This window comes from Aythya fuligula, chromosome 1 (genome assembly GCF_009819795.1).
Source record: "Aythya fuligula isolate bAytFul2 chromosome 1, bAytFul2.pri, whole genome shotgun sequence".
Classification (NCBI taxonomy): domain Eukaryota; kingdom Metazoa; phylum Chordata; class Aves; order Anseriformes; family Anatidae; genus Aythya; species Aythya fuligula.
The window spans coordinates 47,740,559-47,883,439 of record NC_045559.1 but is presented as its reverse complement, the minus strand read 5'-3'; the positions used below and the strand labels follow the sequence as shown (position 1 = coordinate 47,883,439).

The 142,881-nt window shown below is 44.5% G+C and overlaps 4 protein-coding genes and 1 long non-coding RNA gene across 7 annotated transcripts in view; 3 read left to right on the top strand and 2 right to left on the bottom strand.

Moving 5' to 3' along the window:
• The window catches only part of UBE2N (ubiquitin conjugating enzyme E2 N), a 15,593-nt gene extending 1,915 nt beyond the window's left edge, over nucleotides 1-13,678 (bottom strand). The window contains exon 1 of the mRNA XM_032189149.1: nucleotides 13,592-13,678. Within this exon, the coding sequence (XP_032045040.1) occupies nucleotides 13,592-13,621 (30 nt within the window). The 5' untranslated portion in view covers nucleotides 13,622-13,678. The remainder of the gene's footprint in view (nucleotides 1-13,591) is intronic.
• Nucleotides 13,679-23,722: 10,044 nt separating this feature from the next.
• On the top strand, nucleotides 23,723-29,587 carry MRPL42 (mitochondrial ribosomal protein L42). Its single transcript, XM_032196225.1, has 5 exons — nucleotides 23,723-23,926; nucleotides 25,021-25,084; nucleotides 26,121-26,205; nucleotides 28,055-28,218; nucleotides 29,421-29,587. The coding sequence occupies exons 1-5, from the start codon at nucleotides 23,848-23,850 to the stop codon at nucleotides 29,464-29,466; spliced, it is 438 nt and encodes a 145-aa protein (XP_032052116.1). The 5' UTR covers nucleotides 23,723-23,847; the 3' UTR covers nucleotides 29,467-29,587.
• A 17,100-nt stretch (nucleotides 29,588-46,687) lies between these two features.
• Nucleotides 46,688-48,605, top strand: SOCS2 (suppressor of cytokine signaling 2). The gene is made up of 2 exons (XM_032196920.1): nucleotides 46,688-46,742; nucleotides 47,258-48,605. Exons 1-2 carry the CDS (start codon nucleotides 46,721-46,723, stop codon nucleotides 47,704-47,706), a joined length of 471 nt encoding a protein of 156 aa, XP_032052811.1. The 5' UTR covers nucleotides 46,688-46,720; the 3' UTR covers nucleotides 47,707-48,605.
• A 42-nt stretch (nucleotides 48,606-48,647) lies between these two features.
• LOC116494826 lies at nucleotides 48,648-65,853 on the bottom strand. The gene is made up of 2 exons (XR_004253897.1): nucleotides 65,721-65,853; nucleotides 48,648-49,586 (listed from the first exon to the last, which is right to left on the bottom strand). It is a non-coding gene; the product is annotated as an uncharacterized LOC116494826 (long non-coding RNA).
• On the top strand, nucleotides 58,021-133,220 carry CRADD (CASP2 and RIPK1 domain containing adaptor with death domain). Of its 3 annotated transcripts, none has more exons than XM_032196892.1 (3): nucleotides 58,021-58,089; nucleotides 60,974-61,279; nucleotides 132,714-133,220. In XM_032196892.1, the coding sequence occupies exons 2-3, from the start codon at nucleotides 60,982-60,984 to the stop codon at nucleotides 133,007-133,009; spliced, it is 594 nt and encodes a 197-aa protein (XP_032052783.1). In that variant the 5' UTR covers nucleotides 58,021-58,089; nucleotides 60,974-60,981; the 3' UTR covers nucleotides 133,010-133,220. The 3 variants fall into 3 exon arrangements, with proteins under 3 accessions (XP_032052783.1, XP_032052799.1, XP_032052792.1); XM_032196908.1 differs by lacking the exon at nucleotides 58,021-58,089 and adding an exon at nucleotides 60,238-60,445; XM_032196901.1 differs by lacking the exon at nucleotides 58,021-58,089 and adding an exon at nucleotides 60,609-60,854.
• Nucleotides 133,221-142,881: the final 9,661 nt, after the last annotated feature.

The window sequence follows — 142,881 nt, the reverse complement described above, 5'->3', positions numbered from 1 at the left end:
ATGTAACAAAGACACCCTGCTTAATATAGATTGTACAGGCTGCATTTATTTTAGAAGTATTTATCAGGAGTTATTTGACTACACCCACTGAAATTACCACATTAAATGAATATCTTAAAGTCAAAGAGCAGGATGTGGTGAACAGGTAAAAAAAAAAAAAAAAAAAAAAAAAAATTTTTCCGATCTCTCAGCTGCTGAAACACCTCAGCACACCTCAGCAGCACCAGGTAATAGATAACAACCTGTCCTAAGCAAACCTCTTAACTTCTGATTAAACTGCTGCCAAGCTATTTTTTTTTTTCCAGTGTACATAAAGGCAATTTAAAGAATACCACAGTGAAGATGCCAAAAGCATTTCCCATTCTACCTTGACTAGGTAGAAGATTTACCAGAAGATTTACTCAAATATGAGTGGACAGGGTTATTAGGATGAGTGTTTGTACTGGAATCAGAGCCAACTTTGAAGAACAGAAACTACTGCTCTGCTGCAATATTAAAGATGGTTAATATATTTATACATGTACCTGTAAATAGCTTTTGTTCAAGCACATTCAGTCTACAAATAAGCGCATTTGAAGTTACTCTAACAACCAGTTGGAGACAGACAAGCTGTTCTGTAAGCAGCAGACTTAGGAGAGGCTGGTTTCCTACACAGATTTGGTTTCTTTGTTGCTCAACTCTTCTGCCTACAGCACTAATCCTACCCCAGACAGCGAGATGTGGCCATAGGCAAGAGCTGCCCACGTCCTGCCCATCCTGCTAATGCACCGAACAGACTAAGCTCTGTACGTCTTTCCCTCTCCCCTGCTGCCAGTCTTCACAAGTCTTGTAGGCACCTTTCCACTGTTATAAAAAAAAAAAAAAAAAAAAAAAAAAAAAGCAAAAGGACACTAGGCAGGGACAAGAAGTTCTGCAGAAACCTCATTTCCTCAGGTAATTTTAGCCCCATTTCCTGCTTTTCCTCCAGCTTGTTTTCACTGTGTGCAGTTAATTTTATCACCACCTTTTTCCATGTTGACTTTCACAACGAAAAATCCTCCTGTTTCTGCTGAGGAAAAATGGTAACTTGTAGGTGTAATAGTAATTTATTACTCTAGTTTTATAGCATAGTTACTCCGTGGCTACAATAGCACTAAAACCAGCACAAAAAGCCTCTACTTCAGTTCTTCAAATGTAACTGGACTGTTACAATATTTGCATTTTGTTAAAATAAACTCGCACAGCACTCGTGCAGCTGTTCTGATGCCGTTAAATAACACCTCATTTTAGCAAAACATAATGGATGTATGAAGCAGGGAAGCCACAATAATTAACACAAAAATCCAAATAGTCATCTCAAATTCAACAAGTTCCCACGACTCCTAACACTGAGGTTATTGCCATGCACAAACACACAAAAAATTGATTTATTTGGTCCAATTCCTTGTTGTGGCTACATGCTGTCTTCTTATCTGCACAGGGAGTAGCTGCCAATGCCACTTATACACATTACTTGAAGGGTGTCCACGCTGCTCAAAGCTTTCTACATTCACTCATGCAAATGTATTTTAAAGGATATGGGTGAATTTACTGCATATTCAGACTTTGATAGCTGTTGGTTATTTCCCCGTACAGTACTTTTGTAGCAGAGTAGTTCTAACCAGTACTTAAAGCTTTACTTTTACATGAGAGCCAGCGAGTAAGAAGCCATGGATTACCCCTGGAAAGGGGATAACAGTCTCCACTTCTTCGAGCATGTGTTTTGTAAAAGGGCTGCCGCAGGTAAATGCGCTAATTCAGATTTCCACCTACAAAGGATCATATACTTATGGCAGTTTGACACTTTTGGAAGAAGAAATAGCATCGTATGCCAAGTAAATGATTACAATGAGCCAGCTTGAAATTAACAAAACTTTATGAAGGAGGTCCGATTTTTTCGGCTTCTTCACAGCTGCTACCACCTGGACTTTGCCACCAGACATGCTAATTCCCATCTTTCTTATGGGTGTGCCTAAATTTTAGATGGAGCCAAGGCTCTCAAACATATATATAATGGTGATTAAAGTCTTAAACATAGGAAGGCTTTTCAATAGGCGGGCTGACCTCAGCAGTCCCTAGCCCCCCCTCAGTCGCTCTGATCTGCCCCCTGCCTCCCCAGCTATGGCAGCATGCTGACGGCAACCGTACCACCGAGCCAAACCTGGCTTAAAATAACCCAGAATCAGCAGTCCTCTGGCAGCAGCATCAGCACTTCTACCTGCCAGCAGAGCTGGGGGAGCGATGTCTGGCTGTGAGCTGCACAAACCACCACGAAAAGCCATTTGTCAGTAAACAATGAGAGCGCCCATGTATGAGAAAAATGGTTCCTTTGATAGGGCACGGCATCATAGGGAAGGAGCTATGCCACTGCTAGTGTGTCTTCACGTTCAGATAGCCCTTCACGCCTCTACAGGATGTGGACGCGGTCATCTTGCTATGAGGTAATGCAGAAGAGGTGAGTATGAGAAAAATCATGTATGTTACATAGAGCCACACTGGTGTCAAGGCTATTTAGAGCCCGTGCGGAACTTGGATATGAGAGGAAAAGCGCTTTGAACAAGCACGTCTTGCTTCCTGCACTCCACACGGAGCTCCAGCACCAGCAGCACAACTTGAACTGCTTCCAAACACAGCCGAGGAGGAATACTTGCGAGGAGCCTGCGAGGGAAGTGGCTGACGCTCGTCTTCCACAGCGGTGGGGCTGTGACGCAGCCACCTGCCCAGCACTTCTCCACGGCACACACAACGACAGCCGTGGCTCCTCTCAGCACTCCCCACTTCTCTTTTATGCAGAAGCTGAGAGGTATCTCTGCATCAGAAGACGACTTTTTAAAACTCTATGCACAGACAAGCTTGCTAGACCATGGAAAAACAACAGAGATGATGCCACTCATTGAGAGAATGTGAAGTGGTTTTACTTAAATATATAGACACCTGCCAAATTCTGACAGAAAACAAGACTTCTGTCCTTCAGTTATGAGAAAAGTTATAATATCCTTAATACATATTGGGCAGAGCCATAGAAGAGTAGTAGAAAGGGGAAAATGAATCAAAATGTTTCAAAGCCTATGCACATAAAGTCAAAAACAAACCCCTAAGTCACCCACAGAAGAGTCACCAAAAGTGGGGCTCGATCTACAAGAAGGAAGCGTTTAATCTCCTTTAACACGATAATCCGATTTTGTAACTTTAGGTTACTTTCCCCTGGGGATGGTTCCCCCATGAAAACCAGTCTCTCAAACACCAGAAGAAAATAATCACCTCCAGTTAAACTTTTAAACATGCTACGTTTTTGAACTTAATCGGGAAGCTCAAGCGCACTCGATATTTCTCTTTCCCGTATCTCTTTGGGCAATCAGCTTTCTAATACCTTTTCAGCTGAGCAAGCAGCTCTTGTGCAAGCTGCTACTTCCCCCTTTCACCCCAGAATAGTTTTTGAACCTTTTGTCCAATTTCAGCTAGTTTCTTTAAGCTCTGTAAGATGTCAATGGCTAAGACAGAAATCACGCTCTGCGCTACTGATGGGAACGTCGGGAAAAGCCCCGATGTGACTTGTGGTTCAGCCACTTCAAAGCACATCCTGCTTCTTGCCCACCAGGGAAAGTGCCAGTAGGGATGAAATTGGAGCTAGGATACCCACATTTCAACGTGTAAAGAAGCACAAAAGGATCAATTCACAGAAAACCAGGTTTTACAGTTCTGCTGCTAAGACAAGTGTGTTCGCAATACAGCGATTCATTTTGTCTTCACAGAAATACAAATTTCCACCTAAATAAGTTTCAGAACAGCATCTTACAGTGTTTCTTACTAGCTCTGCTCTAGCATACTGAAGTTTCACAGAAAGCATTAAGACGTATTTTGAGCTCTAAAGCATTTAACAAAGCACCCCGTGCATCCATAAGTAGTTATTGCTATTTGCCGTACTCTGCAGCATATTTAGAATGAGATCTCTTCTCCCTCTTACTTTTACTCCACTTTTTCCAGTTGAAGTTAATCTCACAGTTTTCATTGACTGAAGAAAATGAATAAGTAAGTGGAAAATGAAGATACATGCCAGTCAGTGCCTCCATAAAAAACCACTATCATTCACAACTGGTTACGCCCCCCCACAATTTTCTTTCTTATTTTTAATTAAGCGCTTAAAAGAAACACAGAAGTGTTGAAGGTGTTTTGACAAGCAGAAGTAAAGCTTTGCTTATTAACACAGGTGGCCTGAAGTAGAGTGACAGCTGATCCGGGTGGGACAGATGGTGGAGCTGACATTCTCTGCAGCTATTCTTCTATGAAGACATTAAACGGAAGACTAATTGTACCCGAGGGGGGAGAAAACCTCAGCCTGTTTCTGCAGCAACCTGTGAGGATGAGGCAGCCCAGAAGAGCTCCGTGACGGTTAGCAGAGAGAAGGAGGTGGGATTGGAGACTTTTTGGGTTACCTGGAGAGAGCAGCCACACAAACAAGATACTGATTTCAGTGTTTGGCTCTTTGAGCAATAGCCTTCATCATCCTGCTTTCAGTGGAAGAAGAAAAAAATACTGAAAAGCAGACAAGCACCAGGATACTCCTGCATCCACATCCAGAGCACGACAGAGCCCCTCTTTAAGGGAGCCAACTGAACAAGAGAGAAGATGCTGCCACACAGACATGCATGAAAATCAAAATATAAAGCACATGGAGATACCACTGTAAAAGAAGGAACCCATTAGAAATACACCCTTATTTTCATCCATTCTAGTCCTACAACAGCCTTTATAAAAGCCTCAAGTTGCCAAGACCTCAGCCAAAACAACAAAAACAATATCACTACATCTACAACTCTGGAAGACAAAAAGCTTCAGTAGTGTACTTCAGAAGCCCTACTTGCTATCAGCCCTGTGGCAGCACCAAACAATGGCACGCTGGCAATCAGAAGGCTTGTCTGGTAAAGGCCATTCCAGCAGAGAAGGAAGAAATTGTTACATGGGATTAGACAATTTTTACAGTTTCTTCATTGCTTTTTATAATAGAGTGCTGTATTCTTTGCTTGGAAAAATGAGTGCAATTCCCTTCCCTGTACTTTGTCTGTAGTTAACCACCACCAATTTCATGTTGCCTACCAAGGGATGGTGGCTAAAATAGGTAATAAAGGAAAAATCAGCATCTAACATCTACAAAATACAGAAGAAAAAAAGAAACACTAAAACAACTGTCTGAAGACTTCCAGAATTTCAGAAAGAAATTGCAAAGGCAGCACAAACTACCTCAATGAAGAAATCCAAACTCAATGTCTTCAGCCAGAGTTGCTCTGCTTTGCAATGTACCTGTCTGATGCTCAGCTTCTCATCACCCCCGTTTTCTTCTTTCACATTCAGTATTACTGCTATACAGGTAACGCTGGTAACAAAAACCTGCACATTAATCCATAAACATAGCTAAACACAGAAGATTTTAGAGAGATGTTACAGTTGGAGGAATACACTTGGGACACAACTTACTGCCGCCCTTTGCTCTACTCAGTCCTTTACTATCAACTGTTAGATCACCCAGCAAAATTCATCCAGTCCACTACAACAAGAGGAACCTAGGGAAATCCAGACACCGTACAGAGCCTGAACTCTTTCAGCTGCTGAGTGAGTGGCCACCAGGGGGAAGAACAAGGAAAGCTGTGGGGTTTTCCTACTTCAGCCTGTTGGGCACCAACACTTGTCTGCATGGCGGTCTCTTGACCTCGTGGTGAAGCACAGCCTGTAGCCAAGCCAGCCGGGGGGGGGAAATAAAAATAAAAATTACAAGAGAGAGAAGTCCGTGGGCTGTCCCACCACATGCCCATGCAAAGGAAGAGCTGTGCCGACCACGAGGAGGGGGCAAAGGCACGGTGTCAGAAGGGTGGGAGAGGAGACGGCTCCGGCCGTGGCAGCAGGACAGGCAGGTGACAGCCTGGAAGGAAACACAGAGGCTCCTCCTCGTCCCAGAGGAATAGGCTTAACTACCAGGAGTGCTAATTTCAGCACCAGATGGCAAACGGCTACATTAAAGCATTCACCCATCTCCGGGGTCCTAAGCACCAAGGGCTCTGTGTATCTTCTTACTCGCTATCAGGTTATCTAGCAGCTTTTGGCAGCGCCGATGGCACAGGGAAAGGATCCTCATGCCTAGCAGCTCAGTGCCAGTACCGTGAAGATGTAACAGCACCGAGCATCCCAGAGTTCAACACAGCCATGATAAAGCTGCTCTGGAAGATCAGAGCAGAAAACATCACCAAGGCCTCTTATCCAGGAAGAGAACGCTGTGGCTACCACAGCTGTTCAGTATTTAGGCTTCTCGAGTGCTGCAACACCACACCTTCATGCAAGGTCTCGGGGGAATTACTTTTATTTTCATCAGCACAACTCCCTGCACAGCCGCCAGGCCATTTCCCTTCGCTGCCACCCAGCAGGATGGAGCTTACAGCCCTGAGGCTTTCTCAGGCCAAGGCAAGGCACAAGCCCTCTTCAATCCTCTCCAGGCAGTGAAACATTTTAGCTACTACCCGCCCCTACCTGCAAGTCCAACCAACCCTCAACGGCTGCGTCCAGGGAGCACAGACGATGGATCCACATCCTTCTTTTAAAGGATCACCTGCAACAGAAGTTCCAGCTCCCAGTGCTTACTGCTGCCCCCTCACCAGGCACTGCCATCCCTCAGCCCTACTGAAAAGCACATCCCGCCAGCACACCTTACTCCATGCTGTATAAGTCAGCTGGGCTCTTCCCTGCAATTTTAACCCAAAAACATTGGCTGACAGCACAAACTCTGCCATCACCTAGCAGAGGACAGCAACTCCCAGCAGAAGGAGGGACAAACAGCTGGCACTGGCTGCAGGCAGAGCTCCTGCCACCAAAACGCCGAGGCCAAGGGGCAGGAGGAGGCACCGCAGGCACCAGGGCACTTATCCCGGGTGGCTCACAGGGCAGCCCACAGAGCAGGCTCGAACTGCCACATCCAGAAGCACTTTGGAGAGGATGTGGTGGAGAGCTCAAGTTTGTACTGGGTCTGGCTGGGACGTTACCTTTCCCTGCAGCAGCCCACACAGTGCTGGGCTCTGCACTCGTAGCTGGAACAGCAGTGTTATCACACCAGTGTTGTGTCTGCTGCTGGGCAGTGCTGGCACAGCATCGGGACTTTCTCCAGCCCTCCTAGGGGGTGGGCAAAAAGTGAGAAGAGAAACATCACCAGGGCAGCTGACCTAAACCAACCAAAGGGATATTCCATACCATGTGGTGTCACGCTCAGCAATAAAAGGGGGAAACAGGAAGAAGAGGGGAGGGGTGGGCTCTCGTTGGGAAAACATTGGGCCTCCTCCCAAACACCGGCTACATGCGTTGAGGCCCTGCTTCAAGGACGTGGTCAAGCATTGCTTGTTGGTGGGAAGCAGAGAGTAATTTCTTTCCTCTGCACTTCCACATAGCTTTTGTTTTTGTTTCTTTTTTTTTCCCCTTTCCCTTTTCCTTTCCCTTTAGTTAAATTGTTTAGTTAATATTTCCTTAATAATTATTTTTTCCCTTTAATTAAATTATCCTTATCTCAGCCCGTGAGTTGTTCTTTACTTTACTTCTTCTCTTCCTCATCTAAGGAGGGGCAGTGAGAGAGCGGTTGTGGTGTTTAGCTGCCGAGCACGGTAAAACCACCACAAAGCTCTACAGATGACACTGCGAGTTAGAGTTGAACAACAACAAAAAGGGACAGAAAATGAAAGCCACCAGCTCCACTTTCTGCCGTAGCAGAGAGAACACTTACCACTTGGAGGGCACCCCACACCCCGATTTATGTGGGAAAAGGAAAAAAACAAAAGATATCCTTCAGTTTAGCTAATTGCTGATCAGTCACTTGTCAATATTTGCTCCGTAGGGAAGAGCCAACATTTCCCACCAAGTTCTCCAGGAAGATTTCTAAGGCAAAGCAGTAAAATCTATTTTTGCTATATGTTACACCAAAGTTCTGCTCTGAATGACTGGGAATCAGTGCTAACCCACTATCTTGTTCCTCGTTGCTCCAGATGTTGACTCTGCAGTTAAGTCAAACCCTTCTCCCTGCTACTTCAGCCCGCCAGTCCTTCTTAACCAGCTCAGCTCACATCTGTGCCTGTGTCCACCTTCCCTCACAACCCACGAGGGTCTATCTGAGTGGGAAGCCGTACCCCGAGCAGCAGGGCTCGTTCGTGCAGTCACATGCAGCCCTTTCATCAGCCCGAGCAGTAGCAAAGTCAAACAAATGAGATCACAGAATGATTTGGCTTAAGAAATAACCTTTACTGCAGAGTTCGGAGCCAAAGCAGTCCCTCGGTCCAAGCTTGCTGCAGCACCACATGCTTTTTTGTGCCAGCACAGCCCAGGTTAACGCTGTTTACACAGCACGGCGGGCCAACGAGAACCGCAGGCTGACCACCTTGAGAACTTCTGGTCATCTGACTTCACAGGGTGGCAGCTTTCCCACCTCGTGCTGGCTGCCTGCAGAACCACAGGAGCACAGCACCAGCTCCAGCGCTTCAGTTCGGAGCACATACGGTACATGTTTATTTCCTATCTTTACTCTGATCACAGAAGCCCCTTGCCAGCTACCACTACCTTTATGCTCCAGCTCCAGCGAGTAGTTTGGCCTCATTTTCTGACACGAACCAGAAGCTAACGGTTTCAGCTGCACAGGGCTAAACTGAAAGCAGCACACTGGCACGCGGACAAGTTATAATTACTCGCTGAATGGCAACTCGTTCACGTTCTTTCAGCGTGGGATAGAGAGGAAGATCGCACTTCACCACAAGCTGATGGCTTGCACAGAAGAAGGTAAACTGCACGCGTGTTTTCGCTTTGAGAAGGCAGCAGGAGACATGAAGAAAGTTGTCAGTCAAAATTGTCTTCTACAGACACGGATAAAGCTGCATCAGAAAACCACAAAGACTTCACCCAGTAACTTTTTCTAATAGCACATCGCATTTTGGCACAGGGTCTTCCAGGCTCTATCATTTCATTAGCTACAATTAAGAAAACAAATTTGTTACCCAGGCGAATGCCTTGCTGCCTGCCAGATCTCAAAATGTTTAGATGAGAATTGCAACGCTGTAAAACAGCTGCGTTGGAGAAAGTCTCCTGAAAATGCTCTCTGTCTTTTAGGAACCGAAGAATTACCAATAAAGCCCATTAAACTTTAACGCAGAGGTCAGACATCGTAAAGAGAAGGCTGTGCCTGTGGTTTCCAGCAGCTGGGCTGCACACAGACGCCTCTGCTCCTTGCCCAGGGTGCGGGCACCCCACCTGCCTGCTGGGGCTGCTGCCCCCCAACACTCACCTGGGGAGGACACTGCGTGGGTCAGCACCGCTCTCCCCTGACAGCAACCCCAGATTTTCTGCAGCAGATTACGGGATTTTGGAACTGTGAAGCTGAGATCCTATGCAAATTCCTCGAGGATTATCTGGGTGCTAGCACAGATCAAGCTTTTTACGGTGCATCTGCAGCTACAGTAGAGCCAGGCACAAGTGACTGCAGTACGCTAATAGCGCAAACCCTTGCCAACTGTGTGCAAAGTGATCATAAAACATTGCCATCAATACTAGAAGTTTATTTTACTACATATTTGTATCTCAAAGGTGCTCAATGACTATATAAGAAGGTACTCCAAAAAAAAAATTTTGCCTCTAGCTGGATTATTTGCTGTTCTTTCTTCTGAGTTTGTCCTCTGGTTTCTACCACAAGCTTCTGTAAAGAAAAGGCTACGGAAAGTTAGCGGTGTTCTCTCTGAGACCTTTTACTAAGGCTTCACACTTTCCATTTGAGGCTGGCTCCTTGGTGAAACTTCACCATATTCTTACCCTCTGGGGCTGGGTCTCCCTCTCAGCCTTCCCCAACCCCACAAAACCCATCCGTGCCACCAGCCCCCAGGCTGCCACACCTGCCTCAGCACCCTGCACTGCCACGGCCAGCCCAGACTGTGCTCGAGGGCTGGCAAAAAGACTCTGAGGGGTCACGAAGCACAGAGCGTATATCACCCTCCTACGGCAGCTGGAGATTCAAAAAAAATTCTGAAAAATTCAAAGTTTCCATCCTTCTGTCAAATGTGAAGTTCTCCACAAGATCCTAACAGCATACACGGGACAAAACACATTTCAAAGACCAAAGATCCAGCTTCTCTGGTGAACGCCAAGGAACTGCTCTGACCAGAAGTGATCTATTTTCTACACCACGCCACCACTCAGACTCAAAATACCACTGAAAGATATTAAATAGAGAAGAGTGGACATAAATTTTAAATTGTTTATCCAAGAAACAAAGAAAGGCCCAGAAGCGTCAGAGAAATCAAGAAGTAATGGCAACCTTAAACAGCCTTTCTTCATGGGAAAAGTATGCCACAGCAGTCCATAGCTTTCAAGATCAAGCAAGCAACTTCTAGCCAGGCAAGAGGCCGTCAGTGAACTTAAGGACCCCTAGATAGTTTCAGAAGTTGCAGGCTGAATACCTGATTTATATTAAAAAAAAAAAAAAAGACACACAGGTAAAGCAGATCATACTTACCTCTAGAGCAGAGTTCTGCACGTGCCTGTCTCCACATACACCACCAGAATCTCTGTAAAACCTCCCAAAAAGTTTACTTTCCGAGGTAATGTTTTATAACTGCAGTCCAAGCGTTACCCAGACTCTCAAAAAAATACTGCAAGAAGGAGCTCACTGGCAGTGATGAGGAAATGGCTTCTTATGCTAAACAGCAAGGAAGGAATATCTCAGAAAATAACATTACCGTGCAGGGGAGGAAATCAGAGCCCAATAGCTTCACACTGATAAACTCCTTAACAGAAAAAAAAAAAAAAAAAAGTTTGAAGAAACGCCACATACTGCTTCAGCTGTTTTGTTTCACGATAGGAGCAGCTGCAGTGATTTCACAAAAGTGTTTCTAGCAGCTGGTTACACAGTTAACACGGACCTGGACACCAAAGCATGAATGATGAGATCACTGCAGCAGCGAAAACGGCAGAGAAAAACATTTCAAAAAGATGACACAAGGCAACATTGCCCGTCCCATTCAGATACACTGACTGCACTTGACACAGAAATGAGGTGGTTTGAATGTCAGCCAAAAAAAAAAAAAAAAAAAAAGATGCAATTCAACTCCTTACTCCACTGGAGCTACGTGACTTTGCAACACAGGAGATAATTGGTGTAATAAATGCTTGAAAGTACAAATTTCTGGGTTTATTTGTCGTGTACATTGCAAAGAGTCACTTTGAATACTGTGCAGTAGGAGAACAGCATGCAGTCCACCACAGAGACACAGCTCTAAGCGAGCACACCACACCACGTCTTCTTAGATGAACAGATTTTCCTCACAAACTGACTCTCCAGAGGACCCTTGGCATTAGGCTACTGAAGAAAATAGAGATACCTGCTCTCTATTCACAACAGAAAAGTTTCTCCAATTCCAGTTATACATCCAAGGACTCAAATGTCATTTTCTGCTCAACATTTGCTATGTGTTAACGCTGTAAGCCATACCTCTAAAGCAAGTCATCTCCTGAGCTTACAGATCATCCACCCCACTTATTTAAAGCCCGTGTTCCTAAGTAATTGGCATATAGCGAGCCAGGAGTGATCCTTTACCTTCGGTAAGGAATACTTCACCACGTCTACACCGTCACCTTTCAAATGAGTGTGGGGCAGCACTGCAAGTATAAATAGAGCTCCCTGCTGAGCCGAGGAGAGCGCGGGGCCGCCTGTCACCCCGAGGGCCAGGCCGTGTGCCAGCAGCACAGCACCACCAGGAGCACCTCGGGCAGCTGCTGGGCTCTGCGTCCCGGGCTGCTGTGGGCAGGGGCTCCTCCACCCAGCTGGCCACTGCTGCGCCTCCCCCAGCTCAGGATGTGGATCAAGGCAAAAAGGGCTTCTGCTAACAGGATCCTTAGTGAACTGGAGAGAGAAATGGCTTCTGATGGAGCATCTGGTGACTGCAGCTCGTTTAGCCTTCAGTAGCCCTTCGCTGTCCTCTGACCCATCTTTCTCTTCCTTTTCCTCATCTTTCAAATTCACACTAGCAGTGAAGCTCATTTACTGCCCTCCACGTAAGGCGACCAACACTGGGATACGTAACTCCAACATTAGGATAGCAACCATCAAATCCACCCTCATCTGAGACTCCTGAAGACTCAAGCGGACTTACTGCTCGCCTGCAGCTCTGCAGCTGTGATAACACTACTTTCTGCATTCAGGACTGCAATGACTAGTCAGATTCAAACCCTAGACCATACACCCATCTGATGTCCTAATGCACGCACAGCATGAGATATACAGCCATCCAACACAACCAAATCAAGACTTAAAAGCTCTGGACTGCATGCAGACAACCCATAACGCATACACAGGGCACAACCCGCAGCACATGCCGCCCTGTAAGAGACACTACTCCTGGTGTGGTCTAAGGAAGACCCCTCGGAAGGAAACCTGGAGTTCCTAGGACTCTGCTGGTAGGAGTGTGTGTCCGCCCATCCATCTCCAAGGATGGGATAAAACGTTCCTGTGCCATCATCTATATAGGAAAAAGAGCTGTGAGCATTGCTCTACGCTTTTTTCCTGAAAGAAGCTGAAAAACCAGAAGTGCCAAGAAGGAAACGTATGTACCAGCTTACAAGTGGGTGCGCTTCTTGGCTGCGCGCAGGAAAATTGTCAAAAGCTACAGAAAAACCTAGGCATCAGCTCCACAAGTGAGCTCTCATCACATCTCTCCGATGAATCCTGGTTCTGCTGTATTATGAAACTGCTTTCTCGCACCTGAAATACGTTCAGCATTGTACATGTATGCTGTGCACCAAGGCAGCTGGATGACCACACTCAGATCTGTGTTACAAACGCTTCGTTTCTGAGCAGCAGAAACCGCTTTGACACACAACGAGTCCTAAGCCAGTCTTATTTTTACCTCGTCTCCTCTGTCACCTACCACACAAATTGATCTTTTTAACAACGATCCAGTCTTATTTTTGCATCAGTTACTCCCCACACGCCGCGTTACGCTGTTTCGGGGCGGCCGGCCGCTTTGCCTGCCCAGCCAGGAGAGCCTCGCAGCACCGCCGGCCACTTCTGACATTCATTCATTCGGCGCAGAAACGGGGCGCTATCCATTTCCCCTGACCCTAACGCAGCCAGCCGGTAACCCACCTACAGCCACCCACCGACCCCGGCCTGAGGGCCCCCAGCCCCATCACCGCCGATGGGGCAGGGCCGGGGGCGCCCAGCCCAGCGCCCACCCACCCCCGGGGGCCGCGGGCCGGCAGCGGGCCCGGCTCAGCCCCGGTGCGGCTCCACCGGGCTCGGCCCACGCCGGAACCGGCCCCGAGCCCGGCGGGGAGCGCCCCGGCGGAGCCCGAGCCCGGCGGGGAGCAGCAGCCGCGGGCAGGGCCCTCACGGCCGGGCAGGGCCGCGCTGCGCCGGGATGGGGCCGGGCCCGGGGGGGGGAGGACGGGGAGGGGAAGGGAGGGGAAGGGAGGGCGGGGGGCGCGCCCCGGTGCCCCCAGGAGCCGCTCGCCGGCAGCGGGAGGGCGCAGGGGGCCGGGGGGGAGCCGCGGGGGGCGCGGGCGGCGGCACCTTGATGATCCTGCGGGGCAGCCCGGCCATCTTGTCTCGTCGGGAGCAGCCTGGCGGGCTCGCCTCCGCTCGCCGATCGCGCACAGCCGGAAGCCGCCCGCGCCGCGCTTCCGCCAGCACCGCCCTCGGCGCGGCACGCCGGGCAATGTAGGCCCCGGCCGGCCGCGGGGGCCGCGCCCCGCGCCCACAGGGCGGGGGCGTCCTCGCTCCTGTTGGTCCTGTTGTTGGCCCTATTTCGGCATCTGGAGTGTCACAGAAGCACCTCCAAACATAATACCCGTGTGTTACCAAAGCCCCTCTAAGTGAATTTCCATCCTTCTCGATAGGTCACTCGCACAAGCACCATCACCTCCCCAGCGCCCTGTCCCGCCCAGCCCCACAGCTGCAGTAGCGCCAGCAGCGACACCCGGCGCTATCGCTGCTGCACGGGTGGGACATGAAAGCACCGAGAGGGGAAGGCACCGCCAGAGGTTAGCGAGCAGCACGGCCGGGAACAGGATGCTGCGCACACGGCTCCCTGTCAAGTGCTGTCTCCCGGGTCATAAACAGGGCTCGTGGGTGACCCACGCCGTGGTGGAAAGGAAAGGTCTCGGACACTGGCAAATCCGGACCACATAACTGCTGACACACTCCTATCACAGATACTACAAATGTGGTCTATGTCCTAAAATTTAAGCATTTATATCAACACATACTGTGTGGCTGCAATAACACGTCAGATACGGTGTGTCCCCCTCCTTAAGATTAATTACAGAACATCCTGAGTGGGAAGGCCCCACAAGGAGCATCCTGGCTCCCCACAGATCAACCCCAAAATCAATCACGTCTGAGAGCATTGTCCAAACGCTTCTCCAAATGCAGGCTCAATGCCATGACCACTGCCCTGAGAAGCCTGTCCCAGTGCCCAAGCACCCTCTGGGTGCAGACCCTTTCCCTAACTCCCAGCCTGACCCTCCCCTGTCCCAGCTCCATGCTGTTCCCTCGGGTCCTGTCACTGTCCCCAGAGAGCAGAGCTCAGCGCCTGCCCCTCCACTCCCCTCCTGCAGGCCGCCATGAGGCCTCCCCTCAGTCTCCTCTAAGCTGAAAACTTCACCCTCCCCACAATACTTCCCCCAAACATACCTAGTTTTCCTTCTTTATCCTTCACGCTACAGAAGGTAACTAACAACTACATTGTTGTTCTATGCTATTTGATCTCCTTAGCTGTTGAATAGATGAATAGAGCAGTAATTCCAATAAATTCATGAATGAACTCATGACCAGAAAAAAAAAAAAAAAAAAAAAAAAAAAAAACAACCATAATTGCTGTACACTCTCATGTACATCTTTGTCCCTTTAAACACTTTGTTGCTCTCCTAAATTAATGGATATAACTTTCTATGAAGTCAATAAAATCAACAATAACATGACATACAGCAAGAAAAGTGCATGGAAGCACATTTGCAGAATTGGAGCTTAAAGGACTCATCAATAACACACCCTCATCCTGCAGTGGAGAAGGGTGAGTTCATTTGCATTCATTACTGAGCTTGTGAAATGGCTGTGTTTAGATGTGGTCCTTCAGCAAAGGCCGGTCTTGCTAGTTATACCTACCTTTAATTGTGGATTTTCCTTTTTACTTTACTACAGCTTGTTGCTACTACTTAACTAGACTGAGTGTGTACTTCTGTATACTCAGTGACTTCGTACGACTTGCCATCTCATCTAAAAAAGGTGAAATGGTGATCTCTACCCAAAAAAAAAAAAAAAAAGCCTTTCTAAGATATGTTTCTTCAGTTGGATGTTTGCCTTTTTTTTTTTCCTTGCTTCATATATTACAGTATCTATAGCATATCTGGTGCCTAACAGCAAATTATTATAACCTAGGCTGTTAGGGCTCTCCTTCTGAGGATGCACAGTGCTTTCATGTTTGATTCTGGTGGCAGCAGTCTTGGTGATTTACTAGTTGGTTGATTTTTTTCACACAGAGATGTGGAGTCCCTTGCAAATGACTGTAGCACAGCTTCCTACCCCTAAACAAAAAATACTGTATTCAAGATGTTCTTTGCATGGGCAAAAGTAAACCTCAGACCTGGGATGACGTGGATGGTTTAGATCCTATGTGGTACGATATAGCTCTTGAGCAAACATTGTTTATTTTGAAGAATTTTGAGGCTACATTTAAGAGCCACCTGTAGAACTCATATCTTCACAAATGAAGGATTATTTAGCAGTAAATTATAAAAGCTATAAACGCAGTAATGTCTTCTCAAAACATCTGCCCCTTGGGAAAGCAGTGGCATTGGTGCAAATGACTTAACACAATCTAGTGATGACCACAATGTAGTGCTGATCTGTATAAATAACTGCTTACCACTGAGCAATATGAGAATGGCTTAGAGAATCTAATTGCTTTTGAGGAAAGGGATTACAGCAAACTTTGCTTAGGGAGTCAGGAGAGAAAACTGAGGACAGAAGGTTATTTAAAAGAGGACATTAACATTCATATAATCTTGCAGCTTCATGAATAACTGCACATATTTGTAATCATGTTGCTATGACACCCAGTAATAACGAGGAGTCTTCATTTTGAATTAGCAGGTATGCTGACATATACAGAAGGAATGCATACGTTTAGGTTATTTTAAAAATTGTTCTCTCCATCTTCTGTAAATTTCACATAATACAGCGGACAGCTAAGGGACCAAATGGTCCCATTTCACCCTTCTTTCCTATGCCAGTAACCCAGAAACCCAAGTATGCACTTGTCAGCATCAAACAGATATCAGGATATAGCTGGAGAAATTAAAGGCAGCAATTCCCTGTGAATTTTTCAAAAATGGGTGGGCAAAAGATAGAAATGCTTTTGGTAGTCCCAGTGGGAGAACCACTCAGTGACTCCAGTGCTTATTACATGTCAAAGAACCTTCAGTGGGAAATAACTTTGAAGTAATTAGAACTGATTTATCTTTCTACACTGCTTGCAGAATTACACATTTTTCCTTGTTTCTGTCTTCTCTCTTTCTCCACCCCCCACCCCTCTTCCACCTTCTAGCCTTCTCCTGCAATACTGATCGTGAAAGGACTGGCATAAATGGCGGAAAAACACAGGCCAAAAGGTGCTTTTAGGATCAGTGTAAGTAAAAAGCCACACAGCTCCTTGAAAGTGCTGGGACTTCTGCTCTGTAAACCTTGCCCCATGCCTGCTAGATGCAGCAAGAGTAGAGCACAGTTGACTTAAATGCTGATGAATGTTGTATGTGGTGTTCTCTTACAAGTGTTGCAGACCAGGAATCTCACTTGAGCTTGTGGCTGCAGCAAGTTGGTCTGGCAAGCTATTACGTTTGAATAGTTTTCATTGCTCAGCAAGTGGCCTGCCACATCCTGGGGAAGCTGCAGTTTTCATGATGCCTCTCTTTCTGGCTTTTAGGAAGATGTTTTTGTAGTCCGCTTGCTCCAGAAGTAACAGGGAACAAAAACATTATTTCTTTATTGTCATATTGACAAAGATTTAGGTCATACCCCTAAGTTATTCCGCTCCTAAAAAGACTGCTACGGAGGTCCCTGAGCATCCATATGGGTGCAGGAAAAGCCATCAAAACTGGCTACTCCAGAATCCTGGCTTTAGATTTTGCTTCTTTGCACTCACTCTGAACAAGGGATATCTTCCAGGAGAGGCTATAGTTAAAACTGTCCTTTTATTGCATTCTAAAATTACAAAGAATGCAACTTAATCCTCTGAATCAGAGCTGGAACAAGACATGTAAGTATGTCTCCTCAGCTAGTCGCAGCCTGTGGGGAGGTTCTTGTACCTTCTTGGTGCTTTTCCACCCCAATAATCTTCCAGTGTCCACCCCAGAAGGAAAATACTTTTCCCACTCAGCCATTGTTGCCACTGTAACTGGGCTCTGGACTGCAGCCCACATAGCACCGTGTGCTCCCCCTCCATTTGGCATGTCTCTTGGAAGGCTTCCTTGGAGAAGAGCCACTGGTGATCCAGCCCAGCATGGCTCTGCTTTCTGCTTCCGCTGGTGGAATAGTTCTCCAACACTCCTACTCCAGAATTCAAGGTTGACCCTAAAATGCTTTTATTCGTCCCTTCTAGATTATATATTTTGAGCGGTATGGCACAGGAGTTCCTCATCCACACAATTTTTCAGTCACATATAGCAATACCGTTAAAACCACCTAAATAAATGTACAAGCTTCTTGAATGGCATGGGAGGGGGAGCAGACAGAAGAAAAGAAGAGAAGAGAAAGTAGATCTGAAAAACTAGATTTTCACAACACTACCCAGGTAATTTGTCGAAATTTGTAAAGTGTTTCAGCAATCCTTTTTTTATTTTTCTTTTTTTTCATTTTTTTTTCAGTAAAATAAAAGTTTATTGGGGGAAAGATAAAGCTTTACTTTCATCCTGAATGTTGTAATTAATGAAGTCACACATCTTCATTCAGACAGCCGCCTTCCCTGACTCAACCTGGTATTTTTCTTTTTGTGGGTTGAAAGATAAAGATGCTATGTGTTTGACAGTCATTGAGATTGATACTTTTGTTTAAATTAAATTGAGATTTTTCATTAGACTATTGCCTGGAGTTCTGTCTGATTGTCTTGTAGAGCTGTCAGTTGCTGTTTGCTTCCCCGGTATCCTTGAAACAAACTCCACAGCTCAGGCAGAATGGTAGAATCACAGAATATCCTGAGCTGGAAGGATCCCACAAGGATCACTGAGTCCAACTCAAGGAACGTGGTAGCTGTACTGCCCTCAGATGAGTAAAGACCTTGTTACGTGGTATTTTGACTCCACAGCTGTGTGTCAGGGCCCTGAGTGCACAAACGGACCTTAATTGCTGTGATTGGCCTCAAGTGGGGCCTCCACCCTCACCATCTGAAGGATCAGGGTGTTCAGTCCCTTCCTGAGTTACACCTCAGGGTGCCTACCCTGGCCCTCTTCCTGGGTTTCCTGGACCCACCTTGGACCTGGCCTATTACCCTGGCAGGCCTGTTGGTCCCTGGATGAATGACAGGACAAGTTGTGGTGACAGGACGAGTTGTGGTGACCACCCTGCTCTGCTCTCCTGCCTCTGGTGCCACAGGTGGGCTCTGCTCCCACCGGGGTGCTCTCAGCTCCCTGGAGGGAGCAGTGCTGCTCCCTGCTTGATGCCTTGCTTCTGAATGCAGGTTGCCTGAAAATGCAGGTTCAATGCAGAAAAGCAATCTTGCCTAGCTACTGCTGCTGTTGGTTGCCTTTTATAAGGGGTTACAAGCACAGACATTGCAAAGCAAATTCAGGTAGAGTGCTTGTTAAAATTATTGTCACCTGTAGTCCCAATTCAGATCAGAGTTCATTCCTACAGCACAGCTCCGACAAGGCCTCCCTCAGCAGTGGTTATTTAGGGTGTAGTTTAACATCAGGGTTACACCACCTTGTACTTGCACCCCTACTGAAGAGAGATCCTGCCCTCATCCTCTGCCACACACTGCTGCTCCCTTAGCTCACTGGTCTCAAAGAAGACCAAATAGTTCCTGGGGGATCTGTGGACTGAGCTGAACTGCTTGCAGCCATACAGCTGTGTAGTTCTGGCACAAGAAAGGGGACAGGAACACCTGGGGGTATGAGAAGGGAACAAACTGTATCTCACTGGATTAGGTGAAACTGTGTATTTGGGGTCACGTTACATCAGGCAGCTGAGTCAACCTGTCAAAAGGAGGAGACCTTATTTCCTCTTCCCATCCCACTCCTACGCTCCTTCCTCATCCAATGTGTTTCCCCACAGTTCACTCCTGGATCTTGTCAGATTCTACTGACCTGACTCACCTCACTAACCTGGCAGAAACACGGCCGCTTAGTCCAGTCTTCTGCTGGAAGGGTGAATTGATTTGCCTTACGTTGTGGCCTAGCAAGTACCAGAGATACCAAAAGGTAAATTCCAGGAATGGGAGTGAAGTTTCCCCTTTTAGTATCCATGAGTTATTAAACCAATCAATTCTGATGTCTCTTACCATTTTGACAAGGTCACTCTACCCTGTGTTCCTGACCCCCCTCCTTCCATAGGTGCTTATCTGCTAAGAGAATGAGAGGAGTGAGGGATTATTTATTTATTTAATTATGTATTTTTGACTCATTTACCTTTCTGACTAGCTCACTGAGGCATTAAAGCTGGCACAAGAGGAACAGTAGGACCCACAGTAAGATGCAGCAGGAATAGGATCAGCCCTTCCAGCAGCAGCAATGTGTCCTGGTGACTCAGCCTGTCTTGTCCTGCTGCACCTATGTGGGAGCCAGGACAAGGAGCGTGCTCCTCCTTGCACAAATCCATGACAGTCATGTCACACCATCCCCAGGATTATGGCAGTTCTGAGAACAAACTTAAGCAACCACCTTATTTAACAACAACATGCTCTATAATGTCACTGTAGACAGAAAATGTAAACAAATGATTGCAATTATACAATTAATACTCCCAGGACAATTCAACACAGCTGCTGACCGTCTTCCTGTGACAGCTTTTCCTGTCTTCTAGTTACTCATTGAGTGGGTGCATCCATACCAGCTGAGCCTGTGAATGACTAATCTTACTCCTCCTCCTACCCCCTTTGCAATCTCACAGAAGTCCTACTGCAATTACAAATCTTACAAAACCTTGAGTCTTTATTTTACATAAAACCATTTTGACATTTTTTGTTAAATATTGTAGAAAGGATCAACATTGTTCAACAGGATGTTCATCAGGATGATTAACAACAACAACAACAACAAAAAAGTATACATGTACACATACTGAATGAATCCTCAAAGTAATATCTAGAGTTTACATTAAAAAATATTCCTTAGTAAATGCCAATGTTTTAAAAGAACTGTTGTTATCCTTACACATAAATGGGGAAACTGATGCATGGAAGTGCAGTTTTGCACATGGCAAAAATCACAGTAGTCACTGAACAACTTCAGAATGATCTTAACTGGCAGCTGAAGCTGTCCTGGGAGAAGAAATCAGTTGTATGTTTTACCTACACAGGACATCACAACGGGATGCTGAGAGTCTAAGCCTAAACTGTAGGAAACACCTATTTTATTTTATTTTATTTTATTTTATTTTATTTTATTTTATTTTTGTAAAGAGGCTGCTAGAATACAAGCATAATATTGCTTACTTGAACTACAGTAATCAACATAAGCACAAATTACTTATACACTACAAGCACGTTAGTTGCAGCTTGACTCCTTAACGGTACCCAGATGGACAAGTGACAGGATGAGATGAGATTTACGAAAGAATGAAGATAGCCCATTGACATAAGTATTGGAGTTGTTTCTGGGTGTTTACAGATTGACTTAAAATATAGACACCTCTCTGACTACAGTGTAACATGAGAAGACTTAATAATTAACACCCTAATTACTTCCTGCAGTGCATTATTAGAGATTTGTGCCCTAAATTTGTAAAATAACTACACAAAGATTAAGACACATTATTTCAGGAGCAAAGGCTTGTCCATCTCCGTTTTTAGGAAACCTTCCTTGCAGTAAAACAAGTCCATGCATTCACAAATTCAGTTTCACTTCTAGATATGATTATATAGTACCTTTCTACTCCAGATTGAATGGAAACAAAAGAAACCAATTGCTTATTCCTTGAGAATTTTGAAACATTGGTTTCTACACAAAAAAAAAAAAATACTTTCTGTGTTCATTTTGCCAATGAGCAGCCCAAACAAATGTACTAAGAAACAATTTCCTAAATATACCACCGCAGCAAGAGAGCTAGAACCACCAAGTCGGGATTTTCTATTTCCCACAAGGCAAGGTGGAGAGGGAGGGAACAACACAAAAATAAATAAATAAATAAATAAATAAATAAATAAATAAATAAAATAATTAAAAAAAAAAAAAAAGACCACATCAATCTAGATACCAGCTCTGATTTATGTATTTGTTCCTCTAAAGCAGAGCCAACCAACACAGCCCTGCCTTCATTACTACATAGTTTGTTGCCTAACTGTGAATCAAGTGTTCAGTCAGTTAAACTATTTCCTGGAGAAATTTATGACTGACAGCTCCAGTAAGATCAAAAAAAAAAAAAAAAAAGGTAACACTTTTTCTTCAGGAAGAGAGCAATCTAGAAACTATGCTTTCTAGGTTTTCAGAGACGTGAAGTCCCAGGAAGAGGTCAGCAACTCATGGAATTACCATTGGTGCCTTCACAGTATCCTCGCAGTTAACGGGCAGAGAAATCTCCTTTCTGCTCAGCCAATACAGACCAAGCAACTTTCCTCTTTGCTGCCCACAATATGCTGAGGCAAGCAATGCAGTTGGCAGTTATTAATAACCCCATCTCCAGACATACTTGAGAAGTGTGTAGTCACGCTTCTGAGTGTCCTTAAGCAATTCCTGTCTTGCTACCAGAAAGTTGTAATCTGTCAGAACATGCTTCTAAGAATAGACTCTCAGAACATTATGTGTCAGGGAGGGGGTAGACCTCGTATACTGTCTCCCAAAACCTTTTTTAGAAACCATCTAAAAATAGTCTGGAAACCTAACAGGGAATGTGGTATAGTTTTTAAAAATAAAGTTCTTCGGTGTCTTCCATTGCAACCTTCTAGAACTGGGATTTAGGTTACAAGGTTTGCCGCTACAGTAATCTTCAAAAAGAATGCATTTCCAGAATAAGAAATACCCACAGGTTACCTCTAATTTAAAACTAACGAGGGTATGAAATCAGGGAATCTGAAAGCCTAGTGGAGGCTGTTTTGTGAATCAAAATTTGAGAGGGCTGTCAAGTATTCCCAATAAGTTTATACAAGACACAGAACATTACTATGGATTTCTAAAACGCCCTGTAAGTGATATGCCATTGTCACAACATGAAAGACAAGACTAAGGATGTGATAGTGCCAGTAACAGATACCAGTAACCCTCCTGGTGGCTTCCCTCCTGTGTGGAGCCAGACATTCCCTCCTAAGAGCCACATAGCATTGGCTGTGTGGAAAAAAAAAATAAAATAACTAAAAACTTAGATATATGTACGTATATAAGGAACTACAAGATCAAGATCTTTCGCTGTTCTTTATAATCCTGTTGAAGAATTAGCTCCTTGGCGGTTAATAGCTGAATACAGTTGGCCTACAAAATTTCCCAGGTTAGGAAACTTGTTGGTCACATTGACCAGTTTGTACCACGTGCAAGATCCTGGTAAGAAACCTGACAAGCAGTACCCACGTTGTGACAACAGCGAAGTTTATGTGCTCATAAACTCAGCAAGATGCAGTTAGAAGTAAATCATTTTATCTCCACCACACCTATGGACAAGGTATTCTAGAATTCCACTCCTTAAACACGACTTCACTTCCTTATAGTAATTTCCAGACTGCATTTCTTTCAGACACTTTATAATCATTTATTTTTGTCAACACTGTCCTTGAGCTTAAAATCGTCAACATGTTCTCTTTGTTCATCAGCAGAACCGTTCTCTTGCTTGCATTCAGCTTCAAAAGGCTGTTCTTCATCCAAGAGCTGACCTCATCCTAGCACAACAATTTCCTTGTGGGAATAACGAGCTGGTACGTGGCAGAAGATACACAGAACTGTGTGGCTTCTGTTTGGTGCCCGAGCGCAGCTCAGATCACTGCGGCTGTACACAGAAACTTGATGGGAGCGATGGAGAAAGCGCGGAGGAGTCTTGCAGTGGAGATGCAGTGTCTGATCCTGGTTGCATCTTTCCAAGATGCATTGTAAAGCATTGTGGTACCTCTCTGCCCCTCTCTCTATGGCTTACTGACTCCAGCACTCCAAGCCTTCCACCTCCCACTGCCAGGAAAAATCTCCAAAAAGAGACATTGGCTGCTGCTCGTGGGAACGATCTGTGGCAACGAGCAGCTCTTGACCAGAGATTTCTGGCTGCGAGTCTGCTAGGCTCCTGGAAGCATCAGCATGGCTGACTGCTCTGCAGCTGCAGAACAAAGCCAGATGTTGCCGAACCCGTGAGGTTTCCACTGATGAGTGCGGGAAATTCCAACGCCACAGACCAGAGAAGATGCAATTCCCTCCCCCCCCCCCCCCGCGTACTACATTTCCCAGCAGGCCGCGGGCCGGGCGCCGGAAGCGGAGCGGCGCGGGGGCGAGGCCCCCTTCCAGTGCGGCGGGCGGGCGGGCGGGCGAAGGAGGCGGTGGGTCGGTGCGTGCCCTTCGGGGCTCCTGGCCCGTAAATTAATAAATAATCGATAAACAACCTCGCTCAGGCCCGTCTCGCCCAGCACCGGTTTCCTGGCTGCAGCCAGCATGGCAGCGCCGCTCAGAGCCTGGTCCCGCGTCCTCCTGAGGCGCTGGGGAGCGCCCTGCCCGCAGGCCCCGCCGCAGGGTGAGTGGGGCTGGGGCTGGGGCTGCCGTGGGGGTTGTTCTGGGGGAGCCCCAGAGCCCCTGCCCTGCGCTGCTTGCGGCAACAGGAACCTGGAAGTGAATTATTGAATCAAGTCCGATACTCTGTTTTCTCCCTTTAGTTATTAAAGGATGTCTTGGTTTGCTTTTTCCAGTGCCCACATATGACGCTCATCTAACTTATTAATTGGCGTGTAAATAACACTGCTGCAACCTTTAATTAAATTATGCTTGAAGATTTAAACTTAATTTTTCAGACTTACAAACGATGCTGAGAAAAGTCTACACTAAATCATAACTGTAGGCTGAAACAGCCTTGGTCCCGCAGCATCTCCGCACAGGGCAGGTGTTGCAGCCCCTCGCTATTTTGGTGGGCCTTTGCAGAATTTATTCAATTTTTTCTTTATTAGAGGGCCCGAATGTGGCCATGGTGTCAAGATGTGGTCTGACAAGTGCTGGGTACAGGGAGATAATCACTTCCCTCATTCTGTTTGCTAGTAGAGTCCAGTATGCTACTTTACTGCTTGTAATTCTTGTGATTGCTTTCCTTGGAGTAACAGGAGTCTAGGGAAGGGATAAAGTTCTCTGATGTTACAGCAGCCAAGACATTGTAGTTCTGTGTAGCTTGCATACCAGTTTCTAGCACAGTACAAATTTGTTTTTCCAATGAATGCTGCTATGAATTAAAACAAAAAATCAGATCAGATGATCTGACTTGTAAGCCATATGGTAATGTTTTTCACCCTTTAAATATAGAGAGAGTCAGGGTATATAAAGAATATACGCTAACAGTGAAATCTGTCAGTATTTTCTAAATACTGTGATGTTTCTCAGGAAAACAGTACAATGGAAAAGTAAAAGTAGGACATGGCTACCTACATACAATGTCTATGATAGCACTAGAAATCATAGTAAAGTGAGCTTCTATTCAGACCGTATTTGGGTTATATTAATCTAAAAGTGAATATGATTATAATCCCCAACTGACTTAGATTGAAATGAAAATGTAAATATTCTTACGTTTGGCATAGCTCTGCTTTTTTTACATCAGTGTTTGTGACTTTTATTTTTTTGCAGATGGAGCTGTATATCATGCTTGTCGTAAATCCACGTACTCGATTCTCCCTGAAGACTACAACTGGTACCTTAACGTGCTTTGATGTGTGACCTTTACATTTGATGCTTATTCCAGGCTACTTACTCTGTCATGGCGTTGTCATACAATGCTGGTTTTGGAGACATATATATTATAATTTAAACTAAAATACTATTTCTGATCTTAATGATTGTAAAGTTTATATATAAAGTTTTAATTTTACAAGTTATATTATTAAAAATTGAAGTTTTAATTTAAAGATAATATTTCAAAAATAAGCATAATGAAAAATCATGCAGGACTCACTTTAAATTCAAAATGTGTTGATGACCCCAGTACCGCTACAGTATTGTTTGTGGAAGAGCACTGACAGCAGTGATTTTCACCGATGCTTATTGTTAAGACAAACTCCAGAAACTGCTGGGCTACTGCATTGGAAACTGGAAAAGGTGGTATGAGTAGAGTAGAAACTGGAAAAAGTGATGCAAACGGTGAGAAGCGCAACACATGCATTCCTTAGGAAGTTCTTAGGAAGCTACTACGTCATAGAAGTAAGTAGGGAAGGAAGGTGAGAAAAGTCATACTCCCTCAAGGAAGTTCTCAGCAGAACTCCTTGTTTATTGTGCTGACCACCCTCTGTTACCAAATATAAAGGTTGAAACCCAAGAACTTTATTTTGTATTCCTTCTTACTGGTGCCACACTTTTTATGAAGGTGTGTTGTCCTAGATATTACAGACGTTTGTTATCCCCATCTGTTGTTAGTTTTATATGTAATCATTCAACATCTTAAAGACTTTTTTACAAACCATGTTTCTAGCTATTTGAAGTCCTTCATTTTAGCCCTTTCTTCTTTTCTATCCAAAAGAAAAAAAAATACCACCAAGGTAGCTGAAAGAAAAACAGATGGGAAGTTCAGATAAAATATTTGTGACCCTTTTTTAGGTATTATTTTACAGAAGATTGCTGAATAATTCATAAATTCAGGATGAAATACAGTTTTCTTTGGGAATTGAGTGCTCAGTTGCCTAGCATTTCTGAAACTTGGATATTTTTAAGAAGGTAACTTTTTATTTTTACAGCAAAGTGGAACTTGCCTTGACATCAGATTCGAAGACAATTGTCTGCTACCACCCTTCGATTGAGATTCCATATGAGTATACAAAGGTATGTCCAAGCATACACACTTATATTTCTTAGTCATGTAAAAGCATGGCAGTTCTGAGTTTTAGGGCATCTTTTTTTTTTTTTTTTTTTTTAAATTTGAAAGACTGAGGTAGTTCTTATGTGATCAGCGTATCTGTGCAGCAAGTGAATGGTGAATGTAGCTGCTGCTATGAGGACGGCATTTATTTTTAATTAAATTGAGGGAAAGTTACAGAGTAAGAAATGCTCAGGTATTACAGCATACAGTAACTAACAAAGAATTAAATGAGATACTCACAGTTGAGTGCTACAGAAAAAGCGAGCTTCTAAGAGCATGCTCCACAAAGAGGATGTTTGAAATTCAGACAACGGTTCACACATCCTGCTATGCACAGATGCAGCAGTCTGGGCAAGAGGATATGAAGAAGTGCCTCTGCTGCTGCTATTTTCTACTCAAGCTTTAAATTCCATTCAGCACTGTGGGTTCATAAACTGCACAGAAAAATCTAACTACTGTTTGTTTTTTTAATCTATCAGTAGTACTGTTGGTGTGTTCTTTACACTGCAGAAAGTGAATGCTTCTTGTGTCAATTTCCAATTCTCATGTGCTAGTAAAATATTGCAAATGGTAGCTGTGTTGCTGAAATAACTCAATGTGAATTTTTTTCCACTGAAAACTTAGTTTAGCACTCATTGCCTGTAAGTTAGATATTGGTATTTCAAAATTTATCGTTTACATGTCTCTAAGGAGCAAAAGGTTATAAACCAGGGAAAAATACTAGTAGCTGTGGTAGTAGGTAAGTTTTAGGATGGGAACAAATATCTTCGTGTTAGATGATTGTCGTGGTTTAACCCGACCGGCAGCTAAACACCACGCAGCCGTTCGCTCACCCTCCCCCCTCCCTCTCTGGGACGGGGGAGAGAAATGGAAAGTGAAGCCCGTGAGTTGAGATAAAGACAGTTTAATAAGACAGGGAAAAAAAAATAACAAAAATAACAATAACAATAATAATAATGATGATACAATGGTGATAATACGAAAGTAATAATAGTATGTACAAACAAGTGATGCACAATGCAATTGCTCACCACCCGCTGACCGATGCCCAGCCTAACCCCGAGCAGTCCGGCCCCCCCCCCCCGGCTAGCCACCCCTATATATTGTTTAGCATGACGTCAGATGGTATGGAATACCCCTTTGGCTAGTTTGGGTCACCTGTCCTGGGTCTGTCCCCTCCCAGCTCTTACTGCACCCCCCAGCCTGCCCGTTGGCAGGACAGAGCAAAGGCTGAGATGTCCTTGGCTTAGTATAAGCACTGCTCTGCAACAATTAAAGCATCGGGGTGTTATCAGCACTCTTCTCATTCTAAGCCAAAACACAGCATTCCACCAGCTACTAGGAAGAAAATTAATTCTGTGCTAACTGAAACCAGGACAATGATGCACGATTAGGAAGTGACATTCTTCTCCAAAGTACAACCCATTTAAAGATTATTTTTTTTAGCAGTGTGACTAAATGCTGATGATCAGTATGAATAAACTTATAAATAGGAATAATATGAGTATTTCTGTGTCAGTAAATTGATGCTTATGATTCAGCCAGTGAATTGTAAAGATCAGCCATAGTGATGACAGCAGCGCTGATTTTAGGGGCACAGTAATCAGCTCCAGCACCTGGGGTAATGTTTCCAGAGATCTGTGGTTTTCACTGGGGGATGGTACTGGTGTTGTAAATAGCCTTTACTTTCATCAGAATTCTTATTTATTCCTTGGTTTCAGCTAGTAAATGGTAATGTTACTAATGTAGCTTGACTTCTTGTTTTTCATCAAAGAGGAGAAAAAGGAAATATATGCACTACTGTTTTTATAGCCCATACCACGGCCAGATCCAGTGAACCATAAAGAAGAAACCCTTGATCAAGTTTTGAAATCCAGATTGAATGAAAATGAACTAAAGGATGATAGAGGTCCTACAATTGAAGAGCTCAGCAAAATGTTTTACACAACAAAACATCGGTGGTATCCTGTAGGACAGTAAGTAATTTTTTTTCTTTTCAGCGTTTTTTCTTTTTGGAGGTAAAGGGAAACACGGGAATAATTTATGACCAAATTCAACCTAGGATATGTCTTGTGAGATGAGATACTGTTAGCACATGGGCTACTGCATACCACTTGAAATGCAATGTTATGTAAATTGAAGCCTGTATTTTTTTTTATTTATTTTTTTAACTCTGCCCCTTTGATACCCTTTGTGATTTTGGAAAAATATCATGGAGTAGAAAATTTTCATACTACCCATTCAGCTACTGGTCCACGTTATTTGTTAAAGTTTCATAAGTGAAGTTGCACCTAATACAGCTTGAAAATGTGATCCTCAGACTTGAGAACAGTGATTTTTCATTTGAAATGAGGAAAGGTGTGCCTTGGTGTACCCTGCATTCAGAAAGCTACTAGGAGAGGTACAAGCATTCCCAACTGAGCTTAGAGAAACTATGTACACTCAGACACCCCACTAGAAACAAACAGCATTTTAGTTTGTGTAACTCCTTTCCAGTCTGTGTTACTACACTTAATCATAACTGCTAATTTTATAGTCTTGAAGACCTGATACAGAGAGAATGGGAGATTTTTTTTTTTTTTTCTGGTCCCCAGCACACTTTTTAAATTACTGTGTTTTGGGAACAGGTGAAAGAGATGAAATGGTAGAACTTCTATGACTAAAGGGTAGCTGTCACTTAATGAGCATCAAACTGTATCTTCCTTGTTTTAGGGTGGGTAATTAAGAATGTAGGAATCTAATTATTTTTGTTGCAAATATATATATATATATATATTTTAGTTTGCAGAATATTACACTATTTCAAGTACAGTCTGCTATAACTCCTGTACCCCTGATTATTCTGTAGCAATCATTTTAGCCAGAGGAAAATCTGACTATATAATAAAATTAACTTCGTATAAAGGATTAAGAATAAACAGCAGCCTTAGTACCTATTCAGCTGTAGAACTGATTGGATTATTGTGTGCTTGTAGCAGATGTAGCAATAGAAATGAGTAGTGTTATGTAACTTCATGAACAACAAAGATGACATCTAATGAATTGTTGTGGATTGTGCTTGTGTATCTTGTGTTTTGCTTACTTGTGTAACCTCCAGACTACTTGCTGGGCAGAATACTGTCAGGAAAATCAAAGACTTCCCAAAGCTTGCATTCACTGCAGCCTCTCTTTCTTCTAGGTATCATAGAAGACGGAAGAATCCTAATCCTCCTAAGGACAGATAATTAAGATAACTTCTTGTTCAGCAACAATTTGCTATTAATCCTTATTGAAAATAAAAATTGCAGAACGTGAGGTGTTTGTCATTTCTACATGAATGTTTTAAATAAACCATGTTTAACTGAATTTGTGGGTTTTGGGTGTTTTTTTTTTTTTTTGGTTGTTTTTTTTTTTTTGCTATTTCAATTAGTTAAGTAGAAAAACAGCAAAACTGCAGTAATGAAGTGAGGACTCAGAAGAATATGGTATGTGCAGGGTCAGTAAATGTGCCAGTCTTAGAACTGGGTGTAACGTGACTGGGAGATCTGATTAAAGCAGGCCAGAGGCTTAACATTAGTAAAGGGAATACATAGAAGCAATATTTCAGAATGGGAGTTCTAGAACTGGACGTGCTGGGATTTGGTGTTTTTGGAAATCAAGTACCTGAAATGCAGATAAGCTTTGAGTGCTGACGTTTAAAGAATTTAAGGCTTGCCATGTACTGGAAACTGTCCAGCTTGGTTAAACTTCAGCTTCTACAGCATCACTCATCCTTCTAAATCACCTGGCATTCCCAAAGATTTGAGATGTTTCTGTGTACGTTTTCTTTGTTTTTTGTTTTAAACTCACCCCAACTATTGTTCAGTGAGATTGCAATGTTCATACATACATTGAATGGCTGTAGCTCAGGGCAGGAAGAGTTCTTTGCTTTAGCCAGGTAATCACTGAAGACACACAGCTCATTCCAGCTTACCAAGACGGAAGAACTGGCCCTTTATAGCATCAAATGCTTTGAAGAAACATGGTTTTATTCTAATCCATGCCTTCAGTGTTCTGTAGTGCTTAAATGTTTCTGCTATCTAAATATTCTGTGATGTACCATTTTTCTCAGAAATAGGAGATCCTTTACTCCACTCTACAATTTTAGGCACCAGCCTTCTTAGAGAAAAGGCCAGCATGGAACATTGTGCTTCTGCAGAGATCCCAGTGATGACATTAAGTCATCTTTGCACATCCTAGTAAATAATCAAGAAAAAAAATCCCGCGTGTCACATATTTTGATTGTATTTCCTTTCCAAGGCAACTTGAATAAGCTAGAAAGGCACCTGTCTCTTGCATTAGTCTGGTGTCATTTTGCATGTGCTATCTGTATGTTTTGCTAGAAGCTGAGTACCATAAAAGGGTCTAGTTCTGGTCATTGTTAGTACCGAGTACAACCACTTTTTGTGGAGTTATTTATTTTCCTTGAGTGCTTTAATTGTGTAAGAGTAATGTCAGATGCATGCAAAAAGGCTGTCATTAAGTACTTCTGGAAAACTATGTTAAGCTACTCTAAGTCTTCATTTTGGTAATACTTTTCAAAATGAATTTTTGAAACCTAATGCCACTTAGCCAATAATGGTTTACCATGGCACAGCATAAAACAGTTTTGCTTCTCTCTGTTATGCTTGTAAATTAATCTCACTCCATGTTTAATCCTACATCACCCTACATTTTGGCTCAATGTGATACGATGTGTTGCTCACATGATAACAAAGATGCTATCGTGAAGGTATAACTATGAAAAGGATGGCTGCTTCCTTTGCAAATTCAATTGAATAAAAATATTTTTTTCTGCCTATGACATCACATTTAAAGATGTGATTTAGTAATTAGAGATATAGCAGATTTTAGTATTTACATCAATTCATGGTGCCTGGTACTGAGGTACTGACATTGGTCCATAAGTGAGAAGCTTACATCTTATACTTAGTATTGTTACATTCCACTGTGTAAAATTGAACTGCCCTTCATTTTGGAAAGCTGAAAACTAATTTGTCACTGTTTGACTCCATTCCAGTTTAAGAAAATATATTCTTTCTTGGATTAAACTTTCAAGCATTTATTTCCCTCCCCACACACATACTTTTGCTTATTCCTGCCTAATACTATAAAGGCTGTTCCTGCCTGCCAAACTTGTTGATGATCAAACACCCAGTCACTGTAGAAATGCTCAATTCCTGAATGTTTCTTAAACACTTTTGGATGCTGTTCAGGTGTTTTGAGGGCTAAAAATCCATTTTGTGCTGGACTGCTATCTTTAAAGCACTTACTCTTCTGACCAGTTACTGGAAACCAAGTATAAAACACACCACAAGTATTCTTTGCTATTTTATTTATTTTATTTTATTTAACTTTATTACATTAATCCATAAAGTGGGAATTTTTAAATCTTTCCCTACATTTCACTGCCATTCAATCTCCCTGTTCTGTTATACTAAATCTGCTGGGTCAGTTGAAGCAGAATTTACTGAAGTCCTACATCTACAGTAATTCCGAGCTGTCCTCCTGATTTTCTGTCTTAAACAGCTATATAAAGCTGTCTTTAAAAAATACTTTTGAAAGGTAGTTTGGGATTTCTGGGTATTGTTGCCTTTTTTATTTTTTTTATTTTTTGTTACCTTTGTAACTGAGAACTTGAGTTGCACAGAACTCACAGGATGGTAAGTCTCCTCTGGTGCACTTTTATCCAAGTTTCGGCACTTAGTCATTTGCTTTGTATTGAGTAGTTACTAAGTGTTTCAGACTTTGTTAGCCTCATTGCCGTGGATAGTGTGCAATTGGATACATCTTACTGATTTTTTTTTTTTTTAACATTTCGGTAAAATTCTGCTGAAACTTTGTTAGTATGCCACTAGAAAAATGTTTCAGTCAAATACCAAAAGTTTTGTCCTCGATTCAGGCCATTTAAAATCACACAAATTTATATTGGTGTTCAACTGAGAGGAAAGTTCTTTCACTTTCTCTGGTTAGACCTGAGTTTAAAAAGGAAGCATTCTTTTAAAACAGGTTTTTGCCTCGTCTGTGTGCAAATTATGTCATTCTGCAGATTCTTGGTACCGCCACCGGGAGGCAATCTTGCACAACAGCTCTACTGGATTTGTCTGAAACCATAGACAGTTTAGCTATCTTGTGAAACTTAACACTATGATAAGAATTAAATTAATTAAATTTGTAAGAATAAGGAATTTACTGGCAGGTCTGAAAGTGCTTGGATTCAAAAGGTAAGGGTTCATTTGTAGGACTTTTCCTGTTTGCTTTGACCAATTTTACTTTTGTAATGTGTAGTGGAGATGTACCTGTCTTCATACTTATCAACAACAACAAGAAACACATCTCGAGGTTTTGAAAAAAAAAAAGAGTCAACGCTGAAGGAATAATGGGACCCAACTGCCAAATATGCCCCTGACAAGTTTCGTGTCTATGTTTCAGTTCCTCATGACCAAAATGGAGGTATAAGGGTTATCCATCCCTTAACTGCAGCCATACACAGCTGTGGAGAAGCTCCCTTCTTATCTGTTGTTGGTTGTAGTAGGCCTGAATTTCACCTGACATCTCTACCTTCTGCTGTACCATGACTGAATCACTGCTGTATCTGCTGCATTATTAATAGTAATTTCTGTTTAAAGTCAATGCTGTTTCTTGGTTATTCCAGTCTTTGTGAATTTTAGCATGCGAGCTGCTCTAATTTCTCACATGCTCATTCTGTTCCCCCAAAGAGCACAAGGCTACATAACAAAGACATTTAGTAGCTGTAGGCTACCGTCTTCTGTGATGGAGGGTGCACGTTTTGCTTTAACACTACAGTATAATAAATTGACTATAAGCCATTGTTCCAGTCACAGATTCATGGAATGGTTTGGGTTGGAAGGGCCATTAAAGCCCACCCAGTGCCAACCCCCTGCCATGGGCAGGGACACCTCCCACCAGCCCAGGCTGCCCAAGGCCCCATCCAGCCTGGCCTTGAACACCTGCAGGGATGGGGCAGCCACAGCTTCTCTGGGCAGCCTGTGCCAGGGCCTCACCACCTGCTGAGGGAAGAATTTCTTCCTAACAAAATTTCTTCCTAATTTCTAATCCTAATCTCCCTTCTCAGTTTAAAGCCATTACCTCTACCACTACACTCCCTGACACAGATTCCCTCCCCAGCTTTCCTGTAGGCCCTTTAGGCACTGGCAGGCCACTGTCAGGTCTCCCTGGAGCCTTCTCAACAACTCAAACTCCCTCAGCCTGCCCCCCCAGGAGAGGTGATCCAGCCCTCTGATCAGCCTCGTGGCCCTCCTCTGGACTTGCTCTAACAGCTCCATGTCCTTCTTGTGCTGGGGGCCCTGGAGTTGAATGCAGCACTGCAGGTGGGGTCTCACAAGACCAGAGCAGAAGGGGACAGTCACCTCCCTCAACATGCCGGCCATGCTGCTTTTGATGCAGCCCAGGCTGGCTTTCTGGGCTGCAAGTGCACATTGATGGCTCACGTTGAGCTGCTCATCAACAAAAACCCCCAGGTCCTTCTCAGGGCTTTTCTCTTTCGCTAGAACAAAGTTCAGATTATTTGTGTACCTACAACGCATAGGAGCTGGACCTGTCTCTTAACATTGAGACAGCAACCAGTTAGACATCCAAGACTGATTTAATCTTTGCAGGCTCACCTTATAGTTAATTGACACACACAAGACAGTACCTCAACAAGGCAGTTAATCCCATTTTGAAATGAATGTCTAGAATAAGCTGTACATTGCTTCCAGGAGGTGCTTTTTCTGTTTTCTATGAAGGGAGGATGGAGCTTAGTGAAGATTTAGATGTCTCTATCATGGCAAATAAAAGTATGTTTACTGTTTGTTGTTTTGCTTTGTTTTGTTTGGGGGAAAGTCTGAGAGCAATACAAAGTTGGCAAAGTCAGCAGAATATTTTAAAGAATAAGCATTTCTCTCTTGCTGAACAGATGAAGTAATGTGTTTTGCCTTCACTGCAACAGATTTCTTTTATCTTTCTGCTTTTTGTTTTCTCTGTGGAGTAATGCACACACATTTTATTGATAATTTCAATAAATTATCTCTCACCTTACATCTAACTAGCCTTCCAACGCTGAGATGGTAGTTAAGCCGTTGCATGTTTTGTTTCATTTTATTTAGTCACTGAAGAAATAAGATAGTTGCTTATCTTTATAACATCTCTTCTAATGCACTCATGGTTCCAACTGTTACCTCTTGGTAGTTACAGAAAAATGAACACAACAAATGATAATTTACTGGGTAATTTGCACAGAATTCTCTGAAAATTTAAATACAATTTACAAAGAATGGCAATTCCACTTTATGTAACTACAGCCACTCAGCCACTGCTCAACACCCAAAGGTGGTAGGAGCTATGTGGGAGCTGCATCAACAAAGAGCACAATTGGTTTGTTACTGCATTTTGTGGCTTCTAGAGGGGCAACAGCTCTGGCCTGGAATACCAATTTATTTAGTGCCATGATGTATGTGAGAGATTATAATCAATGTATCACAAAGTCTTTCATCACCTAGAAGCAGTACAGGGGGTTGGAATGGCCAACAGAACTGAGAAACTTTGCCAACTAGTCTTTCTGAAAATCAAATAGGTAATAAATACAGAGAATAGTTGTGCTTACACTCAGCTTTATTGCTTGTCAAGATGAAACAACGGTCTTGGATCAGACCCAATTTACTATTTTAAACGAGGCCAGTTTTGACTGCTACCAAAGTTTACAATTCCACAACGAAAGAATCTTTCTACCAGCAAAATGAGATGTCATAGAAAAAGAATTCTGGACGAGCTGATTTTTGTAATCTCTTCTGCCAAAACTAATAGAAGTTTAACCATGTAAGTATCACAGAAAATTTAAATGAACAATGAAAAGCGGCTGTGTTAGATTAGGCTACTTTATTAAGCCATTATCCTGTAGGATAGAAGCCTAAATAAAAGTCTAAACCATTAAAGCAAAGCCCTGCTGTACAGACATATTTCCTACTCACTAAAGCAGAGCTTTATAGTTTCATGTAAAGACTAGTGCTTCTTAAACACTGCTAGCCTTTCTCATTACTCAAATGTTCAAGTTAATGTATTGTTTCTTTTCAAAACACACACATTTTTCTGGTCAGGATCTGTAGGAGTTGTACTGGATCAGAGCTGTGCTGCAGCAGTGCTCTTCAACTCCTACTTCAGTTAAGACACTTCGAGGCTTTCAGTTAAAAAATAAACTAATGGCAGAGAATTTTTTTCCTTGAAATCTAATTATGTTACAATTTGTTTATGCTAGTATACAGTATTATAAAGGTTCACATCTCTTTTCATAATTTTGGTTATTTTGTAATTTTTAATCCTGACTTTAAGCATGAATTCACTTGTCATTTTCCAAGAATACCTTGTATTGTTATAAAATTCCCTTTCCTTTACCAGAGTACAGGTACAGTGCAGCAGGCCGGTACCTTGGGCCCCTCTAAGCATGTCCTTACTGCTGCGGGTCAAGCTCTGGGCCGCTGCTCACCCTCCCTTTTTCCCCAGTTCTCTTTCAGTCCTCTTTAAGGCCACACACCCTCGCAGAGAGAGTCCCAAGGCTTGTTTCACTCCGCTCTGTGCTATCTTCTAGCTACCCAAGTGGGCCGTGCACCCTCAAGCCTAACCACATCCCAGAATGTGCAATACGTACCTTTGCTTTCACTCTAGGAAAGCACTTATAGCAGGCTGCAGGACAGTTGCACATCATTTCAGATACTTTGAACTGAAAAGATACACAAAAAAAAATAATAATCATAATTACATGCTGGGTCTGTGGGGGCACCACAGAGAGCCCAAGGAGTGCTGAGGGGTGTGGAAGTGGGAGCCCTCTCTAGAGGGAACTAGCCCCAGCCATCACGAATATAAGTCAGTCCTCCTGGCATCAGGAAGTTTTTTAAATTTAGAAATACAAACATGCCCTCTGAAACCAAGTAGCTGGAACCCATGTTGTTTTTACAGACAACCTGAGCTCAGATCGTCTTTGTTCTTCCTGCTTAGTTTAAATGACTCTGGTACAGGCTTGTTGAGACATGCAAAAGCAACAACTCACACACACAATCGTTGTTCTCCCCAAACAACTGAGTCCTCAGCATCGTCCGATCCAGTCCAGAGATGCCCCAGTTGGGACTGCAGTAAACATAAAAGTATTTTTCTTCTGGATAAACAAAATTACAGATACAGAAAAGTGCCTTTCTATAACAAATAATAATAATAATTAAAATGAAAAATCTGGGTTTAGGAACAAATCTCTCTTCCAATAGTCCACATCAGAGTAAATTACATGAACTGAAAGTCACTAAATATTAATATTCCATAATCCTCAGCATTCAGAGGATCCAAGGAATCTAACAAAATAGTTCAGGTTGAGGCATTTGCAAAAATACAGAGATGAAAGGCTTTCAAACTTTTCTGGACAAAAATAATAAATGGACATTAATTTCTTAAAATCTCCATTTTATAATTTTTAATTAAAATGCTGTATTTTCATTTCAGGGCTAGTGAAATATCAACAAAAGAAAGTAGTCATATCAAAACAAATTAAAGAGCTGCTTTTCTTCTCAGGATGTAATAGGTTAATTCATTTAAATAGCTGTGACACTGGCAAATAAACTTTTTGCTATAAATGATTTGCCATTATTTTTTCTTTTTGGCTACACTCACACAATAAATTAATTTCACTAGAAATGCTCCACCAGTTCAGCACAGTTATGGCAGTTTCTCTCCTTACCTGGCACACCGTCACCTGCTTAGAAATGATGCTGAAGGTGCCCAAGGAGGTGAAAAGAGATCTTTCCTTTCCTTGTTGAAGTATGACCATCAGAGGCGTAACCAATCCATCCTGTTCGGGGAATTTCATTGTTGCTGCTGTATCTTTTTTTTTCCCTCAGCTAGTCCAGAGGGGATTCATTAACATCTCCCCAGTACCTCTGACTAAGTAGGAATTGTGACCAGATTGTGAAAGCTTCTAGAAATAATCTATTTTGAAGTGTTAAGTATATAAATGCAAATTGAGTGGAAACAGCTGTTATTTACATACTCTGGATGCAGGATCCCACTCCCTGATGGATAGAAAAAAACTGCCACTGCAAGAGCATGAAGAAATTGGAAAAATATGGATTTAGTAAATATACATGCTACGGAGCATGCTGTCAGGTGGTATAAATCAGCACAGCTTTGCAGGTTAGCCACCGTGACAACATACAGCACACCTACCAGAGAGCTTCATGCACTTCTGTGAGAAAGGGGGAGTTATGAGGACGCGAACGTGCTGAAAACAAAAGCATCTGGACAAATTTGTGTTTCAGCCTCGTATGCAAAGACGAACGGAGAGCCAGGAGTCTTCAGAAACAGTCTCACAGAACAAAGACCCCATTCACAGCAAGACTTTGCTGCAGACTTCTGTGAGCTTGAGATTGTGTTCTGGAAAAAGAAAAAAGAAAAAAAAAAAAAAAAAAAAAAAAAAAGGGAAAAGAAAAAAGAAAAAAGAAAGCTCCTGAACAATGTAGGCAGCATATTCTACACCCGGGTGGCTAAAAGGGGAGGGCGGGAGGGAAAAGGGAGCGTAGCGTGAGAGCTCGCCCCGCCGCTGCACGCTGGCTTTCTCTTTCCGCCAGCCTGGCAGAGGATCCTGCACGTCCCCCTCGCCCGTCCCCTCGCCCACCTGCAGCGGGTCCTGCGGTCATGTGTCCCATCCCATCCCATCCTGTCCCATCCCATCCTGTCCTGTCCCATCCCATCCCGTCCATCCCATCCCATCCCGTCCTGCCGGAGAGCTGCTGCTGCTCCGCTGTGCTGCCTGCGTGCCGCCGCCAGCCCCCTACAGCACAACAGGCTGGCCTCGGGAGAAGTAAGGCAGCTTCAGAAATGTGCACAAACGGGGGCTGCAGACTTCATACAGATCAAACCCGCTCGCTCACATCTGTGTCAGGAAGCAGGCTGGGGAATTAGAAGTGCTCGCCTGGGTTTTCCTCAGGGGAGGGAACGGGAGCTGGTGTAACAAACATAGCGAAAGCTCACGCACGGCAAAACCACTCGACTCTTGGAGCCTGTCGAGGGATTCCCTCCAGGATTCGCTGTGTTCGATTCGGGATTGCTGTGTGCCTGCCAGCACACAAAAACTGCCCTAATACAGGCAAGTATGTGGGGCAGAAGCATCACTCTTGTTCCATATAGATGCAGACTCCTGCGTGCTGGCCTGTCTCATGCAAAAGAGGCAGCCAATTGCTGAAGCATCCCTTAGCCCCTACCCCAACAAAGCCTGACCACAGCGGCAGGTTTCGCAACCTCCTTCCATTTAGCACGATGGGGCCTGAAATGCCAGGGAAAACCTCTGCCGGGCATCTCTCTGGGCCAAGTTAATTCCCCGAGGGACCTGCTTATCTATCAGTTATCAGAGAAGTGAGGTCTGGAAAGAAAGCTAAAAGTAATGCTAAAATTTTAAAGTTCAGGACAGTGGCACCAAAAGGCAGAAGAGACACCCAGTCCGAGGTTACCCTTGACAAAGCTTTGCATGTTCTGTGGTAATTCCGGATTTTATTTCCCCTCCCCTGTTCGTTTACAAAAACGGAGATAATAATGAGCCTCCGCAAACCCGAGTCTGGTTACGCAGAGCCATCTGTTAATTCTGGTACATGGCAGCAGAGGGCATCTAAGGACTTCGAGTCGCATATGGCATGGGATTGGAGTCAGATGGCGGGGCTCCTGCCCTCGCCCCCAGCCCTGGGGCAGAATGAGCCCCCTGTGTCCTCTCCCCAGGGGCCCAGCACTGAGCCCACCACAGCTGGGGATGGTGCCCACATCTCGCACTGAGAGCTGGAGCTGCTGGGGGGGAGATGCGAGAGTTAATCTCTCATTCCTGCTGCCGGCAGGCAGCACGGATGGCTCAGGTACAGGGTGAGAGGAGACAGAAACTGCTTCAAGCAGCCCATCCGATTTTATCTGCCACCGCTCTGGCCACCAAAGCTGCTCGCAGAGGGGCAACCCTTGTGGGGACAGGCAGGCAGCGGCCAGGGGAGGACAGCTGCGGACCCATGTGCTGTCCACAAGGAGGGAGAGCAGCCTGCTGTTAACGCTGCTGAGCCCCCAAACGGCGGTCTGTCCGTCTGGCCTGTGCTTCAGGTGATTCCTAGCATGCCAGTCAAGATGCCTGGAGCCTTCCTGAGGCAGAGGACGGGCACAAGTCGGCAGCTGGCAGCCAGCAGGTCTCGCAGCCTGGTCCAGCTGTGGGATGCTCCCGTGCCCAGCCTCCCCGTGAGGTGGCAGGGAAAGCAGACGCCTCAGTCACCAGCCAAAAGCAGCATCAGAGGCAGGTCAGGTCCATTTCCCGATGCTAACACTAAATGCACTGATATGAAAAACATATTTGAGGTGAGCACCATACACACATACCACGGGATGAATATTTTCACTGACTGTGAGAAGTTTAAAATCGTAGGAGCACATTGATCCCCATCGATTACCTTGTTATTCAAACCCCTAGGTGTAGCAACACATCAGGCCTTACCCTGAAGTCCACAATAGCCTTAGCCTGAAGTTTAAAAGTGGCTTGAACCCAGGAAAAGGTTCTACTACTCTCTTAATTATTCGCAGTACTCCTGAAATGATATTCATCTGTCTGCTTTCCATGGCAGCACTTTCAATCATAAACACTTAATTGTAGGAATTCATCCTCAGGGCCAAATAGCTCTGGGTGAATTAAACCATCTTCAATACAAGAACTACAACAGAGATTTAAAATTAATCTTATTCTGAAGGGAGACGATTTATTCAGAGGCATATAACCCAGCTTCTTCTCCAGCCCCATTTTACTTTGCACTCAAAACTCTCTCCTTTGGAGATAGCCCCTGCACCACCTATTTTAATTTTCCTTATTAGTCCGAGAGATGACTCCTTGCCAACGAATGAACTTTAATTACTTACAGATTGGCAGAGCCCAGGAGAGCTGCCTGCACGCTGTCTGTCAGAAAAAAAAAAAAAAAAGAAAAAAAAAAACTTGTTTCACAGACATTACTTCCTCTCTCTTACTCGGAGAAGTAGGACTCGCAACTGGCAAGAAAACATCTCGAGCCTCCTCAAGTATAAAAGGCTTGTTTTTTCTGGCAGCAGCTAGGACAAGAATGCAAGATTTCACAGTGCTTTCAGCTGTGCTATCTCTGGGGTTTTTCTGAAACAAAGGCAAGGGTGTACGTTTCTCCAAACATCCAGAACTTCAAAGACGGTGAGTGCAAACACATGTACCCATAGGTGTGCGTCTGTGTACACACCTATGCATTCTTTCTCAGGTGTATACACACTTTCTCAGCCAAGAAACAAGCAAAACAAATAGTACAGTCACACCATCACAGGCTGTAGTCTGAGTATTTTAAGTATTTATATTTAAGTATTAAGTATTTATATTTTAAGATTCACAACAAATACTCTCCTAGCAGTTGTTGAAAATGACTTCTATCAACATAGTGTTTGCTAGCAGTCGTCTTGCCTATTGTGTTGATAAAAAGGAAGCCTAACAGGGAAGAAAATGCTGTCAAAGCACGAATATTTACAACTCATCCCCAGGTAACTCCCAGCAATATTTAGCTCATCCTGGTCAGGGCGACACTGCGTATTCACAGGACAGCAACGTGACAGAGCAGACCTGCTTATGAAGGAGGTCTAACACAGGGTAAGGTGAACACGACTGTGTAAATTCCTCTTTTTTATACTTAGTGCCCTGTGCCACTACATGCCAGTTTTCCTTAACAAGTAAAGCCAAAATATTTTTGTTACTCTTTTAATTATTATTTTTTTAAATTTAAATAGTAAATTGGAGAAACTCTAAAAGCTCTACATGTAACATGTTTTTAATTAAAGATCCTAAATGTGTCTACTGAACTTCTTACTCGATGCAGCTGAGGCCTCTGGATGCTACCGTAAGTTTTAAGAAGTATAAAGCACGTAATGATAAGGAGAAGGGTTTAACTGCCACCTCGCAGAGTTTCGGGCTTGCTGCTGACTGTTCATCTACCTACCCACCGAACCAAAGGAAATGATCCTTCTTTTTCTCAGCCGTCTCTGAAAGAAAATAATCTGGATGTTATTTCAGCATACAGCTCTTAGTGCTATCTCCTGATGGCTTGCTTGTAAATTACATGTGCTGGATTTCTTTTAGAACACCACTGATTCATAGAAACCACTCACTGAACTTTTGATTATTCTCCTTTGGCAAATGTATATTCTTAAGAAAGATAAAGCATTCATATCCGAATGGATAGAAATGGCAGGAAATAAGGTGGCAGCTGGTTAAGAGTAAAATTGTTTGGTATACATTATAATTTATTTCATCAAAACATTCTGTTCCTCGGGCAGCTGGAAAGAGCCGTGTGATCCCATTTGTGAAAATACTTGTTTTCTCTCTGCTCTATTTGCTACGTTTTAGGAACTCTTTGTGAAGCAAGCAAACCTTCCTCCTGGCTGCAGGCTGAGAAATTCTCCAGGGGCTTTCATCGCAGACTTTGTTCGTGGTGTGTATCCACAATTAACTTGCTCTAATTTGCTGGAGGGAAAGGCTCGATATTCCTGCTCCCCTAGCCGTGCTGCCTGACCACCGTGACCACAGGGCAGGGCAGTTACACGTTGCCATTTACATCTGCTCAGGTAAATGCTTGTCAAACTCTGGTCAATAAGCAGACATGTGTTTGATAAGCAATATCGAGCCTTTTAGCTGAAGCAAATTTTATCTGACCAAAGAGCATGTCATGGATTTGCTACACAGCATCTTCGGGGCACAGGGATGCAGAGAGCAAGGAAAGGCCCCTTTTATTCTTTCAGGTAGCTCAATAAATCAGCTTTAAGCCTTTTCAGCGAATCAAAGCAAATTCAGCAAAATCAGCCGGGCCAAAAATGCATTACCCCCTTCTCTACTCACGTCATATTATATAAATAAATCAGCGTGCTAGCTCTCCAGTAAATTTGGCATACTTTTCAGGAACAAAGTGAAAAACATTTCTAGCAACAGGCACTTCACACTGTTGGGAAAGTTCTGCTGCCTCCTTCCTTGGTCATGAGAAGGATTTTTGCCTAAAGGAAAACTGAAAAATAAACCCACTCGTCCCTCCCTTTCTCTTTGTGAACATTTGAGAAAAGTCACAAATGTAACATATTCTGCTATGGTTTTCAAGAATTCTTAATGTTCATTTCTTCACTATTAATCTAAATCTTGATTTTAAATATCTACTATATGGATGATGCACTGCCCAAACCAAAATGCTCGTGTGCGGTAGAAAGGATCTGGAAAAGAAATCAGAGATTTCTGCAGTTTGTGCTTTTCCTCCGCAGATGGACGAAATGCCTCGAAAACTGGCTCAGAAGATTCATATCCCTATAGATCCAGTCAGTATTTGTCCCAGGACTGCTACCCCAAAACATGCCCACCAGAAATAAATAAAGCACTCAGTTTGAGTTGCACTTACGAATTTAAAATCCCTGTCTATGCAAAGTAATTCTCTCTTTATATTACTACATATTACTAATTTGAAGAATTATTGTTTGTAACATGGTAAATTAAAAACCTGATTTTGTTTACATGATGGAAAGCTTAGTTTTCAGAGCCTGAGATCTCCCTGCTGCTCCTTTTCTCTTTTTTCTCTCTATTTCCCACCTTTCTCCTGCTCCGTTCTGCTTTCTTATCCAGTAAAGCACTAAAGGCAGAGCAAGTATGTATTAAACATCCTAATGCCAAAGAAGCTAAAAAGTAGCTTAAAGTAGTTTAATACACCACATGTGGCCCATAATCCCAAAAGTAATTTAATTTAATCACCTTTTCTTACACTAAAAAATTATTTTCTTCTCCCCTGTGGCTGTGTGAGAGACTCGCACAGACAGAGGAGGAAAGCAGCTAACTAACAGTGCCGAAAGAAAAAGTGAAACGTCCCCTTCTCCCACCGAGCCTCTGCAGCTCGGGGGAGTCTCAGAGCAGAGCATGAAGGCAGCTCTGCCCCGAGCTACTCTTACAAGGTGCCAAAAGCATCATTTAAAGATCGATTTGCACTTTTAAGGTTTGAATTTCATTACTCTTGCAAATTTATCAGACCTCTAGTATTATTTTTAAGAGACATTAACTTCCCATGGAAAAGTTAACAGAACCCTAGTTAGGAAAGATCCTGCTGATATACTGCCTCTTTAATTTTTATTCTACCTTTTTCATAACAATATCTGAAGTTTTAAGTAACAAACATTTATTGCATTCTCCTGTTCTTGTTTCTCGTTCGCCACATAAATCACGGTCTTCCTCTCCGTGACTTTCTAGCAGCCAGCTGTGGTTTCAGAAACAAATTATTATGACTTCAAGCGACGAATAAACAGCAAAAGCAAAGAAAGTCCTGAGATCCTATCCACGTTAAAAAATGTCATTAATAAATAACATAGGAAAAGAGGACTACAACAGCTGCGAAAAGCAGCTCTGGATCGGGACAAGATGCACTGCATTTCTCTGAGATAAATTTGTGAACTTTAAGGGAAGATTCCTAATTTGAGAACTGTTGTAGAAAAGTTATATATTTTGGAGAAAAAGATTTGTAGTTGCACATGCATATGGAGAATGATTTTAGCAATAAAAATAAATCGGTATTCCATTAAAAAAAAAATGTTTTGGACATAACGAAGCCAACGCAGTTTTGAAAAAAGTAAATCAGACTTTTTGCAAGGTCTCTCATCACCGGGAGCAAAAGTGTTAACTAAGCTGCAGAGGACCCAGACCTGTTCTGTCCCCTCCTCACTTCTACCCGGGGAGAAGCCAGTGGGCATTCCACAGGAGCGACTGGCAGCCGGACCCGAGGCTATCTGAACTGCCCCGACGAAAACAAGGACAAAACTGACCTTCAGGACCTGTGTTGTTTTAAGCCATTTCTGAGAATGCTTAAGTAAGAAAGACCGTGTTTGCCTTCCAGCCCCCATTTTAAACCTGCTTTGTTGTCGGTGCTTAAAGCCACCTTTTTTTCAGAAACAGAACAAATTCAATTCGAAAGCACCCAGACACGACAAGCAGATGAAACCACGCTGACCAGTTCACTTAACAAAGAATTATTTTTTTTTTCCCTGCAGAGGAATCGCTTCAGCTACCAAACTCAGCGGCGATTTCTAAGAAAAAGGCGAATTATTAACTCCGACGCTCTTCACCCACATCCTCAAGAATCGCGCTGAAAAATCACGGCAGCCTTTCGGAGAACTCCTCGGTGGCCTCGTTATTAAAAAAAAAAAAAAAAAAAAAAAAACTGCTCGGCTCCACGATTTACTAGGGGCACGGAGCCGAGGCACCGGCGGGGCTGTCGCTGTCGCTGTCGCAGTCGCTGTCGCTGCCTGCCGGGGCTCGCCCCCTGCCCTGCCCCGAGCCCCCCGCCGCCGCCGCCCGGCTCCGCACGCCCTTTGCTGCCTCCCCCCCAGCGGCGGCCGGCCCGCACCCCCCCGTTTTTTTGGGGACGACCTCGCACTGCTTCCCACCTCCTCGGCCCCCAAACACCCCTCGTCTCCTCCGCCTCCCGAGCCGAAAACGTCGCCTTCCCAACGCCGCCGCCGGCTTTGAGGGCGCTCCCGACCTTCTGCCGGGGGCCGGGGCGGGCTGGGGCCGCTTTCGCTTTGTTTCTGCCCCCTCCCGCTCCCGAAACCCGGCTCGGGGCCCGGCTGCGCCCCCCGCGCTCAGGTGCCCGGCGGCTGCGGGGTGCCCCCCGCCGCCCCCCCACCCCCTCCGCCCCCCCGGGCACTGACCTGCGGCGGCTCCGCGGCCCGGCCCCGGCCCCCCCGGTGGGGTCGCGGGGCCGGGGCTGCGGGGGGGGGAAAGAGGGGGGGGGGGTCGGGAGGCGGCCCCGGTGCCCCGGAGGCCGGGCGCGGGGGGAGCGCGGAGGCCGTCGGGGGCCGTCGGGGGGGCGCGGGGCGCTGGCGGGCGGTGCCGCGGCTCCGGTGGCGCGGCCCGGGAGCGGTGCGGCGGCGGCGGAGCGGGGCCGTCACATGATGCGGTTCCTGGAAAGTTCCTGGAAAGCAGCCTTTGTATGGAGCCTGCCCGGGCGGGGGGGCGGCCGGGGGGAGGATGCCCGCGCCTCCGAATCAAAGGCGGCACGGACCGCTCGCTCCTGCCCGCTCCCGGCGAGGAGGGGGGCGGGCGGGCGGGCGGGGGCTGTTTCCCCACAAGGACCATCCTCCTCCTCCTCCTGCTGCTGCCTCCTCCCTCCTCCTCCTCCTCCTCCTCCTGCTGCTGCTGCTGCTTTCGCAGCGGCAGCCGCCCGCCCGTCCGTCCGTCCGTCTGCCCGTCCGTCTGTCTGCCTGCGCCCCGCACCGCGATGCCGCCGCTCCCTTGACACCGCCGGCGGCCGCAGCGACCCGACCGCCCCGCCTCCGGGGGCACCGGCAGCACCGGCAGCAGCACCGGCAGCAGCAGCAGCACCGGCGGCAGCAGCGGCAGCAGCGGCAGCAGCAGCCCCGTCCCGTCCCGTCCCGTCCCGCCGAGCCCCGGTGAGTGCCGTGCCCCGCGCTACCCGAGCCCCGCCGCCGGGCCGCGCCTTCCCCGACGGCCCCCCCGCGCTCCCCCGAGGACGGGGAAGGGGAAAGCTGGCCGGGCTCGGTCCCGCTGCCCCCGGGGATCCCGGGGAGGCGGCGGCCGCACCTGCGAGGCGGCGGCGCCCGGTCCCCGGGGCGGCTCCGAGGGGGCGCCGCGGGAGGGGCGGGGGGCGGCGGGCACGGCCGGGGGCTCGCAGCGGCAGGAGCCGGCGAAGTTTCGCTGGGAAAAGTTGCCGAGCTGCGCCGCGGGGAACTTGCGGGGATGGGAGGCAGCGGCCCCGCCGTAAGACCGGCGGCCGGTGCGCCCGCTAGGTAGAGGGGAGGCAGGGCGAGGGGGCTGCGAGCCCGGCGAGCCCCCCGGGCCGCGTGGGACCGGCCCCTCCTCGCCCCCCGCTGGCACCGCCCGGCTCGGTGGCCCCGCGGGGCCGGGGCTTTGGTCCCCGCGCGGGGATGTGGCGGAGCGGGGGGCGTCCCGCAGCCGTCGCCCCCTCCCCGCCGCGTCCCCGCCGCTGCCCCTGGCGGGCGCGGGGCCGCGGGGCGCGGCTGCTTCGGGCGGGCACCGAGGCGAGACCCCCGCGGCGGGGAGGGGGGCGGCGGAGAGGTCCCTCGGGCCGGGTCCCCCCCCGGGGGTGCCGGGCGGTCCCCGCGGGCCGGTCCCCGCTAACCTCGCTCTCTCTCCGCTCGCAGGCGGCGGCGGCGGGGGCCGGGCCGGGGCCATGCCCCCTGCGCGGCGCTGAGCGCGGCGGCGGAGCCCCCCGGGCGCCCCCGGCCCCGCGCCCCCGGCGCCCCCCCATGACCCTGCGCTCCGCCGAGCCCCTGGAGAGCGCCGGGGGTCCCCGGGAGCGCTGGGGGCGCCCCGGGGAGGCGGTGGCGGCCGCGCCCGTCGCCGAGGAGCCCCGGGAGGCGGCGCGGCTGGCCGCGGCCATGGAGGAGCTGCGGCGCGCAGGTAAGCGGGGCGGCCCCGGGGAGGAAGAGGAGGAGGAGGAGGAGGAGGAAGAGCGGGGCGGCGCGGCGCGGAGGGGGCTCGGCCCCGCGGTGCCGGGGGGAAGCGAAAGCGGCGGCAGCGCCGCTCCCCGGCGGGCGCCCGGAGCGCCGGGAGGGGGAGGCCGGGGCGGCGGCGGGGGGAGCGGGGCCGGGGGCACCCCCGGTACCCGGAGCTCTGTCCGCCGGGAGAGGGGGCCGCGGGGACGGGGCCGGCATCGTCGCGTCCCCGCCGGCAGCGGGAGAAGCGGCTCGGCCGCCCCTCCGTGCCCAGAAGCCCGTCCCGGTGCGGGGAGCGGAGGCACCGTCAGGCGGATCGCTCCCGACAGCGAGCACGAAGGCTCCGTGCCGGCAGGACCCCGGGCTGCTCGCAGCGAAAGGAACGGGTGCTGCGGCTCCGCCAGGCAAAGAGCAGGCGGCTCTTAAACGAACAGGCAGCCGGCAAGAAGTAAAACTCTGCTTTCTCTGCTCTCGTGACAGGATGGTACTGGGGCAGCATGAGCGTTGCTGAAGCCAAGGAGAGGTTACAGGATGCCCCCGAAGGGACTTTTTTGGTTCGGGACAGCTCGCATTCAGAGTACCTGCTGACTATTTCGGTAAAGACATCAGCGGGACCGACCAACCTACGCATCGAGTACCAGGACGGCAAGTTTCGGCTGGACTCCATCACCTGCGTCAGGTCCCGGCTGAAGCAGTTCAACAGCGTGGTGCATCTGATCGAGTACTACGTGCTCATGTGCAAGGACAGAACCGAAACGCCCTCCAACGGGACGGTTCATCTTTACTTGAACAAGCCTCTCTACACGTCGGCTCCATCCCTGCAACACCGCTGCCGGATAACGATAAACAAGTGCACAAACCAGATCTGGGAGCTGCCCTTGCCAACCAGACTAAAAGAGTACTTGAAAGAGTACCGGTACCAGGTATAGCTATCTTTTCTCAATGCCTCCAACTTAACTCCAGAGTAACTTTTAAATGCAATTCTTAAAATCAGCCAAAGAACTGAGTAACCAGTTGCACGGCTCAGCATGGAATTCACTATCAAAACAGTGGCAGTTCTGGGGAAAGGCTTTTATTTCAGATGCCACAAAGGGAGGCTTTATGTAGGATAATCCCAGCCTGCATCCTCGGGGGTTCGGCAAGGTGGCGTGCTGTCCTTGCGAGGGGCGAGAAGCCAGGAACCCCTCCGGATCGTGTTGCTTTGTCGACGGCATAAAAGCTGCACTAACTGCAAAGTGCTAACTGGAGCGGTGGGACGGGGAGAGACCGCAAAAGTGGTCAGAGACGTACGAGAGCGCGGAAGTTGTCAGTGGTCTGATTCCGAGATTCATTTGGTGCTGGTGTTCATATAATCCTGAGAGCTTAACTGGATCACACTGTGATAATCTTGCCAAAGTTATGCAACTAATCAAATCCAGTCAAAAAAGCGATCATCCATTCAGTTTTTATTGAACTCTAATTTCTGTGCTTTTCTGCAAGGAAAGGGGAACTGAAAGCAATCACTTTAAAACATTGTTTTTCAAAGTTCTCTAAAAGCTGATATTAAGGAGAAATGCCACATCTTTCGTAGGAACCCAGTATGTTGCTGATTATACCAGATTGGTATCCCAGAATCTTTGTTAACATGTTAACATCTTCCCGGTGGTGATATATCCATGCTATTACTGCTAAGCCTCGTTTGGTTGAGGCTTCAGGACTCCACGCTGCAGAACTGCAGCTGCTCGGTTCTGATGTCAAAGCATGGATATCAGCAGTTACGGCTGTCTTCTACAGTGTAGAATGTTTTCTTCAGCTTCTTTCCCAAAATATGGGGAAATCTGGATTTTTTTTTTTTGAGGGATTGTTTTTTTTGTGTTTTTTTTTTTTTTCTTTTTTTTTTCTTCTAATTCACCATTGTAGCTACCAGACTATTACTCAATAAAAGCAATCAGATTGCACACCTATCTCAATCGTTGTACGTATGGATTTGCTACCATTTAGGAGACAACAACGTTAAGAACCTGTAGCATTTCCCAGCTAACACTTCAACAAGCGTACCTGGGCCAGTGATGGTGAATACCCCGGCTTTGCCTTTGTGGGGCTGCTCAGAGGTAGAGCTGGTTTATGCTCAGATTAGTGGTTTGGAGGCTGCCTGCCGAATTTCCGTGGTTACATACTAGCACGGGACATTGCTTTGTGCGTTACAGCAGTCCCCCAGATGGGAATATGGGGCTGAGACCCTCAGTACCCATTCCTCTCTCTAAATGTAAAGTATTTAATAGAAGAAATATCCAGGGTGGGGGTACTACGAGAGCAGTACAGAGGGAAAGCAGGGCATAGATGCATTCTCAGTCAACAATTTCATAATTTTAACTCTTTCCCTAGCTTACCTTAATTAAAGCAAATAGACTTGTGTTTGAACAAGGAGGGCTGTCAAGACTTGCTGTAGTCTAGCCCTGCCCAGGCTGAAATAGAAACAACACAAACTGATCTTGTCTTCCCTGTGACTTAGCTACTTGGTGGTGCTACCCAGGTGCTATGTCCCTCTCCTCACCCTGGGGCTCTGCCCCATGCTTGGTGGCACTGGGATTTCCAGCATCGTGCACTCGGGCTGTCCCAATTGCATAGGCAGAACTGAGTGGCACAGCTGCTCAAACAGGGAGGATGCCAAGGTGATGGTCCCTGGGCCCCTTGGCAAACGCTTGGTATGCCAGCGTTGCTGCCCCTGCAGGAAAGGTGGCTTTTCTGCCTCCTCCTCCTTGGTTGCCATTCTCTCTCCCCAAATTTCATGCGAGCAGTCGTGTAGAGTTGGGCTGGGGGCAGTTTTCTCCTGAAACACAAAACAAAAGCTTTTGTTACGTAATTTTTTCCCACGCCCTGCCAAAATGCAGCCGTGCTGGACGGCTTCCACCCTCCACTTCCCACCCCAGCAGAGCCCTGGCTGGACGTGCCCGTGCCACCGCCGTGCTGAGCAGCCTGTCCTGCGGGCCGAGCAGGGAAGGAGCTGAATTCCTGGGAGCACGTCACTTGGCAAATCTGCTTTCCTACAGCTCTTGTCCCTCACCCGGCGATGAGGTAGCTGCTGGACAGGACAAGTCACCTCTGTTAGCCACCCGTGGTGGCGAGCCGAGCTCCTTCCCAAGCAGCCCCCCTGGCCTAGGGGTTGGCAGTGAGACCACCGATGGAAGAAGCAGCTGGAGAGGAGGCACCCATCGGGTGCCAGAGGCGACGGGGCAGACACAGGGCTCTCCATGCAGCTGCTGCGGGTGGGCTGAGGCCAGGCCTGCCCTCAGCAGACACGGGGCAGACGCAGCGCTCCTCGGGAGGGCTCCAGGGGTGCCCCAAAATGCGTGTGGGCGAACCACAGGCTGAAGATAGCAGGGTGAGAGGGGGCAATGAGTGCCACAAATCAGCGGGGGTGCCCAGGCTGCAGCATCGAGGCAGGGGACGGGCGGCCTCCTGCCGGGTACGGCGTCCCTCGAGGTCGGTACGGTCAGGGAGAAGCAGGGGCTGCAGCTGGGCTGTGCTCGGAGCTACGAACAATATTTTGAACAGACTGGAGGGGGAACTAGTCCTCTTTGTATGAAAGCAGAGCTCTTGTCCTCATTAGGATGCCAGCCCCAGGGCTGATGCATTACACTCGTAAAACCGAGCTTTACTGGAGCTCGCTGCAAGCTCGGCTTCACCCTAACACAGCACGGAGGGATGAGGGCTCTGGTACAAAAAATGCAGGGATAGCACATGATTAAGATTACAGGGGTGAAAAAGTCTTGCATGTGGACCCCATGAATTTTCAGGCACAATCATGTGGTCCAAACATTTTAAAGAAAGGTGCAGTGCTTTTTTTTAATTGTTGTTTTTAAATTTATTTTTGACTTTATGGATGTCACTGTGGCTTGCTCACAGCACTAGCTTTTAAATTGCCGTCTCTTCAGATTCCCAAAATGACTTTTAACTGATGTATGTCGTCCTGAATTGCTAGCATGGAGTGTTCAGTGAAGTCAGTCTCACAGGTTCAACACCTGTGAGTCAACGAAAAATCATGAAAGGACTATAACAATTTTTACATTTTTTTTTTCCTTTTTCCTCCATGTGTTGGTCTAGCTTTCCATTTTTAAGTCTTGACGTTTCAGATTTTACAGTCTAAGCCTGGAATGTTAGTTTCTGAAAACATCTTTGTTTTAATTAAACAAAAGCTGAGAATGCCACAATCGTAAAAGTGGATGAATAATTTTTATTTTTATTTTTTTTTCCCAAGATGGATGCTGAAAATGCAGTTTGTGGCTGGATTTAGCTGAGCACTAAACCCAGCAGAAATGTGATCCATGTTTCCATTTTAGCTGCCTGGGCATTTCCCTGGCACTGGTATTATCACCAGGGACAGAAAATGGTTCAAGCACAAGATGGGTGGGTAGAGTGGGAATGCAACCAAGCAGCTGCACCCATCGCATTAGAAGCAATTTTATTTTAATCTGATCTCCTCAGTATTGTCCTAATTATAATTTATGTAACCACATTCTAGATAAACAATATCTAATTATTCGCAAAAAGAAAAATGGTTCACAGAATATGGGGTGGGGGTTGTTTATTTTTAAATCCTAGAACAGTCTGGAACTTAGTCCTCACTGAAAACTGCAGGGCTCTGAGATCTGAGACTCTCACTACATTTCATCACCTTAAGAAAGAGAGTCTCATTACAATAGGAAGGACAGCGTTGTGCGGTTGCATGAATTCCTATTTCTTAGTTACCTCTCATGTCTTAGAAAAGTGCTCCCATGGGGGAATGACCCTGTCACATGTAATTGAAAAGCTCCATTTACTCACATTTTCTATTCAAGAGCTTTTTCTTGTATCCCTCATAAAATTCCTATGGACTTTTCCTTTGGATATAAGCTTAGGATTTAGCAGAAAGTCAGTTGAGTTGTGTCACTGCTTTGTTCTTCTTCGTCCCAAGCACATGATGGAAATGAGGAGAGACTTTCAGATGTGGGTCTACCCATCATCTGAAGTAAAGCAAAACAAAACCTCTGCTGACTTTGCTATCACTAAAATAAATCTAGGTATCAAAGTGACTGCTGGAGGAAATAACGGCTTGAGGGATGCCAAAGTGTCTGTTACCAGTTTTCAGTAGTTGTAAGAAACTTCCCTGTCAGAGGAGGGATTAAAAAACTGAAAACTGCAGGAATAAAGGAAAGGTTTAGTAGGTAAAACATACAATTTCCAGAATAGCTAACAGTTACTTAGCGGGGTCTGTATGCAAAAGGCGGTGGGGATGACGAGCTCCGGGGGTATCTCCCGGAAACCTCCTCTTCCTCAGTGCTAACCTCAGCAGGTCCCAGTATGCTGCTAAGCCCTTCGCACGGCTGGAAGTGCCTGGAAACAGCATTCCTCTGACACATAACTTCAGATCACCCAGACCCGAGCTCACTTTACAACACCATGGCGGTTTGCCACGGTATTGCTCAAACGGGCTCTTTTCCACAATGGGCTGAAGATCAGCCAAAGACACTGGAAGGCAGCGCCGCTGTTACGGGGCTGCGAAGGGCGGTGGGGCCAGACACCGCCGGCCAGCATCGCCCCCACGTCTGACCGGGGGCACGCTGCAGGCAACAGGGAAGGGCACAGCACGTGGGGACCCTGCTCTGACAACGGGGACAGAGGGCAGGAGGGACAGCTCCTGCAAGAGGTGGCACTTGGCAGGAGATGTGTGTGAGGAGCTAAGCCGCAGGAGCGCAGACGGGGCTATGGTGCTCTGGTAGAGATCAGAAGTCGAGGGAGGGGAGGCAAGTGTCAGCACACGATTGTAAAGCACATACAAAGAAAGTCTGGCTAGCTAACTCAACTTCAGGGGAAAAAAGAAAAAAAAAAAAAAAAACTTATAGCAAAACCAGTCTGTCCTGGTCCCAGGGTTGCCAAGGGGATGAGGGATTAACTGTGTTTATTTATCAGGTTATCTTTAGGGGCTCGAAGTAGCCAGTTCCTCTGAGAAAGTCTATGGGAATGTAAAAACACAGCACAGGAATTACTCTGTTTAATCTCCTTGATAAACTGTGGCTTTTATTCTGCTTAAATCCTATTTAAAAAAAAAAAAAAAAAAAAAAAAAGATTGCACCCTTTTATTAATATTTTATTTTATTTTATTACTATTTGTTGTTGGTATTGCTTTTTCCCCAGAGTTGGAGCCACTAGCTCTCCAGGAACTGAAATACCAAAATAATATCATTACTTTCTGTGACACAAAGGAGGAAAAAAACTGCAGGAGCAAAAGCTGCTTAGATTAGCATAAGAAAGAGGCTGGCAGTTACTTGAAAAGAGTTGCAGTAGGAAATACTCAGGAAACTCAGCGTTGCTTGCTGCACAGAACAAAATACATTAAAAAAATCCCCAAATTCAATGTGCCTGCCTTAATTTCTTTTTCATCAGCAGGCAGGGTTTATGCAAGTCAAACCTTGTGTTTTCAGACCAATTGCTACATAATTGGTGTTTTGTAGCTGAGGACTGCAGTTGGGTGCACTGTCAGTTAGCAAATGGCAACGCAGAGGTATGGTAAACGTGGGAAAGATTGAAAGCCCAAATTCTTCTGCAAATTCAAGCTGCAAACTCTTCTTTCTACTTTACTGAAGTTATTGTTTCTCAGACTTTAGATCAGGCTTGGTAACCAGAATTGTAGCAGAAACAGCTGCGAGATGGACATTTGAAAGCTGTAAACTCGCTTTTCACAATGCTTCGTTAGAAGTTAATTGTATCTCTTCAGGTTGCAGCCCCCAACCCGGATCTGTCCAGCTGCAGCTCTGCACCCACACTCTGTCTGTCCCAGTGGCAATGCCCAGCCTGGAGGGGTTCCTCTGAATGCCTCAACTCCACACCAGGCAGTTGCTTTTTTCTCTCATTTTTCTCACCTAGAGCATTGCCTATTGACAGTCTGCAGGGCAGGGGAAATTGGGGATCAGCTGGTAGTGTTTATGGAAATTTTAGCTGCCTCGCCTGCTTTTCAGAAGAACAATATTAAGTGTGACTGAGCCTGTACTAGTTGCAGTTCCCATATCTACAAAGCGGGAGGCGAGCTTAACATTTCGTAGTTTTTCAGTGTGGGGCGAGGAGTTGCTTGCCTTTCAGTTACCACTGACAGCATTTAAGCCACGGCGATGGTGATATCGCTGAGTGGCTGCCTTGCTCAGCAGAGAGAAGAGAATAAGTTAGGGAAGGCAGCTTCTTGTCTGCCTCCACTGCGGTGGAAGTGGCATCACAGCTCCTCTGGGAGCTGAAGTACTGCAGGCGGAAACCGAGAGCGAGAAGATAACTGCTTTCTGGAAACTCATCTGTTTCCTTTACGTCCCCCGATGGAAGATGCAGTGCCCACTTCAGGCGGCCGAGCCAGCCCCCCGTCAGCACAAACGCCACAGGTTTCGTTTTGAAAGGGAAGAAAATCGAGTGCGAGGACTGTTAATCGAAGGGTATTTTTTGTTTGGAAACAGGACATATGGAAGAAGTCTGAGCAGTGGCAAATCCTTGGATAGGCTACCTGCAAAAACTTTCCATGAATCATTACTAGCTCGTCAAATGCTTAACCTGAAAGTATGAGCCTTTAAAAATAGATGTGCTCTATATGGGCTTGTCCAGCTCAAAGCCTGGGAAAGAAGCAGTGGATGACAAAAATCAGTAGTTATTCTCCTCTCAAATAAAACCAATCTCCCTGGCTTTATCCAAAATGCTAGACACTCATTTCATATGCTGTAATTTGCAAACAAAAGAAGTTCATTTTATGATAGGGTTTCAGGCTTGAATCTTAAATTCCGTTTACTTATTTGTCAGTATTTAATTTTCAGAATAATTTGTTAATTTCTTTGTTCTCCCATAAGTAAAATGCTTGCTTTACATAAAAGAAAAAAAAAGAGTTTCAAAAGTCTGGACTACTCAGAGGCTTTCAGTATTTCCAACTGTCTCCTGAAAGCATCTTTAAATTAAACTTCAAAAACAAACAGAGAACTACATTAATTCATATGCTTCAAGAAAATGGACTAAAAATTCCTTGCAGGAGAAACACTGAGTCACATTTTGCAAATATGCATCGCAGGTTTTTTATTCCGATTCACAGCAGAGGTTCCTTTTCTCTGGAATGAATGTGCCGGTTTCACATTTGATGCCTGCCTCTTCTCTCAGAGCTATCCCACGTACAGCTTTTGGCCAGGGATTGTTAGCACCAAGCAGCACTAGGAGCTGTTAAGGCAGTACTGCTAAAAACCACCTTTTTTCTTATCGAAACGAATGTAAATGTATGGGCACTACACGGTCACTTCAGACCCCAGTGCTTTAATGGTTTGAAACTCTCTGTGCTACATTTCACCTCCATGCTGGATGTGCCTTTTAATAAAACAACACTTTTAACAACTTTTGTGACGTGTCACCTCTGTTTTATGCCCATTGCTCTCTTTGAAGTGCATTAGTTGGAAGCCTTTATCATTTCAATGAGGGGGAACTTAGGAAGAGGTGTGGGTCCAGCCTGGCACCCCCTCGCAGCAGCGAGGAGCTGCAGGTGCCGGCAGGGAGGTGAGGCGCTGCCGCTGCCCCCAGCGCCCCGCCGGGCACCAGCCTGGCCTTTGGTGGCTGGTGCAGGACAAGATGCTGACATTTGGGAGGGTCATGAAGCGGGGTGAGGGGGAGGAAGAGGATGGGGAGGAAGAGGATGGGGGAGGAAAGGCAGGGAGCGCTGCCTGCACAGGCAGTGGGTGGCAGTGCCTCACAGAACCTTCTTCTGCCTCTCAGGCCACAGAGCTTGGGCCGCCCTGGCTCAAGTTTTAACAGTGCTCTTGAGATGCATCACAGTCAGAAATGTTCTGTGCTCGTCTTTCCAAAGACGACAGTCAGCCATATAATATATGTTTCTTTTTTCCGTCTTCATTTCGGAGGTTTTGTGAGAGATTTAGCCAATTAGATGTGTTTTTAATAAACAAATCTAGAGACTCATATTTCTTTTCTTTTGTCCATAAAGTTGGAATGCTGTCCTACAGACAATTGGAAACAGCATAGTCCTAATAGATTAAATCTGGTTGCACGAGTTTTAAAAACACAATTTGGCTCTCGTTATCAGCAGAAACAAATTAGTATGCAGAAAACAAAGAAAATGCATACATGCTACGATGGAGCTTAACTCTAATTAGCATAGAGGATCCTCTCAAAAGCTTTTTTTTTTTTTTATTTAATAAGCTTATTATACTTGAACAGTTTCTAAAAAGATTTGGGATTTTTAAGTGAGCTTTAAAATGTATGTGGTAAATTTAAAAACGTGGCATTCTGATCTGGAATAAGACACGTGTAAAAAAGAATAGCGTTGTCAGAAGAGATACCACTTAGCCTGGCTTCCACAGGTTTGGACTCACTACGCTGATGCAGCGGTCCACAGAAGCGTGGCCTGAAGCCCCCTGGTGATTCCCCCCTATACAGAACCACAGTGAACAAGGTTTTAGGTCCAAAGTCTGATGTGCAGGATTGACAGTGGCCCATTGATCTACACAGGCTAGGAAATACTTCTGTAGTCTGCATGTTTAGCCAAGTTTAGTGTTCAGATCTGAGCAGAGATAGCGGGGAATGGAGCTGAACCCAACCTTGCTCAAGTATTTTTTTCCCCTAAAACTGGAATGGAACTGAACCATTCTTTTGAAGTTTTGTTGAACTTGGACCAGACCTGGAGGAACTGTGGACAGAGCTGAAACCAAGCAGAACTGAAACAAAAAGTTTAAGAGCTTGTCTCCTCGGACTTGAGGTGTTTACCTGTGTGCATCCTTGTTCTGTAGCTGCAGTGTAAGCACAGAGCATAATGAACACCTGGCTTGTATCCATTGATCAACCTGAACCACTGGTAGTGCATTTACAGATCCCATCACTCACAAACCAGTGGAAGGAAAAGGAAACACCAGATATTCCCTTTAATGAGACTTGGACCTCTGCTGCTATCCTCTTCCTTCCGAGGCTTATCTGTTTCCTTTCACCACTCTCCTTCTTTGCATGTTTAGACTGCAAGCAAAGACGTGACTAATGCTGGCTGCACTAAAGACAACGAGGCTGCAGCTATTTATGTGAGTGGGAACCGGAGTTGCTCCATGCATATCCATATGTTTTGCTAACTTTCTAAGATATTCTTGGACAGTATAAAACAAATAATAGTAGCTGCCTCATCTGGCAAAAAGACGGAGTAAATGCAAGTGATGTAACTGCTTACATTTTCTGGTTTAAAATGTAGGTGCGGTATTGGCAATTAAGTACGGCTGCCAGGTGACATCTCAAGTCTCCAAGTTTGGTCACTCCAGGTGTAGAGATAGCACAGTTCCTTAGACAGTGACTAGAAATGGGGAAAGAAAAAATCCAAACCTTGGCAGTCAGAGAGGCAGTAAGTTAAAAAGCAAACTATCTGTAGTGATGCAGCCTGCGCTGAGGGATGATCTTATAGATCGACTGCGGTGCTCCCTGCTCCCTGGTGTCAGCTCGTATCGTTTACAAATGTATTTTCTCGCAGCCAGCGTTACAAACCGCCCATGACATGAAGGTTTAAAGCCTGCACTTTGGCTACCGCAGCACAGTTTGTTACCGCTGACGGCGCGCTGCGTGCTCCCGGCGTGCACTACGGACACAGCACACAGATCCAGAGCCGGTCTTCCTAGAAGACCAACGTGTGCCCGGGACAAAAGCATTTACCTTGGCTTAATGGATGCATTGGAGTAAGATACAGCCCATCAATTATTGAATAAGATGTAATATACCAGTTATTGGATAAGGTATAGCCCATCAATTATTGAATGAGATGTAACCTATCGAATACAACCTATCCGATATTCAGTAAGATACAATCCAGCGATTACTGAATAACATACAACCATTTAAAAGCCGCCCAGAGCCCTCGCACGAAGTTTATTACCTGACACACACACACACTCACACTCACACGTTAATTTACCCGGTGCCTGGCCCCGCCGCTCAGGTGCCGCCCCACACCCCGCAGATCCCCCCCGGCGCTGCCCACACCCCAGCGGTCGGTGGCCGGGCTCGTGCCGGATCCGAGCCCCAGTCCCGTCCCGTCCCGTCCCGTCCCGTCCCGTCCCGTCCCGTCCCCCCTCAGCCTCCGGCCGCCCCCGGGGCCGGGCTCCCCGCCTCGCCTCCCGCCCGCCCGCCGCGCTGCCCACAACCGACATGGCGGCGGCGGCGCCCCCCCGCCCTTCCCCGGCCGGCCCGCGGCGCGGGAGGCGGTGGTGGCGGCGTCTTCCGGCGGAGCCCTCACCAAAGATGGTGGCGCCCGAGCGGGCCCGGCGGGGGCGCCGCCGGTAGCTCCCCGCTGCCCTCCCGTAAGTACGGGGCGGAGGCGGGGGCGCGGGGCTCCCCCCGCCGCCCGGGGGCCTCGCTCCCTCTGCTCCGCCGCGGGGCCGTGCCCTGCCCTGCTCTGCCGTGCCGTGCCGGGCGGCGAGCGGCAGCTGCTGGGCGGGGGGAGCCGCCAGGGACCGGGGGGGGCAGGTTTGGGGCTGGCGGCCCCGGGGGGTGCGTGAGGTGCGGGGACGGGGCGGGGGCTGTGCGCGGTCCGCGTACTTGGCAGGTGTGCCCGGTAAATGTGGCCCTGCCGTAAGCCCCCGGGCTCCGCGGTCTGTAGGAGCGTGCAGGGGAGGTGTGAGCAATGTCCCCTCCTGGCCACGCCGGGCTCTCGTCCCTCCGTGTGCCCCCCAGCACCGCAGTCTCCAGGGGAAATGTACCCGGGAGCTCGCTGTGGGGCTCTAGAGGCAGCCGGTGTTTGATGTTAGCCGGAGCCGTTTCCCTTTCGCATTAAACTCCGGCCCTACACTTAGGTGCACCGAAATCCCGATAACGCCGCCCTATCTGGCCCTGCGGTTCCTGAATCAGACACTTCCTCCTCGTGGCAAACACACATCAAGAAGCACTTAATCTTTTAAAAGACCCTAAATATCAAAAACGCCGCATCCTGGAAGGTGTGCTGGGCCGGTGGCCTTGGCGTTGAGCAGCCCCGCAGGCTTTTAACACCTGGGCTGGGCTCGCTCTGAAGCCCGTGGGCCAAATGTCTTTTTCAGCAGGAATTTCCACCCCGCTTTCATAACTCAGCAGGCATTGCCCGGTGCGTGAAGGTGCAAACTGGGACGCTTGAGAAGCGCTGGCCACGAGGAAGAGGAGCTGGGCATGTGTTAGGCAGTGCCCAGGGACCTCGTTTCTCCTCCCTCAGTACCTGGGTGAGGCTCTCGGGCTGGGACTTTGGGTGGCCCATGCCAAGGGTGAAGCAGGAGGGTTACGTAGTGTTGGAAAGAGTTTCCTGCCTGGGTTTAGGTAATGCCGTCTGAGCTGTGGCTGGGTGCCGGGTTTGAACTCTGCAAGCACTTTGGTGAGCTCGCAAGCAGACAGGGAGTTCTGGAAAGAAGAAATTGCAGGGATCTGCTTTCTGATTTTATTTTTTCTGATTTTGCTGTAGTCTGGTAAGTGCCTCCAAAAGGAGCTCATGTTAGAGACTGGAATCTTGAGTTTCACCCATTTAAAGTGAGCATCCTAATGTCAGATGAGATACCCAGTTCTCTTTTTTTTTGCCTACTGTTTTTCTGTCTCCTTGCTTTCACTGTCATCTTACTCTGTGTCAGAGTTTGGTGTTTGAGCTATGCCTAGCAAACCAGGCCTTTTAAAGGACACGTGCCAGGAAAGCTGCTGTTCAATTCCGAGATGACCCCAGACAGAAGGTGAGCACCTCAAAATTCAGGTCAGCACAGAAAAAAACACTGGGTGACCTCCTGGGAAGCTGCCATCCAGCATTGCTTTCAGCACTCAGGGAAAGCATTTTCAGAAAGTGCCTTTATCAGGGGGAGCCACAGATGGGGTTTTCCGGTCTCTTTTTTTTTGGCCGTAGGCTCTTGCATTCTGTCCAGAATGCCATTTATGCGCCTATATGTTCTGTTGATTACCTGCCCTAAATTTCAACAATCAGGCCGTGTAGGCTTGTCTTTCATGGGGTCTTGGGAGTCAGTAGGCATCTCTGACAATATAAAGACTTTAGGTCTCTTACAAAAGCTTTGAGAACCTTGATCTCTCCCTGTGTCCTTAAGCTGAAGGAAGTGCAGTTCCTGCAAGGTCAGGCTGTCAGTACAGCAGCTTCTGGTTTAATCACCAGAAAATCTCTTAGTAATCACATTCAACACCTGCTACTTTTTTTTTTTGACTTCATGATTTAGTCATGAGAAAGTATTTAATTGTATTACTAAGTAATTTTCCTTTTCAAGTGCCATTAATGGTCCTGGGGATATGTTTGTCATTAAGGACTAGACTAGACATCTTGATTCAGTTCCTAGCTCTGGCACTGAGTCCTGATGTGATCTTGGATGAGCTGCTTGGTCTCTCTGGACCTTGATTCGTCTTCTGTAGAGTGGCTATAAAATGCATCTTTTCCAGCTTTTGTCTAGTCAGTGTTAGTCAAGTGAAATGGAAGCTGGCAGACGGCACCCGACTGCTTCCTATAAACACATTAGAAGGGCAAATACCAGCGAGGGAGAGGAGCTGTCTAAGCTAAAGAACAGTATTGGCAGCAAAAACGCCTATAAATAGAAGATGAATAAATTTAAGATGGAAATTTGGGGAAGATATCTCACCATCAGATCTGTCGATTCCTAGAACAGCCCTCCAGGATGAGCGAGGGGAGAGGGCAACCTGCTGCATGAGGTCCATTTCCACCCTGGCTACAAGTAAAATGTCTTGCGCAGGCCAGGGCTACCTGCTGGCTCTGCTGCCGGCTGGCTGCGCTGCGCCTCACCGTCCTGCTGCTGTGCACTGTGGCAGCAACGGAGCAGCCGTCACGTCTCAGACGCTGGGGACAGGTCGTGTGGCATCTCTTTAACTTCCTGGGGATAGAGTCTTTTTTGGACTGGCAAATGTGCCAGCTGCTTTGGTGTGGACCTTGACCAGGTAGCGAGTGGGGTGTTTTGGCAAGGTTTTTGCTCCAGCCAAGCACTGGTCTTCACAGTGCCAAAGGTTCTCTCTAATATTTCCCAGAAGTGGCTGCATTTTAGCTTGTCAGACAGCGTAATCTGAGCAGAGAGAAGATGGTGGGGACCATGAGCAATTTTCCCAGGTTGGTGATTCTGAGTCTGGCATATTTTTTTTCTAAAGGTTTTTGGGTATCAGACATCACTTCTGGGTGTTCAGGGTTGTATTTTAATCTCCATGCCTTGCCCTTTACTCATGCTCCAGGTTGCCAGATGGATGCCAGAGACAAGCAGCTTTTACGCTCCCTGCGCCTGGAGCTCTGTACGGAGGTGCTGGTGGACGGACTGGTTATTCAGTATCTCTACCAAGAAGGGATTCTCACAGACAGTCACGTTCAAGAGATAAAATCCCAAACCACAAGTCAAAGGAAAACCATGATGCTCCTTGACATTCTCCCTACTAGAGGACCTAAAGCTTTTGATGCGTTCTTGGAGTCCTTACAGGAGTTCCCGTGGGTTAAAGACAAGCTGAAGGCAAAGCGTAAGGAAATGACAGTACAAGATCCTGCAGGTAAGGCCAGGGTTGTTGTTGCTGGTGTTTTCTAGCTTATTCTCAAGCTGTGGCTTTGAAAGTATTGAACATACCCAGTAATTTCAAGTTATGCATCATACAGATACAGAGCGTGATAGCACCACGGGGCACAGCCTGAATTTCCTGGAACCAGCCAGATGCCAGGAAGCGTTGCAAAGTTTGGGGTGTGAGCAAGCCTGAGTTTCTGGATGTGGGGAGACAGCAGCTCTTCTACAGCTGCCTTTGGAGAGTCTGAGATGTAGGAGGACCCAGGCTCCGTTACTACAAAGGGAATGGGCTATAAAAAGTAATTTTCCTTAGCTGAACAGCGGTCTCTTCACCATCCATACCTGATTAATGTGTGCTTTATGTATGTTTTACGGTGTTTTGTTTCTGGACTGACAGAATTTTTATTTACTTAACTTTATTGTTATGATTTTAATGTTGTTTTAATTTATTTAGCAGCATATACTAATTAAGAATTATGTGCTTTATTGTGTTTATTGGAGTGCAAATGTCTAGTGTTATTACCTCCAAAATTACTAGCTCTTGCTTAGTATTAAAAAATAGTTTAGGAGCTAACCTAGTGGATGTTTTAAAGTCTTATTTAGTCAAATCCCTGTTTTTCTGATATTTAAATGTAGTTCTAAAATGAGTTTTCTGGATTGATCTTCATTCCAAAGTGGTTTCTTTACCAATATGTGCATGCAATTATTGACCTGTTTTCAAGTCAAGAAGACTGCTTAAAATACTTTCTTCTTGCCCTATTTTCTTACAACATGCATTAGTTGTTAAATAGGAGTAGGTAATGACAGTTAAATAGTGAAGTAGTTCTCATTTGGGAACATTACTTCTCACTAACCTTCCTTCCTTCCCCTCCAAACCTCCCCCCACCCCATTTGGATTTGGTCACATTAGGATGCACGTGATGTGTGATTTTTCCAGTGTCAGTGTGCTTTGCGTGAGTCTCTAAGCTTGGGAAGGAAGATGTGTGACTCAGGACTGTTGAACATCATGTGCACCTGCGTCCGAATTAGCTGCACACTCAAGAATGTTTTGTCAAGATCTGCTGGACAAATGTGGCATGATTTTACCTTAGGACATTTTTACAGAATATCACCACAGCTTGTTGCTCTGTTGGGCCTCTGTGGAGGTTGCTTTACACTTGCTCCACAGCTGCAGGGATGGTAAATAATCTTCAGAACTTTTTGGAGACCAAATATTGTGCGCTGCCCATGGGTGAAAACACCGTGAGCTGTCAGCACAACGCAAACTTGTGGTGTTGAAAGCTGTTGCTGTTATGACAGATCCCGTCATGCTCATGCTCTTTATTTGCCGTACAAATCAGTGTGTGTGTTTGCTAATTGCCGGTTAAGCTGTTGAATAATCCTTACAGTTCCACAAAAACACACACAGCCATCGAGTACAGTCAAGGTCCTGTATTTTGTTACTCGAAAAATTGTTTCTGCTTTTATTCTTTCGACTGTTCTGTGGATTGCTTGTTCCTGATATATTGTGATTAACGTGCTGTATTTATGCATATCAGGTTCTCTGGTTTCGAGTGGGTTGACTGTACTTGATGTTGCCAAATCTTGTGTATGAATTAGAGAAGATTTCCAGATTAGATCAAAGGTTACTGTTATTTTTACTGTGGCAATGCAGAGTGTAAGAACAGGATAAGAGGCAGATAGCCAAGTCTGTTTTAATATTTGGGCATATTCTTTAGAAGCCAGAGAAAGAGAGCACCATCTGGGTCCTAATAAATGATGAGTGTGCCCTGAAATGAATTGGAAACTATGGTGACATCACCGCGGCTGATTACATGCAAGAAAATGTGGTTTGGGATAAAAAGCCTCGCTTTGCATTCTAAACAACAAACTTGTAAGCTTTTGTCTCACCAGAGTACTTGAGCATATGCTTGGCTTTAAGCATGGAAAAAGCCATTGGCTCTAATAAAACTGTAAGCATGCTTAAAATTAAATGTATTCTTTAGTGCCATGCTAGATAACTTCTACCTTATTGGAAACAGTTCTTATAAATGGTGATTTGTCACTGGCAATTTGTTCTAAAGAATCTATTTGTAATGAGAAGAGCCTTCTATGTACATGCTACATTTTTTTTAAACCAGAAGACTTAAAAAATTGAAATTGGTTTCATGGCCCCAGATTTTTAAGTCTTTATTCCTTCCAATCATGCATACTTATGGAAATCACATGCCTGCTGTTCACTTGTTTATGCTCAATTAAAATTCTGTTTACTCAAGCAAAATATTCTCAGTTTTTGCAGATCTTCTGCAGGATTAAGGACTGATGGCAAGTTGTTCCTTGAAGGAAGGTTTTATTTTGTAGTCTTTCACTTCTTACTGACTACATGCAGGATTTTTAGAGTCAATACTGGTATACTATTACTTTATCTGTACGTGAAAACTCTGGCACATGCACAGTGATTTTTCTCTGTTGGCCTTTGGATTATTGTGCATTTGGTTCAAACAGCTCAGGCTTTCTGTCTTTTCTGTGGATCGGCTGAGAAATATATTTTGTTGGTTCCCATTTAAAAAAAAAATCACAACTGTAATTGTTAAGAAGCTTTTAATTTATTTTCTTCCCCTAGTAAAAGCAAAACAAACAAAAACAACCAAAGTAAACAGGACTTTCAGAAGAACAGAAATAAAAACATTTTTGGTGATGCAGTGCAATTATGATCTGGTGGACTGAGAGCTATGAAATGGAAGCCAAAGTCTGAGACGTAAACAAGACGCTGCCACTGACTCATCGTGAGGCTTGGGCATATTATTTTAAGACGATGGATTTGTCGATTCACAATTTGTGCAACGTGGTGTGATGTTCATGGAACAGCACAGAGCATGACTGTAAATTGGCCCACGGTTCAACCCAGGGTATGCTGTTTGGCTGCTTGCAAATAAATGAGCCTTAAAAGCTTTGACATGCTGAGTTTTATTGCTTAATATCAGTTTGACTAAAAAATAATAGTTCTATATGCTGTTAGCTACTGTAGTTATGAGGAGCACAGAAGACACCCTAATTCTGCAGAGCATGAGGAACAGTTTCCACTGGAATCAGGAGCATGACGTGCAGGCAGGTAGGGCTACTTCTGTCCATATAAATGCAGCAAAGAGACCCCCGGTTGCTTCCCCTTGCTTGTTTACTTTATGCATAGAGCAGCCTTTTGACTAGGGGCACTTTTCTCCAGTCTTGTACAGTCCTGTCAGATGGCAAATGGCACATCTTGAGGAAACCTTTTCTTAAGGTAGGGAAAACATAACTCTAAGTCCCAAAAGTGTCAGGAAGAAAACTGAGTGTGCTTTGGAGGTAAATATTTATGACTTTAATCGATTTCAGTAGGATAAGGGTGTGTTTCTAGCTTGTTTAAAAACCTGTGATAAAACAGTTCACCCTATGTACAGTGTTATTGCAAGACTTACGAATCATCGTAAAGATCAACAACAGTTGTGAGCGTCTGTTTTTGAAGGTCATAACTTCTGCTGTAGTAAGAGTTAACAAAAATAGCGTCTGGTTCATTAGAAGACCATTGTTTTTTCTGCCCTAGTTTGGATAACTTTATGCCTTTGTCAGGAACATAAATCTTCAATATAGTATTATAATTCCTCTGATAAACTACAGCTGTTGGCAACAAAATTCCATTCTTTCTAGGAACAGCACACAGTTACCCAATATTTTTTGCACTGAGTAAAATAATGTAAGCTTTGAAGGCATTTGTTTATCGGAGTGTTTTTCTAATCTCTCTTAGCTCAGGAATTTCTTCACTCAAGTATTATATTACTATATATACTTTATGTTGCTGTAAAATTATTTACTTCTACAAGTGTTAGTACTGCACCTCTTTGTAGTATAGATTATTTCTCCACTCCACAGGAAATCACAGCATATTGAGAAAGAGAAAAATGTGAGATACAGCGTTTGCCAGTGGAATTCTGCAGCAGCCGTTGCTATCCTGGCAAACATTAGTGAATTTGGGGCATGGAGTTACAGAATCATCTTGGAAAAGCTCTTTTGTCACAACAAGCAAGGAATATTTTCTAATGCGTGATTTCTTTTTCTTTTTCTTTTTTTTTTTTTTTGTTGTTGTTGTGGTACATACTCAGCCATCTGCATTAGGATCCTGTTAGACTTGGGTGAGGCTTTTTATTTTGAACAGATTTTGGTGGGACTGGGTCTTTCCCTGGCTACATGTGGAGTGCATGTTTTTGTATAGCTCTGTAAAGCTTCGTGTTGTGTAACACTTTGGATGAAGCATGCAAATGCAAAAGAAAGCAGAACAAGTACTTTCGCTGAGAAAGCCATCCCCCCCTCCCCCCCAGCTTTACCAAAGTCCTTTTCCACATCTGGGTTGTAGATTTCTAAGAATTCTGATTCAAATGCAGCAGCTTTAGGACATGGGGAAGTTTAACATCTCTTCTTACCTTTTGTTGGCTGCTTCCTGACCTCTTCCTATCCTGCTTCCTCTCACCTCTAATGCAATGAGGAAACAGCCTGGTCTCTTGCCTTTTCCATTTGGATGTCAGATAGGAGAGCAGCAGAGAAATTCCTTTTCTCTCTCTAAAATGGTGGACAGAAGAGGGTGTTTTTTTCTTTCTTCTCTTTCCCTCCCCTCTCTTGTGTAGTCCAGTGACAGAAGAGGGAGTTTCCTCCCGTGAAGGAAAGGGATGGGCTTAGCAGTCTTGGCCGCACTGGACTGACCTGGAGATGAAGGAATGCCCCTGTGCCACATCCCAGTGCCTGGAGGCTGTAGAAACTGTTCTCTAGTTCTCTTGAGAGATTCAATTCCATCTTTGTAGGAGAATTTCCCAAACACTTTTCCATATTCCCATCTCCCCTGAAAATCGGGTGTTACATTTATGGCTTTGGCTTTGTTCGTGACCGCAGTGAGGTCTGTGAAGTCTGGCATTAAAGGTCTTCACACACACTCAATAAACAGCATACATCGTGATATGGACAAGTAATCAACTTCCCTGGTTCTGCAGAGTGTTCTGCATATATAGTTCGCTTCTAACATGCATATGACTGTAAGATTTTTATTTTTTTATATACTTTAAGGAATATTTTCTTTGTTGCTTTTTTGCCATGTTCATAAGCAGCTGTGTTTATGCTGCTTATGTTTAAGTTTTTCACTTTGAGAAGCCTAAGTCATAGGCAGCGCTGATAAGAACTGTAGTTTCCTGCCTAGTCTCTTTCATACAAGTTAACAGAAGGATATAATCATACTTGGTGTCATCCTCAGTAACACAGATACATGAGGCTAATAATAATAAAGATTTAATAAAATGTATAGTGCCCTGAAAACAGGAGAGGAGGAGTGACTTCTGTCAAGAGAGGTGTTTGGGCCAGCTGCACCTGATCAACAACTACTCATAACCAGTGCCACTAGGAGCAAGCAATGGCTAACAGGGAATGGAGACATCCATCTGCTGACCAGACCTGATGACTTCTGAGGCTTGCTGCTTCCCCAGGGGCTAGATCAGGGATATCAGAGAAATTACCAAGGCCTGTCTAATCATCAGACTTTGCTATTCTTTCATGTGGGCACTAGTAAAGTGAGAGAAAAAGAGAGAAAGCTTTGGGGGAACCTGATAGCAGCCTTCCAATGCCTGCAAAGAGAAAAGACATCAAGAAAAGACAGAGGCGGGATCTTCTCAGCAGTGTGTGGTGGGAAGATGAGAAGTGATGGGTGTTAGTTGAAATGGGAGGTTCTGACTGGCTATGAGGGGAAATTTTTTCATGGTAAGGACAGTCAGGAAGTGGAGCAGAGACCCAGAGAGCATGAGCAGTCTTCATCCTTGGAGGTTTTCAAGACCCAGCTGGATAGGATGCTGAGCAACATGGCATGATCTCAAGCTGACCCTGCTTTGAACAGGAGGTTGCCTGTGAGACCTGAGGTCTCTTCCGAATTGAATTTTCCTAATATGCTATGAAGCCTTCTTAAAAGAGCACTTTTGTTGCAGGCCCTGGTTCTCAGGGAATTTTAAGCACCCTGATACTTACTGGAAATGTGACACAGTAGTACAATGCAGAAGGTCTTTCGAGTGCAGAAGGAACAATATATTGATGAGTGGCCTAGATGGACTAAGGGAGGTGTTCTGCTGGCCTTGCTACTCACAGATGAGCAATAGTTCAGGGCTCTGCTAGTTAATGTCAGTCTTGGCTGCAGTTACCACACAGCACTGAAGTTTAAGATCCCGAGAGAAGTCAGGAAGGCATGTAGCAGAGCAAAGATCACGGACTTCACCTTGTTTGTGAAACTAGTCAATTGAACACTGTAGGATAAAGTTCTGAAGGACAAAAGCACCCAGGAGACCTGACTGATCATCAAGGAAAACGTCTTCAAAGCACGAAAAGAGTCCATTCCTATGTGCACAAAAAAAAAGAGCACAAAAACCAGGCATGGCAGGAGGCTGGTTTGGCTGTAAGGGGAACTTCCAACTGAGCTCATGATAAAACTACTACCTCTGCGGATGACAGGAATAGATTTTGTTTAATTTGAGTTAACCAAGGCTTTCCACATGGTCTCTTAGCATTCCAGTTGGGAACGTATGGTGTCTGAATGGGTGGACTGCATGGTAAGTGGATAAAAGCTGGACCACTGGGCTCAAAGGATGGTGGTCAGTAGTTAATTAATCAATTCTCTCTCCATTTTCCTCCTTAACTTGCATCATGGTATGATAAAATCATGCCAGCGTTTTATATTTCCAAAACCATGCATAGTTGCAGTCCTCTATGATCCTTGAAATCTTTTGTTAATTATTGCCAGCTTCCCACTGTTGGTCTTGTCTCAGAATGTGGCATGGGAACCACTGAAAATGCTTTGTGCAGACAATAATCATTGTTTTCCAGAACAGAGGGGAAATGCTCTACTAAGGGCCTGATCCTACAGCTTGATAAAGCCAGTTATAAACTTAAAAAACAAATAAACAAACAAACATGGAGATGTAGCTGTTATTTTTGCATTATGTTATCAGTATAGGCATTCTGTTGATACTAATTAATGCCTCTTGGTGTCTATGGGCACACACTAGTATTTACTTCAGAGTAACTGAGAGAAGTTCCTACTTAAGAATTATTAGACTTCTTTTCACAAGATTTTTCTTCATGGATATTTTCCTTCAGAGCTGTCCAGCTTGTATTTTAACACCTCCAGAATTGCCTTGGAGCTTTATCTGGAAATGCTTGTATAATCCTGGTAGTCCCGTTGTGGGGGGAAATCTATTGTCTTTTATAAAATAAGACTGGTAAGTCTGTTTTTAAGAAGAAACTGAAAAACAAACACACCCACCTTAGCCTGCATGTGTTGTGGTGGCTAGATGGCTGTCCAGAGTCAGTAAAAACATTAACTAGTGCCTCACAGGGAAAGCCTGGCTTCTCTAAGGTCATGGGCCAGGCTCCTGGTGACTAGATCAGGGCCGCTGATAACTTGATGATCAAGGACACTTATGATCTTACCACTGATGACTGAGATGTTCTCTCCACTGAAGGAGTGGATACACTGCTCTCCTCCCTACGCTGACACTATGTCTCGTCCTTCAAAACAACGTCACTTCTGCAGCTGAATAGCTATTACTAGTTCAGACCCCATGTGCTGTGGCATTTTGCCTGTTGACTGAGAAGATCAGCAGTGATGTGACTTCCTTCTCACTTGGAAATGTCACTTGTATGACAAAGGTCAGAAAGCTTCTCTAAGATACAGTTAATTATTTATGGTTGTTGTATCTTGAAGTCCTCCCTGCTTTGCCATACTTAAGTAAGCTTTCCTCACAGATTTGTTCACTTGGTTTTGGTCATATATGTTTATGTGAATTAGAATTAGAGCAACCAAGCAGCATTCATTGTAACTTCAGAGGGATGCAGCTGCACTTTATCTTGTTAGATTTAAGATTCTGTACACAAGACTTTTAAAGCCAATTTTTATCTATTTGGCAATTGTCTGTGTGAACAGAAAACCAGTCTTGTTGCTTTTTTTAGCCATTGAACCATTGTTCCATTATACAGTCAGATTTTCTTTTTAAAGTTTTCTCCCTGCTCTCTTTGTCTGTAAATAGGTTTGCGTTCCCTCACATGTTGACAAGAAGTTGTACATGTGTTTGATAAACATCTCTGTTTCACAGTGCTATGAACTGAAGTGAAGCTTCAGTGTTTCTTCCAATCTACATTTAGAGGAGGAGTTGATTTGATTTATATTACACGGTTTGTGTGTTCGGGAAATAAGCATTAATGCATCAGGTCAAGGGGAATAAATTGCCATTAGTACACCACTTCTTTTGGCAGCCTTCTTAATCTTAGTGTTTCACCACCTTGCCTGGGATTTGCAAAAGTGCTCAAACTTAACCCAACCCTCCACCCTTCAAGGTCAAGGGTAAGCTCCCTTTGGCTTTAAAGAAGGCAATTTTAGTCCTGTGCTGATGCTTTTGAAAGTCTTACCTTTCATTTGTAGTTAATGATGTGTTGAGCTTTTTAATGAACAGCCTGTTTCAGGTTTTGGATCTCTGTAATACATGTGCTACGGCTGGGTGGAAGGGCTTTGTGTAACTTCAAACAGGTAAAGGGTTAACGGAGTCCTCGCCAGCCCTGGGGCATCCAAAATGGGCAGTGATGCTGCCTTTATGCAGGGGTGTGGGGATCCTCAGCCAATTGACTGCTGAGAAAGGAAAGCTGGAGCAAAAGGTAAATCAGTACTTTCTAGTAGGTCTGTGTAAAGGAAGTATTTCTTCCAGTGTGATTCTGTTTACTGATGTTGATGGCAGTATTTCGTCAGCTCTTCAAAGAGGTATTTTCTTCATTCTCCACTCTTGCTTAACTAATAAGTCATGTATTTCTCTGTGATCCAGTTATGGCACATCCCGTGAGAGATTAGTTTCTTCTTCCTGTCCTTGAACGGTGGGTGATTCCTGCGGTCAGGGTTGCAGAATGCTCTCATAATCCCCTTGTTCCGTGTGCTCACCGGGGGCCTGACACATTCATCTGCAAAGCACTTGTTTTAAAGGCAACCTGAGTTTATGGCTAGAAATGCTAGTGGGCTGTTTGTAGTAGAACCCAATGCAGGATGACGGGGAAATAGCACTTGGCAGGCACCCGGATCCCAGAATGGGAAGCCTGCAGTCCTTCTCGCTTGGCTGCTGGATGTGCCCGCAACCAGGTCCATGGGCGCTGCAGCTTTGGCCACCTGAGTCCCTGCGGCATGCAGGGCATGTCCCAGGCCTCCTGCCTCTTGATGGCTGCTTGCCTCGGGGCATATGGTGTGGCAAGGTGAGGTGTTTCCCCAGCTATATCGCCTTGCGGGGCCGCATCTGCTGGGCATTCTCTACGCTACCTGCGGGCCCAGCGGCCTCCGCCAGCTGCTGGTGGCGGGACGAGGAGCCCGTGCCACCATTTTGTCCGGTGGTGCTGTGGAGACGGTGCCTCTTGAAGGAAGGGGCCTCCAATCCCTCGTGTTGTGGCTCCATGCTGGAACACTTGAATACTCGCATGGCCTGGCTGTGGGGAGGCTGCCGTGTGGCTAGCCTCATAGATACTGCCCTACACAGTGCACCTCTGCTGCATGTGACCACTGGGCCCTTCAACTTCCTTACATTTGTGGCACTTTGAGAGAGAGACTTGAGTTTGTACCAGATTAAAGCACTTCCTAGCAGTTGAAAGAAACATATCTAAGCCCCAGGAAGAGAGAGGATAGGGCTCGAGTTCCTCTCCTCCTTGCTCCTCCTTCCTCCTATGGGCTACTTTAGGCAGCTTCTCAGTTGGCGATCTGGCCTCTATGAATCCCATTCTTAATGCACCTAAATTTCCCCAGAAATTGTACATGGATTTTAGGGAAATAATTCAGACCTGTCCTGGGAGAAAGGGATTGGTGATAGTGCCGTGCTTCTGCCTTGTATCTGACACCAGAAGAATTGACGCTGTTAGTCCTATATTCATTTATCACTACTTGCTTATATTTTGCATTTACCCTAGTTCTCTTACATGGCAATATTTTTGTACATTTAATTTGTTAAGTAAGTGCACGGTCTTTCTTTTCCTATGGAAACTGTAGATGCATACACCTCACTTGTCTTTTTGAAGTTGTTACACATGTTAGGGTTTCTTTCAGCTCCCAGTATGATCAGTAGGTGGAATATAGGTAAGAAAAACACACTAATACCTGCTTGGCACGAATGTCTACCCTTTTATTAAAAGGCTGTTTCCATACTTTGGTAAAATTGAGTTGGCCAGCTACTGGTATGGCACTGCATTGGTCTGGTGCTTTGCACAAGACAAAGACTTGAAAGGTCATTTTACATGGCATCCATATCCCAATTAGTGGAAATGTCTATTGCTAAAGTTGGTTTAATTGTAATAGGTAATTAGAGGCTTGAGTGAATATATTTTCTTGTTAGACTGATCCCATGGACATTTGTTTGCGTGCCTGAATGCATGTAGGCATGCTTGCTGGCCTTGACTGGATTACGTGTGTCAAATCTTACTTCAAGTGTCTGCAGGACTGGGCCACAATGCTTAAACAGTCTGAAGGAGTGAAAGCAACTGTGACTGAAGGATGCACAGAGTACAGGGGGATATTATAAGGTATTGTGTGTCTGCTTTGGATTTTTTTTAAAATCAATTTGTGACTTACAATAGTGAAAAAAAAAAACACAACAGAACATAAAAGTATTTAGAGAAAAAGGGAATCTCGGTAGTGTGGTACCTTCCCTAATATCAGGAAGAACTGGCATGTAAACCTGCTGTTCACTTGCGTTTCATGCACTAGCTTGCTACACAACAAGGTGTTTTCATGGCTAATGCTGATCAGAGGCATTCCTAGTGTGATTATATGTCGACTGCAGCGTTCATTGTGCCTCTGGTATGTGCACCCTCTTATAAAATTCTTTGCATACCAGGCTTGAGTTTAGAAGATTTCTTCTTGTTTGTTTTGTGAAGCCAGATAAGAAAGGAACTGTGATTTACAGCCTTGAACTTACGATTGAACAGCTTTCACTTCCACTGCTCAACAGCCCATGCACTTGGTAACATTCCTTCTGTATCACGGAGTATTTTTGTTGACGGGGATTACTTTCGGCTTAAGAAAGCAGTGCACTGCGTTTTTCTCCTCTTGTTCTACCTGTCCAAATGTACTACTACTTCCTCTCCAAAACCTTTTTGATAAGTGCTGAAAACATTTTGGGATTTTTTTTTTTTGCATCAATCTCGGTAATATGAGCAATGGTAATATGTTGAGATTCTCTGCGCGTCTGTAATCATCTGTAAATGTTAGAGAAGTCAGAATTAGCCTTTCGTTTTTGTGCATAGACCTTCCACGTGGGTCCTCAACATTAGATTGTGTGTACATGTCAGTGTCCTTCCCTTTTGATTGTGTCCCCCAAGATGAAGTTCACCATCGTACACTTCTTGACCTTTTTTTTTTTTTTTTTCCAATTTAAACATTTGGAATGCTATCAAATATCAGGTATTTTTGTCCATAAAGCTTCAGAGGCCTCAACTAAGGAAATGTATGGGATGCCTGTATCTTAATACGACTTTGGGATCAGCTGATTCCTCCTGGTATGGACTGAGGAAAAATTGTGAATTATTTCTTCAGGATACAGCATTATCAGTGCTTCTTGTACTAAATAATTTGCTGTCAGGTAAAATTGCAAACCCTCTGGTTTATGTATAAACAGACGCTGTTTTTTGTACTTACTGTCCTTACTTTGCGGGTTCATTCTGGGAAACTGTCAGCAACATTGTCTGAGATGTACATATCCAGACAAGTTTGGAGCTCTTAAGGCTTCATCACTGGCTTGCATTACTGTCTGTGGGATGATCGTGAACTCTTTCCACAAGCGGCTCAGGAGTGCTGGAGAACACCATTGCACTAACCAGAAGTCCTGGAACTGGGGCCAAATAACTGTTAATCCTGGAGCATCTGAGTGGGAACACAGTTGCAAAACATCCGTATTCCTGGTTGAGGAGGGGGAGGTGGTAAGAGACTGTACTGCCAGGTGTTAATTAGCTTTCTGATGTAGCACCAGCTGATGTTTGTGAGCTTATAGGCTTTGCACTGATAAACATTTTTTTTTCTCCTGTTGCATGCCTGAAGTGTGGCTTTTTGCTTTTTCTAGTGCTCAGTTCCTATTGACTGTACAAGTCATTGCTGTAGCCCGATTTCCTCCCTTAGGGCTACCACCATTTAGTTACTCAGACTGACAATTTCATCTTGTGCATCAAGAAAAGCCTTTACAATACCATGCCATTAATGAAGAGTTACTCTCTGAAAAGATTAAGTCCTTTGGTTTATTTAGTAAGCTAACACATGAGCAGGGTGTAATATCTGCTGGAACATCACCTGTGTTCCTATACCACTTCCATGTGTGCCTGATTCTAGTTCACTTCTTGACAGTCCTTGCCTAGTTCCAGTCATTTGTGCCTTTTCCTCATTCTGGATAGCTTTTTCCTTCTGATTGCACTACTTCCACATGCACAGCCCTTGCACGGATAAGTTAGCATTATAATATATAGCTGATTTAATTCTGAGACAAAAAACACATTGGTCATACATATCAGTGAAGAGTTCAATAGCATTTCTGTGAACAAACTGAACATCTTTATTGCATCTTTTTTAAAGATCAAAAAGCAAAGTCATTACTAGGACCTTACCTTAGAATTGAAAGTTCTGCCTCTGCAAGATGTTTGGAGTATTTCTTGTCCTTTCTCCCAAGTCCACTGGTATCATGAGGTTACAAACAAAATTCCCTTGGCACACAGAATATACAGAAAAAGTATTGAGAATTGACTGGTGTGCTTCACCATAGGGAACTGCTATCAATGTGCTTATTTTATTCGTTGCACCAAGTAGACTATTACATTTGGGTTTTTGGATGTCATTTCTTCCTTGGTTAAAAATTGTCCATGCCAGAATAACCATAAACTATCCCTCTACTACGAAAGCTGTTCATCCTTCTTTTGCAGTAGTAACATTCATGCTTGCCCTTGCCATCGTGGTCTTTTATCTTTTCCAGATTGCAGTGTATCTGCTATAAATTCTAAAGTACAGTTGTGAGTCCTGCTTCGTCTTTAAATCACTGCAGCTGTGTAGCAGACACTCACCGTTGACGGGATACTATGCTTTATGTATTTCCTTACCTTGGTTTTAAAAAAGGGGCTTTCTCAAGACTTAATCATAGTCCTCTCCTATCCTTGCAGAGCACACATTATGAACTTGTCGCTGTTTGTGACAGGCAAATCTTTGCCTCACCTTGGAGCTGTAGAGGCACATAGGCTTTGATTTTTTTTTTTCCCATCTGTGGGATGCGTTATGTTATTAGGAATATTCCTGTTCATATGGAAGCCTTGTAGCTGCTCAGAAAGCTTCCTTACCAAGAAGTCTTAGCTGAAAAGGGAGGGATGGCTGAGGTTTTACTGTGCTGCTCAGTATATCCACTGAGTCAAAGAACTCACCATTAACCTTTCCTAGGCTCTCTCAATCTGGACACCCATTACAGTGAAGGCAGCTTCACTGGGAGAATCCAAACAGTGGGGTAGGAGTCCTTTCGCTGTCCTGTTTCCAGACAGAGAGGTGCCAGGTGGCATCTGCTAGTTCCCTACATGACTTTGGGAAGGGATGCCAGGGATGCCTTGTGTGGGCACTCGGTTCATGCATTTTTGAATCTCTTGACCCTCAAGTCTCTCTCTTTCTTCCTTTTTGTCATATGCAGTCATTTCCATGGCTTCTCCCACACCTAGCCCTCTGATACTTGCCCCAGGTGGGCAAGCTGGTCAGAACTGTGTTCAGGAACAGATGTCCACAAACCCCATAAGCTGAGGGACGAGCGTTTCATTCCAGGGTTTTCGGTGACTGCCTTTTTAGGCATAGGTTTTTAGTGCTCGGTTTGATCTTTTGATGTGACTGGGAGTAGCTAGTCAAAGTTCTATCTTTTAAAACCACAGTCATAGTTATTTTCATGCAAAGTGATAATGCAACACGTACCTGAAGAAAGTGCATATGCCGTGTCTGGAACACAGAAATGGATTACCTCAGAGGAGGTGGAGGCAGAACGCAATCACTCAAAACAAGCTATGATTTAGGATCAAGATACGGGAAATGTGCTATCAGATAATCTTCCCCCCTCATTCCAGATTTATAAAATAAGGATTGGCGTCGGCACACAGAGGCGGTTGGTGCTTTAGGAATGCCAAAGAGGAGGTAGTTATTTGACAGAACGACTACCAACTCCACGCTTGTTTTTGCCTACAGGTTATGAGAAAGTGTTGAGAGCTGTTCTCAGCTTTTAGAGGGTCACCTTTCTTGGTAGCTTGAATTCAGAATATACATACATAAAAGTAGTTTGTTTCCTATGAGAAATTAACCTGGTTAAGTAGATGAAAAGAGTTGGCTCAAGAGAATCGGTGCTACTGGCAGACCATGATTCTCTTACCTTGCGGAGCACCCAGCCTGCCTGGAAATGTTTGGTGCTGGGAGGAAAAAGAAAAACAGCCAAATCTGATGCTGTTCTTGACGTCGTCTTATGTGGAAATCTGCGTGATTGAATTATATTCGGTACGGAAGAAAGCTAAATTGCTTGTCTTAAGAATTGTTTTAAATCATTTTCTCCTTTTCCTCGGTACAAATTGGGAGTGTTACACTGTAGGCAGCACCCAGCTGAGCAGGCTTCTCAGAAAAGCTTCTTGCCCTTTGAACAAGGAGTACTTAGCAGCTGGAGCTTTGCCCCTGTACAGAAAGTGTGAGTGTTATATTTACATTGTAAAATACACCAGCACTTAATTCCAGGTTCATTTTCTTCATGACAAAAGCCAGAGGAAAAGCTGAAATTTGGTTTTTGTCTACAGCTGTTTTTTAGAGTTTCAATTAATCTTCCAAGCCTTGTAATTGGTTTAGTTTAATTATGAAGTCTTGAAATGGAGTTATAAAAGATCACTGCTGTTTGGAGGTGAAGCCAATTGTAACTCTTTTTGCTACAAGTTGAAGATTCAATTATTATTATTATTTTTTTAATTCTGAACACAAATCAACTCTTTGAATATCATGAAAAGTTAAGGTAAAGGTGCTCTTGATGTATGCAGTCCAGTCCATTCTGTGTTATCACATTTCTTAGTATTTGTTTTCTGGTGGACCATCTAAAACAGGAACTACATAGAGGTGGAATATATTTTTTAGTAAAGATTTTGTAAACCAGCAAACTTCTGGGTTTGGCAAGATTGTGTTTTTATAGCTTACTTGTTCTTTACATGATGTGGGTTTGTTTGTTTATTTGCTTTTTCTGTGGTTGGACTGTAATCTGTAAAGAAAAATACACAATAGGACCTTTAAACAGTGAGATGAAAATAATTTAATTTGCTAACAATTTATTTCAATTGATGTAAAAAACCTCACCTATGAAGTAGAAGTCATTGTATCACCTGCTGACTTTTACAATTATACATTTTCAGGTGAAGGTGCTAGATTTCTGGTCTACTTTGTGACGTGCCCTGTGAAATATACAGGGAAAAGCTGAGCTATAAACTGAGTTAGTGTCAGGTCACATCTCATGTTCCTCCCAGGCACTAAGACTAGTGAGAGCTCTTTTTAATAGGGACAAAACTCCCAGACTTCTTGAAGCCTAACAAAGGTATCCTTTTTTATTAAGAAGTACATAAATAAAATTAAAACTAAAAAAAAAACAAAACAAAAAAAAAAACACACACACAAAAAAAAAACTTGAAAGCCTTGATTTTTGCATAGGCGCTGTACTCATAGGCACTGAAGCTTTTGCAGTAGTACGTGTTTAAAACTCGTAAAAGAAGATACAGCCGATGGGTGTAATGCTGAAGATATTTAGGCCCAGGGATGCAGAGGCATGATGTTTTAGAGCATGCATTTTCCAAAGATTCAAAGTTTTTTTGCAAGACACTTTTCAGTGCTGGAGGGGAGTTTAACACTGGGATGAAACCGAGGTGTGCCATGCATTCATATCTCACCACGGGAGACATCTGTGGTAACTACATCAGTTTTTCTAGCATTTCAGCAGATTGTGATCAGTACTTTGTATTGCATTTGGAAGAGAATGGTCTGAAGTATATGTAGTCGTTCAGCTGAGCTCATGGTTTCAGTAGCTGCAAAAACCTCAATTTTCCTTTATTTAACCTGTTTTGATTTGACTGCACGATGTTATCCTTATCCGGGTGTTTTTGTCTTGTGCTGCTCCCCTGGAACTGAGATAAGGCTCGCTGCTGGTAACGTCTGGCGCATTAATTGCCATGTTCTGCCTCGACTTGACTGCTTTAAAAAATGACACCACACAGTTGACTTTTCAGGAATAGTTGCTTTTTTATATGGTTCAGTTTCCTCTATCAGCAAGTACCATTGCTGCTTTACTCAGTTTTATTTTCTTCAGAATTTCTCAACCAAGTGATTTGCGGCCCTTGAACTTCCTAAACTATTCTGTAATTTACTCTGCGTGCATTTTAATCTTTCTGCAGGACATGCTGACTGCCCATAAAATGTTTGGAAAATGAATTTCCCCTTTTAACTCAATAACAAAACCGATGTAAGAAAGCTAATGTGACTGTCTGCGAGCTCCCAAGGGTGGCTGCGATGGGCCGCGGTTACACATGCCATCCTATTATTCTCCTTCCTAAAACAATGTCACCAGAGAAAATGGGGCTTAGCTGGTTGTTTACATGAAGTTGTGCCTGCTGAAGAGAGATTCAAATGGAAGACTCTGGTCTCGATCTGGACCATGACTAAATTTCGTCTGGGTGCCAGCCCAAGAGCCTGAAACACCAGGTCTTTGGAGGCCCTGTGTGAGATCCTTGCCCCTCCCGGGGCACCCCAGGGAGTCCCTGCAGCCTGGCCGCTGCGTGGGGTGGAGGTAACGCTTGGCTTTCATTTCTTAGCCATGGGGGTCAATATTTTCAAGCCCTCCCCCATTCATCATGAAGAATATATATATTTTTTCATCACAATGACCAAGAACAATGTGACTCCCTCCACACGGCGTCGGGCTGGTTAGCTTCTGAGCAACGTGCAAGGATCCCCGTATTACTGGGTGAGGAGAAAAACCTCTGCCATTTAAAATTCCTTCCCTACCTTCCTAGGGTTAATGGTCGCATTTAAGTTGCGGAGCACGAGAAAGCTTATTTTGGTATTTAGGACAAAAAAAGCAAAAAAAAATTTCCTCTGTCTGTTGGTGCCCCCTTGGTTTCGGTTTGATCTCGTGTCAGTGCAGAGCAGAGCCCCGCAGAGCGCTCGCCGGGCAGAAGGTTGTTTTCTTAAAACATGTGCAGCATTTTCACTGTATATTCTCTTTTAAATGGATTTTAAAGATCATTCCAAGCAGCATGCCAGGGCTTTGAAACAACTCTCCTGGCCTATTCTACCAATTCCTCCCGTGTATTTCTAACCTATATTTGCTGTCAAACTCGTGGCTCGGACTTTCTGTGTTGCACCGACTCCGGCTTCAGGCAGGCACCCGACCCTTGCTGTCTCGGCTCGTTTCCATCCCCAGGTCAAGCACCGCGGCCCATTTGCTGTTCTGCCCTTGCTGAACTAGCACAGAGGGCTGCTGCTGCGTCCCTGTGGGTGCACACATGTACTTACTGGCAGTAGCAGGCTGGTTACTCTTTCCTCAGCATGTTAAAATCCTGCCTTTTTCCTGAGTAGGCACGCTGATAGTACCCAAATCTTTCACGATTCCCCACTTTTCCTTGAGGTTTATCAGCCCTCACGTTTCAGGCCGGTGCTCAGATTGAGCCCAAATGCACGTTGTTCAGCTGCTGCTCGCCTTGTCACAGCCCTCCTCCCTTGCAATAATTTTGCCTTTACACCCAGCTGTTAATTTTATCCATGTGCTTGCTTGCCTTTGTGCTGCAGTCTTTTAATCATGCCCGATCCAGGCAAGCAGGATGGTTTGGGAGTTTTATTCTCAGTTCCACGACCCGTTTTAAGCCTGGCCTCGGGGAAGTTGGCCTGCTTTGCCTTGTGCTCGGGGCAGGTGGTGGTGGTGGCCACGCACCTCCTGCAGCCCCCGGCTGGGGCACGTGGGACCTGCGGCATCTCGGGCATCGCAGGGCACCGCTGGATCGCCTGCTGCGCTCCTGCCTCGTCCCTGTCCCCGGCCAGATGGACTCGAAATTTATAGTTCTGAGAAGCTGGAGTCCTTCCTTCTGTATGGCTGCTTTTTTTGGTGGTGGTGTGCTTTTTTTTTTTTTTTTCTTTTAAACTTCAAGATGGGGGTACCTAATTTAATAAAGGATTCGATCAGCTGGAATGAGCACTTTTGAAAGCAGCACACGGCAGAGGCTTCCAGGAGGAGGCCAGATGCATGAGCCGGCTTTAGGAGGGAGGAAGAATGAGGCAACTGTAAAATAAAAGGCGTCTAATGTAGTTAACATACAAATACTGTGCTCAGAATGAATAGTCTGCTCTCTCTCTTCATCGTGCTAGGGCATGGTGGTGTTTCAGACCTCGCCAGTCCTTTGCTTTGAAGATGTTTAATGCTTTTTGACAGGTGACTGGTTGGGTGGCGTCTGCTTTTCTCAGATTAAAAAATAATAATAATAAAAAAACCACCTGCTTTGCCTTTCACTCAGGGCCTGCAAAGGGTTAAGGACTGCTGAATGCAGACATATATGGTGCTGTATTGATATAATGTACTTTGTAATAGAAAACAGAACTATCCAGGTCAAATATCAATAACATTCTATAAGCCTTTCTAGGAAAATATAATTAAAACCATTCAAAGCTGTTTCCCATAACTGAATTTACTGTGTCTTATTGACTTCGGTCCCACGTCTACAGTGTGATATTATTATTGACTTTTAGAGTTCTGCCTATTTTAGAAATAAAGAAAAACACAAACTCAGGTGGTGGTATTCAAAAATCCATTAGAAAACCTGCCCTCCCTTTCTCCTTGAAGTAAGTACAATACAGTAACCTTGTATTGTTCAAACAGCAAAATGGTGGGGTTTATCCCTTGGTTTCATTTAAGCTGTCACGGTCCCACTGAACGGAGCTAAATCAGTGGACCATCAACTGAGAACCTCTCCCACATCCTACATTTAAGCAAGTTCCCAGTTTGCACCCAAGGCTGCTGATTACAGCACTGCCCCTGGTTTTATTATCAAGCTTCATTCACTTGTTTTCATATTGAATATCACGAATAGGATCTAGAGTAGGAAGTTCACTAAATTGGTTAAATATTTCGGAGAGAATGACTTTGCTTTTCTAATTCCGTCCCTCCCTCTCCTCAAAGCAAATACTTTGTCATATCATCTGCATTTAAATCATGAGTATAATCTTCCAAGCATATAATTTTCACAATAAATGCATTTTGTATATTCAGTAAGTTCTTAAAAGCTATTTGCTAGCACAGCCTCTTCAAAATAAAAAAAAAGTGCATCACTCCCCAAAAATTGAGTAAAAACCTGATACTATACCATATTCACTAATTGTATTTATTCTGAAGACTTGCACAAAATAATGAGTATGTCTGTATTTTTTACACAAATCTAGTGGAATGATTTTTAGTTATAAATACTAATAATGTGGAACTGTTTCTGCAAGTATCCAGAGCCTAAGAAAAATCTTTTCTGAGGATAGTTTTGTTATTGTTGTTGGCTGTGGGTAGATTAGCACTCACTGGTTGTCACACAATCTTTAATGAATATTTAAGATTTTGGAAGAAGTCAGGTGTCCGTATATATGTATAAACTAGGTGTATGCCCACACGCGCGTATATGTGAAGAAGAAATGGGCATAGAGCCTTACACAGGGTTTAAATGCATGCTTCCTTAAAATTCAGTGCACTCATTTAACATCGGTCTGATTGTACTGAAATCAGGATTTTCCCAGAAGTTGGTAGGGGTTGCACCGTAGCAGTGAGAAGAATTTGGTCTGCTTCCTTCCTACTTGAATTGCAATATATTGGGGATGTTTGTGGCTCACCCGGAGCAAGCACCTAGATTTAACATGAGCTTGCTTTATAAACATTTAGACATTTATTGGTTATGACAGCCTAGAATATTTTTTTAGTCCAGTAATGTTTTGTGCTTTTTATGTTGCTAGAGCTTAATTGCTAAAATAAAGAGCAGCCCTCATGTCCAGGGACAGAAAGTGGTAGCACTCTGAAAAATCTCATGATTCGTGGTAAATGTGCTCCCAAAGAGATGAGCTAAAAGAAAATCATTCTGAAAGTAGTGAGAGCTGAGCAGGAATATTGTGTGTGAAACAACAAAATCTATTTTTTTTTCCTTCAGCAAGTATCTTTTTACTTTATTATAACTTCATAGATGCATGTGAAGTTGGTAGAGAAAATGCTTCTGTATGAACCATAATTTTATTCCTTGTGCTGTCAAAATTGCTATAATTCTGTGGCTGAGTTTTTAAAATTACAAATTTAAAATTAAAGATTATATGAGCTCATGTCTTTTTGCTGTTTGATCTGAATGCTCAGCTGTGAATTCATCCGGGTGAATAGTACCTTAATTTCTTTTCTTGTTCAGTCAGTTTGTCTGCAAATTGTAGGCAGGTCTGAGCCATGCTTTTTGTAGTTAACTTTCTGGGAAAAAATAAAAACAGCACCACAACCCACCCTAAATAATTCAGTTTATGCTCTAGCTATTTGCTTAATATTGTAATAATTATTTTTATATCTATTTTTATTTTTTCCTCATGGTATTAGAAACTACATTAGTATGTAAAAAAGACCGAGAATAAATAATTTAAAAATCTTCAGGGCTCCGATGTGAATTTCGTTAGTTCTTCTCATTTATATTTTCCTCACGCCTAGCTTAAAAGGGGCTCTGCTTTCTGGTTTTGTTTTGATGTACATCTTCTCTAAATATAGGGGTGGCAGTGCTGAAGTACGTGCCAGGAGGAATCTGTAGGGGCTTTTGATGTGCTGCGCTGTTGTTCTCTTACTTTTAAAGCAAAATGCCCCCAAACAGTGGTGAACAAGCACCCAGGCTGGGCAGAGGCTGTAGATTTGCACTCACCCGGTTCCTTTTCAAAACGAGTAGTGCTGTGCTGTGCCATTTCAGGAGGCAGCATTGATTACAAGCACTATAGGATCATGAAATGCTCTGCATTAAAACTTCCGTCTTTTAGCATACAGGTGGCAGTAGGAAGATTAAACCACGCAGAAGAATGTTACTGCGAGACGGCAGGAAAAGCAGTCTGGGTCTGACCTGCATCACTTGTTTTCAGTGTAAACTTCCCCCGCTGCCCCCCCCCACTCCCCCATTTTTCCCATAACCGATGGATACTTGGAAAAAACATTGTTAAATCAATTTTTTACATGCGTGTATAAATTTGGCCAAGTCAATTACTTGTCTGGGCCTGCTACTTTTATATTTTTAACTCTGCTCTTACTTGCAATGTGAGAAGCATCACTGCAGTATGCAGCAAAAAATGTTGCTGCAGTAACATACGCAGTTGCCTATTTTTTCCAGCTGCAAATTAATTATTCCCTTTATCTTTAGGATTATTGTAGAACGTTGTGATTTTATGATTATTATCAGGCCTTTTGAGGTAGTTAGAATATCATGTAATTCTTTTATGAGTTCAGAGACCAGACTTTACTGTACAAGAGTGGTTAATGCGCATGGATACACCCCCAAAGTTTCCAGTAACAATTACATTCCAAGAAAGGTGCTAAATATATTGCTACCAAGAATCTTCTGGTTTTTTCCTCCCTCGATCTTTGATGTCATCTGGGAGTGCCAAGAATTTTCACTTCACCTACTTAAAACATTTAAATGTGAGTATAAAATTTGCTTCAGAATTTATTCTCCCCGGGACGCTTGGTTCTGTGGCTATCACCTAGCAAAAAAAAAAAAAAAAAAGGCCCGCTGCATTAAAAGCGAGTCGTCTTTGTGTCAGGGCTGCGGGAATAGGTCCGCAGTCGCAGGCAGTCCTTCGTGGTGAAATGATCCTGCAACCGTGCGAGGCTGCTGGTGCTGTTCCTCCAACCAAAAGCTCAGCTACAACGGCACAGACTCCTGGAAGCAAAGTTTGCAAGATCGCTTCTGATCCCTTGTTTACATTTTACCATTCGGAGATGTAAACTGCTCGATAGTGTTGTGCTCCGTGTTTGTTTGAATTCGGGGAGATGTTAGCATTGGGGGGGGGGATGAGTTCTTAATGTAACTTTTATATGCCCAAAGCAAAAGCTCTAAATGGGTTTGAAAGTATGATATACTTCTTTAGGTCAGCATTATACTTGCTGTACTGTCTCTACCCATGATTACTTTGCAAAGTGAGAGCAGATGATAATTGGGGTAGTTTGCAGGCAATAATAACCTGCATTTTCTCACAGGAACCTTAGTAACAGCGTGACATAATGAAGGTGAAAGCAAATTGAATTAGAAAAACAGCAAACATTGTGTTTTATAACCCAAAATAAAATTCTTCAGCAGCAACTAGCCCTGTAATGTAATCCAATCTGTTTTAATACTGAGATTTTTCCAAGAAAGCAGGAAACAGTAAAGGGTAAGGCTTTCAAACCTCTGCTGTTTCGTTTACAGATCCCTTGTGTTAATTTAATGCTTCTAGGGAACTGGGGCTCTTTCTTTTTCTCAGAATCCCTTCTCTAGGAAATACTGAGTGGTGTGGCGCTGAGAAGCAGTCATGGTTTACAACAGATAAGCCAAAGGACCTGGCTTCAAATTCCACACTTCTTTGAGAAAACAAAACACGCCAATGTGTGTTCTCTCTAAAGCTGGTGATTTCTTGCTCGCATACTACAGAAAATTTACCTTAGAAGGAGCATAGCAGGCAACCTTGTGGGCACCGACTCTCCTCCCCTTCTCGTGTCCCCGCAGTGCATGCATCAGCATCGAATAGTTCTGTGCAATAAGATTGTTAAGCGCAGAAGATAAATATTTACAGCTGATACTTTTGAGGCATTGCCCTGAAAGTTTTGCTGGCACAAAATTCACGCTCCTGCCGATGTGGCCATGCGAGCTACAACCCTGGCAGATGTTCTTGCTGCCCCTTCCCAAACCCTGGCCGTGTGTTTTCCCTCTCCTTTCCTCCCACCAAACCAGAGACGCCCACCTGGAAAACTGGATTTTGCAGAGAAAAGTAATTCTGTCTGGAAAAAAATAGAATGAGTCGCTTGCAAAAACAGTCTAGCTGACATCAGCTGCGTGCTTATTTGTAGGCTTGCTGTTTAGCAGGCTTTAGGAGATGCTGGGGCAGGGCATGTTTTGGCCTTTCCTGCTTTTCCTCGTTTTGCTGGTACGAAAAGAGGTTTCAGGGTGTGAATTCTGGACTTGGAGCAGCTCTGGCTTCTGGGGTTTTGTTGGTTAGGGGCACTGGATATCATTTGCAGGGTGGTGGGGGCTTCAGGGCACCATGGGGGGTGTCTGCAAGGTGACAAAGCCCCACCAGCCCCAGTGCTCATCCCACACTGCCTGAGGAGGAGCAGCAGCTACATGCAGGAGGAGACTCCTGGAAGGGGACTGCGGCTGGGGCTGCCCTCTGAGGGGCTGTGGGTGAAGCAGGGGGTGGCAGAGGAGAGGCAGTGGGATAGCAGGCAGAGCAGGAAGAGCCAGCAGTACACCAGCCTCCTGCCTGGCCTGCCTCTCGCAGGGTGTGTGACACACGGGGGAAAGGGGAACCGGGAGTAGGGAGAAGAGCTGCTGGAGCTCGGGGAAGGGGAAGGAAAGGTGTTTCCCCAAGCGTTTCATTGCTCACATCTTGTTTTTTTCCCTGCGATGTCTAAACGAGTAATTAAAATGTTGTGGTAATGGGCAATAAACTAAATTAAGTAAAATTTCCTGAGCTGGGACTGTTCTGCCCACGACAGGAAGGGAGAAGCAAAAATTAAGAACATGCTTTGTAAGCAACAGCCTCTCCTGTCTTCAGCTGCAGTTTGGCTGCCTTGGGAGATTTTCAGGAGCTTTGTTCTTGCTGTGACACAGAACATCTTGACAGATTGATGCTTTCCCTCTGGTCATTGATTTTTTTCATTATGATGTATAGACAGGGTGAATATCAAAGGCTGAGCTGTATCCTCTCACAGTCCCTGGGAAAGCCAAAAGGGTCTTGGACTCACATGCAGGGAGCAGAGGTTTGTCAGGAGGGAAGAGCTTTGCACTAAATCACACATTCTTAGTCCCGGCCCCACCTCCAGTGCCATACAGTTTAGGAAAGAAAATTTAGCAAACAGTCTTCAGTGTAACATCGGGAATCCTCCTGCCAAGCCGGAGTAGGTGCAGGTCCTGTAGGGGCACGCTCAGTGTTTGGGCTGATGGTTGTGAAATTGGTAGTTCCTGGAATCAACACCAGAGTGGGATGTCGTGGCATTCTCGAGATTACCCAAGATCAAGGAAGTGTCTTGGGAATCTTCTGCAGTGACAGCTGTTACTCCCACATAAGCAGAGGGAGACAAATCTCATGATGTGGCAGATAAAACACCCCCCTGACTTTCTTCTCAAATCATCTTTCCGGGGTTTGGTATGGGAGGGAGAGCACTGCATCCATTTCATTAGCAAGTTCAATTTATGCTTACGCTGTGTATTAGAAGAGCTAATATTGAGGAGTACTGTGAGCAAAAAAAAAAGTTCTGACTTTAGAAAGTAGTGGCATGCTTATGAGTGTGTGGCTCAAACTTGTAGCAATTTCAGAGCTTCTCACTTCATTTACCTTTTGCAAAGGTGCATGAATCCTGCAAATAATTCTCGATAATGCAGCAGCATTGTCCCTACCAATTATGGAAACAAACTTCGAGAAACAAATTGGCTACTGTGTCAAGAATTTGCAAAATAAACTTCCTCTCCCTGTCATTTCCAGATTTTTCTGTTGTTTTGTCTTCCTTGTGTGTAAGCTGTTTGGGGCTGGCAGTGTTGTACACTGTCACCGATTTCTTTCAGGCTGTGCGTTAACTCTTTTAAATATCACATCATGTGTGTATTTTTTGCATGAACAGAGGAAACAGGAACATAAAACGAATCCAAGGATAGCCAGACGAAGCCGGAACAAGGTCCATCTGTCTCAGCAACCTATTTCCAATAGCAATCAGTAGCCCAGTGCCCGAGGGAACGCTGCGAGAACGAGTAGTGCCTGTAGCGGTGTGTATAAGCCATACTCCTCCTGCAGGCAGGTGTTCAGAGGCTCTGTGAGCTGGAATTTGTGTCTCTCCGTTTCATAGCCCCTCATGGATTGTTCTCACCCTTAACTTGAGGAGGTGCATATTGGAGTCTGGCATCTGTGTCTGGAGACTGTGACAGATTTAACTGGTGGCCCACCCCATTCTGTTGCAGGAGCTGCATTTCTGTCCCCCAAACACTGTTCACTTGACACCAGTATACTCTGACTAAGGATGTAGCCCCTAATGACTATTTAATAAAAACAGGTACCTTCAAGCCCAAGGGCAAGTTCCAGCTCTGGAAATAGCTGCCCACAGAAAGGCGCTTTCTTTCTGGCCTTTCCCTCCTCTGGTACCTGCTCCTTCACCAGGGCTCCTCGCAGGCTGACACGAGCCATTTTTACTTTCACGGTTGGCACTGTGAAGTCAGCCAGTGGGACTTTTTTAGCCTGAGGAATGCTTCTGATGAAAAATACTGGCACATGACTGCCTCAGGGTGTCAGTTTGGTGTTACTTACGTAAAGCCTCGCACAAAGAACTGCAGCGTTTCCTTTTGTCGGTGTAGGATGCACGGCAAAGCAGCTCCACGTGCTGAAGGGCTGAAGGACGGTGTCTGCTGTCTGTCTGCCCACATGAAATAGTGCACAGCGGTGTTACGATGAGTGACTGCATACCGGCAGGCGCAGCTTTCAGCATTGATTATTTCTTTCCTGTGTAGGATTAATCTGCAGCCGTTGGTGTAGTCATTCAGCAGTAATGTGAAATAATATGTGGTGTGATGTGGAAGTGACTGCAAACTGGTGGTCTTCCAGAGCTGCTGAGAGCCACTCCATCTACTCTGTAGCTTCATCCCCAAGCTAAATTTCTTGGCAGGCAGAAGAAAGATAATAAAAATATGTTCCCTGCATTCCACACAGATAGAATTTGTTCTGTGTCATACTAATAGTGCTTATTATTTCATAGGTCCTGTGTTTTTGTTTTTGTTTTGTTTTGTTTTGTTTTTTAATGAATATTGAAGTTCACAGGAGCTAGAATGGCTTTCTGTGTTGCAGTACAGGTTGTAAGAATAATAACAGGCAAGAAAATTATGAAAGGCCTTACTACAAAATATGGATTAAAACAACTTTTATGCAAATATAGTAATTTGCAAATATGGTAATCCTTGTTTTTTTTATATAAGTGTCTTAGGGCCTGCAGTGGGATTTTCTGAGAGAAAGCCTGCAAGCAGGTTTTTATGTTGACAACATTTTTTTCTGCCTGTTTCCTTTTGTTGGGAGGTAGTAGAGTAGAATAAAGCTGGAGTTTCCAGAGAAAGACTTTTACACGTAGCATATGTTCTGTGAAGAGAAAAGCTGTTAAAAATGATGTTAATGTACGTTTCTTCTGTACTTAAATAGTAACAGTATGACTAAATATGACCTTCGAACTTGAAGACAAGGGTGTATTAATACAAGTGTTTGTGACTGCAGTTTGATACCATACGAAGTGTGGTTGTAATTGAATTGTCTCCCGTTTACATGTAATTCATTTACAAGCCAGAGCTTTGATCTTTCACGTTGATCCAGACCAGCACAGATCAGCCTATGAACTGCAGCTCGCGACACTTGGACAGTACTGGAAGTCCCGGTGTGGGGTAGTGGTGATTAGTTTATATCCAGACTGGATAAGTGCCATGTTTTTTTCCATCAGTCTTTGCGTTAATATAAAACGGGCCTTGCCAGTGCCACGACTGCCTGCATTCCCATTTCGGCGTTCCTTTGGTGTTCCTCTCATGGCACGGGTCACAGGACATGGCGGATGGAGGCGGCTCCTCAGCATGGCGATGGCTGGGCCGTGACCGGGCACTCGCAGCGCACAAAGCCCGGTCACGTCATGAGGCTCGTTTCCTCACTGGGCCCAGATTGGGATGAGATACGTGGTCTCGGGGGTTATGTGCACCCGTTTGTTTCCTTTTGGGACTGTGGAGCTTCCTTGCCCCCTCCAGCAGCAGCAGAGCTGGTGGTCTCGGTGACCGGGGGCAGCCTGCGGAGGGGAGCGTGGTTGACTTCTGCGGTTGACGCTCAGCGCCAGGCTGCTGCATGGTTTTACTTTACAGCTGAGCCTGGTCAGTCACCAGGAGCTGACACACTGGGAATAAGCCAGTGGAGCCAAAGTCATACTGTGATATTTACTCGCTGGTCCCAGTAATGTGAGAACGTAAAACGAGAACAGGCCCTGTTGTTCTCGTCAGTCATGGTCTCCAGGTGTGGAGGCCTCCAGATGTAGGGCAAGGGAAAAAAGATGATTGTTTTACTTTTACAGCCAGCAAATTGAGCAGCAGAATGAATAGTTTCCCTGAAGTTTATGGCAGATTCAGGAACTGAACTATTAAGTCCCAGTCCACTGTCCTAACCACAGACAGTTTTTCCTATCATCAATTAAATAAAGTAATTTTAAGTCTTTCAAGGCTATTTTTCAGGGGTACCTCAGAGCTGACTGCACTGGTCCTTCTTCACCTGTGAGTATTTTAAGGTCTAGTACCTATTCTGCTTAAGTATTAAAATGGTATCTACTTTATTAGCAGTAACTTAATTTCTGAGATTAAAATCTCCTACTACCTCACTTTTAAATCCTTCTGCAAACCCCCAAAAGAGAGAAACTGTGGTTTCCTCTGTAGAGAGTTACTTGAGGCATTATTTCAAAATCACGAGTGTGTGTGTTTTCTAGAAAACCTGGTAAAATAATTCTTTAAATTCCTGAAATATTGCTACCCTGTATTAGCTCTAAATACTTTTTCCTATCGTTCTTGCTCCCTTCCTTGTGAATCCAGGAGCTCTGGGGACTGGGCATTACAGGGATGAATGTGTTAAAAAGAGAGAGCCTCTTTCGCAGCACAGCTGTACATGTCTGAACGTTAGCTTCCAGTGGGCATAAAGAATAGGTATTGGATTATTTGCACTGAATTTTCACTTGGAATCTGGAATTGGATTTGGGGAATTTTACCAAAATGCATAACTCCAGAATGCATGAACTTTAAGCTGTTTCAGTAATTCTTCATTTTTATAGTTATCACTGCTAATAATGAATTTGCTGCAACTTTTTAAATATCTTTCAATGTACTTGTGAGGATTCCAGGATACTTATTGTTTGTATATCATAAAAATACAATGCTGTCTTTCAACAGACAGGTTTTCCTTTTAACACTCCTTTTAAGTACATTTCATGAAGTAACAAAGACATCCATTAAAAGACAGTATTGAATAACTTCTGCCAAGTTTCAGTGAACAAATTTTTATTTAAATTAGGAATGGAAAAGATTTCCTGAACCTAGCATTCATTCTCTCACTGTTCCAGGCAACCTCCTCCTGCTATTCCATTTGCAATGTGATCAAAATCCTGTTAAGTTCTTTGTCTTCACTACTGTTATTAAAAATATGTTCCAAAACCTCAGTGTGGTCAGGCTAGAAGCCTTCTTCTAACTTCAACCTAAATTTCATTGTGGCCTGTTTATATCCACTTGTTCTTCAGTTAACATTGTCATTTTGCTTAAATAGCTCTTTTACTTCCTCTGTGATGTATTTATAGAAACACATTCTGTAGCCCTCTCAGCCTACGTCTCCTGAGGCTAATCAAGCCAAGCTTCTCAGGTCCTCCTCTCTTGTATCAGAAGCTGGTCTGTTCCCATCACCGTTCTAATAACCCTGCTTTTCATCAGTTTGAGGCCAGTTTCCTTCAACGTGGGTAATAAAAACTTTTCTCAGTGCTCCATGTGAGCTCTTGGTTTCTAAAGCTTTACAGAATGGCAGCGATTTGTATCTAACAGAAACTCGTCTGATACACTTCAGAAGAATCTTTGTCTTTTATGATTATTTCAGGGGGATTATCTGTGTGATTTTATGGGTTTGTCATCTTTGACATTTTCAGCTGACAAGTTTCCAGTTTATGGCAGAAATTTTGCTTTTAGTCCTTTTGTTCATGATCTTCCTTTTTCAGTTTCATTTCTGCAGCTATGCTTCACAAGGTCAGTTCTTCCGATTTGATATCTCCTCGGTCCAGGTGATTATTTAATAAAGTGGTTCCTTTTACTTTATCAAACTTGCCCCTTTGAAGTCCTGAACTTTTATACCAGGCACGTTGCTTATCTGCTTAATTTAAACAAAAGCAAATAATGTTCTCTCAACTTGTAATTATTTTCTTAATCCAATTGTATTATAGATACCTTTGCTACTTCCAAATCAACCCTGAGAATACCAACAGGCCCTCCTGTTTAAATAGTTATTTGGTAAAGAAATAGATAGAATCTCACATCCAGAAATATCTGTTCCCCTGCTGTTCCATGTGTTCTGCTGTCTGTATCTCCTAAATTAAAATCATGTTTTCTACTAGGAATTCTGTCTTTTGAGCCTCAGGTGAAAAATTTCTTTGGGGAAAAATGAGAAAAAAAAATCTGCTGCAAGTGAACTCAGAGTCTGCTGCAAAGCTTCCTTCCCCTAAACAGATTTGGTATTATAAATACTATTCTTTTCTTATCATTGCCAGTGATACTATTCATGTTCATTTTTTTCCCATTATTTTACTTGTGTGTTCATCTTTCCTGAACATTGTTGTGTGTAGGTCCTGATTGCATTTTCTGTCATTCCTGCAATGTATTGCTTCACATTTTGCACCAGCAATTAAAATTTCTCTTTTTCTTTTCTGGTCCATGTCCTAAGTATTAGTACACAAACATTTTACTTGTTTCTCACTAACCACATCCATTTCCCTCACCGGATTAGGTATAATCCTGTGTTTCCTCTCAATTACTGCTCTCTGCAGTATTGAATCTGTTTTCTTTCTCATTTTTGTCCTTCCTTTCCCTCATTGACATTCCTTTTCCCATTGCCATACCTTTAAAAGCAAGATTTTTCAGGATAATTTTCCAGCCTAACTCCATATCCTGTATCCATTTGAAACACTGTTCTTTTTTCTTCTAGATCCAGTCTCATGACAGGTTTTGCAGATCTTCCTAACAGTCTCCCATCATGTATATGTATCTTCCTCCTGTTCCTGGTGTCAGTACTACTCTGATTCCTTTCTCTTCCAATCCTTCTGTCCGTGGATCATCCTGCTTTCTGTGCAAGCTGCAGTCTTCAGTACACTGTCAGGCTGTTCCTCAGTGTCCAGTCCCTAGATATTCTGTTCTTCTCTTTTTGTAATGCTGTTTTCCTCAGCTTACATGATCATCCTTATTTAGGGGCTTCTTCCGAGACCTTTCTGTTTTGTTTTGTTTTTGCAAATCTGTGCCAAGTCTGTGCCACGGTACTGAGCTGTACCAGTCGTCTTCCTGTATAAAAAAGGATCTGTCGAATACCCAGTCGAGGATAAGGGACATCTCACTTTCAATATCCAGTCATCTTTGTTGTCTTCGTAATTATTTGGGTCTGCCCCACCACAGGCATAGTCACTGTCATTGTTTTCTCATCCTTGCCTTACATTTATAACAACAAAAACAATGAGAAAAACCTTCCTCTTCCAAACTCCTGAACACTGCCCTCTTTTCTGCTCTCCGTCGCTGGTTCCAAGGCTGCTGGATCTGTTCCATGGTTACTGGCTTCTTTCTCAAGAAAATACATACCGTAATCACTTGGTGAATTGCTTAATAGAAAGACTTACATCGAGGAATTGCATACAGTGTAGTAAAAGTTGATGAATTTAATAGAGCTTGTTACTGTAGTAAAGAAACATCTGACTAGAATGCATACCAACAAAACCAGCACAGCAGCATTGCAGGAAAGCTTTTTAATATTGGACTGTATGTATTAACAGAAATACTTTAAAGTTGCAATTTCAGAGAATGTTTTCTTTTCCTGAAAAATGAAGATGCTTCTGTAAATTAACTTTTCTCTAGTTGAAGCTGTATAAAAGCCTAACTAATGGACTAAAGACACATATTTCTGTAATATGGCTGATTTCTAATAAGATTAATTCTCATCGTATATTTAAGCCTGAAAAAAATGCAGGCAACGTTCAGAATAATTTCTTATCGTTCATGTAAATCATTTACAGTAATTGGGGAATTACTGAATCATTACTTCAGTAAAGCTTGTTTGTTAGTGGAGTCACAGTCAGAGCTTTACATTTTCACTCTCTTGGGACTGAAGATTTTTTTAACTACAGAACAGCATAGTTTAAATCTTTTGAAAAATCAGTAAATGATCCTCCCTCTCCAGCAAAACCTATGTTAAAAGCATATTCAGATAGAATATTGATTAATTATTTCAATCTGATAGTTGAATAAGAGACCAGAATTTCTATTACAATTGCAGTTGTCTTCTGTAGTCGACTAAGAAATTAAGTAAATTTTAATTAAGTTACAGTTGCTATTTGTTGAGCTTTTGCTGTTCCTAGTTTTTTTCTCAGTTACTCTTACTGTTTTCCAGGAATTCTGGAGCTAAGAAATGTTCTACTTAGAATTTGAAAACATAAAGCCTTCAATTCAGGGAGTTTGTTTTTAAGTTTGGAAGAGCAGTGAAATAGAGGTTTCTAATTTGTTACTCTATGTGCTATCTTGTAAACATGTTTAATATAATTTAATTGCACTTTGTGGAGCAAAAAAACCCACAGACAGTAATTGCAGATACATTCTTGCTACATTAAACAAACATTGCCCTCCAAAAGAGGGCGATTTTAATAACAAACCAAATAAGGAAGGAAGGGATATGTAAATAAATAATAAAAATTGAGTTTTTTTGAAATGCAGAAATTATGTAATAGCTTCTTGACATTCTCCTCTGCACTTGAATGAAACATATCTGATCTTCGTTCTTTTTAGCTTCTGTGAAAGTATTAAGTTCATTCTTTTCTACCATTTTCCTATTAATTTGTTTTTCACATTAAAGATGCCAAAACTTGACCTTTCTCTGATTTTATTCTCTTCCTTTTTCAACTGTTTCCTTGGAAGTATTCTGTCTTTAGTCTTTTTCTGCCTTTTTTATTTGTCCACCCTCATCTTTCACTTCTCAGGACCCAGCACCAGTGATGCTCAGTACTCAGAGGAAACCGTAACAGCTTTTTCCTTAAGCTCGTGGGACCAACCCTATTCTTAGTGAAGAATAGAAGACAACATCCCTCCCTTAGTCACCGGCAACAGATGCTGCAAACTGAAATTGATCATCGATGCTGCTTTTATTTTATTTCTTTTAATTTTAAATTAATAAAAAATGAGGAAGAAAGAAACACTAGGCTAGTAAGTGTGAAACACAGGTATCACATCAGCAGAGTTTAAGCTTGTTTTCAGAAACAGAAATTCACTTGCCCTGTGATTGCAGAGTGTTTCTCTCAGCTGCCAGACCTATCCTGTTTTATTTTTAATATCCATCGTAGCTCACCTCATTCTCTTTTCAGTATAACAATAATCACTCTGGGGAAGAGATGAAATAAGTAGTCTATGAAGTTAAATGCAGTTTAAGGTAAACAGGCCAGTTCCCACATGATGTAAACTGATACAGCTCCACTAATCCTGGTTGGGATTACAGCGGTTTCTGCCATCTAAGGGAAGTGAATAATGTCTTTGGTGAAAGACCCCGCGCTTAACTTAATTGAGTCGTCAGCTGAGAATACGAGTGCTCTCCCAGTACTCAGTCAGTGTACAGTCACAAATACTTTATTTATCACAGCCCAATTTTATTGTATGGGTAAGTATTACTGATGTGTGCAAGAGGAGCTTTGCTTTCCAACATTTTGTAAGGGGAAAGCAGCTCTGAAGCAGACAGCTGGTAGCAAAACTAGTTGCCACCACAAGCAGGAAACGTTAGTGATTTGAAGGCTGCTTTTCAGATGAGTTGCTAAACCTGACCCATCTCTGCAGTAGTCGTGCTGGTGTCCTCTCTGCTCCATCACATTCCCTCAGTGAACCATTCACTTGAGTAGGTGCAAGTTTGCAGGACCGGACCTGGCATCTTGCCCTTTCAAACAAAAACCTCCCATGGTTTCTGTCCCTGTTTTGCCTCTTCGCTGGTGGAGAATGGTGGCTCCCACACTCTTTCTGTCCCATTTTGCCTCTCCCTGATCTGAGAAGTGCCAAACACAACCAGTGCTGCTTCTGGGCAGGGGGATGGGTAATGCAGTAAGGGCTGAGCACCCCAGCCCTGTGGTGGGGAGAAGAGTGCCTGTGGCTGCTGTGTGCAGCTTGTGCCCTGCCCTGGCAGGGAACATGGCCAGGGGCAGCTTCTGCTCCTCCGCATCTCTGCAAAGGGCTGGTCATGGCCCTTCCCATCTGACCTGGGGCTCAGCAGCTTCTCCTCCAGCAGGCATGGCCAACACCTGAGCCCTTGTCTCGCCTCCCTACAACCAGCATGGTGGCAGCCCCCCAGGAGCTAAGACCTGCCGCCCCCCAGAGCAGTGCACCTCCCTCCTCCTTGTCCTGACACGCATGCCAGGATGCGCTCCTCACTTCTCCCATCTCAGAGCCAGCCCTGTACCAACGACTGGTGGTTGATAACCAGGCGAGGAATAAACCATGAGGACGTAACACCTGCATTTCTCTCAGGTTCTGTAGAAGACCTTTAGAATCAGATACACGGTTACCCATTTCAAGACTTAATGCGGCTCTTTTAGATTGCTGGGGCAGATAATTGATCTCATTGCCTTCTTCCAGTATGAACATTGCCTTGCAATACATTTTCTGCACTTGTATTTGCCTGGGTAAAAGCTTTTTTTTCTCTGCGGATGAGCTTCTGAAGAACCTAATGATACAATCTTTGACTCCAACTCCTTTCTTATAGCTGGTGTTTGCTTTATGCCAACCATAGTAAATTAAATTATAGCCTTGTCAGTGCTGAGAAGACTACATTCCTGTTGATAGGCATGTTTTTGCTTGACATGTTGGCACTTGTACCTGTGGGTGGAGACTGGCTTGAGTTTACTCTTTTGCAGTTGCAGGTGACAGGGGTGACATTCATTTTCTCACTTCATTGTAGCAGGTAATTGAGTGAAGCTCTATATTTTCAAGGCATGTTTTTGTCCCAGCCTGCAATTTTCTCCCTGCCTAACAGCAGCACAGTTGGCCTTTTAGCACAGACTCACTTAAAATGTTGCTATCAGTTGTGTTATTTGACTATCCTGCTTTTTGCAGCTCTTTTTTTTTTTTCATCAGGATCACTTTGAGAACTAAGCTTCTAATTTTTATGATTAATTATTTAGATCTTAAGAGTTTTCTACACAGCATGATCTTGTTGGTAAGAAGTCTCTGGCTGCTGAAATACATAGAAAGAAACAACAAGAAAAAAAGAGAAGATCCCTCCGTAAAACATCTCTGGGTTTGTGCTGGTAGGACCAGGTGTTGAAATTGAGTGAGATAAATGCCTGTGCTGTCTTGGAGAGTAATCCTTCATTCAAATGACTTCTTGGTAGATAACAGAAAATAAGAAAGGAGAGTGTGTTCACTGGTGGTGAAATGTGTTTTAACTGTGATGCAGTCTGCACAAGGCCTTCCAAGGGAGAGACGTGCTGGACCCCTGAAGCTGTGCCGCTCTCGAGTGCCACACACAAGACCCTGTGCTGGCTGCCATCACCACAGGCACGCTGCTGGAAGAGGCAGCAGATTGCTGCCCCTACCGTGTCGCTGTGCGGGCAGTGGCTCTGTTGGCACCTAGTAGGTCTGTTTCTAGCCTGTCATCCCCTCCTTCCAGTGGAGGAGGCTGGAGCCCTCTTTCTCTTGAACACACTGCAATGTTTTCTCCCATTCAGAAATATTGACCACAGAGTTGGTTAAGGTAAACCATCCAAAACCTCTTAACCCAGAGAAGCCCAGTGATTTCTCACACTGCCTGTTCTCTCCAGGACTGTCCCCTTTTGAGTGTGCCAGCCAATTCATCTGCCAGTCCCTGCTGCTGGTGGGCTTGTTGGGAAGAGAAACCTCTGTCCTGCAGATGGAGGCAGGCTGACTCAGGGCTCTGTGGTGTGGCTCATGTCACACCCCAAAGCCACACTGAGAAACTGCCTTCCTTCCCCCTTGTCTTTGCCTATCTGTAGAGCAAACTGTGCTGATTTAGCAGAATGCTAGATCTGGCTTCAGGGCTGTGGTGGCTTCTGCTGGACAGGGAGAGCTGTGCGAGGTCCTGCCTACATGGCAGCAGGGACTCCCCCGTCCTGGTGATACGGCGTGCACACAGCCCCAGCCAGGTGCGTGGTGCATAGAGTGGAGGTGCCAATTCTCTGGAGGGGAAGACATGGATGTGATGGATATATGCTTCAGTGCCTTCCTCAGAGAGCTCTCTCCATGTTAGTAACTTTTCCTGGTCATGATTCTCTTCTTGATTTCCCTTAGAAACCTCAAGCTGCTTACACTTCCACTCCCTGGTTTCCAAAACCTTGGTCCCTCCTATTAGACCTCTGGGCCATGTGCACAGCCAAGGTCTCCATCCTCACCCATTCCCCTTCTGACTGTTCCCAAAAGTGTCCACTTTGCTTTCCAGCGTGCACACATGCTGTCATGGTCTGGTGGATCTGTTTGCTTTTTCTTCCCTTTGCTTTCTGGAACGGGCTGACTATTCTGCTTATGAACGCTTTGTGTACCAGTAGGACTCTTCCCGGCATTCAGGGAGAAACCAGTGCCTGGGTTATCTTAGTACTTGAAGCAATTTGCAAAAGAAAAATCTGTTTCTTGTCCCCTGACTGAGGAATACCCGCTCTTCTCAAAAGAAGCTTCCCAGAGCTTCCTCGCACATAATAAAAAATGAGCTCTTCTTTTTTTCTGCTTAGCTGGGAGGCAGGCCTGAATGGTTGAGGAAAGATGTGGTCACCATCCTACATAATCCTTTCCAGCTCTTTTGAAGGAAGATCTTTGTCTTTACTTTTTCTCTCCCCTGCTGTTGCTGTGCCTACCACTCAGTGTCTCAGCTGGGCTTGGCTTTGCTCGGCAGCTTTTCCTGCAGAATCCTCCTGCTCTCGCATACCAGCCGCCTGCCCTCCCATCCAAGCGGCTTTTCGCACCGTATAATGTTTTGCTGTTCTCCTCTGCCGGCGATGCCGTGTGGTGGCCTGCCAGGCTGGGACACACCTCTGTCTGAGGGGAACGTGGGCTACATGGCGGGGCCGGGCCGTGCTGGGCCTCAGGAGACAGAGCCGAGGGAGGACTGAGGACGAGGGGACCTGTGCAGGGGTGGGGGAGCCTTCACCTGCTTGGGGAAGATAAAGGAGGGGGGCAGACAACACAGGGCAGGAGAAGCAGGAGCGTGTGGTAACTAGTGGCTAACATGGCCTCTGTCTTCCGTGATGGAGGCTGCCAGCCTGCCCTCCTCGCACTGTGGTCAGCTCTGTGGGCCTCCTCCTGCCATCCCTGCCCGCTCACTGCAAACCGAGTTCCCCATGGTTTTCCTAGCCAGGGTGGCCTTGTCCGTGTAGGACACAGCCTGCAGTTCCCCATCCCTCCCTTCCCACCTTCTCCCAGGGCCACCCGTTCTCGAAGGCAGGAGGGGTCATGAGGAATGTACCCCAGGAAAGCAGGGAGGGAAGAACATTGAGGAGCTGCTGCCGAAGCTCGCTCCTTCTCATTAGTAGGAGAAGTGACACAGTGAGCTGCTTGGGACTTGGTGGCATATGTGTCTGGGACCACTGCCAAAACATCCATTTGGCATGAGGTTCGTTTGATGGAGTGATACGAATAGCAGAGGGGTTTGCAGAAACCAGGGGCGATCAGACATGGTCAGTGCTGGGTTTTTCATTTTTACAGTACCATTAGGCTTCTGAAGTACTTATCCATGGTAAATCAGAGCTTTCTAAAGCCACCATTAGTAAAGAAATCCTTGAAACTTGGGTACAGTCATTGAGGTGAGAAAGACTAGAGCAGGTGGCTTAAGTGTTCAGAGCATTCCCCCTATTCCTGGTATTCTTTTCTCCCTGAGGTTTGTTTGCTCGTTTTAATAGAATCTGTGTATCAAGGCCAAAACACTGAATCTCTCTTTTTCCTCTCTGAACTGGGATTTGCTTTCACTGGAGTTAAAGGGGAACTGGAGGCCCCTTGGGGCTTTGAAGTAAATGGCAGTCTTTGACATCTGCAGAAGGTGTGGAATGTGATCGGTAGTTTTAGAGAATTTAATGGTGTTTGATAAGGAACCCGAGAGGTAGGAAAGCTGCACTTTTGAATTTGTGTGTTAAACAGTAAAATTCTTTTGGGGGCTGTCTTGTATTTTATGTGAAGGAGAGAGAGCAAGCAAGGGAAAAACTGATTCCTTCCATGTTTCTTTTATTCATGTAATAATAAAAAAGAGCTCTTTGAATGCGGTTAGGGTGTATTTGTTCACCAGTCCCGTAGGAAGTGGTATTTTCTGTGCAGCATAAAAACACACAGCTCTCAGGTATTTCTCTCAAAGTCGCCAAAAAAAAAAAAAAAAAAAAAAAAAAAAAAAAAAAAAAAAAAAAGCATGCACACACACAAACCCAAAACAACACCCTAAACCAATCTTCAGGCAGAGTGGGACTCCCAAGGAACACCACTACCTTTTCTGAAGTTTTCTGTCCCCAGATTTTCATTTTATTTTCCCTCTAGAATAGCTAAATTAAAATGAGAACAAGTGGCTAAGCTGATTTCTTAGTGAGCAGTAGTGAAACTGGTTAGAACTTCCCTGTCTTTCCTCCCTCAGTCCTCTTGACCTTAAGGCCAATTGTATGTTAAAGAACAGTGGGCTACTGGTTATATAGTACATTAGTACATCATGCTTTAATATCTTCAGTAGGAGGAAGAATTACTGAAAACCCATAAGGGATACTGCTGCATTTGAGAATTCCTAAATTTGGCCTTTTTGGCTGATTTTGAACTGTAGACATTGTCCATATGCTGAGCAGAATTCGGGCCCTTAATCAATGGAGTTCTTAATCACAAACCTAACTCCAACCATATGGATGGTCCCACTTATCATGGGTGTTGACAAAGTCATCTTCAAGACTCCATTTGCTGACCTCTCTAAATATAGCCTGCTTTGTTTTCTGCTAGCATAAGAAGTGATATTTAACCATTCATCCTGTACTATCTTCCCCTCCATTCTTTTTCATCCCCAGAACACATTAGATTCTTTCAGACTGGAGGAATTTCATATTTTACAGAGTGGATGGGGCACAGAAAAAGAACTGTTAATCAAAAATGCCAAGGGAACAAAATTGCGCAGAGCATGGAATTTCAAAACACATTGGTTTGGGGTTGGCAGAGGCCCCTGGACATCATAGAGTCCAACACCCTGCTGAGAGCAGGGTGAACCAGGGCAGGTTGCTCAGGGTATATCCACCAGTCAGGTTTTGGATATACCCAAGGTTGGAGACTCTGCAACCTCGTCCAGTGCTTGATCACTCCTACAGTAAAAAAATATTTTTCTTGTAGTTAAGTGGAATTCCTGCATTTCAGTTTGTGCCCATTGCGGGCCATCCTGTCACTGGACACCACTGAGAAGAATGGCTCGTCTTCACTCCCCCTGTCAACACATGTTGGTAATACCCCCTTGAGTCTTCTCTTCTCCTGCCTGAACACACCCAGCTCTCAGCCCCTCCCCATGTGCCAGTTGCTGTCAGCCCTTTATCGTTGCCTGGATCTTCATTTGATGCAGTGCAGTGTGTCCATGTCTCTCGTTCAGTGGAGCCAGCTACTTTTAAGATGGGAAATGTATTTTAATTTAACAAATAATTAATAAACCTTTTAAAGATATTTTTTTCCTGGTTGCACAAAAGTCACAAAATCAGGGCAAAAACATTCTTCAATTTTGGATTAATTAGGTTAGCAGTAGCAGCTTACAAGGTTATTAGACATAAGAGGCAAGAAGGCCACATGTGCACTATTACAGCTTTTCAAATGTGACTAAATTCATACTGGAGACTCACAGTGAAATCTGAAGTTTGGTATTTTGTGTACTGTTGCTGTTCGTGTTGGCGTCTTTTTTTTCTTTAACTTTCTAACTTCTGTGCTAGTTAATCATTTATAAGTGTTCAATACTATACTAGATTTACAGGGAGTAACTTTGGCTTGCTGCCTGCATAAGTAGTGCTTTTTCTTTTTTTTTTTTTTTATTTTAAAGTTTTAATGTGCTGCAAGTCTGTGGCCACTGTTGAGTCATGCTGTATAACTAGGCCAAGCAGGGATGTCTCGCTTATTTCTATGTTTCTGAGGATATTTCTAACATTCTGCTCTAATTAACAGAATGAAGAAATGAGGGAAAACAAGTTTTTTTTATATATATATATTTAATATGACCTCCAATTACTTAAGGGGAGAGTTAAACTTAACACTTTGAGTTCTGTTAAAATGAAACTAAAGTGGTGGGTCATTTGTACTGTGTAAGCACATGGGGAGAAAATACTTGATGCTAAAATCGTGGGTTGCTAAAAGGTCACTTTAACAGGAGCAGAAGGCATAACAGGAATCACAGCCTGAAAACTGAGGCCAGAAAATTTCAAATTAGAAGCAGGGTTCACATTTTTAATAAGAGAGGTGGCTAACCTTTGGAGAAAATTGCTGGTTGGCAAATTAAATATTTCCCCATACCTGCAAGTAAAGACTAGAGGATTTTCTGGAAAATGCACTGTAGACAAACATATATTTGTCCTGTATTTGTCACACTTGTAAAGACTCTGCTTAAGTAGGATTAGATACACAGAAAAGCTTGGAGAGGGTAAAAAAAAGTGGATACAGTCATTTAGAAAGATGAGGCAATCTATCGCCAGTGAAATCTCAGCGACTGCAAGATGAGGGAGAAGCTCAGAGCAGCTGCTCCGGGGAGCTGCTCTTCACCACCATGGTGTCACCACAGGGGGATGGAGCTGAGGAACCCATAACACTCCAGGATGCAGTGGTCCTGTGGTTAAGACCTAGGAAGGAAACAGGCGAGAAGAATCCTCTCGATGCAATTTTAAGGCTGGGACTGGTGGGAGGAAGCGGGGACTTGTGAGGCCCTGCCTGGCCTGACCTCCCACACTGCAGTTCAGAGAGGATCAAGCGGCTCACAAGTGGTCCTTCTGTGAACATGACTGCTGGTAAAGTCAGTCAGATCTTTCTAGAAGAACAGATACAAGGAGAGGATGAGCAAGGAGCAAAAGTGATGTAACTCAAAATGCCCGTTTTTACAACAGAGAAAACATTTGGCTAATTCACAGATGCCTGGCAGTGTGCATGGCGTACTCTCTGATCCTTGGATGGAAGGTACTACGAACACAACATTTTTTTTCTTGTGATCCAAAGTGTGTGTAAGGCCTTGAAGATGAGTCAGCTATGAATTAATAATGCGCTCAGCAATTAAGAAACCCATATAATTTAGTGAAATTATTTTCTTATGGCAGCAGAAGGTACACTGTGACTCCTGCAGCTAGGTCACAGTTCTGTCGCTCCTTATGATCCTCCCACTGAAACCAGCGTGGCCTCGAGAATGCTTCTCATCTGGCTGAATTGTGGCTGTGGGCCCATGACTCAGAAACAGCAGATCGCTGTGAACCGCGTCTGAGACTTACAAAAGCCTGTTCCTGCATAAGGGTTCAGCTCCCATCAACTCCACTGGTCTTCTCTAGAAATCTCTGGCATGAGTTGCTAAGCAGATTACCTGCTCTTATCTGACCCGCCTAGAGAAACTCCAAGAAAAGTTGTTTATGCAAATTACTGGCCTAAAAATAAGAACAGCATTTATAACGCATTCCAGAAATCAGTAAATCACAATTCCTGGGGAGCTGTGTTCAGAACACAGTAATAGCTCTGGTCCTTCTGCATAGGGCTGAGAAGATGATAGGAAGTAATACATCACTGGGAAATTGGTATTTGTTGTCAGATTTTTATTTTTTTTTTGATTGTGAAACATTGCTTTAATTAGTGCATTTTTGTTGTTATTTTTATTAAAGGCTTTTTGTTACACGCTAAGGGAATAACCAGGGACCATTATGTAAATGCAAAGTGTCATCTTCGTTTTACATACTGTTCCTGCTCTAAGTCATACTTTACATAAATTATCATAGCACAGAATAAATCATTTGGTACTTAAAGTTGTCAACTGGTGTAAGCAGAAACATGCTTTGTTACTAAAATCAAAGAGCGATTCTTAAAATGCATAACTCTCCTAGCAGCCTGAGATCTCTTTCATACTTATATTTTGGTGATCTTGCTCTGTTGAGATGAAGAGTTTTCATTTTGGAGGAAGCCATGAATACACATCCTTTTATAAATAATCAAGTCAGATCATCACATTTTGTTTTGGTTATATTTACCCTACTTGTGGATTTTGAATAAAATCAGTGTCACAATGACCTTAAAAATATCTTATCAAAATTTTATCTCAGCCCTGCCTCTCAAATGCCATACCCAAGTGCTCACATTGTCCAGCACCACATCACCTTTCCCATCTTCTCAGTGCAATCCGAACTGGCCAGTTGGCATGTTACACATTTCATTGCCTCCTACCTAATTTGAAGTATGCAATTCCTTCTTTTGGATTATGTAAAAATAAATGATTTGCCTTTCAGGCCAACCAACAGAGATCTTAATCTGCTGGGCCTCTCAGAAATCCCAACCTTTATTTACACCAGTGCAGTTATTTAGCAAGCAAACCCACTGTGGCCCACAGTACATAACAAAATGATGTTTGTCAGCAGCAAGGTATGTACTGAACTCAGCACCTCAGTGCTCAAAATATTACTGAGGCTTTGTAGGCAGCAAAAAAAAGCAAAGGAGAATTTGGGAGAGGCAGTTGGAAGGTGGTTATCTGAAGCAAACTACAGTTCTTCTCTCAAGTTTAGCCAGCTGCTTTAGGAATGGATACTGTCTGTTAGGAGATGCTGACACAACCTGTTAATAGAGAGAGCAATTTCTAGAAGTTCTGAAAGCATTCTTATAATTACGCCAGGTTTTCAGATGATCTGGACTTGGTACTTTGGATTGATTAATTTATTATTTGCATCATAGCATCTAATGTTAATGATAGCCTGTTAGAAGTATTTAGCACCAACCTGAAATACCATGACAGCTCAGACAAAATGGTCAGGTATTTCTGCTGGAGCTTAAGATGAACCTCTGAAACCTCTGAACCATTGATGAAATTCGTTTGTTTATTTATTTCGGTGGAAGGCTCTATTTTTAATCATTTCTCTTTGCTAGAAAGGTCTAATATCTGTGGACTGGCTTGGAAAAAGCCTGCCTAGCACAGTACAGTATCTATGGAAGAGGCTGGTAGGAGATAATGATGGAGAAGTAGAGGACCTCAGTGTGTCCAAAGCAGCATTTGGATCCCTGTGTTTTGTAGTCACTGGAGATTATTTATCCTTGGAATTTTTCTAATCTATATTGAACCCAGTTTTACTTTATCCTCCAGAACATCCTGCGTCTGTGAGTTTGGCAAACTGTAGGGTGAGGAAAAAAAATAATTTTTCCTTATGTTTTTTTAAATGTATAAGCTGCCTGTTAACCTGGTAAGCACCTGTGCCCAAGGGTGGTTTGCATCTGTCTTTCTCTTCCTTTGTATTCAGAGAGTGTTGCTGACATGGTGATAGGTACTAAATAAAAAAATATGATTACCAAATGGGAAGTATGAGGGCAACTAATCTTTTCAAGAAGATTATGTATTTTGTGCACAGATGCTGGGTTTTTAGTGTCCACGGACTCACTTAGTGCCAGTAAAATAAGCACATGCTTTTTTATCATCTTTGGAAGCACTGTAGCCCACAAAGCAGTTTGTGATACTGCTGCTGTGAAAGCCCTCATCTTTGCATTGGTGATGCAGCCTCCTGATCCATGGTGGTGTGAGTTTGGAGTCATTGTTTGGAGTCATTGGAGTCATTTGTCATTGTCATATGACCCATTGTTAATGGGTCATACTCAACCTGGACCTTCAGCAAGTGGAGTAGCACCGGGCCTGTCCGGGGACGTGCTCCTTTTAATAGCAAGGACCTGGGGTAGGAGACTGCGTGCATTCACCAGGCCTACAGATGACATCGAGCTGGGGGAACCAGTCAGCATGCTAAAGCACAAGGCTGCCATTCAGAGCTACCTACACAGGCTGGAGGAAGGTGTCAGTGACAACCTTATGAAATTCAGCAGGGACAAATGCAAAGTCCTGCACGTGGGAGGGAAGGCCGCCTGGCAGCAATACAGGCTGGGGACTGACTGGCTGGGGAGCAGCTGTGCTGGAAGGGATTGTAGGGCTGTGACATGCAGCCAGCCAAATGTAGGACAGCAGAATGCCCCAGCAGCAAAGGGGGGCAACTGCGTCCTGGGCTCTGTAAAGAGAAGCAGCGCCAGTAGATAGATAACTGGTTATCTGCCCTAGCAGTCATCAGATCACGCCTAGATACAGTTATCTAGAGATAACTGTAGATAACTGGTTATCTGCCCTAGCAGTCGTCAGATCACGCCTAGATACAGTGGCTCGTTTTGGCTCCCTGAGTACAGGGAAGACATTGATAAACTGGAATGAGTTCACTGAAGGCCCACCAAGACAGCTGGGGCTGGAGCACCTGCCCTGTGTGTGCAGAAATAGAAGTTTCCAGAATGATGTGGGAGCCTAGCTGAATGTGTAGCTTCCAGATACGGTGTTTAGAAGACATCACATCCCATGAATGCTTTGGAACACTGACCAGAAAATATGATTCTGTATCCTCACTTTTACCAATAATCTACAGTGGAGAACTTGATGGACATGATCTTGGTGACACTTGACAAGAAAAAGAAGTAGGTGCCCCTTCATGCTTCTTTGGAAACCTGAGAGCTCTCGAACTCCTGAAATGATATTATCTATGTGGAGTGTCTGTTAGCTTTTCACTTGCGGGAGGTAAAGATAAACTTGTGAACTTGTAGAGCGGAAGGGCAATTCTTGAGAAGCCGATGCTGAGCTGATAAAGATCAGTGGGGCTTCCTGTGATCTATTTGCTGACAAAGGCATTAACAAAGCCAACATTTTCATTCCAGGAACACGAGTTCAGGGACACAGATCATTGTCTCGCTGCTTGTGGTCTCCTTTTCTTTCTCAATCAGTTCCTCCAGTTTCAACAAGATTTCCAAAGGCCAAGGAGAAGAAACCATGACCACTTCCAGAGACCCAAGCTAGCTGGTGTAGAGCTGGCAATATCCACCCTCCATGGAGACTTCAGCAACTGGTGCTTGCTTCACAGTGTTAATGTATGTCAAAGACCGTAAGCAGTTCCACATTCTTTCCAGCAAACACGCAGGCTACACACACGACCAGAGTTACTGGTCCAGATCAGGCAGGACATCACCGAGACCAGCAGCTCTCCAGAGCCAGGCACGGAGTGGGGAGGTGCCACGACAGGGCCCATGGCCATGGCCCCGAGCTCTCTGTCCTGGCACAGAACATTGCCTGTCAAAGGATGCAGAGAGAGACCCATAACTCAGTATTCAAGCTATGCTCTGGGGCTGCAGATCCTGAAGCAGAACCCTTCATCTTGTTAGTCATCTCTGTCAGAGTCCACCCTTGTGGTAAAGTTGTTCTCAAGCTCCTCTCACTGCTGGTGCTGCGGTTGCTCGTGGCCTTGCTGCAGAATTATCCATCAATGAAAAATGTGCCTTGCCCACGGCATCTTGAAACACACCAGTCCTGCTTTTGTTGCTTTTTTCTTCAGAATGCAGATTATTCTGTACAGTTATGAACTGTAGAAATAGAAAAATAGAAAATAGAAAAATTCACTGTCACTGAATTATCTCTTTTCTCAGTTATTATGTTCTGCCTTTGCTTACACTGCTCTGTTCTCTTAAATGCATGTCTTGTCCTGCATATTTGCTGTTAACCAGTTTTAATGTTTAAATCAGAAAGAGAGCAGCTGAGTTTCTAAGTCCTAGGCAGTCAGTGGGGCGGAGGAAAAAAAAGACTACAAAAAATTCCCCTCAAGCCTATGCCTTGTAAATGAAATTAATTTTATCTGGAAGCCATTGAGACATAAAACATGCAGGATTTTAATGTCATTTTGATGAGACACTTTTCAGAGCAAATCACACTTTAAAAACCCAAAGTTTTAATAGCTGCTTATGTTTGCTAAAAGCCAGCAAGTACAGACAGACATATTTTTAGAATGGAATAGAAAGAAACAGACCATTACTGGTTATTTAGAGAAAGAAAGGGAATCAATAAATCTCTGCTCTATATGGAAAGAGACCTCATGAGAATATTTCGGTTGCGACAAGAATTATTAAAAATTAAGACAGCAAAATTGTCTTCATTGTTTAACTCCTCGTAACTGGGTATTGCAAAACTCAAATTATTCTGTCATACATGTGTATTTTCAGCAATGACACTCCATCAGTAAAATGAATATTGAAATAGGTAGGAGACTTCTTAGGTTTTATTTAAGACTTCAAACAAAGGCAGGCAGCTTTTAAGCAATGCATGGTTTCCATGCAGCAAGTACCTTCACCTTTGTTATACAGGCACTGTACTGTACAATGGCTTTCCAGTGTTGTTTTTTTTTTTCTTTCTTTTTCTTGTTTTATTCTTCAGTTAGTCTTCACACTGAGCTGAGGAAGGATGGTATGTAATTTAATCTAATGAAGGTTATTGCAGAGGTAATTGTTGCATGGGTGATATTAAAGTAGCACTTTGCAGCTGATGAGCACTTCACTTCCCATTTCAAAGCTAAAAAAATAAAAAAATAAATAAAAAACACCCTGAGAAATGGCATAATTTAGATCTCTTTATAAGAAAGCATTAGAGCATTCTCCAGTATGAGGAATATTTATCATCTGTCCTCATATGTAATTTGCCAGCATAACTAATTAAGAAAAATAAGACAAAGCCACCAAGTACTGTGATTGCAGATCCTCCATTAGTGGCAGTGTAACCACATTTTGAAGTTTAGGAATAAAGGAGTAGACATTTTTAGATATTTTTGCCCAGTGGAGGCACTTGCGTGCCATAATTAAAATTTGCCTTTGTGTCGTTAGTTTTCCTAATCCTGCTTGCGTGCTTGCTGTCATGTACGTCCCATTGTGGGAGTATGGTCTGATCTGGGATTAATAACCAGAGTCTGGCTGTGCCCTGCTCTCCAGTTTGGACTCAGGCGTGTTACGTTCGTATGCACAGTGCTCGACTTGTGAGGCAGTTGTCTGGCTGTGACGAAGACTTGGATTGGTGAGAACAGCTTCGAGGTTCTTGGCAAAGCCTGCTGGACGTCCAGCATGACCCATTTGATTCACGCTGGAAGCATAAAAGGTGATCTCAAAGGACATAGCCCATCGGCAGCGGAGCAGATGACAGACCAGCCATGATGTTCATATATGCTTTAACAGCTTTAATAAGTGGAACATAACTGCCGCCTGCTTGCAGAGCCAGATCATGAACTCCTTATCTTGTAAATCTCTATTGAGCTCATGGGACTGACTAAAAACCCACAATATTTTCTGTAAGAAGAGATGCCTAAATTCAAACGACACAGCCAAATCTCAAATTAATTAGATTTTATAACTTAAGGGGGAGTTTAGGTTATCAGAATATAAAAGATTGCAGTATTTCTCTTTACTTTTAGCTGTATAGTTTTCTATTTAAGAATTGCCAGCTTTCAGCTGCCAAGTTATAATTCAGATGAGGCTGAATTTCAGTAATAGTCAAAATTATTCTTAAACACAGCTTGTTTGTAGAGCTGTTTGGGACACATCAAAGACCTGTGTAAATGTTTTCTCTGAAGGTAGAGTATTCAGGTCAGATACATAATATGTTACTGGTGCCTTAAATTTAGGAATTTTCCTACACTTCAGTACTGTCTCTCTCTTTCAGTGTATCAGGTTCAGAAATGCAACTGATAGCCAACTGGCTTTTCTTTTAAGAAGGCTCAAAATCCTTGAACAAATTAACAAGTTGTGAGGGCTTCCAAAGGGAAATTGCCTAGACTGGAGTTTGTCTGAGGAGAGTTTGTCATCAAGAGGAATTCTCTGCCATCTAAGAAATCTTTCACCAGCAGTAGACATCCCTTACATAGAAAACACTGCCAAGCACTTATGGAAATATTTGAACTGGAAATGACTGACTAATTGATTGACTGGGCTTTTTCTACCACAGCCTTTTTTTTTTCTCCCCCCCCCCCCTTTTTTTTTTCCTCTTTTTCAATCAGGCAGTTTAGAAATGAAAGACATTCCTGGCCACGACTGCTTACTCAATTGACTCAATTTTCCCGTTTCCTCCCTGGCTTCCGCTGGGATTGCTGCGACAGGGAAGTTTCATTGTGCTCTGTTTCAGACTCATCTCCTGCGGCTCAGGCCCAGAGTTTTATTGGCCATTTGCAAACCCTCCTGAATCCACGGGTCTGAGGGGGAAATTGGCCCCGTAAGGCCTCAGACCTGCCTCTTTTATTATCGTCCTAAAAACTGTGCAGCATGCTGAGGGTCATGCGAGGGGTCAGGGTCATCGCAACCACGGGAGGTAACAGGCTGAGCACCAACACCCCCAGCACCGAGGCCGGAGGCTAGGAAGCCCCATGTGCTCTCAGTGTCAGAAGGCAGCCAGAGGAATGGCTTCACCAGCAGGGACGAGAGCTTGGAGCATCCTGCTGGGCACTGGGAGGTGTGGATTCAAACCTTAGGAATGAATGGTGGGTGCTGAGGGATGCTGGACGACCAGCGGCAGCACTGGTCCTCAGATCATATTAGAGGGGACTGTAACATCGCTTGCTTGTGAAATAAAGGGTTTGTTCAGCTCTGGAAGAGGCTTCTGGGCTGAGAACCCCAAACAGAGGCACCTCCTGGTAGCCCTCTGCGAGGTGCCCGAGGTCTTGAGAGGAGCACGGCGTTTCTCCTTCCCATGAGCTGTTTCTCACATTGAGGCAGTCTCACCATTCAGGAAGGCACGTAAAGGCCCCATCAAAACCCAGTCCTTGAAATCTTGCAAGTCTGCATTTCCCACTTTACCTTTGTTCAGACCTCTGCAGAGCCCTTAGCTGTTTGGAGCAGTGTTGGCTTTTCATGTTAAGCACACAGCACAATACCTTTTATCAACGTCTTTTCCCCGGAGCGCTGTTTACATGAAGCCTGTTCCTTTTAAGAGATGCAGAGCTTGCTCCTTTCAGCAGCCTCAAGTGATCAGCTTGCAGCACTTGAACAAGTTTCCCTGTCTGGGTGAACTCCAAAATAGAGAATTCATCCTTCCTCATTTTTTTCTCCCTTGCTGCTTTTCCCACAGGATGACACGTCAGGACGGGCAGGTGTCCCTCACAGGGAGTCTCCCTCCAGCCTCAGGAGAGATTAATTTTTTCAGGCTTTGTCAGCACTCCCTGAGAGTGCTTCAGACTTTTCTCTCCAATTGAATAATTCTTGCTTTGTTGCTGCAAGTTGCTGGTCATTTCATCCTCCGGTAAGATCGCTTTTTTTCCTCAATGACAAGAAGTTTGGAATTGCCTTTTCTTTGACTAAGGCTTTTGCTTGTTCAGGCCTCCAGTGCTCTGCCCTTCAGGCAATGTAGTGCTTAACCCTCTGGCTCCCTGTTTAATGGTGCATGTCTTGTTCTCAAAGAGCACCTGGAGAAGAGAGAAAAGATGCCTTACAGGCATTTTGCAACACTTTGAGAGGCACAAGGGGGACTGCAGTTCTCCTGTCTGGGAGGATCTGCTAGGGGCAATGTCACTGCCTTCCATGGCCAGGATGCTTTCTCTCCCCTTATCTTCTTATAATTCATGGCCCCGTGAAATAGAGGTGAAATGAGACTATCGGCATCAGGATGTGAAGTCTGAGTGTTATCAAACATTAAAAAAGGTTAATTTCCTTCAGTTCAAAGGATCGCCCAGGAGAAAATTGAGTATTGCAATGTGTGAACCAGGCTGTTAGCTCAGATACAGGGCTGTGAAGACTTAACCTTACGGCTATAAATCGCTACCAAGGCAGCTGCCAGATGCCGTTTCTCTGGTCTTGGTGGCAGGCAGCCTCGTGAGAGCTTTGCTGAACTTCTCTGCCTGCAAGAAGGCAGCTTGGAAGTGCTAGGACAATGGGCTGAGGACCGTTCATTGTATTTCAAGTGTGGCATAATATTTGTTTAGTTTTTATAGTTCTGACTTGTCGAACTGAGTTAATGCATTAAAACTGACGTGACAGCTTTTTGATATAACATGATTTCTAAATGAATCCTATCAGTTAAAAAAAATATATATATATTTTAACATAAGTTTACTTACAAGCAGTAATACAAGCTTGGATTTCTAAGTCTGGAAGAATTTTAAATCTGCCTCTGTATTTTTCTGTTGGACTTCGCATGGATAGGTCGCTGTATTTACCTGCAGTCAGTGATGGCACCAGGGCCCAAATTTGGGTTTCATCACAGAATTTGCATTTCATGGTCACAAAAGGTGGAATGAGACCGGTCACTTTCACTTTCCTTTTTAAGGGCTATTTTGAATGTGCTTCATTTTCTGGCTCCCCTCCATTTGACCTGTGGTGTAATGTTTGGATTAGAGATGCTGCTGGGGAAACATTAAATCCAAACAAACTCCCTTCCACCCTGTTTTCTTGAAATCTTTCTTGGATAGTCACTAATACTCTATTTTTTTTCCATTACATTCTCTGCTAAACACAGACACACTCTAGAGATCTCATGATTAGTAAGTTCCCAAACCTAAAGCAGCTTTAATGCTCTTTTTGCCTGTTCTGTGTTGGAGGGCAATTAGAAACACCATGGCATTTGCTTGTTTGATTTATTTTTCTTTGCTTTATTTAATTATCTATTTATTTTTTCATTGTTTTTCCTGAGGATGGGCTGGAAGAAGTGAGGAATTAGAAACCCTGGAAATCCTTGGCACTCAACTTCAAAATAAACTTCTCCCCTTGGTAGCATGTCTGCATATGAAGGGTGTTGAGTCATTCAAGGGTTGGTCCCTTACACGGTGATGTACAGAAGCTTTCTGCATGACACTGCCTTCAGTCACACCTGGAGATGTATGAGTTCCTTCTTTCACAGCACATGGATGTGTTCAGGCTTCCTGAAGCCACGCAGCCCGTGCAGATGCGATGCAGGCAAGCTCTGGGAACGTTTTGAAGAGGGATATTCCCATTTTGCAGAGAGTGTGGCGGAAGCTGAATGAAATATTCAAAGCTCACTATTAAGAATTTAATAAATGGATCCTCCTTGGCTGATTCCCCAGCAGATATTTGCCCAGCAGCAGAAAGAAGTGAAGGTCAGAAGCAAAAGAGAATAGGAGAGCAAGCGATCAGGGCAGGATCAATGGCAAGCTCTGCCGTGGCCGTGTTCTGTCTGAATCCTCTCCGAAGCCAAGCTTCCTGAGAAGATGCAGTATTTCTCTATCTTGCTTTATCCATCTTTTATTATTTTATTTCAAGTCTCGTAAAATCAGCAACTTGCAATGCAATAAAATCTCTGCTTGCTTTGTCTGTGTCCAACACAACTATATATCTTCCCACTTACACCCCACACCTGGGATAACACAACAAGGGTTCTCCTTCTCATGTCTTCACAGAGTGCCTTTGTTCCAGAATTTTAAAATCAAATCATTTACTTTGCATCCTGTTTTTGGATAAAATACGTATTTCATATGCAGCTTTGGTAACGCAAGTAACTTATGAGACTTACATTCTTCCTGCTGCTGCAGCGTATTTTTTTCAAAAATATCTGGTTTGAGTTGATGAATCTGAGAACTATAATCTGTATTTTTATTATGAGCTTCTTGGCACTGATATGTAATAAATTCACTTCATTACCCCATCCAAGAGAAATACTGCTAAGTTGAGGGTCATGAATGTTTCATATCAATATCCTGTCTTTAATAAATCCTGGTCACTTCTGCAAAAAATCTGTCTGCTTTATGTTTTGGGATATTTGTGAGGAAAAATATGGAAAAATGAAATGTTTCAGTCTGCAACTTCCTTCCTTTTCACGGCCTTTGTCTCCTTTGTTTTCCTGATGGATATTGATCGTATGTGCTCACTAGTCCGGGCTGCAACTGCGCTCGGGAGTAGGAACTGAGTCAGTCCGTCCCTCCCTGTCCAAAATCTCTAACCACTAGCATTTTAAAGCTTACCGGAGGAAGAAGAGGTGGTTACTGGAACTGGAGCCATCTGCCATCTGAATCCTAAATTACTTGTATATAAAGCATTGCCCCATATTAAAGAGGTTCTAGCCTAAATGCAGTCACCATGTAAAAACCTCGGGTTTAACAGGGAGGAATTGGACTGGTCCTTCTCTGTTTAGCTTGGATCCAGCTGCTTTCTGTCCCTACCCCCCCTGGGCAGGCTGTCCCAGTTCTGCTGGCACATGTGGTGGTCAGGACAGCAGAAAGCACAGTCACAAACGTCAAAGATTGTCTGCTTTTAACAATTGCTGTGATGGCAATCAAAGAACTGTCTCCGAGAACAGGCAGCGGCAAATTCCTTTGGAGGAACGCAAGAGCAGGACGCAGACAGAGTGACCCTTGTGCTTATTGTTCCTGCTTTCAGTAGTCAGCAACTTCGGGACTTGTGCAAGCCATCACTCATCTCTTCTGGGTCTGCTTCTCTGCCTGGTGGCGGTGCTTTGTGTGAGGGGGCCCGCTCACTTCGGCAAGAGCTTCCCACCCGCCACGCATTTTCTCACTGTGGCAGTCTGAGACTGGTAGGCTTCTGGTGTAAGGGAATAAACCCAGAAAACATTCATGATACGAAAAGGTGCAGTGCCTTACAGGCCTGACCAGCACATGGCTAGGGCTCACCGGCACTACTACATTTTTAGTAGTAAGAAGCCTTTCTCAGAATAGCATTGCCTGAACCTTGAACTTTGTTGGTGTCCCTGTCTTCCCAACGGGCTGGCATCTACACTGGCACCTCATTTGTATTTGCTTTGATTAGTTTGCTTCTTAGGGACAGACAGACAACATTGGAGATGATCTGGTGAGTTTGTGAGGGAATTACGTACAGTGAAAGAAAGTGGATGAAATGAAAATAAATGAAGCCTGTATATTCTTATTGTGGTGAGAATTGCAGGAGATGATCCTACAGGGCCCATGCTGGTGCAGAAACCTAGTTGTGGAGGAGATGAAGCCATATCATTAGGTATAAGAACAGTTGTTATCTACAAAAAAACTCAAGCTATGTTCTCATAACAAATGAAAGCATAGTAGTTTCCCAAATGAGCTGTGATACCAAGATTTCAGTTTACTTTGGAAGATGCTACCAGGATGTAATTTCATAGGTGGGTTTTCTGCGCTGTTATAACTTGTCAAAACACACTTCAGTTAGTCCAGTTACTGGAATCCCCTGGAGGAAAGCAGCCTTCAGAGGAACGAAAGCCACAGTTTACCGACACAAATAGTTTCACCATCTGTTGCATAATAGGGTGACTTGCTTGGTTATTCCATTGGTTTTTGGTCCTATCCATACTGAAAGGTATTTGGAAGCAAAAGTCCAGACTATGTTTAATGGTGTGATCTTTTTTTGATGTCAGGGTAAGGAAAGAGGAAAGAAAAAAAAAAAGTAAGGGAAGCTTAAGGAAATTCCTAATAATCCCATCCCCTCTGGGATGAAGGGGGAAGGAAGACTTGCTGTGTACGTGGAAGGCAGGAAGCATGATTTTGCAATTATGGTGCATGACCAAGACTCCAGCTTTTCAGCTCTGCCACAGATTTGCCAGCCATTCTCCACTCCCCTCAACACAGGCAAAATTAAAATAATCCTGGGAGAGCCCTGGTGCCTTGCAAGAAAGGGCACGTGTTTTTTTCTGCCTGATGCTGTTGCAGAATATCTGGCCCCATCGGCTCTGCAAGCTTCCTAGGTGTCCTCCCAAGAACAAGAGCAGGGTGGGTCCATATTCAGCCTGTCCTGTGGGGTGGCCATGGGGCCCTTCATGTGCAGCGTACATAAAGAGTGTTAGCACTGCTGTGAATAGAAACTGTCTGCAGCGTGCATAAACTACCCTTTGTTTTGGGAAACAGGACAAACACCAGATATAAGAACTATTGGCCTGAAGCTCCTGACTTTATTGCTCATTGTTTGGTTTGCTTTCAGCTCACAAAGCAATACTTTTCCACTCTGACTACAGCTTATCACACCGAGAATGTGCGGTGCTGCTGCAGTTGGCGTGGCAGACTTTGCTCCCAATGACACGATCCATGTGGAGAGCAGCAATTCCACGCGGTGCAGCTAAAGGCTCGCTGAAACCTGGGAGAACAGCTGGCTTGGCTGACGGATATATATACTCTGTGATGCTGTTATTGAATTGGGGCTGACACCATAAAATCCAGCCCATCGGTGCTTTATCACTTGTGCAGGGTTGCTGCGTTCCAGCTGCACTTTCTGGCTGAGCAGTTGCTGGTGGTCTGCTGAGAAGCTACGTGTGTGTGTGTGTGTGGTTGGGGTGTTTCCTCCGTCCGTACCTCCAGGTGCAAGCAGATCCAGTCGTGGAGGAAAGAGTGTGAGAAGTGTTTGTCCCCAGACCTCATCATATTTCCCAGAGCTGATATTTTTGTTGGTTTGCATGGAGCTTACTTGTGCCAACGAAGGTTGCTGGACTTTCACTTATTTCATGTTTTGTAGGTAGTTTTTGAGCATGAGGAAGCCAACGCCCTGCTGCTGGTTGAGGGAGGCATTGGGTTACATCTCGCAGTATCTGGGAGCCCTTCTGCGCTGCGGGAAGGGAGCCTTCCCAGAGGAAGCCGTGCCGCCGGGTAGTTGCAGCATGCCCTTGAAGACTCTGCTGGCACGGGCAGCTTGGGTTAACAGCCAAAATTTATTGGAGGTTCCTGGCCAAATAATAATAATAATAAAATAATTAAAAAAAAAAACAAAAACAAAAACAACAAAAAAAAAACAGCTGAAGGAATGAACTAAATCAGTATGTGTTTCCGTCACTGTCTTTTCTGGTGCAGTCCTGCCTTACATACTTGCTAGGACAAATGAGGTCTGGGCTTGTTCTTGTGTCACAAACAGTTTTTTTTGTGGCAGACACAGTATGACAGGTCGCATTCTGCACCTGGTGCTGTAGTGCTCTGAACTGTGGGATTTGCCGGCTGGGAATTCAGATTTCTGCTGTAGCCTCAAAAAAACCCAACCACAAAACCAAAGCACCACCACCACCAGTTAAAGCGGGAAGATTGCTGTAGGTAGCTAATTAAAAATTGTGTAATGGCAATTATGTAGTCTGGCTTGATATTTACTCCTGAAACATGTGAAATAATAGTTTGAGGGAGAGAATTGGAGAGGAGCTATTTTTGCTTTGGTAAAGAGAGCAGCATTCTTTATTTCTGAAGACAGCCGGGGGCTGGTTTGGCAGAAAAATCTTAAACCAGCAGCCGTTGTGCTTGCCATCTGCTAAGACAAAGCAAGCCTTAAACAAGGTTGACTCCCGAGTAGAAACAGAGGCAGCGTGCAGTGCACGCACATGCTCCTCAGTGATTCTGGTGTCCCAAACTTGAGGCTCAAGCCTCTGCACATCAAAATCATTTAACTCTGTGGTCCTGGGGACTTTGCTGGTCACTCCTGTCTCAGCCTCTCCTTCTGCACATGGGAAATCTGCTTCACTTTTGTCCACCCCTGTCATCTCATAACTCACGGGGGCTTTTCTCCCTCCTTCCCTAACATGCGGAGACGGTGGGGATTACACCGGGGGTGTGTAAAGCCAACTGGCAGAAGGAAAGCAACACAAGCTGTGCTTCCACGCTGGGCTATGGGGTGTGATTTATACATCCTAGACCCCGAAAAACATTTTTTTAAAGATGCAGTTTAAGAGAAAAATTCAGGCTGACCTCTTGCCACACACAAGGCTGGGCTTTCTGATAAACAAAGCAGAGGTAGAGAGTTACCAGCTCCCTGCTGCCTTCGGTTCCAAGTGCCTGTATTAGCTGGGCACTCATGTAGGAAATTTTTAATAAAAAAAAATGGATTCTCAACTTCACTAAAAAAAAAAAAAAAAAGAAGAAGAAGAAGAAGAAGAAAAATCTGTCGTGGTGGAATTTTTTCTATGTTTTTTTTTCCAACAGAAGCTGAGGAAATCGTTACTCTCCCTGTCGCTTTCCTTCCCACTTGAAAAAGTGGGAGGGGGAGGAGTGAAAAAGCTAGAGAAAGAAGAAAAAAAGAGAAAAATAATTCATTGTTTAAAAGTGGGAGGGGATTTTTATTACAGCAAAGCTTGCAACACACCTTTGGCGCAAGAGATTCCACCCATCTGGCCAAAGTACTGCATATTGGGCCAGCACGGACTGCGTGACAGACAACTGCATATTGCACATCTGTGACCAGGAGGGCTGTGTTCCTTGTGAAGGCCCGGGGGTAGCACGCTGCTGCAGCTCCAAGAGCCTTCACCAGCTGCAGCACAAGGCAGGAAAGAGAGGAGGGATGGATGAGACGGCAGGAGGTCTAAGTCAGTGCTAAGAGTGGGAGACCAGAAGCAATTCACACTGTGGATTGCCTGGGAAAAGCTATTACTTTGTGTAAGTGCAGACGTCAGGATTTGGCTCAAAGGTGTTTTTTCAAATTAATCTCAATGTCTTGAATTCCACTTGATGAAAAACTAGAAGCAACTGGCAGCGTGGAGGCAAGGTACAGACTTTGAAGGATGCCCAGGTAGGCGGTGGCAGTCGATCTTCTGTCATCTTGGCGTAGCTTTTCATGAAGGCAGCAGTTCCTTTGAGAAATGGTCGTGACAGCACCTGCGTCCACAAAGAGAAGGTGCCAAAGACCTTCAGTTGCCTTAGGAAAACAAACCACCAGGGCTATCGGTGTGGATGAAGCACTTCACCAACCTCCACACGGCACAAGATGTGTCGCTCAGAGGGACCACTGTGGTGGTCGTGTATCAGGGCATTACCTGCAAAGGCTGAGCAGGGGGAGGAAGCAAGGAGCAGACTACTGGTGGCAGGAATGTCTCACAGACAGGAGATATCTCAGATGTCTTGATGAGTTACCAGTGGTCACTGACTGACCGAAGTTATGTGAAACATGGTTAGGTGAAACCTCGCTGTTTCCATCCTGCAGTTTAAGTGTGGGGGAGCTCCTCTGTGTAGAGCCTCAGCTCCATGGGTCAGAAGTGTCAGGCGGGCCTGCACTGGGCAGAACTGCAAGACTGGAGCCCCAGCCTTGTCACAAAGACAGGTCTCAGTCTCTGTGTCATTTTAGCCCTTCTAGCTCAAAGAACTACTGGACATCAGCCTGCTCCCACTGGTTGTCATCATATCGCTGGAGTTTCAAATTCCAGTATTTTCAATTCCATACTTACAATGATTTGGGACAATTTATTACTGACATTTCTAGGACCCTGTAAATTAAGCTTTCTGATTAAAACAGCAGAGGCATACTGGATCTCCACCAGCATCTGAAGCTGGACACCTGTCAAAGCAGTGGTCATGAGCAGGAAATGCAGTGTGGGTGACCTGGCTTGCTCCTCGCTGTCTCTCTGATCCCTTCTGCTTCTTCTCCTTCTTCACCTGTGTAGGCCCAGCTTCTCAGAGTTGTTGTAACTCTCTGATGGCAATCTCTGCATACATAAATTCATACAAGCAAAGCCTTTTTCAGGGTCTGGGCCTGAGATTGAAAACTCTCCAGCACAGTGTCTGTCCTTCCTACATGCTCATATTTAATACAGTGAGGCTGGTCTCACTGGGAGTTTCCAGACAGTACAGTGTGGAAGCCATAAAATACAGTAGTCCAGATATCAGCAAGGCTAGAAGGCTGTTGGGTTAGAGTTCCTGGAAAGCCTGGGATGGTGTACAAGTGAGGTAATATCTAAAACATCTTCAAATATATTTCTAAATCAAATGTTACACAATTAAGTTAAGGCTTCAGAGGAATAAAAAGTAGAGGCAGATTTGCTTTTCTGTGGAACAGGGCAAGTGTGTCATATTTAATGATTCCCACAGAAAAATGTGAACTTCAAATTAAAGCCAAAGTTGTTTTGTCAGTCGAACAGTTTTATCATATTGGGACATCCAGAGCTGTAGGCCCTCGCATAAAACTAGAAGAGTTCTCACCATCTCTTTCTAGCAGGGTTTTGCCTTTCCCTGGGTTTTCTCTTTTAATCTAATAGGTATATTCATGCAGTAATTACACTTTTCCACAGGGTCAGAGACCGATGAGCACCAGGGCTGTGCTGCAGATTGCTTCAGCTGCCTCCTGCTGTCCCTGCGTGAAGCTCTGATCTTTTTTGACAGATATTCTCAAGCTGTGTTTCTTAATGAAACTGTCTTTAAAATAGCAGTCTGTGGGGCTACAGAGCTATGATTTTTTTTACAGTTGTGTATCTGAAACAATTTTATATGTTGTTTGAAATTGCTTCATTAAGCTGAACACAGTAGTTCCAAACATACTTCTGCTCCCTGTAGGCAGCAGCACTTACAGATGCAGGCATCTTCGGTTGCCTAAGTTTCTCCAGTTGCGTGTGGAAATAATTGCAAGACACAAAGAACAATATTAAAAATTCCTCGTGCTTTCCTTGCTTGGTTTATGGCAGAGGTCTGTTGAGTCAAATACTTCGTATCTGGTTTGTTTAAAGATGACTGCTGTCTTCTTGTGCTGTTATTGAGATTCTTGTCCACAGTTTCACAGTCTACCTGCACAGAATTTCTGGAAAACACTTTGCTGAAAAATCTTTGCAGTTTTTGTCTTGAGTGTCCCAACTCATTTGGCAATTTTGTAAGTGAATACCTTCATAAATCTTTAGATTCCAAGATGTCTATAACAAGGACTTTGCATGCTGTGGCTAAAGAGTTAAGACAATTTAACTACAGTATAAATAGCAGTAAATAATGTGTCTTAAAAAGCCTGAGTCAGAGGTACTTTCACATTCTTGTTGACCTCTTTCAAGTGGACAAGAAGACCTTATTTTCAATCTAAAAAACATAAATTAAGATGTTTAAATAAATCAGTCTTACATCTTTAGGACAGAACTGCAAGGCTTCATAATCACCTTAGAAAGCTGGGATCTCACAAACTGAGGGAAAACCAATGCATTTAAGCCAAATTTTCATCTGTCTTCTGCACTTGAACTTGTCAACTTTGCAGACGATCCCTCTGTACCTGTTATCATCATATTTATGCACACTAAAGTGCAAGTAAAAGGTCAGGTTAGGTAGCAGGGCTCTGTGTAGTTTGTTACACAGTTCACATATGCTGATGTGGTATGTTGTGTTTCCTCAAATAGAAATTTGAGGATACTTTCTCAGAATGTGTCAGCCTTGCATCTCAAAAACATTTGGTTAGTCTTACTGCAACCCCCACACAAAATTAGGTAACATGTTTAGTGTGAGGCTCAAAATATTCAGCCTTGGCTAACACCAAAACCAATTAGAAGGTCATTGCTTCACCACGTGTTTTATTTCTGTATTAAAGTCAACCAGCACCTAGCAGTTCCTCTGAAAAAGGAAGGAAGAGAAAAACAGTGAAGTCTGCAGTTCTAGCATGAAAATTGTCAGCATTATAAAAAGCCCTTATCTCTTTGTTTATGAGTTTGTTAACTAGAAAGATGTTTGCTTAAGATTTATTTTTTTTTTCTTCTTTGAGATTGCTTTACCATTTTTAACTTTAGGAGGTAGCTGTCATAACAAGAACAGTCGTGGAGCAAATAAGCAGCCCTTCTTGCTTGTTCGTAGCACAGTTTCAGCTTTGGCTCCCATGGGAATACAAGCATAGTTTGTATTTCTGCATCTCTGGGACAGAACGGAATTGTCTAGTTTCTTGTTTTGTCTTTTGGTTTTGTTTCAATGTTACTTAGGTTAGGCATAGTTATGTAAAATTCCCAAACCAAGTAAAACAAGTCTTTTATGGTCTGTCTGATCTCCCAGCCTTTTCATTTCTGATGTTAAGACATTTTTATTTCTGATTTGCTACACACAAAAGCCAAAGTGACTGAAATTTTGATACTGGATCAAAACCTGGCAGCTAGTAGACTAGAAGGCTGTGAGGGAAAACATTGTTCTGTATGCACGAGATAGGAAAATTAATCTTCGGAGCACAAGGGTTTTTGATGTTTAAGTTTTGTGTAGGACTTGTCCCACTAATACCGGCATAAATCTTACACAAATATCCCGAGTAATACACGTGTTTGCTAATAGCTTGTTTGATTTTGAACTTGCTTCAGTCACTTTGGCAAAATCCTATTCCTGAGTGAGAAAAAGAGTAACTGGGCCCACAGCCTTCAAGCGCACAGCTACAGCAGTGAGTCACCTCGTTGCTTTCAGTACTGCCTTGGGACCTTTAATGAGCGCAGTTGATCGGAGTGCCGTGTCCCAGGACAGCCACGAAGCACGCCGGCGAGCAAATCCTGCCGGGTATTAGATCAGTACTGAGTCAGAGGGGAAAGAAATACTCACCAGCCCCCCGGTCACGTAAAGTGCTCAGTGGAATAGGTCCTCTGGGTATGCAATGGCTGCACCCACTGTCTTCTTTCCATCATTTTTCCTCACAGGGTGGTGTGCCAGTTCCCTAAACCAAATCTGTGGAAATGAAATTAAAAAGGGGGTGAATCTGACTTGCAGATACCTACGAGACTTTCATCTTTTTTATTAAGAAATTGGAAATGTTCATATGTATATGTATATGCACGTATGCACACACAGATATAATCTGTCGTTTGCCTTACAGATGATTAAAAGTCCTTTGACTGTGACCTTTTAAAATTACTGTCCCATCAGTCAGCTGAAATTGCTTTTAGGCAGTTCAGCAGTGTCGAACAAGTCATGAGATTCCAGGTTAATTTCTCTCAAATCTTCAAGTGACTTGGCACGAGAGAGGGCCGGTGGTGATGCTGAACCTCCCACTCCTTTGGCAATGCAGAGGAGCAGATGGTGACACCTGAAGCTGCCCTTCCCGGCACCTATGGAAAACCCAGCCTTGTGACTCGGGCTGCTGAAACCCAGGCTTGGCATGCCAGGCATAGTGACCGGCCGGAGCTGAGCAGTGTATTTTAGTACCAGTATCTGTTTTTCCTGTGGATTTTGAAATGTCAGAAACTCTACTAAAGTTCATAAGCCTTTAAGGAAAAAGGCCCTGACACAAGAAAAGGAGGGAAAAAGAAACAGGAGGGATCTAAGTCCATGTTGCTTCACGAAATTTTGTGAAGTCTTTTGCACCTGTGCAAAATGTTTATAAAGAGACATTCGGCTAACCTGTTGGTAGCACTTTGTTTATTTGCTTCTCACAGGTGTAAATGATTAAATAAAATGCCAAGCAGTGAAGGATTCAGCATAATGATAACACTGTTTTAGCTTGCTCTGCATGGCTTGTTCTATTAATATATGTTTGTGGTCAGGAAGGAACGCAGTCTCACTTCGCTAAAATCTGAAACTCGGTAAAGCATAATATGTGCAGTATTAATTTTGGTTTGACACCTGCCAGGCAAAGATCTTCACCAGCCAAAGGCATTCTTCTGAACCGAGTTCCATCTGTTGTGCAGATCTTTGATTCTGATATTTCTGACTTACTGAAGCCAAGGCAAAAAGAAGAGCCAGCTCGAAGAAAAATCTCTAGGCAGAATCAACAGTTTTATCAAGGCTAAGTATAATGGCTTGTTGTCATACTTGGTTTAAGTCCTGCAAGGGAAAAATGTGTGACTGGTTGTGTTACATAACAAAACAGCCCTTCATGCTGGCACTGTTAGTTTTGTTGTTGCAGGAGAGAAACATCTACAGCTAAGTCCAAGTGCATGATTTTATTGTTGAAATGCTGCAGCCTTTAGAAAGATTTCTTGGTAGGAAAGTTGCTAGGAAAAAAAAATTACTTACTTATTGTGCTCGGCAGATAAACATCCTGTAGATTCTGCCGTGGTTCTTACTTGCAAAGGAACAGCAGAATTAATACTTGCCTCAGCTCCTTGAAAGACAGCTCCAGCTATTTAAAATAAGCATTCAAGAGGTTTCTGTCACAAGAAGTTAAATTTCAATCCCCGTGACAAAAGTTGCATGATGAGTTTGTCACGTAGCTGACAAAATAATCATTAATTGCTCCAGTTGTCTTTGTTTTGCACTTAGAGTGGGTGAGTTGCTCTGTCAGAGCTGCCCTGCCCACCTGGGTAAACATTTGCTTCCTATGGAACCACAAGAAGTCTACTGCAAGTATTAATGCGCTTTATGATCGTCATGGCTTCGTACAACCATCCTCTGATTGTTAATTATTATTTGTGATAGGATGGAGAAGAGACTTGATTGAGGGAAATGATGGCTCTGTATGGTTCAGACTGGTAATTAATGGTTGAATGTGTCATGAGTATTATTGAACTCTACTGAATTCACTAAGAACTGCAGAGTATTCAAAATTATATAGAAATCCACTGACATACTTTAGAATTTGATTTTCAGCGTTATTTCTAGTCTTGATTCTTGGTGTGACGGATGGCATGTGAGCCAGAGAGTCTTGTCTCTGCTCCGTCACGCAATCAGGTAGCTTTGTGCTAGCAGATGGGTGCACCTGGCTTCTAAAAGCACGGTCACACCTGTTCTTCCCATATAACTTTTCAAGGCATCAGATTTATTTAAGCAGTTCTTCCAAATAATTCCTAAAAGCTCAGGTGTTCCTCAGAACCTTTCCATTAACTAGACGTTGCTTTTTTCTTTAGTGTGACGTTCCATGCTCGTTCGTGCATTTATACCAAAGGTGTCACTGCAAGGATGCAGTCATTAGCTGTGGCTTCAGTTCTGGTGCACACGGCTTATTTACAGACATGAATATAGAAATCCATGGGAAATATCAGCAAATTTTGCTTCCACTTCAGGTACAGGAACAGTCAGTATCAAATCCTGCAAAAAAAAGAGAAGTATAAAAACACAGTATAATTCAATCCAATCTTGTCTGTAATGCTTAGGTAATCCTGCCTAAAAAGAGAGTAGATATTATAACCTCTTGTGTTTGTGTTGTCGTTGCACAGACATTATTTTCTTTGTATGCATCTGTAGCCACCATTTTATTTGTGGAATCGTTTATCTGATTTCATGGTATGCAACCGCGGAGAAATACTAGATAGGATTGTAATTCTTTCATTTTTCACACAGGTCACAGAATAAAATCCACAGCATTAACTGCTGAAACTTCATCCCTGCTCTTCCCAATAAAAAGCAAATGAAAAGTGAAACGTGGCTCTGTTTCAGCTCCTCAAACACAGGGGTTGTTTCCTACAGCTTGAAAAGGGTGAAAACTTAAGACAGCTTGGATTTATTTAGGGGCTTCCCTGTCAATCTGTTTAACATGGATTAAACATGGGCTGGTACTGAAGGTCATCAGTACTGCAGAAATCTGTGGAAGTACAAAACGTGTAAGACACGTTACAAAGAAGTTCAAGACTGGGCAGCTACTGAAACTGAATAGTGAGAATACAACTGAAAACTTTTGTCACAAATTCCGAATGTTTATGTTTCAGGTTTCAGCAGTCTGTTGCCACATCCGCAGCTACTATGCAGTCATTAGCAAGTGATAAAGAATACATGAACTAGCTGCTGCTGGTGTCGAGCCAAAATAGAAACATCTGCATTCTCGAATTGCCTGGAATTTTACAAAATTTTATGCTGCCTTCTTTTCATACCCTGGTACCGAAAATGCAGTTAGTGTCACAAAACATGGAGCCTTAGAGAGCACAAAGGAGAAGAGAGTGCCAGTGAATGAAGATATATGGACCTTTTAATTACTGCAGTAATGCAGAATCCCAGGAGGATTTTGGCAGGAAGGAGTTGAACCATGGGTGAATTCTGGTACCATGGGTGAATTCTGCTTCACTTGAGGGAGACCATTTAAAGTTGCCGTAGATTTGATTATTGCAAAATCATGGCCACATTTTTTTTTTTTCTGCATGTTGACTGCCATGGTATTATATTCAAATTTATTTAAAATAAGACAGAGAACTTCCTATCTTGCAGTGCAAGTTTTAAAAAAACAGCACGATGTGGAAGAACACAGCCAATCTTAATAATTTATATTTACTTTCATTTTGATTAGTGTCTTTGATAATTTAATTATGAGAAGTGGAAATGTAAATTACTATAATAGAAGTACACTTATGCTAAGTGTATTTTATGATCACTAATTGACAGAGGTTGGTTTTTAAACATACACATTCTGTATATTAATGACTGCGTGGATTCATCAGACCAGAAATTATCAATTTACAGAAACTTTAAAATCCTTCAGTTGTGAAGCATACCTATGGCAGATACTCAACATGAAATTCTCTGTCAATTTCGTTTTACTGTAGTAGTGTTGTCAGTGGAAAAAATGTGCAGCATTCTACTTTTTTTTTTTTTTTTTTAATGTGCTTAAGGTGCAGGTTTCATTCTGTAGTTCAGTCTGAGTATTTAACTGACCAAGATTTGATTTTGATTGCATTAGAGGAGATAGTATTTATTCTGGATTTATACAGGCATTCTTGGGAAGCTAATTGGACCTGCTGTTCCTGCAAAGGTGTAGGTTTTCCATCCCCAGGATTTTCCCATGTTAATTCAGTTTTGTGGAAGGAGAGGGAGTTCCCAAGTAGAGATCAGCGTATACTTGGCTGTCATCATTCAGTGGTGTCCTCTGATATACTCAAACAGGTTGAAAGAGGTAGGCATGGCTGTCTCTTTGGTAGTGAGCAGAAACCTACAGAGGAGGCAACAAGCACAGAGAAGTGGAGCAACAACCACAGTCTGCGAACTTGACATAGAAACAGCTGTGCACATGCTAAAAGCAGAAGGCTATACATCTTCTCTAAGTCATTTTAATCTTTTTCTGTAAATTATTTTAATCTGAGCGTATTAACCTTATGTACAGAAAGATATCTATAATGGGGTCAGCTGTCAGTGTTCAGGTTTTACAGGATACGGTTCCACTTTTCTCGCTCCCTGGTAAAACACTTTTTGATCCTCAGTGACCAGGGGTGGACCTTAGTGGTTTTGAACGTACTTTGGATGGGTTGCATGCTCCATGTTGTTCACAGAGTTATAGAAAAAAAATAGCTTCACGGTGATATATGGAAGAGAAATATTTTTCCACGTTCCCTGGAGCATGATTATTTGGAGCTGTTACAAAACACCAGTGTTCTCTTCCCTGCCTTTGAATCAGTCTGGTGTTTAATTAGCAGCAACAAGAAGAAAAAACAACACCCAAATTATAGAGCAGGGGTTGTTTTCTGGATAGTCTGTTCTACTTTTTTTACTGATCAGTGATTTGAGCTAGTGTCTCGTATTGAATGGATCCTGAATCAGACCTTCTGAAGTTCACAACAAGGAAATAGCCTTATGCTGCTTCATTACCATTTTTAATTTGCACAGGACAGAATAAGTGCTGCACTCCCCATGCAGTGCTGCCAAATGCTGTATATCTAGCATGATACTTTCCCGTTTGGCACTCCAGCCATCCATTGCCGCAGGTTGGCTTAGCACTGGTGGATTTGGATGTGCTGTGCGAGGAGGGCAGGCATTTGCCTGCGTTCCGCCTGTTAGAACAGGGCTGGGAGGGAACAGCTGAAAGGAAAGCAGAAGAGCAGCGCACAAAAGGAGGCCCACTGTCACCACCCACCCCCTTTTCTAACAAATCCAGCCAACCCACCCCCTGCAGTTACCCAGCAGTTAACCTGTTTGTTCCACCCTTCCCACCGTCACCACCTTCACCTTCTGGTCTTTGACTTCAGTGAAGGACAGCACCCACTGGGAGCCAAGACTCGTAATCTCTTTCCCTTTTATCCGGGGTCTCTGGCAGCTCATGAGGGGCTGCAGCTCTCTGAAGTCTCAGCTCCCTCCTTTACCAGGGGCGTTACACCCTCCAGTTCAGGTTCTGCAACCCCACCTCAGTGCTCTCGAAAGCTTGTCCCAACCTGATCCTCCAGGTGTTGTTCTGCTCCATGACAGACCCAGTTCGGCTGTTGTGCTTGGGCCAAGGGGATTACACTTTAAAGCGAATCTACACGGTTATACGCAAGTTGTTTGCTGTTATGACATTTAGTCATTAAACGATTTCTGGAACATAATGCACCTGCCAAAATACACAGCACACAGTCTGGCAACCACGACCAGGCCCGTTCAGTATCCAGCAGTATGTCCATGGTTCACACTAGTGGAGTAAGTGTGCAGCGTTTGGAAGGGGCTGGAGGGAAGCAGAGGCTGGCACAAATTCTTCATCATATGTGTTTTCCTTTTGCTGAAGAGCTCCAAATGTGACTGGCTGCTGGTGCATTAGTGATGATTGTTCTGTGGAGCGTTGTCGCTGGGAGCTCCCAACATCTTTAGTGTGGTTTCCTACTGTAAGCAAGGCTGTGCGCTCCTCTTCTGAGGGCCACTGTGTGTATGGAGCTACCCTTACAAGCTTCTGAACCTGTTGGCCAATTCAAGGAAGCCTGCCCAGATGCTGTTGTGGAGAGAATTGATTTCATGAATTTCTTGAGAATTAGTGGGCAGCTGGAGAGGTCCTGTGAGGAACGTGGCTGAAGCAGGAGTAAATCAGCTGCAGGACTCACACCTGGGGTAAACAAGGCTTCTTTGGGTTGTTGCTTGTGGGACTGCTTGCTCTAACTTCAGCACTTCTCAGGGAAGAAGTGTACTCCAGATGCCAGGAAAGTGGATTGAAGAGGACTCCGAAATGCTTGCTTTGAACTCTTTAGATATTACGAGCCAGATCTGGTTAGGGGGTCAAGTGAAAAATGTTAGGGACTTGAGTCCAGATCACTGAAGGACTCCGTACACCTACCAACAGGAGATGCTGAGGCCAGATGCATAACTAAGAAACTACTCCTTTCTGCAGTCTCATTCCCAGCTATGCAAGATATGAAGTCCAGAATCACCTGCCTGTTTGTGATGTGATCATACAATAGTTACTGTTTGCCTAGCTTTGTTTCAGCCAAGGACTCTTGCATTCAGTTTTGTTGTGTCTCAGTGTAACCCTTTCTTCCTAGGAGAGTTTTCTCTCTCTCCATCAGGCTCCATTCTGGAGGCTAAGAAGTGTTCTTGACCCTTCCCAGGGAAATCTTTCTATTTTTTTTCCGGAATGATTTATCTGGAGAAAGGAAATGAAGCGGAGCATGACTGTGCATCTCGGCATTAGGATGTGCAGCTCAGAGAGACCTGGATTCTGATCTCTTTCAGATCTGCTCCTTCCTTCTTATTCAGTGAGTGTGTAAGTGATCATTTTTAATAGATAAAATACAGAGGCAGTGCTGGGAGCAGAAACCAGTCCCCAGAACATCCTTTCCCAAGTGGCAAATTTAACCAGCAGTTATTAGATAACAAGTGGGCCATGTTATCCCTGGCTCCCTAACAGTATCCTGAACTGCTATGGAGTTGTCCTCACAGGATTAGGTGGTAGCTGATTGGGACTTTTTCAGCACTTGGGAATCAGGTACATTATTTCCATCAAAGTACCATTTACATAGCAGATGGCAAAAGCCAGAAAGTCTTTTTTTTTTTTTTTTTAATATATATATATATATTTCATTACATCATTCTATGATCATTACATCATTACATCATGTAAAAATGAATTGACTGCATAAGGGAGGAAGATCTCTGAAACTCTTACAGATGCTTTTTGCCACACACAGAGAGGCCATACTGCCATAAAGGAGAGTGCTTTGTACAAAACCGTGAGGCATTTTGGGCCGCTGGCAGTTCTGAGGAATCAGTTGGGTACTTTGCAGATCACCCAAAAACGCCTCGATGCTTTTCGCTGCTGTGCCCAGTGCAGGAGGCAAGCTCATTTGCTCCCCACTGAGTTCTGTCAATATCGAGAGTAAGTCAGTTCCTTGATGCTGATAAAGATTTTCCAGTGACACAAGACAGCCATCAGCTGAGATGATCTCAGCTTTTTTTGTCACCTAGATGATGATGAGAAAAGCAAAAAAAAAAAAAAAGAAAGAAAGAAAAAAAAAAAGTTTTAAGTGATTCAAAGCCCATTTTCACTGGACTTTATGTTACATCTTCTCACTTCTGCCAAAGTGGGGCAAGCTGGAGTGAGTTCCTTTTCCACCCCCCTGCTTGTTACAACATCTTGTAGTCTCATGCTGGAAGCTGGAAATGTCCTGAAGGAAAAGAAATGCAAAAGTGGCAACCAGATGCCTTTGCCCCAGACATATCTTTGGCATCTGGGTTACTCTGTTTTGTCTGGTCCATATCTGTGATAATTTCTATTTATATCCAGGTCTGTTTCCTGTCCACACTCACCAGCATGGCCGTATCTCTCTGTCAGTGCAGCAGCCTGGAAGCACACATGTACACACAGGCCAGAAGTAGTTTTTTTCAACTGGGACAGATGGGATAAAGGTTTAGGGTGAATGAGCTTCCTTGAACAGCTAGAGCTGGCGGCAAGGAGCAGGTGAAGGGGAGAAACCTGTTTGTGCTGCGACTTCAAACAGAAGGAGCCGCAGTTCTTTCTCTGGGTCTGTTCCTACTCCAAAACCAGGGTGAATAACATCCTCCCTGCTTCCAGCCCTGAGGAAGGTGCTTTTCATGGTTCCAGTGCTGCACCAGCAATCTGGCAGGCAGGCCCAGGTCAGCTCCCTCCCCAGCAAAGAGCTGTCAGCTCGCCGTTTCTCAGGCGCTCGGTGGTTTTGGTGTGAGCAGCAGCAGGCTGGGCTCCCTCTCTCCATAGCACGCAGCCGTGGCACTTCACAGCACAGACCGTGTCTACAGCTGTTGTGGTCTTTCAGTTGGTGTGCTTACCAGAGGTAGAAATGCTGCAAATGATCTTCCCAGGGAAACCCCTCATCACCTGCCAGGTCCCTGTCTAAGATACACTTCAGAGCACTGCAGCAAGCCTGATAATGAGCAAGCAGCCCAGTGACACCCTGGATGCCAGTCACGTCACCTCTCCCCAGGCCCCATTTCTCCCAACAGTGCGGAACGAATTCTCTGAGCCTAAGCCCACGTCTGTTTTGTCATGTACATCTTCACAGGGGATCCACCTAGAGCTAGAAGAGGATATATGCAAATTGAGGTCTTGGTTTCCTAAATGTAGTTCTCAAATGTAGTCAGAGGATCTGCATAATTGAAACTTTTGCTATAATCTTGCTGCCTCCCTCAGCCTGTTCCTGACCAATGCAGACTATAAGTGAGGGTCTATAGTAAAAATAACTTAAAAAAGCCGTCTTAAATGTTTTTGCAGTGTGTCCAAAGCAGCTTGGGTGCTGAGGACTGAAAATGCATTTCCCTTTTACCTGAAATGCCCTTGTGTTTATTAAATTAAGGGTGTTATTAGTCCTAGATCATATCCGAACCTTTATGTGATTTTGCATTTGTCATAACGAAATGGTCTCACTAAATATTTCAGTATGCCTCTAAATAATGTTACCTGTCATGTAATACTTGTCTCGGGTTTTTCTCGGTGACTTTGTATGGGAGCTGAAAAAGAGCTATCACAGAAAATAAAATGGGCCTAAAATAACAGGCCTTTGTATTAAATTTAACATTTGGCTTCTGTCCCAGAATTTTCTGCATCCATATTAGAATCAGATGCTAGCTCAAGATGAAAAGATTTCCTGGATGGTTTTTATTCTTATTCTTATTAAAGGGCTGATAACAGGCTGAAGGCAAGATACTTGTTGTAGTAAAAAAATCTGCCTGATATCAAAGGCTGGATGGACAAGCTGACATGTATTGTTGTTAGGCCTCCCTGCTTGATCATATTTCAGTACCATAAAATCGTTCTGCTGGATGTAAAAATTCCAGTGTGAGAGCAAGAGGCTCGGTCTGGGCAGGTCATACTCCTCGGGGCACAGGGCTTCCGCCTAGTAGCTGACCATGGGACAACGCAGGGGTTTAGTATGAGCAGATTGGTGGCACGTTGTAGCTGTATTTGTTGTAAAATTTACTTGTTCTCCAACACTTGCGTTCATATTTGCATTCATAAAAGTCACTCGGCTGTCCTGGTGCTCCTGTGGGACTGGAATCATGTGTAATGTGGGGCAGGACAACCAGTGTTGCTCAGCCGTCTTCAGGGAGTGGTGTTAGGGCTGACAGGGTCACCTAGGTTCTGCCTTCTGTGCCCCTGCTGACACCACCAGCAGTACGTTCATCCTGCAGTCCATGGGCCCTTGTCTTCACAGACGTATCTGTTCAGTGCCTGCAGATGAGGCCTGCGGAGATGAGGTGCTCCTGAGCTCTGTGACATGGCCTGGGGCCGCCATCCCAGCACACACCCTCGTGTCTCAGGATCCACTGAGGCCAAAGGGTGGTCTCAAAGCTCAGCCATCACTGTCATAGCTGGGACTGCCTGGGCTGTCTCGGTGACCTGTGGGGAAAGCGGTGCGTCCTGTGCCCTGCTCCCAAACCAGCCACTGCCCCAGTTCCTTTGGCAATGCAGAGGCAAAGATCAAAGTGGCTGGAGTTAGCACCGGCAGGCAGCTCAGCCCCACACAGCTGCTCGCTCACTGTCCCTTGGTGGGGTGGGGGAGAGAATCGGGAGGGTAAAAGTGCGAGAACTCACGGGTTGAGATCAGGACAGTTCAGTGGGTAAAGCAGAAGCCGTGCACAAGCAAAGCAAACCAGGGAACCCATTCGCTGCTTCCCATCGGCAGGCAGGTGCTCAGCCACTTCCAGGCAAGCAGGGCTCGTCACGCAGAGCGGTTCCTTGGGAAGACAAACGCCATCACTGCCAGCATCCCCCCTTCCTCCTTCTCTACCCCAGCTCTATTGCTGAGCATGACGCCACACGGTGTGGGACACCCCTCTGGTCAGCCTGGGCCAGCTGTCCTGGCTGTGTCCCCTCCCAGCCCCTCACTGGCAGGGCAGCGCGAGGAGCAGGAACGGCCTTGGCTCTGCGCGAGCACTGCTCTGCAACGACTGAAACCATCCCTGTGTTATCACCACTATTCTCATCAAAAATCCCAAACACAGCACTGTGTGAGCCTCTGAAGAAAATTAACTCTATTCCAGCCAAAACCATGACACCTAGATGGTCTTCAGAAAGCGATTTTGCCTTTACTCACAGCATCTCTGTGCAGCACTCGTGTGTCTGGGCTCAAGCAATATTAATGTTCACAGGCGCTGGGTATTCTATGCAAAATCATTTTGTTTTTGAGGAAATCAAGGAGTGGTGCTTTCTGGTGTTGCTGCTCTGCTGTGGCAGAGACTGTGAACATGGTATGGGAGCTATAAATTAGATTTTGCAAAGCAGCTCTTCTGGAGGGAGGCTGCTGCTTCGGATTGGCAGGCTATAATTAGCATTTTCCTGAGGATATTTTTGCTCTGTTTTGACGCAGTATCTTCAGTGACAAAAGTAGAGTAGCAATTGCAGCCAGCATTGACCGTTCATTTCAGCTTGTGATCTCAAAAGGTATCGGAGAGTGAAAATGTTTTACAGATACGTTGCTTTTCTAAATGCACCTTTTTAAAGCAACTGGTCTGTGGTTTGAATTTGCAGGCAGAGAACCATTTCACCAGCACTGGGCGTTTACAGCATCGACGTCAACATCTGAGCTTATACCCAGCAATCCTTTTATAGTCAACGGAGAGAAATGTGCGTTTTTAGAGGAGCAATTCATCTGGTCTATTTTAGACATCTTCTTTCCGATGAAATGGATTGTGTCCTAGAAGAGCCTATTTCTCTCCTTAGCAATAATTAATCATAGCATAATGAGTTCAGGAGGGGCTATCTACAGTTGGGTGGGATGGAACCCTTGCAGCATATTTCTGAAGAGCACTGTCGTCTCACTCTGCTATTAACACTTTTTTTAATTAATTTGTTGTTGTTGTTGCTGTTGTTTTTGAAATGACCACATTGCCATAGCGAAGAGATCACTTGTATTTTTAAGAAATACTTGGCTCGATGCCTAAGAGATTTTTTTTTACCAATGATAATTACAGCTACATTCATGCTTCATTTTGGGAAACGGTGTTGATGGCTTGTTCATACGGGTTCACCTGAACCACGCTTATCAGTTTATTCAAATAAAAGAAGAAAAAAACAAACAAACACGGAAACAAAGGTGGATTTGCCATATATGAGAGGGCACAAAGGGGAATATATTCTGGTAAGTAGCATCTTAGGAGACAGAAAAATTTCTTGTGAACAGCCATCAGCAAAAAAATGGGGCAACACCTGGTAACTAAGGAATCAATTATTTGTGAAGTGTATAAACAGAGAGTCACATGACAGGAGCAATAAGGTTTTGCTGGTCCTGTGTTTGTCATTTGTCACTGTTTCATACTCGTACAACCAGACTGATTTCAGAAGGTGCTGACTGCTGGAAGCACGTTGCTTTTAAACCTTTCTTGTACGCTAACCCAAAATCTATAATTACTTTTGAAAGTTTTGGCTTCAGAGCAGAGTTCTGATATCTGGATTATTGACATTCAGAAGCTCCAGGCTCTCTAATAAGGTCCATTGAGCATTAGTTTTCCTCTAATTAATCTTCTGGTTGATTATGTAATTCATTTTTCTGGTTGAGTGTGCATTCTGTTTCTCTAGTTAATTAATTCTTTCACCTCAGCTTTGCTTATTCTCTCCTTTGTCAAGGTTTTACATTAATATTTGCAGCATTGCCTAGAGACGTGTATGCATGTTCTTTTTCTTTTTTGTTTTTACAGACGTAACTGAAATTGCACCATGTATTTTGAAGAGCTCACCAACAGATCAGCAGATGAACAAGCTTGCAAAGAGACTGGGACCTGAATGGGAGCATATTGTTCTGTGCTTGGGTTTGTCCCATACTGACATCTATCGATGTAAAGTCAATCACCCTCACAACGTGCAGTCACAGATTGTAGCAGCATTTGTCCTGTGGAGACAGCGTTTTGGGAAGAAAGCAACAATCCAAAGTCTGCAAGCCAGTCTGATGGCAGAAGAAGTGGATCCTTCTGTGATACAGTACATGCTCGAGTGAAGCCTTGCTGTTGATTGGGAGCTTTCACACACTTTGCTAAATTAAATAAAGAGGATTCACTGAGATGTATTGAAGATCTGGTGCATCAAACTGGGACTGAGAACTGTGATTTTATTAAGCTTATACATTACAGTTTTCTGTGGCATCTTGTGATTTATAATTCCTTTCATGCCAGATTAATTTTTAGCAGGCATTAAAAAATGGATCACTCTTTCCTGTTCGCTTTTGTACTATTCCAACGGGGATATAAGGTGACACTTAAAGTCCTTGCAAGCAGGAGGCCCTGCAGTGAGTTCAGCAAGGTTTCTGGTTTCACTGCGGGCGCAACACTTGGTTTAACCTATATTCTGGACTGTGCAGGAGCCTCTTTTACTGCTGTTCTGTGCTAGTTCCCTGATATCCCAGTAAGAAATGAGAATAATCACTGTTACTAATTTAACAATTTTATAACAGTTATTGCAGGTGGCCCATTTCACATTTGTAGAAGTTTTAGCACATACAGTTTCTTGCTAGGCTAGATGGCTGCCACCTCAATCTACCTTTGAAACTGGCCCCAAGTGGAAGTAATGGGAACATGGCATGCCTGTGAGGTTTTTTCCCATTATTATTTAATGGATGTAGGTTTCTCCAAGGGGACAGGCACTGTGCTTGTATGCTGTTTCTAAGTGTAGCATGGGTGGGGAACTCTCTGGAAAGATATGAAGCAGAAAAGGGACCACAGCATGGGCAGGGGATGGTAAACAGAGCAAGAAGGCACCTATGAAAAGAGATGACTTCTAGGTCGTCCATGTTTGTCTCAGCTAATAAACTGGAAGATAAGCTGATGTCCGAGGAGTCTTTGTATACTATGGTACGTATCCAGGAGTGGCCAGCTGCTCTCTGAGACCTGATGATAAGAGGCTGAATGCATTTAAATTCTTTCTGGATGCTTTCCTGTACCTTAAATTACAAAGTTTGGATGCAGGGTTTCCAGGTCTATTTATGAACATGTTCTGGTAGATCATTTAATCTACACAAAGTCATTGCCAAATAAATTCACATCTTATAGGATCTGCCCCATATAATTTAACAGATTAACAGCCTTGTCAGAATTCTATACTAGGGAAAGAATGAGCCTTTTTGCCTTTTTTCTAAAAATTCTTCCTCTATCCAGATTTTGGAAGACTTTTCCTGAAGATGAACAATTAGGAAAGACAAAGAAATTTCAAGGACACCCTGCCTGCCGTGTATTTCAGAAGCATGGCAACAGAGAATATATCCTGGCAAGATCAGTTCTCCTACAGATCCTGAAGCAATCTGATGGCATTTCAGTCTTCTGTACACAGATCTGACCTTCAGTAAATCATGATCCTGTTATACCTCACTCAGATCTTAACTAATTATATCCTATTACAGCTACTTACAGAGTTTAAACCTATCAACACGTCCAAAATAAACAATAAACAATTTAGGCCTTGTTATTTATTTCTTGCACTATTTCATGATGCTTTAATGCCAGCATATACTTTTTGTTGAAAACCATCATAGAGCAGGTGTAGAGACATCTGACAAATTCGGGTAGACAAGGCTCAGAGCAGGGGATGTGAGAACTCTGAACCTGTTCTGCTGGGACTTAAGCAGCGGAGTGAGGGGCAAAGCAGTGTCTGTGGCAGCAGCTTGGAGGAACAAAAGCTGGAAATGAGGAGCAGGAAGAACTACTAAAAGCCTGATTTACAGGAGGAAGCTCCCCATCACATAAATGCAAGTACCTTACCGTGTTCTGAGCCAGCACGGCCCTGGTCTGAACACAAAGGGGTGGCCAAGGGAGCCATCCCCAGTTAAACCAGTCTGAACACAGTGCTCGGGCATAGGACCAGTCCCGGCAGTAAAGCAATGTAATAATGTGTGTGCTCACAGGCCCTGGTACTTTCTTCTTTGGATTAACTTTGGATTTTACTTTCTGCTTTTGCAAGACCAATGTCAGATTACCCATAACTAGTCTATACAGAGCATTTTTAAGGAAACAGCTTGGAGTAGGTATGAAACCTTATGCCAAAGAAACCTTCCTAACAAGTAAGGTATCCTTCCAGGTATCTAATATGGACCACTGGAAGCTTGATGGGTCACTATCATAACGGGTAATTTCTATATAGTCCTTAAACTGGTCTTTAAATGGGCTAAATTCTGCATCCCAGCAGTGGTACTGAAATGACAAGAGCCGGGACTAGACATGGAATTTAAAACCTGGTCTCTTGTATTGTAGAACAAAGCGCTGAATTCATAATTTATAGTTACTTTCACATTCCCAGGCCCTAAATTAATGCTGAAATACTTGAGCTGCAAATATTGAAGGGAGAGGTTTACTTATTTTACGAGACAGTTTCCATTGCTGTTATTTTTAAATTCATGGAAATGTTCCTATTAGACTCTTCAGTTTTATTGAAGCTTGTTTTTGCACCACACAAATACAGGGACACATTTAACTTGACAGTAGTATTCCTTTAACCCAGTGTATTTTTCCATCCATTTAAAAATGTTTTTCTTCTGTATGTAACACTTCATTATACACAAGGATGCAATTAAGACAATTTAATTCTTCAGATGTATAGCAACGCCTCTCATTCTCTCTTAGGCCAGCCAAAAGATCTTAAAAGGCTTGTTCTTCTCTGGCTAATTTGGGAGCAAGTGTTATTCGTTTAAATGTCACTCACAGGCGATCCTGTGACTCCAGCTCTCATTGTTCAGGATGGAGGCAGCCCCGTGAGCAAGCGCCCGTCCCTCCCTTTGCTGCACATTTGGGTAAGGACGTGGGACTCCCTGCCCACCGTGCCTGGTGGCAGCTCTGGCACCAGCCCCCAGACCTGCCTCAGCCACTGCTTGTGGTGGGCAACGAGGCCTGTGCCCACCTCGGCCATAGCTTGGAGTGGGGGCTCAGCAAGCGGCGGGGTATGGCCAGCAACAAGTGTTTTCTGATGCACTTCTTAGATGAAGCTGAAAAAGCCTTTTGAGTGAAAATTGTGCGATTGCTATATTCTGGTTTGTGGCAGCATTTAGGTGGCCTGAGAGAGGAAAGCAAAGTGGCCCCTGATGGACCTTCTGCAGAATGGATGGCTTGACTTCTAGTCCTTGGAAAAAGCAGCCACCAGTTTTCTTCCTCGGTCTGTAAAGGAGAGGTTGAAATCCCACTTAAATTCTCTTAACTGGTAAGCAGGCTTTATAAAAGCTGTTTAGTAACCTGCGAGTAGAGGTGGACTCTTAGCACAGCGATAGGAAAGGACTAAGAGCACCACTTCCCACCTGCACCGAGCAACACGGGCTACCACAAAGAAGGGACCTCCTCGGGTCAACGAGGCTTCACGCTGCTCCAAACAGTGCCTGGAGAGTAGAGGAAAACTAAAATGCAGCTATCTTCAAGCTGCTTCTCCCGGATGATGTGGGGGGAGTTTCCATCTTGAGTCATATGTTACAGCAGCCATCGATCTATGGAATAAAACATTTTGCTAAAGGCTGGAAAAATAAACAAAGTCATATTATATTCAAAGAATATAAAAGGCACGCTGATCTGATCTAAATACAGTCATGCTGCCAATTTTGTTTCTTACTGGAAATAAAAACAATCTCTGAGAGCTAATCTATTTATAAGCTTCCATATTCTCAATAACCATAGACTAATCTCGACACACAGCAGAAGTAGAGCTGAAAAGGCAGTTCCTAAAGGGTTTGAGTATTTACAATGATTTTTATTTCTGTGAATTTACAATGAGTTTCCACATTTCACGAAATGAAAATAATTTTTACTTTCAAGGTGCCTTTCTATCACTTGGTAAATAGACCTAAAAATAAACCCAGTGATTTTCTTTTTTGGCCTGAATACAATATCTTTCTGAAAAAGAGGCATGGTTGCTGGAAACGGAAATAATCCTTCAAAATGTCTTTCCAGATTAAAAAAGTCTGTATTTTAGCAAAATTCACTTTTGAAGCTGGCATTTTAGTTGTGAGACAGATGAATTGGTAATTTCCCCTTGAAGCTGTCGGGGAGGGCTGAACGATCAGCGGAGCGGAGCGGTTACTGAAGGGCTGATGGCGCGGGAAGGCTCCTGGCACTTCTGTAGCAGTGACTGCATTAAAATGTCTGCACATGCTGCAGATGCCATTTCTGACATGGATGTCGGATCCAGGCCCCAGAAGCAAGGAGACAAAAAGTCTCTTATTGACTTCAATGCGCTTTGGATTAGGCCGTCTCTAATTGGAACCTGCTGAAGCGTGGTACTTTTACTACCTCCCTTTGAAAAGCAGTCTTTATGAATTTGGGGCAATAAAAAGTGAAGGCTTTTTGTGGGTGTAGGAAGCATTCTGGGTTACGGGGTCCTTTTTTCTCTGCCTTGCGTGCTACTTTGCACTATCCACTTCAAAATCAGCGCCATGAGAAAGGAAAAAGAAGAGAGGAGCAGAAAGGGGCACAAAGGACAGAATGAGCCAAGTCCTTGCCCAGAAGAGGGCCAGGCACTTAGACCCAGAGTGGCTGGCAGGGGCACAGTATCCAGCACGCCTTGCCATGGCCAGTGTTACGTCCTCTTGGGGTGTGCAGAGCAGGCACCAGCCTCACAGATGCCGCCCAGAGCTCTTCTGCACCAGCAGCAGGCTCATTCAGCAGAGAGGATGCCCAGGAGCCTCCTAGGAGTGCCTTGCAGAGCAGCCAGAGGCTGTGCCCGCCTGCTGGCTGCCTATTGCTCTCGGTGAGCGCTGCCGTCACCCTGCCCGAGCAGTGTGTGCCCACCCACTGCACGTACCTGCCCCAGGGGCTGCTGCTGCAAGGCACGGCCACCAGCACGTTTGGGGCAGGGGAAAGACTCAGCTGGGAGATGTCCCATCAGCAGTGCTTCTCCTGCAGGGTGTATTTTCAGGGCTACTTCCTGACTAGCAATGGTTTTTTTTTGTTTGTTTGTTTTTTTGTGGGGGGGGAGTCCCACGGTAAGGGTCCTTGCCATTCGGCAAGTGCAAGCCAGTGAGCTTTGGCTTATTTTTAAAGGAGCCACAGAGTTATCCTCACAAACAGAGCAGTTTCTTCATGCACGCACGCTGAGCACCGTTCCCTAGGAAGCAGGCACACAGAGCTTCTTACGCTCCGCTGACGTTCATTTTGATTTTTTAGCAGTACCTTCTTTGCCAGGAGTGTGATGCTTCCTGGCTCACACAGCACAGCCCCGTGAGCTCCAAGTCCTGCTCAGCTGCGGCTGGCAGGGCCAAGCTGATGGCCCCATCATCGTGGTGGCACCTCAGCAGGAACAGCACTGGGTGCGCACAGCCAAGTCTCTGCCCTTGAGATCCTGAGGGGCACTCGACAGCCCTGTAAAAAAGGATAGGAAGGCATACTAACAGGAAAATGGGTAACTTTCAATGAGCTGAGCAGGCAGACCCCAGTGATACTGTCTTCTGTGAGGTAATTTTATTATTATGGACACTTTTGCTAGGCTTTATTTAAACAAGAAAGCAGTTGAATAACTAGAACATGTGGAGCCTCCTGATAAGGATCCTTCTTTCAGGTTATTAAGCAGGCTGCATAACAAGTGCTCGATTATTCTTCAAAATGCTTAAGCAACACCTTTTGTTCAGATTCCCATCCCGAGCTACCTCCCGGTGCGGTGCCTCCCATCAAGTTCCAAGAAACAGCGTGCGATCAGCACACACCCCTGTTCTCCATAATAAAGACTTCTGAGAAAAAGCATTAACAAACCGGCCACGTATGGACCTGGGAAATCAACCCTTCTGATGGAATTTTACTCGCCTCATGCTGGGCTCTCTGTGCCATCGGGTCAGATGTCTGCATGCAAAATGCGTCTCCATAATTAAATATTCTTCCTCTCCACTGCCGGCCCTGACTTAGCAAAATTTGAGAAACCACTTCGGGCTACCACCTGTAGAACGATGCAGGCTTCCTACGAGAGGAGCCCAACTTAGAGCAAGTGCCGGATTATTTACCACATAAATGTTGGGGGGTTGCTGCCTGAGCGAGCTGCCCTCATGCTGCGAGCAGGGTGCAGCACAGGAGCCTCAGCAGAGTGGCGCAGGTTGGCGTGCACCTTCAGGGGGCAGAGCACGGGGCTTGTGACACACAAGGGTTTTCTCACACAGCACCAAATCTTTGGATCCCACAGAAGTCAGCACAAAAAATGACAGGAGCTATCATCCCAAAGTCACATCACAGAAGCACGTGAGAACATGGGCAGCCATCTGAAGAAAGCCAAACTAGAAGTGAAACCCCGAGTCTGGCTGAGCAGTTTGCTTTGAGTTTGAGGACTGTGCTTTTTTTTTTTCCAGTCAAGCCCTGAACCAGGCTGTGTGCCATGGGCTGTCAGATTCCCTGCCTCGGTGGCAGCTCAGGGCTCTGGTGACTCAGCCCCCATGGCTCCTGCTAAAGGCGGAGGGAAAAGCAAACAGGGCAGACAGGGACACGTGTCCGCAAGCATAGAGGGGACAAGAAGCAGGGCAACAAAAGTAAAGGCAGTGGGAGAGGAGGGAATTAACTCCAAAGCTGAGGGCTGGCTCCCAGCACCTCCCTGCCCCTGCCATGAGACCTTGTGTCAGGAGAAGTCCTCCTGACCTCGGCAGATGCCACAGCAGGTAGCATTTGTCTTTTTATTCTTTTTCTTTCAGTGGGCAGACACAACTGACACATCAGATTTCACCCTGAAATCCAGCTGACAGACTGGGTCCAGGTTTAACGTGCTTTCCTAGAAGGGACATTGCTCACAGGGCACACAGCTGCCATATCCAAAAGTTAATCCCAGGAGGCAAGGGATCCTCCGAGGTGATAAACCAGGAGTGACTGAAGCACAGCCGTCATCCCAAAGAGGTGCCAGCAGGCACGCGGCCAAGCATGGCTGACAGCAAATGCTCCTGGCCACGGCTGTCACCTCCTAGTGCCACGTGAGGGGCACGCAGCCGTCACCACCATCTCGTGCAGGGACGTGAGCACCAGAACAACGCTGGGACAGAGACATGTGCTGCCCCGGCTCATGCAAGACCTCCTGCTGGCTTTTGGGCCCCAGTCTGGGGAAGTGTTTAACTTGCCCAGCCTTGTGGTGATGGAGGACATTATGGGAAGACCAGACTCCATCAAATGACAAAACCTCTCTGTTGCTGTGAGCACTGAGGGACTCGCCCAGCTCCAGTGTGGGACTGCGAGTCAATACACAGCCTGGCTCAGAGAAACCCGCACCCAAAATAGCTGGTTCCTTGGGAAACAAAATGAAAAGTCAACAGAAACATTGGCTGCTTCAAAGCCTCTCTCGAGAGTCTCATCTTGGGTTGTTCTCTTAAGTGTCATAAAAATAAGCATCTCCAGCAAGGAGAGGAGGAATGGGCAAGTGCAGGGCTTTATGCTTAGGTGCATGCTCCTGCCCCATTGGTGAACATGCCTGCCTGTGCCTGCCATGGGCAGCCCCGGTGTGGGCTGGAATGACACCTCAGGGTATGCACCATGGCAGCACATTTCAGTCCATCTTGCTCCTTCTCACCACTCACCAGCAGAGACCTCCCTCTGGGAGGGTGAAATCATTCATGGTGCCCTCAGCCTCCTCGCTCCCATGTGCCCCCTACCCCGTGGTGGTACCACCAGTGCTACCAGCCAGAGAAGTCCTGTGGGAGGACTCACACGTGGGCAGTGGCCAGGCCAGACTGGCTCTGCAGGCAGCCAGGGCTCCACCAGTCATAACAACATGGAAACTGGTGGCTGGAGGCACTGTGCTGGGATCAGGCAGGGGCACCCATACCCGGGCAAACACGTAGACCTGGCCAGAGAAACCGCCTCTGCAGTGTACTTGTGGAGGGCCCAGCAGCAACCCGGTAATGGAGCGTGCGGCCTGTTGAGTCTCAGTTGTCCATGCGGTGGTGAATGCCACTTCCCCTGGCAGACAGCAGAGTTTTTCATTAAAAAGCCAGCGTTTCTCCAATAGTGCCATTGTGTTCTCATGTACTTGAGCATGTTGGCAAATGCTTATGTTTTTAAGGGCCATTACAGCAACAAAGTAGGAGTGCTGCACAAAAGTAAGCCAGAAGTGCAGCTGATCAGAAGCAGCGGCAGTGTTGCCATGTTCGCTGCTGTGAACTCTCCTGGGGACATAAGCTTGGTAAGTGAAGGAGGAAAAGAGGAACAGCACCATTTGACAGTGGCTATAACTAACATGGTAAGAAAAATCCAGGCCTAGTTTATAGAAGATGATCATATGCCATAACAGAATTGCTCATCTGTTAAGCATTACTAAATGCTTACTATACTAAGCATTGCCGATCTCCAGGAAATGTACCAAGGTGAAGCTGAAGATTTTTAAATCTAAAACTGATGGCATAAATCAAACCCCTTTTAGGCTCTTGCAATAAGAGGAGAAGAGGAAATTGCTTTTCAGCCCACAAAGCATGCTCCTGGTAGCTGATAAACTGGCTGTGACTCCCCAGAGAAGGCACAATGAATAGCGAGAAAGCACATATCAGAACTATAATGAACCTCCAAAGGGACACAGGGAGTGACAGCAGTTGCTGCTGGAGGAACCTGGGGTCCCCGGAGATCCCCTTGAGATGGACAGCAGTGGGTGGGAGTGGGGGCTGCATCCTCCAGGTAAGGACCATCTCTTGGGGTGGAGCTCCTTATTATACAGAGGCTTTCCTCTGTCACTTTAACTGCTTAACCCTGGAGCCAGGAAAGATATCCCAAGAACCATGCAGGCACCACTGCATTTGTGACATGACAGCCAAAAGACATAATAAGGCCTTAGTGAGGTCATGGCCAAGGGTGTGATCCTGAAGCAAGGTAACCCTGCAAGATGGAGGCCTGGCTTCTTCCTGCCTGCCTTGCGCTATCTAAGGATCAGGCGTGCAGCCGACACTTCCCAGAGCCAGCAGAAGGAAGATGGGCCCCTCTGGACACAGCTCAGCCCACCTGCCAGATAGACACGAGGGACATCTAGAGGGATCTCTTTTAGGGCTATCGAGGGAACTTAGATGAATTGCTTTGGCGAACCATTTCGCTTTAGAAAGCCAGGGAAGGATTAATCTAACTTTAGTAATCTACAGTAGAAACGCCTACATCACAGCTGATTCCTATCACATCCTGCTATCGTCAAGAGAGAGCAGCGGGCCCCTTTTGGGTGCAATTTATCTGCTTTACCACATGTTTTTGCTAGGATTAGGTTAGGCCCCACCCCAGTGACTATAATTGATGCCTGTCTCAGCTGTAGGCGTGACATTTATTGAGCTGAACCCCATCACTCCTGTCAGATTAAATGAATCCCACCCCAGAACTTGGTCTTTGGAGACAACATGCTCCAACAGGAACTGAACGCTCCCGGCGGTTCTGGCTGCCAGCACGGACAGCCCCTGCAGTACCGCTGCCACCTCGCCCAACGTGGAGGCCCTGACAGCGTGGGTTTCAGGGAGGCCTTTCATGGGGTAATAAATGGCTCGTGTATCCAATAAAAGGAAATTGAAATTTGGTAGACAAGCTTCCCTGGAAAAAGACCTACTCAGTTTGTATAAACAGCTCACACACAGCAAGAGGGATTCTGGAACAAAATGCAGCCTTGTAATCCTAGTTCTAGTCTTAGCTGTGTATAAACACAGAGTGGATCTCTGCTGCAAAAATAAATATATCAGAGGAAACCAATAAAGATGATGGTGCCTAACAAAGGTGATAAACAAGCAAGCAGTACACCTTATGTGTTACCTTTGCAGACATTCTTCACTGTCTGCTTTGTGAAGCACCAGAGCAAAAATGTTCCATTTGCACGGTGAGAGGTTTGGTAGGTTGTTGGGTTTTTCTCTCTCTCCTTTTTTTTTTTTTTTTTTTTTTTTTTTTTTTTTTCCTTCTCTTTGTTGCTGGAATTTTAAAAGCTTGAATT

Excerpts from the sequence above, each read along its gene's own strand:
- MRPL42 (XM_032196225.1), top strand. The coding sequence starts at position 23,848 with ATGGCAGCGCCGCTCAGAGCCTGGTCCCGCGTCCTCCTGAGGCGCTGG. Across the intron at positions 26,206-28,054 it reads TTCCATATGAGTATACAAAG|CCCATACCACGGCCAGATCC; the intron begins GTATGTCCAAGC and ends CTGTTTTTATAG. Across the intron at positions 28,219-29,420 it reads CGGTGGTATCCTGTAGGACA|GTATCATAGAAGACGGAAGA; the intron begins GTAAGTAATTTT and ends TCTTTCTTCTAG.
- SOCS2 (XM_032196920.1), top strand. The coding sequence starts at position 46,721 with ATGGAGGAGCTGCGGCGCGCAG. Across the intron at positions 46,743-47,257 it reads GGAGGAGCTGCGGCGCGCAG|GATGGTACTGGGGCAGCATG; the intron begins GTAAGCGGGGCG and ends CTCTCGTGACAG.
- CRADD (XM_032196892.1), top strand. The coding sequence starts at position 60,982 with ATGGATGCCAGAGACAAGCAGCTTTTACGCTCCCTGCGCCTGGAGCTC. Across the intron at positions 61,280-132,713 it reads GACAGTACAAGATCCTGCAG|ACGTAACTGAAATTGCACCA; the intron begins GTAAGGCCAGGG and ends TTGTTTTTACAG.